This window comes from Bubalus bubalis, chromosome 23 (genome assembly GCF_019923935.1).
Source record: "Bubalus bubalis isolate 160015118507 breed Murrah chromosome 23, NDDB_SH_1, whole genome shotgun sequence".
NCBI classification, from domain to species: Eukaryota; Metazoa; Chordata; class Mammalia; order Artiodactyla; family Bovidae; genus Bubalus; species Bubalus bubalis.
The window spans coordinates 37,716,131-37,859,240 of NC_059179.1; the positions used below are offsets into that span (position 1 = coordinate 37,716,131).

At 48.0% G+C, this 143,110-nt stretch overlaps 2 protein-coding genes and 2 long non-coding RNA genes across 5 annotated transcripts; 2 read left to right on the forward strand and 2 right to left on the reverse strand.

The window, feature by feature from the left end:
- Window positions 1-8,298: 8,298 nt before the first annotated feature.
- LOC123331474 lies at window positions 8,299-11,623 on the forward strand. The gene is made up of 2 exons (XR_006548130.1): window positions 8,299-8,436; window positions 11,486-11,623. It is a non-coding gene; the product is annotated as an uncharacterized LOC123331474 (long non-coding RNA).
- Window positions 9,706-41,482, reverse strand: LOC123331473. Its single transcript, XR_006548129.1, has 3 exons — window positions 39,910-41,482; window positions 28,028-28,152; window positions 9,706-10,799 (listed from the first exon to the last, which is right to left on the reverse strand). It is a non-coding gene; the product is annotated as an uncharacterized LOC123331473 (long non-coding RNA).
- Window positions 41,483-48,385: 6,903 nt separating this feature from the next.
- Window positions 48,386-82,884, reverse strand: LOC112581570. Its single transcript, XM_025274055.2, has 3 exons — window positions 82,765-82,884; window positions 81,737-82,252; window positions 48,386-51,361 (listed from the first exon to the last, which is right to left on the reverse strand). Exons 1-3 carry the CDS (start codon window positions 82,882-82,884, stop codon window positions 51,206-51,208), a joined length of 792 nt encoding a protein of 263 aa, XP_025129840.1. The 3' UTR covers window positions 48,386-51,205.
- On the forward strand, window positions 82,246-89,063 carry EMX2 (empty spiracles homeobox 2). Of its 2 annotated transcripts, XM_006071696.4 has the most exons (3): window positions 82,246-83,291; window positions 85,173-85,357; window positions 87,555-89,063. In XM_006071696.4, the coding sequence occupies exons 1-3, from the start codon at window positions 82,883-82,885 to the stop codon at window positions 87,720-87,722; spliced, it is 762 nt and encodes a 253-aa protein (XP_006071758.1). In that variant the 5' UTR covers window positions 82,246-82,882; the 3' UTR covers window positions 87,723-89,063. The 2 variants fall into 2 exon arrangements, with proteins under 2 accessions (XP_006071758.1, XP_006071759.1); XM_006071697.4 differs by lacking the exon at window positions 85,173-85,357 and having other exon boundaries at window positions 87,555-87,658.
- Window positions 89,064-143,110: the final 54,047 nt, after the last annotated feature.

Genomic DNA, 143,110 nt, shown 5'->3' on the forward strand with positions numbered 1-143,110 from the left:
AGAGTCGGCCAGGACTGAGAGATTGCACACAGTCTTCTGCCTAGGTACTGCCCATGGATATTGTAGGCTGCCGTGGTAGGGAAGGGCTGCTACTACGGAAGGGTCGGCCTGGGATCTCCTTGAACCTGTAAACTCCACACCACTGCTTTCACTACTCCTTCCACTGCCTCCCTCTGAATGCATCTTCAGTTCTCACGATGGGGGCGCCCATCCAGGAAGCCAGCCCTGATCTCTCTCCTCCCTGCAGGAATCCCCAGCCTCACCTTTGGGCCCCCAGAGCTCACGAAGACATCATGGAAACACTTGCAGCCCTTTATAGCATGGACATGAGCCTGTGTCTCGTCTGGCCTTGGGGAGCCCCTGGGGGCAGGTTTCTCTCTCTGTTCTCTGAGCCTTCAGACCAGCTGGAGCCCACCCCACGCTTGCTGATTGAAAATGGGTGTTTGGCCCAGATGTCTGTTTGGAGCCACATCTAAGACAGCCTGTACTGTGGGAGAGGCTCCCCACCTTCCCGGGTGCCTGAGCCAGTCACCACAATCCTCTCATCCCGACAAGAAAAAAACCCGCCAACCTCTGCTGGGCTGAACCCTCTGAGAAGTGGGATAAGATTCCAGAGCCGGGGCCCAGCCTGCCTGGAAGGCTGAGGGCAACGTCTACCTTGAGGGCCTGGGACCGGAAACGGAGGGGCGGGGGCAGGAAGGAGTGGGGGAGGAGCCGGCGGTGAAGGCTCTCCAGGATCCCCGCGCTTTGTAGCGGCGTCTTCTCTGTCACCTCCATGAAAGCACCTCAAAGCAGGTGTCACTCTCCTCTCATGGCACAGAGAACACTAGGTCAGTGGGAGAGCTTGCCCAAGGTTCTGCTGCAGGAAAAGGAGGCCTGGCTTGGGACAGTCTGCTTGCTTCTAAATAAGCGGACGTTTGGGTCAGGGCATGCTGTGACTGTTTCTTGTAGGCCCACTGCACAGAGAGGCTGGTCACTTGCTGGGAGATGGGTCCAGTCTAAATAGGAAGACAGACAAGATGCTTCCAGTTCAGTTCAGTTCAGTCACTCAGTTGTGTCTGACTCTTTGTGATTCAGATTTGGATTGCAGCATGCCAGGTTTTCCTGTCCATCACCAACTCCCAGAGCTTGCTGAAACTCATGTCCATCGAGTCGGTGATGCCATCCAACCATCTCATCCTCTCTCGTCCCCTTCTCCTCCTGCCTTCAATCTTTCCCAGCATCAGGGTCTTTTCCAAGGAGTCAGTTCTTCACATCAGGTGGCCAAAGTATTGGAGTTTCAGCTTCAGCATCAGTCCTTCCAATGAATATTCAGGACTGATTTCCTTTAGGATGGACTGGTTTGATCTCTTGCAGCCCAAGGGACTCTAAAGAGTCTTCTCCAACACTACAGCTCAAAAGCATCCATTCCACACTGGTGCTCTATTGATATATGGACTCTATACCCACATCCCTATGTACACGGACACAATAAAGCTCAAAGCTCTTTAGTCCTGTTGCTAAAGGTTGCAAAAGAAAGCTATTTAAAACAAGTGCATGGTGGCTGAGTCCAGGAGAGAAGAATGCACATTTGGGAAGAGAGATTTTTGAAATTGCTGCTTAGCTGAGTGACCTTGGGTAAATAACTGGACTCCACTGAACTTCAGTTTCCTCATCTGTAAAATGAAAATAGCTATGTTTTCCTTGCCTAATTGTCCAAGGATTACATGTACATGAGGTATTTAACTCAAGCCTGGGCCATAGCAAGTGCTCAGTGAATGAGCTGTTATTATTAAAATGAATTGTGTGTGTGTGCTCAGTCATGTCCGACTCTGTGACCACACGGACTGTAGCCTGCCAGGCTCCTCTGTCCATGGATTTCTCCAGGCAAGAATACTGGAGTGGGTTGCCATTTCCTTCTCCAGAGAATCTTTCTGAGCCAGGGATTGAACTTGCATCTCTTAAGTCTCCTGCGTTGGCAGGAGAGTTCTTTACCACTAGCACCACCTGGGAAGCTACCATTAGGAGACATTTTTGTCTCTCCCAAGCATACAGCAGAGTGCTGAGCCCATGGGGGCAGGAATTATATCCTCCCTCGTCTCTGATCTCTGGTGCCCAGACATCATCTGGCACAGAGGAGGCACTTGGTAAAGGTCTGCTGGGTTGAACTCAAGACTTGTTATTCTTCATTGTTATGGGGCACTCTGCCTTTATTAAAATCCTCTGAGTATAGTATTCCTTTTGAGCTTTTCCAAATGCCTGTGGAGCAGGCAGGACAGGTGATACTATTGTTCCCACTTTATGGCTGAAGAACACTGAGGCTTAGAGCAAAAATGCCTCCTGCCCAAGTCATGTGGCTGAGCTGAGCTGAGGTCAGTCTCTTCAGACTGTGGATTTCACGACCACTGTGTGTGAAAACCATCCACGGGAAGTGTATGGTGTTGGAATGAGCTGAGTTGGAAACCCCTTGGGAGACAGCCCCCTCCATCACATCCCAGGGTTCTCTGCCCACAGATTCAGAAAGGGTTTCAGAGAATGACTCAGTGTAGGTCATCTAAGTCACACTGATCTTGGCCCATCTTTCTACCCAGGCACAGTCCTGCTCTGCATCCAAGGTAGATGCCAGCTGGACCTCCTGGCCCATCACAAAGGACCTGGAGAGCCTGTGGATTTCAGAGCAGGTCAGACAAGGACTGCCTGGGGCACTTGGAGGAACTGGAAGTATGGGGCCTTGCCTGGCTGCAAACAACACCTACGGTCTGCATCCTGGCCCGGTTGACAGCCTCACTGACAGGTTTAGTACCGGGTTTTATGACTTCGAAGCTTAGTCACTGCCTAAGGAAGTCAGCCTGCTCAGAAACTAACATTTAGCAAAGCCATGACCCAGATGCTTAAGCAGGGAAAGGCTTCTCCACCCTTGGCAGAATTGGCCTCTGGAACCAAGTCCGGGGATACAGGAGGCAGCGAGGCTGAGGTCCTGGTATCTTTCAGTGACCCACATGGTTGTCCTTTATTTGCCCAAGTTTCCACTGCTGAGTTTTAAGGGAGCAAGGAGCAGATGTCCGCTACCACCAGAGACAGCCTGACAAGGGCCAAGGGCTTCTGATCCCTGTCCCCAGGCCTTCCTTATGAGTTGAATCTGATGGGGTGAAGAGCAGAGGTCTGGTTTATCCTGTGGTAGATAAATCAACCCCCCTCCTGGCTTTCACTTCATGCCCTGCAGACAGAAGATCAGTCTCTGATCCAAAGCAGTTCAAGCCTGGATTCCTCCACGTTGTTCCCCACCCCCACCTTGGCCTCTATGAAAACTGGAAGCTTCTCCAGCATCTCTTCAGCCTTGACCCAGGTCTGCAATCTACCCTTCCCATGAGGCTGGAACAGGCCTAGGCAGAGTGGGGAGTGGGGACACACCTCAGCCCAGGTCACACAGCTGCCTTCCTGCTATGAGGACGTGGGATCCTGCTGGGGACTCCAGCTAATTGGGGACCCCGACCCAGGCTGAAGAAGAGATGAGGTGCCCAGTTAACTGGAAACCAGCCCTGACCGAGAGTTGGGCTCTGTAGCTCTTAAGTTTGGATGGGGAGGAGGAACCTGGAGGATGCCATTGATCTTAGGTTGGTTGACTTGCCCAGTCCCCTCACAGCGTGGCTTTAGGACACTTGCCACATCATGTATTTTAATTCTCCAGGAGCTCACTTAGCCCTTTCTCCCTCACTCAAGTTACCACTGTCACTTGCCTGGTGATAACCACAAGAGTCTTCTCATGGATCTCCTGATTGGAGTGTTAGCTCCACTCCAGCCGCTCTTTTTCTTTCTTTCCCTCCCTGGGATTTTTATCTTGTCAAATACAATCCATCTCCTTCATTTCTCTTTCTCCCTTTCCAAGACACGTAAGTTTTATTTTAAAAATTGCTCCTGCTTTCTAGTGAATTTTAATACCACAACACCTGCTGTAATACCACAAAGTGAAGTGAAAGTTGCTCAGTCATGTCTGACTCTTTGAGACCCCATGGACTATACAGTTGTTGGACTTCTCCAGGCTAGAATATTGGAGTCAGTAGCCATTCCCTTTTCCAGGGGATCTTCCTCACCCAGGGATTGAACCCAAGTCTCCTGCATTGTGGGTGGATTCTTTACCAGCTGAGCCACCAAGAAAGCCCAAAAATACTGGAGTGGGTAGACTATCCCTTCTCCAGTGGATCTTCCCAACCCAGTAATTGAACTGGCGTCTCCTGCATACCAGGGACAGCCCAGGACCACAAAACGTGCTATTAAACAGGCACTTAAATTTTTATACAAATGAATTAGGATGGCATCACTGATAAGTCTATAAAACAAGTAGGATAAACTTGTGCAACTGGGCAGCTCCAGGCTCTAGGGGCCAGTTGTCCAGTACATCACGTCCAAATTTACATCATCACAAAATCAGTATCAATGCAAAGGTTTTATTGAAGCAGCATCAATACTAACCTTTTGGAGGACTTTAGCCCCAGAAAGTCCTAGCTTTAAATCCCAACTCTGCCACACGCTAATTTTATGACATAGGCCAAAGAATAAGCCTCAATTCTAGTTTATCCATCTAGAAAATGATAGCAAACACAACTTCATAGAGTTGTTGTGAGGTTTAAATACTGTGTCAGCTAGCTATTGCTGTGTAACAGTCAACCAGTACATCTCAGTGACACCCAACAACAAAATATTTATTTCTAATGTTTCCAAGGGCTGGCTGGGACCAGCTGCTGGAGCTGGGCTAGGCTGGGCAGCTCTGGTTCAGGCTGTGTCTGGATAACTCCAGTCTGCTCCACGAATCTTACTGCGGGCCCAGGCTGAGGGGGCAACAGCTGCCTAGGGGAATCTCTTCTCATAGCCAGAGCAGAGACACAAGAAAAAGACTGCTCAGGAGCATTTCAAGTCCTTGCTTGCATCTTTTCTACTAACATCCCATTGTCTAAAGTAAGTCACGTGGCTGAGCTTGGTGACAGGGATCAGGAAGCACAGGCTGCCCACAATTGCCCCAAGGCAAGAGCATGAGTGCAGGGAGGAACGAAGAATCAGGGTTGCTCATTCAGGCAACCACAGAGGACAATGCTCACCGAAAGCAGCTATTCAGCTTCTGACATGTGGTAGGTGCTTACTGAAAGGTAACCATGATCACTGCATGACCCCTTAGAATTTGGGCAAAGCAAAATGTCTCAGTCTCATCCTCGGTAAGCAGCAAAGTCAGGAATGGGCCTCCAAGCTTCTTGCTACTGGTCAACATTTTTTTAAGTGGTCCCATCACTAGCTTCCCATGTCTGACTTATCCCAACCCCATACACCAAGAGAGATAGGTAGGATAGATACGGGAAGGTAGAAGTGAGAAACTTAGGCCACAGCAGCCAACGATATGGCCAGACTTGTAGATATCAAAGGGGAGATTGATCAGCACCTCTATTCCCATTTGCTTAGTGATGGGGAACCACTGGGAAGAACAAGGCCATGCATTAGAATCCTGGTTCTGCAGCTCACTGGCTGGGTCATGGACGGCTCCTGCAGATGGAAGTTCTTTTTGAGTGGTCTGTTTGCATTAGGTCCCCACATCATTCACTCTCATGGTACCTTTGGCCTTTTTCTAACTATACTTTACAGTAACATAAATATAATCATATATTTATTTGTGGGCTCATTTCTTTAATGTGGGCTTCCCTTGTGGCTCAGCTGGTAAAGAATCTGCCTGCAATGCGGGAGGCCTGGGTTCAATTTCTGGGTTGGGAAGATCTCCTGGAGAAGGTAAGGGCTACCCACTCCAGGATTCTGGCCTGGAGAATTTCATGGACTGTATAGTTCATGGGGTTGCAAAGAGTCGGACATGACTGAGCAACTTTCACTTCACTTCTTTAATGTGGGTCTTCCTCACCAGACTGTAAGCTCCATGAAGGCAGGGCCCATGTCTGTTTGGGTCAGTCCTTACCTGGTACGAGGCACAGTACTTGGTATGTTCATTTGTAGGGTGAATGAATAGATAAGTCCCAACTCTCCGAGCTTCACTATTCTCATGTAAAATGTGAGACAATATGTTCTTTAAAGAGATAGTTTCTTTGAGAAATGTAAAGAAAACTATTAGGAGCATGCCTTCCTTGGAGCCTGGCATGGTGTGGGTACATGGTCCATGGTCCATCTGCTCAGCACTTCACCCTTAGTTTTTACCATTGAGTGGTTAAGGGCGCAGAGTTCAGATGTTCAAATCAGACCCGTACTTCTAGCTTCTCTTTCCAGCTCATTCCCCATCCCCTCATGGACACTGGGGGCCTTAACGCTAGATTTCTGGGCTGCCTCCCTCAGCTGCTCCTGTCTAGCCTATTGAGAAACCCCTCCTCATTGGTTGCCCCTCTATCCCCATCCCCGCCTTCCTCATGGCCCCTAGGTACTTCTGACTCAGGATTGTGATTTGCTAAGGACACACTGGTAATTCCTCATGGTGATTAAAATACTGAAATCCTCTCATACCAGATGGTAAAAAGTACTAGTTCACAAGACTACGAAGCATCATTGTAGTCCCTGGCAGACATTGGCCCTGGCAGCCTAGAGGTTACCAGGTGGCCAGATGCTAGAGAGTAGGCTGGCAGCCCTTGATGGCACCAAGTGGATGGGGGCAGTGAGGGTAAATGCCATGCCAGCCCACTGCCCCAGAGCAGCCAGCATTGGTGGGTACAAGAGAGCAGGTGGCAAGGCAGGCAGTCACAGTGGCAGAGGCTCTCTCCCTCCAGACGACGGGGGAGGTGTGTGTGTTCCTAGCCATGACGTGTGGGCACAAGGCCACGCTTCACTGGCTGTAAGAGGACACCAGGGACCTCGTGACCATCACCCTGACGGCGACGTCCTTGGAAGAATTTGATGCAGTCTTTCCTTCTCTCTTATGCACTTTATACTCAAGGCTTTGAAAAGTGAGGGATGTATAAGCTACAGATTTCAGAAACATTCAGGAGGTGAATGCATAGCTAAGAATATGTCAGGGGAAGTTAAGCAGCTCTGAGGTTGGTAAGTCCACTAGGGCAGGGTGGAGGCAGCATCCGGAACACTGCCCAGTCCTCCCACCCATGTCGGGGAGGTGAAGGACACTTGGAGGCTGAAGGTCTGGGTAGCACTGGGGATTTTTCAACTTTCGTATACCGTCTACTCAGGCTATGCTTGTGTGTGTTAGTCACTCAGTCGTGCCCTGCTCTTTGTGACCATCATGGACTGTAGCCCGCCAGGCTCCTCAGTCCATGAAATTCTCCAGGCAAGAATCCTGGGTTGAATAGCCATTCCCTTCTCCAGAGGAACTCCCCGACCCAGGGATCGAACCCAGGTCTCCTGTATTGCAGCCACCAGGGAAACCTCACACTATATTTACAATGTATTTAAATAAAAGTTTTCTCTGAAAAGCAAAACAAAAAAGAAATTGATGCAGTCTAGATAGTCAGTTGGAAACTTCTCCAGCGGCTCAATGGTAAAGAATCTGCCTGCCAATGCAGGAGACACAGGTTTGAACCCTGGGTCAGGAAGATTCCCTGGAGTAGGAAATGGCAACCCATTCCAATATACTTGCCTGGAAAATTCCATGGACAGAGGAGCCTTGCTGGCTACAGTCCATGGGGTCACAAAAGAGTCGGATACAATAGAGCCACTGAACATGCATGCACTAAGTCAATCATGGCTCAGACAGGGACCTCCCAGCTAGTGGCAGCCAGAACAAATTTAAAAAATCACTCACAAATGAGCTGGTAATTATTAGGGGGATTGAATGAATGATTTGTGTTACAACATTTATTTGTAAGATAAAATGACAGCATAAATAATTTTAACTTTGAGACAGAAGGTAGGAGTCTGCTTTGGATGTGATCTGATCTGAAGGACCAGGTGGTACATATTTTGTATATTCCCGTACTCTGGGCTCCTCCCAAGGATTCTCCTCAGGGTCCCTCTTCAGTCCTGCAGTCACTCAATCCCACTTGGCTTTGTACCTGCTCTGACCTCAGAGTGGGGAACCTTAAAGACAATCAGGCCTTTCCTGGGTCAAAGGCGACTTCTCTTGCATAGCGCCTAAGTGTTTTTATGCTAAGTATCCTCTCTTTTTCTACATTGAGCCCTGTGATGGTTAATTTTATTTGTCAACTTGACTGGGCCACAGGTTGCCCAGATATTTGGTCAAACATTATTTCAGGGTGTCTGTGAGGGTGGTTTTGGGTGAGATTAATATCTGAATCCACAGAAGCTGGAAAGCAGATTACCCTCCTACAGTGGGTGGGCTTCATCTAAGTAGTCGAAGACCTGGTAAAATGAAAAGATTGACTCTTCTGCAAGTGAGAGAGAACTCCCCCTGCCTGACTGTTGAGCGCAGACATCAGCCTTTCCCTGCTTTTGGACAGGAACTGAAGCACCAGCTCTTCCTGGGTCTTCAGTCTGCTGGCTTTCAGACTGGAACATTCACCATCAGGTGTACGTATGTATCTCTTGATTTGCAGGCCTTTAGACTACATGTGTGGAGAAGGCGATGGCACCCCACTCCAGGAGAATCCCATGGATGGAGGAGCCTGGTAGGCTGCAGTCCATGGGGTCACTAAGAGTCGGACACGACTGAGCGACTTCACTTTCACTTTTCACTTCCATGCATTGGAGAAGGAAATGGCAACCCACTCCAGTGTTCTTGCCTGGAGAATCCCAGGGACGGGGGAGCCTCGTGGGCTGCCGTCTATGGGGTTGCACAGAGGCAGACATGACTGAAGCGACTTAGCTGCAGCAGCAGACTACATGTGCATGTCTCCAATTAGTTCTGTTTCTCTGCAGACTCTGACTAATACCAGCCCCAGTTCCTCAGGCTCCCTTTTGTTCTCCCAGTGTGGTGTCCATCAAGGGTTATGAGGAGGAAATCCTCCCAGGAATCTGTGGGATTGGCATTACACCTCTTATTTCTGCTGTGTCCTTCCCCTCTGGTCACCTTCCTGTCATGTTGCTGAGTCCTGCTCTTGGCTTGGCAGAGTGATCCTAAAAAGACGGTGAACTGGCCCAGAGGGATCATTCCCAAAAGCACTCTTGGGGGTCACAGGGAGGCTTCCACAGGGCTGGGCTTAGTGGGTGTTGATTTATGTCGCTTTTCCCAAAGATGAGAGGTTCAGTGTCAGGGCTGCTAATCCGTCTCCGAATGGCTCCTGGCTCAACCCACATGGAATTAAATCCAGAATTAAAATTCAGAGCTTGTTCTGGACTCGAAGGGCAGACTTAGCTGTTTTCCTCTGGGATAAGGAGAGGCCTGAGGCTGGCTTGGGAAGCACTGTCATGGTTGTTTGGAGCCCAGGGGCCGCTGGGATGGTGGATTGTCTGCTGTGTGTTGAGAGGAGACAGAGGTGCTGTCAGCAGGGGGTTTACAGATGTAATGGGGGAGTCTGGAGGGGGCACAGGAGGCTGATGGCCCTCAGACAGGAACAGCCTCCTGGTCTCCCTCTTCCAGAATGCCAGCTCTCCCTGTAGGTGGGGGTACCCCACTGCTGTCTTTGGAGCTGCCACCTCCCCCTTAGCTTTGCTTTGCGTGTGTGCGTGCTCAGTCACTTCAGTTATGTCTGACTCTTGGTGAGCCTATGGACTATAGCCCACCAGGCTCCTCTATCCATGGGGATTCTCCAGGCCAGAAAACTGAAATGGGTTGCCATGCCCTCCTCCAGGGTAGCCTTGTTTGAGTGTGCTCAAAAAAAAAATATTCAAATGGGTAAAATTGAAGATCTAATTGGTTTTATTCAATGATTCAAGAATGCAGCAGCATCCCACCTAGTGAGTAGAGGATGCTCAGAGGAATTACACAAAATGGATGGTTTTTATAGGCAGGAGGAGGGTGAGGCAAGGAAGCTCTTCAGCAAAAGACAAGAAAGGACTGTTTCAGACCAGGTCACCTTCTTGGGGGCAGAGGCAGGGAATGAAGGTCTATCATGCAGGTTACCTCTTCATCCCTTGGTGGGGGAAATGGAGAGGGCCCCATGATAGATGATCTCATTGGTGCTGACCAGGGAATTCCAGACTGGCTTAGTACCATTACCTTCCTGGGGAAGGGCAAAACCATAGATGTCAGGTCTGTCAGCAGAGGCTTTAGTACAGGAGATGTCATCTGGGGCCTTTGGGTTTCTCTTTAACAGAGGGCTGTCTCTTTCTTTCCTGATTTTCTGGTAATGCTCTTCCAGAGGCTGCCTGTGGCCATGATGAGAGAAAGACAGGAGACAGAGGGATCCAGGTGGGAAGCTGGTCTGGTCTTCCTTCACCCCGGCAAGCCTGCTTTTCACTTCACTCAGCCGTGCTGTTGGGCCTGTGCCCAGCTGATTCTCAGTTCAGTTTCCCCAGTGCCCAGGTCATAACCTAAACCTGGAAGGCCCCACATGGCAGAATCCACTCAGGTGAGGAGGTGGGTAGTGGAGTAGATAATTATGGAAGGACTATGTGGGTTCAAGCCCCAGCTCTCCACTCTCAGCAGCTGTGTGACCCCATGTCAGTGCATGCCTATGGGCCTCACTTTCTTCCTCCCACCTTTTGGAGTTGTTCCAGTTAATGTCATTAACAGATTGAATGAGTCAAGACCATAAAGCACAGAGTCAGGTTTATCATAAGCACTTGGTTATGTTGACTATGACATAATGAACTGTGATGAATTATAGGAGGGCCACCATGTCCTTCTTCATCACTCAATGAGATGATGTACTTGCCAGGTGTTGCAAGGGTCCTGGGCCAGTTCTCTGAATTCTGTTTCCTTCCTTTTCTCCTTGATGAAGACCCCTTTCTTTCATTGTTGGTTGTAGGAGACTCAACTTTAATCAATAAACCTGCAGAAATGTAATCAGAAGGGAGACATCCTGGTCTAAGATGTAAGGGGCCAGGTCCTCCTGGCCCCAGATAACTGTCCAAAGGCCTGGCTTTCTAATGGTCCAGGCCCCACAGGCCTTTCAAAGTTATCCTACCTCTATGGCATGCTCCCCACTGCTGCAGGACCAGGAAGAACTCACAAAAGGGGAACCCCCAGCCCTGGCACAACCACCAGCCTGACCTGGGGCCTGGGGCAGCCAGCTTCTCTGCTCTCCCTTCCTTCTGAGTGAGCACCATCTTTCCCTCTTGATTTGTCTCCCTTTTTCTGTGGGCATCTGTGTTGAGTAATTCTATGTGTCAACCTGCCTGGGCCCCAGGGCACCCAGATATTTGGTAATACATTATTCTGTGTGTTTTTTTGTGAGGTTGTTTCTGGATAAGGTTAACATGTAAATCAGTAGCTTAAGTAAAGCAGATTGCCCTTCCTATATGGGTGGGCCACATCCAATCAGTTGAAGGCCTGAAGAGAACAAAAAGGTAGACCATCTCCTGAATAAGACCGAATTCCTCTTGTCTGACTGCTTGCTGACTGAGACGGTGGCTTTTTCCTACCTTCTGAGAGGAACTGAAGTACTGGTTCTTCCTGGCACTTGAGCCCACCAACTCTTGGGATGGAACTTATACCATTGGCTCTTCCACTTCTCAGGCCTTCAGACTCGGACTGGAGCTACACCATTTGCTCTCCTTGGTCTCCAACTTGCCGACTCACCCTGCAGATCCTGGGACTTGTCAGCCTCCATGTCATGTGAGCCAATTTTGTAGAATAAATCTTTTTATGTATCTGTATGTGTTATTGCTCAGTCCTGTCCAACTCTTTGCAACCCCCTGGACTGTAGCCTGTGAGGCTCCTCTGTCAATGGGATTTTACAGGTAAGAATACTGGAGTGGGTTGCCATTTCCTTCTTCAGAGGATCTTCCCAACCCTGGGACTGAACCCACATCTCCTGAGAGACCTGCTTTGGCAGGTGGATTCCTTACCACTGAGCCACCTGGGATGCCCCTTTCTATGTATATGCACATCTTATTGGTTCTGTTTTCTGGATTACCCTGACGACCACAGCACCCTACTCCCGTAGTGCAGGGACCTTCCTTCCAGGCTCCACAGCCCTTCCTCATTTCTCCCATGTGGCCCAGGAGCCCCCCTGCTGAAGAGGCTCCTAGTCCTCCCAAAGGGGCATGTCATTTGATACCCCTGGGCCTGTGACCCCTCCTGTTCCATAAATGCCCATGTGTTTGGGGAGCTCTGCTTGGCATCAGCACGAAGACACTGCCAATCCCGACTCCATCCTGGCTTCACTTACTCAGAGGGAAGCAGAAAACGTGATGAATAAAATCCATCCGAGAGCCCTGACCTGGGTGTGGATCAGACCTTGTGTCAGAAGCAGCAGTGTTACAATTAAGTAAACGGGTGACCTCAATTCAGAGGCAGTGTTTGTTGAATTGAATCTTCAGCAGGTTAACTTTCCTCAGATGAGTAAAAATGATATTTGGGATTAAGTTTTCACTGTGCTGAATGCATTACTGGATTTCTGCTCCACGTCATTGGAAAGGGGACGTAACCTTCACTGAGGAGGTCTGTGGGGACTAGGACAGGTGGCTAGCTGCGGCGCACGGAGTGACCACAGGGGATTAAGGCTGTGCACGACTCATTTCACACTGAGAATAAGCTGATTTGTTTTTGTTTTTCAATAAGCCTTATTAAACTGTCTGCCACTCACGCTGGATCTGCAGGAGCATCACAAGGCAGGGCTTGGCCGGCAGAAAAACCACTTGCAAACAACAGCATCTTCCTGCATCAAATCAGGAATAACCTGGAGAGCATCGCTGCTGGGGGCCCCAGGGAAGGGCCGGAAGCACACTCTCGGGGAGCAGTTGACTGTGGGCGGCCTTGGGCCACTTGCCAAGCTTCAGGGGCTGCTGTACCAGGTCAAGTGGGCATGGCTGGCTTTCCCTGCTGGTCTCCCGCATCTGTCAGCCTTTATGGAGCTCCTCGTAGTGAGGCTTTTCTGAACCGTACTTGATTTCCCTTTCAGATACTCTCATCTCCCCTTTCCCATCCTCTCCACAGCCCCTCTGGAGACCCTGCCTTAGTCCTAGGATAGAATGTTCTGGGGGGCTTCTCTGGTGGCTCAGTGGTAAAGAATCCACCTGCCAATGCAGGAGACAGGGGTTCGATCCCTGGTCCAGGAAGATCCCACGTGCAGTGGGATAAGCCCCTGTGCCAGAACTACTGAACCTGTGCTCTAGAGTCCAGGAGGTGCAATTACTGAGCCTACCCACTGCCACTATCGATGCCTGAGTGCCATAGAGCCTGTGCTCCACAATAAGAGAAGCAACTGCTATAGAAACCTGTGCCGCACAATGAAGATTAGCCGCAACTTGAGAAAGCTTGAGCGCAGCATCAAAGACCCAGCGCAGCCAAAACCAAATTTAAGAGAAAGTATGTTCTGGGAACGTTTGAGCATCCTCTGGATCCTTTCAGGAGACCCAAGAGTCAAAACTATTCTCATCAGAGAATATTATGCTGTTATTTGCCTTTTCCCCTTTCATTCTCTCATGAGTGTGCGGTGGGGTTTTCTGGAAGCTATGTGACGTGTGATAATGTCATCACCCTGATGGACTGTGCACTTCTGTGTTCTTGTTGGCTGCACATTTCTCAGCTTTAATTGTGAGTATGGAAAATATCAATAGATACAAACGCCATGAGCATAAGCCCTTTGGGATTCTTCAAAATTCTTTAAGAGTGTAAAAGGGTCTTGAGACTAAAAAGTTTGAGAATCTCTGTTCTGTATCTTTCCTGTATTTTTCCTTCAAGATGAAGTACCATGTTTATTGTCATATTTATGTTTTAACCATTCAACACATATAAAACTGTGCTAATGTTTGGCTCGGTAAAGACGTATTTTTTAAAACGTGTAATCAACCAAGTTTTTGTGTTACGTCCCAACTCCATTTTCCCCATGAACTCTATTTTTATTATGTAATTTAAAAAATTGTTTTAATTGTGGTAAAATATATGTAACATAAGGTTTCCCTGGTGGCTCAGACAGTAAAGAATCTGACTGCAATGCAGGCGACCCGGTTTCGATCCCTGGGTTGGGAAGATCTCCTGGGGAAGGGTATGGCAACCCACTCCAGCACCCTTGCCTGGAGAATTCCATGGGCAGAGGAGCCTGGTGGGCTACAGTCCAGGAGGTCACAGAGTCAGACACAAATGAATGACTAACACATTCACTTCCTCTGGTTTTAAAGCTATGAGGACTTAAATTCTCTGTGCCTTAGGCTCGTCCTCTCTAAAACCAGGATACACCACCTTCCTCTCTGGGTGGTTGTGAGGATGAAGAAAGCTCCTAGAGAGGAATCACAGGGAGCTCTGAAGGAGGTCTATGGTTGTGTGAAGGCCTGGGGAGAGGGAGAGTCTGGTACAGGGAGGACTGGAAGGTGAGGAGGGGGCAGCACCTCAATTTGCCAAGTGAGGAGCAGACGGTGAAGAGTGGAGAGAAAAGAGGAGAAGCCACGTCACGATGGGTCTCATGGTACTTGAAAAGTTTGGATTTTTTTCGGAGGCAATGGGGAGCCATGGAAGGTTTTAGGCAGAAAGAGACAGTCAGAGGTACATTTCATAAAGGTCCTTAGACTGCAAGGAGAACCAACTAGTCAATCCAGAATATTCATTGGAAGGACTGATGCTGAAGCTGAAACTCCAATACTTTGGCCACCTGATGCAAAGAACTGACTCCTTGGAAAAGACCCTGATGCTGGGAAAGATTGAAGGTAGGAAGAGAAGGGGATGACAGAGAATGAGATGGTTGGATGGCATCACTGACTCGATGGACATGAGTTTGAACAAGTTCTGGGAGTCGGTGATGGACAGAGAAGCCTGGTACGCTGCCGTCCATGGGGTCGCAGAGAGTCGGACACAACTGAGCAACTGAACTGAAGTGAAAGGTCAATGTGAGCAGGTGGGGAGTGCACCGGTGGGGGACACAGTGGGAGATGGTGAGGACACTATCGCGGCAGCTAGGAAAGACACAGCTGGGTGTCTTCACAGCACAACCCCAGAGAAATGCCCTTGGCATCTCTGATCTTTCCTAGAAGTTTCTCTTCCCTGCTTCACGTTGCCTCTTTCTTTTAATGTACAGTCTCCCAAAACTTCGTCATTATCCCGAGCACTCCTGGGTCCACCATCAGCACTCACCTCCTCTTGAGGTAAGCCAGGTGGTTAGCAGGACAGAGACCACTCCCTGCCCCTCGAGCATGCCCCTTGGGGTGCCTCCATTCAAGAGCTTATCAAGGTATTCAGAAACAAGCTGGCTGTCTGGCTAGGATATCTTTGCCAAGAGAATACGAGCTGATGCGGTCACTACAGTGGTTGCTTCTGGTTCCTTCTGTCCTCTGGTGCCCCTCCCCAGGGGCCATCAGACCATCACCCCAAGAGAGGATCGCTGTCGTAACACAATGAAGAGAACAAGAGTTCAATTTTTGGCATTTCAGTTTTGAAAGCCAAGGTCCGGTGTTGGAACAAAAGATCTGGAAGGCTGTGTGGCCAACTCAAGCCAATTTCCACACACCCAGGAGAGAAGATCCAGTGAGTCCCAGTGAGGACTGGGTGGTCGGGGGGTGAAGGGGAGCAAGAGGCTGAGGTGGGCTTGTCCTCCCCGGCTGAGTTCCTGTGTACACTATGAGCAGGGAGAGGGGAGGCGGGGAACACAACAGAACCTAAGTACATTTGAAGATCTGCGAGCAGAAATGGGTATGTGCCTAGCAAAAGGATGCAGGAATGGGCGCGGGTCTGTGCCCAGGAAAGGGATTTGGATTCTATTCTAACAGCTTTGGGAAGCCAGTGGGGATGGACCAGGGCTGTGAAGTCTGATTTACATTTTTTAAAAACACTTTGGAAGGACTGAATCGGAAGCTCCAGTACTTTGGCCACCTGATGCAAACAGCTGACTCACTGGAAAAGACCTTGATGCTGGGAAAGATTGAAGGCAGAAGACAGCAACAGAGGATGAGATGGCTGGAAGGCATCACTGATGCAATGGACATGAACTTGGGCAAGCTCTGGGAGATGGTGAAGGACAGGGAAGCCTGGCAAATCGTAGTCCATAGGGTTACAAAGAGTCGGATGTGGCTGAGTGACTGAACCACAACAAAGACACTCTGTTCGGAGTGGAGAATGGAATAAAGCAATGAACCTTTTGGTGTGGAAAGGAGAGAAAACTCTTTGTTACTTACAACCCACGCTCTTTCCTAAGGAGAGTAAACTCCATTATAGGAAAGACCCTTCTGTCCCCCTGTCAAAAAATCTAGGGGCAGAGGCTGGAATGAATTGAATTTCAGTGTATAAGAAAAGGGAGGGATTTTATTTATTCTTGGCAACTGTTCTTCTGAGAGAGGACAGAAATATGGAGAGAAAAGGAAAGATCAAATAAAAGTCCAAAGATCAGAGCCCCAGTTTAGAAATGTTTGGGGAAATTTTTAGCAATAGGCATACTGAACTCAGAATTTTAAGTTATATGTACCTTAAGGTAGGCTTCCCAGATGGTGCTAAGTGGTAAAGAATCCCCCTGCCAGTGCAGGAGATGCTAGAGACATGGGTTCGATCCCTGGGTTGGGAAGACCCCCTGGAGAAGGAAATGGCTACCCACTCCAGTAATCTTGTCTGGAAAATTCCAAGAACAGAGGAGCCTGGCAGGCTACAGTCCATGGGATCGCAAAGAGACACGACTGCGTGACTGAACACAGCACATCTTAAGCTATAAATCCTTTCAGTTCCCCTAAAGTTTCAGTAGTCTGCATGCACAGTAAGAGGGTGTGTGTGTACATTACAGAAAAGGGCTTCATCTGGATTAACGTGGCACAGGAAAAAACAACATGTGTGGGATCATTAACAGAATTTCAGGGTTGCTCAGAGTGTAGAATCAGTGGTGTCCCTAAAACTTCAACAACTCACCCTACTCTCAGAAAACATGGCAGGGCACTGACCTGGGAAGATCTGTAGAATGGAGATTGGAAGCATTATTACTTAGAATTTAAGGAGCAAGTCATCACCAGCTGGTATCTGATCTGTAAACACTTAGGTGTTTATAAGGTAATTTCATGTTTTACCTAAAACTGACATGACATTTTAAAAAAGGCTGTCCTTGAGAAATTATCACCCTCTGGTTTTGGAGTTGAAGATTATTCTGAGTGAGAACTGCAAGATCTTCTTAAGAAGTGATCAGGCGGTGTCTAGTACAATTTAAACACATACTTCCTCTGACTCAGCAATCAGGACTCTGCCCTACAATATCAAAACCCCAGAATGTCAGGAGAGATGCATAGTAATTATTAGAGGATCCTTTATAATAATAACAGAATAAAAACAAAACCCCCAACAACAACAAAGCCCAACCTGGAAACAACTTGAATGTCCATCGACAGAAGGAAAAGTGAAGTCACTCAGTCGTGTCTGACTCTTCGCGACCCCATGGACTGTAACCCTACCAGGCTCCTCCATCCATGGGATTTTCCAGGCAAGAATACTGGAGTGGGTTGCCATTTCCTTCCTCCAGAGATCTTCCCAACCCAGGGATTGAACCTGGGTTTCCCGCATTATAGGCAGATGCTTTACCATCTGAGCCAAAAATCATGGTTACTGTAGACTGAATGTTTGTGTCCTCAAATTCATGTGTTGAAAACTACCTCTCAACATGATGGCAATTGGAGCTGGGGCTTTTGGTGCTTGGTCATGACGGTGGGGCCCTCATGAGTGGGATTAGTGCTCTTATAAAAGAGACCCCATGGAGCTCCCTCCCCTCTTCTGCCACATGAGAACACAGTGAGAAGGCCATCCCTGAAACAGGAGGCAGGTCCTCACCAGTCACTTGGACCTGCTAGTACCTTGATCCTGGACCTCGCAGCCTCCAGACTGTGAGGAATAAATTCCTGTTGTTTATAAGCCACCCGGACTGTGATATTTCTGTTACGATGGCCTGAAAGGACTAAGAAGACAATGGTACATCCTCAGAAAGAGATGCAGCAGAGCTGTTAAAGAAGAATGACCCAGATGCATCTCGCGAACTGGAACAATACCCGGACTTACTGCTGTATTTTTTTTAAACAAAGCAAGTTTAGAAATGCTATGTTTCCCCATTTCATCTGGGGAAAAACCAGCAGGTCAATGTGTTTTTATAAGCATTAAATAAAAATTAGTGTACATATCAAAATAGTAATCCTCAGACAGTTAGGATTAAAAGGAGAGAGGGAAAGACCATGAACTTAAAAATATATACACCTATATAAATCTATTTATGCTTCATTTATTATGCTAAAGCCTTTGACTGTGCAGATCACAACAAACTGTGGAAAATTCTTCAAGAGATGGGGATACCAGACCAGCTTATCTGCCTCCTGAGAAATCTGTGTGCAGGTCAAGAAGTTAACAGAACTGGACATGGAACAATAGACTGGTTCCAAATAGGGAAAGGAGTACATCAAGGCTATATATTGTCACCCTGCCTATTTAACTTATATGCAGAGTACATCATGCAAAATGCCGGACTGAAAGAAGCACAACCTGGAATCAAGATTGCTGGGAGAAATATCTATAACCTCAGATATGCAGATGACACCACCCTTATGGTAGAAAGCGAAGAACTAAAGAGCCTCTTGATGAAAATGAAAGAGGAGAGTGAAAAAGCTGGCTTAAAACTCAACTTTCAAAAAAAAAAGACCATGGCATCTGGTCCCATCACTTCATGGCAAATAGATGGGTAAACAATGGAAACAGTGACAGACTTATTTTGGGGGGGCTCCAAAATCACTGAAGATGATGACTGCAGCCACCAAATTAAAGGACTCTTACTCCTTGGAAGAAAAGCTATTACAAACCTAGACCGCATATTCAAAAGCAGGGATATTACTTTGCTGACAAAGGTCTGTATAGTCAAAGCTATGATTTTTCCAGTAGTCATGTATAGATGTGAGAGTTGGGAGTATAAAGAAGGCTGAGTGCTGAAGAATGGATGCTTTTGAACTGTGGTGTTGGAGAAGACTCTTGAGAATCCCTTGGACTGGAAGGAGATCCAACCAGTCAATCCTAAAGGAAATCAATCCTGAATATTCATTGGAGGGACTAATGCTGAGGCTGAAGCTCCAATACTTTGGCCACCTGATGTGAAGAGCTGACTCACTGGAAAAGACCCTGATGCTGAGAACGACTGAAGGCAGGAAGAGAAGGGGATGACAGAGGATGAGATGGTTGGATGGCAACATGGACTCAATGGACATGAGTTTGAGCCAACTCCAGGAGATGGTGAAGGATAGGGAAGCCTGGGGTGCTGCAGTTCATGGAGTCACAAAGAGTTGGACATGACTGAGTGACTGAACAACCATATAATACTTTTTATATTGTGTGATTTGGTTCTATATTTGCACAGTCAAGTAGGAAAAACTCCTGAATTACTCTGAGCAGGTGCTATCATTCCAAGCAGTGAGGTGGAGGGGTGTCCTGGGGTTTTGTGAATACCTAATATTTCCCTGGGGCACGAAACAGGACAGCACAGGACTTGATTCTCTAAGGGGCCACCCCCAAGTATTGCCTTTTGCACAAGAGTGTGTGAATGCGGGTAGATGAGTGGGGGTGGGGGAGGAGGGGTATAGCTCCAGCCAGTCCTTTTAAACCCCTTATCCTATGCATCTTCATCCACAACCCTCTTGAATAACCAAGTGTTGAAAAAGGACAGTGTTAAAGATGGGGTTTCTAAGATGGAAGCTGAGTTTCCTTACGCAAACAGAGTAGGTGGAAAATTTGACAAAACTCTATGAGATGGCTGGCAGAGTCCTAGGAAAGCTTAAATTATCTCCAGGCTTGAATTTTCCTGGTAGAGACTTAAATTTTCCTCATCCTGTTGCATGGAGAATCCAGCTGGCGAAGGAATCCCGAGTAACATGGCCCCCTGCTGGCCATTTCTCTTTCCCTCTTCTTCCTGTCTCTCCACTTCCTCTGTGCATGTGTGTGTGTGTGTGCGCACGTGGGTGCTCAGTCATGTCTGACTCTTTGCAACCCCATGGACTGTAGCCTGCCAGGCTCCTCTGTCCATGGGATTCTCCAGACAAGTATACTGGAGTGTGTTGCCATTTCCTCCCCCAGAGGATCTTCCCAATCATAGGATCGAACCTGTGTCTCTCGCATATCCTGCATTTTGGCAGGTGGATTCTTTACCACTGTGCCACCTGGAAAACCCTGAGCTCTATCCATCTCTGCATTTCCTGTCTCCCCACTTTCCTTTTCAGTCTCTACTTCCTATATCCACCTCTTGCCTATCTGTCCTCATCTAACCTGTCTTGACCTGCCGCTTAATGCCCTGGGGCTGGCCTGGGAGCGCAGACCCCTCTTGGTCTCAGCTCTTCCAGAGTTGGCCCCTTAGGGGGAGAGCTGTGCCATGTAGCCTTCTCTGGTTTCATAAAGCAGTGGAACTTGGGGTTTTATCAGCTGGATTTCTTTCCTGACTTAGTTTTCTCTTTGCTCTACCCCTTATCAGCTCCAGTGTGAGGAAGGTGAGGAGGCAGACGTGGCTTTGGGAAGCTTCTTCATCAGGTGAACCAGGACTTGGACTGGAAAGAAAAGGCTGAGAGGGGGTCCCGGCTCTGCAAATGGGGCTGGGCAGTGGAGAGCTGACTGTTCAAGTTCCCTGGGTTTCCTCCATCTTTAAGATTTAACAAGAGGCAAGCGGCCACTGGCTCTTCAAACAGGGCCTGCCAGGAAGGTTTGTAAAGCACCCTCCTTCAGGGTCCTGGCCAGAGCTCCAGCAGACTGGGGCTTGGGCCATTCAGTATAAAAAATATTAAATGAACAATGACTCTCTGCACACAAGTGGCAACTTTCCACTTGGGGGGGGGGGTGTATTTTCCACTTGAAAAGCTAATGAAAACCAGTCATGGTGAAAAACTCAACCAAAGAATGAATTTAGACTTTCTTTTCTTTAAGAAGAGAGCAACACCATGTTCTGGGTGGTTCTCTGTGGAATCTAGACTCAGGGAGAAGAGGGGACTGTGACTCTTGGAGTCCCCCAGACTCCCATTGGAAACTGGGCCTTGGGGGTGGACAGGAGGCTGAGTGGGGTTGGCCATGGCTGATGAGGCAGAAAATGTGTTCAGTCTTCAGGGGGGTGTGGGGAATGTCTGGGTAGAGATTTCTGGAACATCTAAAAATAGTGGGAAAGTCGGAGCCAGAGAGCTGGAGAGAGACAGGAACTCAGCTGTTTTAATAAATTTGACACTTTCTTAGCTGTTTCTTTTTTAGTTCCTGTGCTGAGGTGGCTATGGGAAATCTGGGCTGAGTCTAAAATGCTCCAAGTGTGATATTCTCTGTTCATGGCTTAATGAGACAAACGGCTTTTCCTTCTGAGCATGCTGCCTGCACTGGGGCACTGGATCTAGATGGATCCTCCCACCCACCAGAAACCCCTGCCTCCAGGAACCTTCTGAGCTCCTCCCACCCTGGTTCTTCTCCTCCATCCTCCAGGGCACTGACAATATGGCTCATTTCTACTGCTTCTTCTGCCCTGTGAATCTTTTAGATGCTCTCTCTCTTTCCACTTAACAACCTTCAATGGCTCCCTACTGCTTCCAGAAGTTACCCTTTTTAGGTTGCCACTCAAAGTTCTTTATAATCTTGCTCCCACCTCTAGCTGCATCTGCCATCACTACCCTGAAGTCCTCTTAACTTCCAGAATGAAGCCAAGGATGTATGCCCCTAACTGTGCTCATTTACACCCAGGTGCTTTTGCGTATGTGATCCCGCTCCAGGAGTTCCTTTCCCTTCTGTTTTGCCTGCTGTGGATTCTCTGAGTCCTTCAAGAAGCAGCTCAAATACTGATCTGCCCTTACCACTGCCTGTGCTACCTTGAAGTCAGTCCCGAGCTCCCAAGGCAGAGTGGCGGACCCCAGTGGGAGTGCTTTGGACACCGAGTGGCAATTATTCAGACCGTGGCCACATTTATCCTTCAGAGCTGCAGGGTCCTTGTCTGTGAAATGGAAATAATAGGACCTCTGGCACGAGGGGAGGGGATGATTACAAATGAAGCAAAGTCTGCAAGACCCCTGGAAGCACCCTGTTAATTGCTGATTTGTTGTTGTTCAGTTGCTAAGTCGTGTCCGACTCTTTGCGACCCCATGGACTGCAGCACACCAGGCTTTTCTGTCCTTCATCAACTTCAGGAGTCTGCTCAAACTCATGTCCATTGAGTTGGTGATGCCATCCAACCATCTCATCCTCTGTTGTCCTCTTCTCCTCCTGCCCTCAGTCTTTCCCAGCATCAGGATCTTTTCCAATGAATCAGCTCTTCCCATCTGGTGGCCAAAGTATTGGAGCTTCAGCTTCAGCACCAGTCCTTCCAATGAATGTTCAGGACTGATTCCCTTTAGGATCGACTGGTTTGATCTCCTGGCGGTCCAAGGGACTCTCAAGAGTCTTCTCCAGCAGTGAAGTTTGAAAGCATCAATTCTTCATGGTCCAGCTCTCACATCCGTACATGACTACTGGATAAACCATAGCTTTGACTATATGGACCTTTGTCAGCAGAGTGATTATATTATTAGATGGTGGGCATTTGGAGAATTTTAACATATGAATTTGGGGGAAACTGTTTAACTCATAATAAAGGCCTGTCAGGAATCTCACCCCCTCCAGGGAGCCTTCTGTACTCACACAAGCTCATCTAATCTCCCTTCTCTGGAACCCCGACAGCCCTGAATGTCTGGGGAACTCAGTGGTCAGGGCACGCCTGCCTGGCCTCCTTGGGTGTTCACATTCTGTCTTTCTAAGTCAGGACTTAACTTCAGGTGGATAGCATTTGTAATTTTTTAAAACAAGCAGAGCACAGCAGAAACTCTCCTATCTGACGGTATCAGGACTGGGGGTTAGGAGGTAAATTGAAAATCTGAGAGGAATGCCTGCAAAAGGCTTCCTAGCATCACGGGCCCAGCAGGCAGCAGACGGCAGGTTTACATGGGGATGGAGAGCTGAGGTCAGCCACTGTAGGGTTAAATGGAAGTAGACTAGGAGAGAGTCTCCTCATAAAAACCAAGCAGCAGCTCCCGAGATGAATGAAGACTGAGTGCAAAGGGGTCCAACCTCCCACTGAGAGTGCATTTAAAATGTTTAAAATTATGTGTTTTAAATTGAAGTATATATAATTGCTTTACAGTATTATGTTTGTTTCTGCCACACATCAACATGAATCAGCCATAGGTACACATATGTCCCCTCCCTCCCGAACCTCCGTCCCACCTCCCATCTGTGACCTAGGATGTCACTGAGCACTGGCTTGAGCTCCACGAGTCATACAGCAAGTTCCCACTGGCGATCTATTTTACGTATGGTAATGTATGTGTTTCCTTGCTGCTCTCTCCATTTGTCCCACCCTCTCCTTCCCCTCCTATGTCTGCAAGTCGGTTCTCTATGTCTGCATCTCCATTGGTGTATGGAGATTACTTAAAAAACTAGGAATAAAACTGCCATATGACCCAACAATCCCACTACTGGTCATATACCCTGAGAAAACCATAACTGAAAAAGACCTACATACCCCACTGTTCACTCTAGCACTATTTACAATAGCTTAGGACTTAGAAAAGCTTTCCTGGTAGCTCAGCTGGTAAAGAATCTGCCTGCAATGCAGGAGACCCTGGTTCAACTCCTGGGTCAGGAAGATCCACTGGAGAAGGAATAGTCTACCCACTCCAGTATTCTTGGGCTTCCGTAGTGGCTTAGCTGGTAAAGAATCCACCTGCATTGTGGGAGACCTGGGTTCGATCCCTGGGTTGGGAAGATTCCCTGGAGAAGGAAAGGGCTAGGCACTCCAGTATTCTGGCCTGGAGAATTCCATGGACTGTATAGTCCATGGGGTTGCAAAGAGTCAGACATGATTGAGTGACTTTCACTTTTACTTTTAAGACATGGAAGCAACCAAGATGTCCATCAACTGTTGAAAGGAGAAAGAAGCTGTGCTACATATATACAAAGGAATATTACTCAGCCATAAAGGGACACATTTGAGTCTGTTCTAATGAGGTGAATAAGCCTAGAGCCTATTATACAGAGTGAAGTAAGTCAGAAAGAAAAAGCAAATATTGTATATTATTGCATATATATAGAATCTAGAAAGATGGTACTGATGAAGCTATTGAGAGTATATTTTTAAAACAAACAACCAGCAATACTCCAGACCATCTTAGATTTCTTTTATCTGATACCCGGGTGTCAAGGGAAGGGGCCATACAACATGGGGGCTTTAAAAGTGGAAAGAAATCATGGACCAAGTGAGGGGCCCCAATGGAACTTGGGTTCAGATAAGTAAGACAGTCTTCTGAGAGTTAAACTATGAAACAAATATAATAGTTCAGAGCAGAGAGGGGCAAAGAACTTTATTTTACCAGATTCATAGTATTAACACATCCAAAGGAGAATGTGGTTCTCAGAAACATGTGTGTGTGTTAGTATGAATGTTTGTGTGTATGTGTGCTATTGCGTGGGGTTGTATGTAAGTGGATGCCCCTGAGTATGAGCATGTGTGTGGGTGTATGAACCTGTGGTTGTGCATGATCATGTGTGAGTGTGTGTATGTATGTGTGTGTGTGTGTGTGTGTGTGTGTACAGCTAAGCAGACCCAGGCAAGAGACAGCAAGCCTTAGCAAAGCCAAGTAGTGTGTTCTTGCCTTTCCCCAAGGGAAAAAGAGGGCCCCTGGGCCAGGAACTTGAGTGGTCTGTGCTGAAGGTCTGTCCAGGGAGATGGGTACATCAGAGGCATCAAGTTTTACAGTGCGATGCCTCTGTGGTTAATATCATCCCCATCAGCCAATGCTCCACTCATTGGATTTTGAGCTCACTTAGCCACTGACTTTCATTGGACTTCCCAGGGACCCTTCCTGCAGGGAGGGGATGTGCCCATGAGCAGAAGTGCCAACCCAGCCCATGGGTATAGAGGCTCAGAGCCTGGACTGGCATTGGCCTGCCTAGGCATGAATCCCAGCTCCTCTCCTCACTAACTGGTGTCCTTTGGGAAGTTTCCCAACCTCTCTGAGCTTCAGTTTCCTCATCTTTGAAGTGAATTTAATAATAGTACCTGCCACATAGGCTGTTGTGAGGATGAATGAGATGATCCATGTAAAGAGTTAAGCACCATGGCAAATATATCCCAGGCTTTTTAAAAAACGTAAGCTATTATCATCATAATTATAAATATTATAATAAATAAGCATGTGTGCATGCTAAATTGCTTCAGTCGCGTCTGACTCATTGTGACCTTGTGGACTGCAGCCCACCAGGCTCCTCTGTCCATGGGATTCTCCAGGCAAGAATACTGGAGTGGGTTGCCATGCCCTTCTCCAGGGGATCTTCCCTACCCAGGGATGGAACTGGTGTCTCTTACATCTCTTGCGTTGGCAAGTGGGTTTTTTTACCACTAGTGCCACCTGGGAAGCCCCAGTAAAGCCCCAGTTTTATTTTTCATACATCAGTCATGTGCCCTTGAGAAATAGATCCCTTCCCAGGGGCTGGCTGTGCATTAAACTTCATGAGGACATATTCTGCTTCTTCATCTGGACCCCCAGTGCTGGGCACTGGGTCTGGGATAATAGATGCTCACTCAGTGTTTGTCAAAAAAATGAAATGATTTTGTTGGTTGAAGAAATGATTGGGTGTGTTAGTGGGGAGGGGAAGTTTGGAAGCCCATAAGTCCAGGGATTCTTTACTGCTGAGCCACTGTTAGCAGGCAATGCAGGTGGCACAGGTTCGATCTTTGGGTTGGGAAGATCCCCGGGGAGGAGGAAATGGTGACCCTCTCCAATATTCTTGCCTGGGGAATCCCAAGGACAGAGGAACCTGGTGGGCTGCAGTTCATGGGGTCGCAGAGTTGGACATGACTGAGCGACTGAACAATGGCAAGGTCCAGGGATGTGGTGAATTCATGAAGGTACGCTCCCTACACACTTGTGCCTGGTGACCAGTCTCTTTCCCTGGCAACGGCTGACCCCAACCTGCCCCTGCACATTGCTCACTCAGGGGAGAGAGCCAGGGAGCCTGCAGGAGCTCCTGGTGCAGTCTCTCAGTCACCAGGCCAAGGCTTGGGTTATTTCACCAAACTTCCCAGGCTGTCGAATTGGATCATCTACACTCACTATCATTTTAGAGCCGCCAGAGGCAAGTGGAAGTGGTGCTGAGCCAAGGCACATCCTCCCATGCCTCGTTACTTATTCTCAGTGGGTTCTGTGGACCAGCAAATCGCCCTCTGCTAGGAGCTTGTTAGAAGTGCAAACGCGCAGACCTGACCTACGGAACGTGCATTTCAACAAGATCTGCAGGGGCTGTGTGTGCATTAAAACACAAGAGCGATGCTCGAGGAAAACTGCTACAGGGAAGCCGAGGTTCAGTCACCTCTGGAAGAGAAGCAAGAGGCTAAGAATCACTGTTTCTCCCCCACTCCAGAAAGTGCTCCCGGGGTCTGACCAAGCGGGCGAAGCCCCCGGGGTGCGCACTCACACTGTGCCTTCTGGCCACAGGATCGCCCTGCTCCTTTCCTGAGACGCTCATTCTTCTCAACAGTCCTGCCTCTCCCCACGATGGTAAAGAGAAACCTCTGCTGTTTGCGGATGCAATAAGTCTTTGTTTCCTGGAAAAGCGTTTTTAATTCAAGGGAGCTGTTAACGCAAGTGGTACTGCTGTGAGTTTTAAGCACCCCTCTGTGGTACCACCCCAGGCCGTGGCATGCACCCTCTGGCGCTTAAGGAGAGAACGGGATGCTCAGACGCCCAGACAATCCCTGCTTCCCCTCTTCTGCATCTTTCCACATCTGCTCAGCTGTGCAGACCTAGCACCCAGGAACACCCTCCCTGCACTCTCCCCACCCCTTAACCTGCTCAGGAGAGAACACAAACATATGTCAACGACAACGCAGTAAAACCCAGTATAGCCCAAGAACTCCTAAATCTTCCAAACTGCTGTCTGCACTTCCTCTAACTTTATACCCTAGTATGCCTGAGTGGACCCGCTCCCCGGGTCCAGCCCCAGCACCTGAAGTCCAGCACCTGCTCATTCTGGCTGCTTTGGGAAATGCCAGGGCTCCAGGTACCAGGCTCCTCCTGGCTGCCACTTTCAGAGCTGGGGACAGCGAAGGAGCCAGGGCCGACGCGGGTTGGGGAATAGAAAACCCAGAACTCTCCCAAGCCCAATTCTTGTAAGGCTCCTTTAGTTTTCATGTGGAAAACCAACCCACCAACCAGCAAACGAATACATTCTGTGAATCAGACACAGGAATCCCAGGGCAGGACAAGGACAATTCCCATTGGGTAGGGTTATGGCAAAACAGCAGTATCTCTTTCCCAAGCGGCCCTATGTTACCTAGTTAGTCAGTCGCTCAGTTGTGCCCAGGTCTTTGTGACCCCATGGACTGTAGCCCACCAGGCTCCTCTGCCCATAGGATTCTCCAGGTAAGAATACTGAAGTGGGTGGTTATTTCCTTCTCCAGGGGATCTTCCTGACCCAGGGATGTATCAAACCCTCATCTCTTGCATTGCAGACAGATTCTTTACTGTCTAAACCACCAGGGAAGCCCTCTGTGCTATATATCGGAACCCAAAAGCAAAGTCTGGAATTTTTCATAAGCAGCTAGAAATTGTGCTTCTGTCCTCAGGCTCAAGTTGAAAACAGTAGTTGGAATTCTCCCTTGGACCAGACAAGTTCCTTGCGGGTGACATGACATCCTGGTGGTGTCCTGTGGCCCCAGTGTTTGCAAAGGGCTTTGTGAGACAGAGGCTCTGCGGGGCCCACTCGCTCCTCCTGCGTGCAAAGAGGCCAGTGCTTTGCCCGCAATCCTTTTCTACTTTGGAGTGGACTCTTCCAGTTTGGGTGGGAGAAGTAAAGTCGTTTAAAAATTCATTTCTTAGTGGAGGATTGATCATTTTAAAGCATCCTGCCTGTTTTACCAACTGACCCTATAAAAAGACAAAGCACGATCATTTCTATCCTACTGTTGACTCCCCCAAGCAAGACAATTAGTTTGGTGGTCTATCAGGAGACAGATGGCGTGCTCAAATTGGAAAATTTAGAGTCTCCTTAAAAAAAAAAAGTCCATCTACAAAGATGTGGGTGGGGTACAGAAAAACCAAGGGAGGCAGTGGAGGATGCTGAGACTAATTCCTGACTTACCACACTTGGACCTGAAGGAGCGAGCGAAGAGACTGTTACGGAAATCTGCAAGCAGACCATCAAGTGGGGAGGGTCACTGAGGGAGCTGAGATTTCAGCCCAGGGGTGCAGCCAGTCGGAGCATATCTGTGAGAAGGCAGTCAGAGGAACACCCGTTTCAGTTTCACTGTCCTCCCTGTTTCCGGTCTTCTGCTGAGCACTCACCCTGTCCCCATGTTGTCTCAACCTGACCAGGAGCCAGGGCAGAAGGAACTTAGTCAGGTGGTACAGACAGTTCAGTGTGGCCAGGCCGAGAGCAAGGTGAGAAGGGCAGAGGGAGATGGTGGAGGGGCCAACAGGTGATACCAGCACAGGAGGCATTCTTACATTCATCCTGGACCCCACCAACTAAGTCCTTCTTAAGGCTGCAGCCACAGAAACATCTCGTCATTTGCCCTTGAACTGTCCACTCGTGCCATTATCATGCCATGCTGTCTAGTTATCTAATCTGCCAAACCCGCTTGTAAACTGGGGACAGAAATTGCATCTTACCTTGCACCCCTGCCCCCCTCCCTCCACCCATGGCCCTGGGTCCCTCTCTTGCACGCATAGGTACTCAGTAAGTGTGTGTGTGTGTGTGTGTGCATGTCTGCATGTGCACATCAGCGAGGATGGACTAGGTTGTATTGCAGTAACAACCACCAGTTCTTAGCAATTTTACACAGTGAATGCTTCCCATTCATGCTACCAGTCCATTACAGGTCAGCAAGGGGTGATCTGCATGATACAGTTGTTTTAGGACCCAAAATGGCTTCATCTTTTTTTTTTTTTTAACTGTCTTTTTGTATTGGAGTATAGCTGATTTGGAGAAGGCAATGGCACCCCACTCCAGTATTCTTGCCTGGAAAATCCCATGGATGGAGGAGCCTCGTAGGCTGCAGTCCATGGGGTCGCTAAGAGTCGGACACGACTGAGCGACTTCCCTTTCACTTTTCACTTTCATGCATTGGAGAAGGAAATGGCAACCCACTCCAGTGTTCTTGCCTGGAGAATCCCAGGGATGGGGGAGCCTGGTGGGCTTCCGTCTATGGGGCCGCACAGAGTCGGACACGACTGAAGTGACTTAGCAGCAGCAGCAGCAGCAGCAGCAGCAGCATAGCTGATTAGCCATGTGATAGTTTCAGGTGGACAGCAAAGGGACTCAGCCATACATAAAACAGTACCCATTCTCTCCCATATTCTCCTCCTACCCAGGCTGCCAGACAACATTGAGCAGAGTTCCTTGTACCATACTGTAAGTCCTTGTTGGTTATCCATGTTGAATATAAGCAGTGTGTGCATGTCCATCCCAGACTCCCTAACTACTGCTTTGTCCCACCGAATGGCCTCATCTTGACACATACATCCACAACCACAGCAGAAGAGGGAAGATGGAGTGAATTACACACTGGCCTGAGGTTTCTGCCCAAAGTGTCACTTTTGCACACATTTCATTGGCCAAAGCAAGACTCATGACCACATCTAAGTTTACACATGGGGAAGCAGACCCCTTACACACTCAGGAAGCAGAGAGCCTGAACTGTTTTGCGAACAGTCTCCACAGTGGGCAAGGGTGGTCTCCATTGGACAGTCCTGGAGGAACAATTGATGTTTTGAATTTAACTGAACAGTAAGTGTCAATAAAAATGAAATGACTAAACAGATCTATGCCTTTTGACATATGCAGTTCAAATCAGTCAAGTCAGCAACACAAGCAGAAATTTAAAAAAAAGTCAAATCAGGTGCCCAAGAATTATGGAAATCAAATGATTTTAAAATGGACAGACTGGTTTATATCACAATATTCTATCTCTGGCTCATTTCAACACAGAAATTGCTTGTGTTATTTGATATGAACTGTTACTGGGGTGTGGTTTCTTGTTCTCCCCCATAACTCCATCAGGTTATGCCACTATGTTCTAGATTCTCATGGCACTGGCCATTCTTTAAGACTCTGACAAGTTGATACGGATATGCTCGTTGATTCCGATGCCTTCTTTGGCTCAGCTCCAGGGAGAATGTAGCTGCTGCCATACTCCCCTCCCACTGTGTGGGGAGCATCCTCCAGGAAGGGTACCCTCTACCATCCCCAGGCATCAGGTTATATACTAGCCCAATCCCGGGCCCCCAGGTAATTCCTGACCTTATAGCAAGTCACTTCACTTCAAAATTAGGAAAGGGTGAAAAAAGTTTCCAGGTCTAGGCAATGTCTTTGTTGAATGGAAAAAAAAAAAATTTAAACCAAGTTCTCAGGATTGTTTTCTTAAGTAGAAAAGCATATTCACTCATCTTCAGAAATTGTCCACACCTGAGAACTGTTTGGGTGATGACCGTGGGCACCTGGGGTTACCATCAAATCGTCTTGTCTGCTCAGCTTCTCAAAGAAATTGCCTTCGAAAAACATGAGGAGGCTGTGGCTAAAGGTGTAAAAGACAATTACATTTAAGAAGACAGTGTCTCCTCTCTGTTCCCTCTTACTCTTTGTAATCTTTTGCACACCAGGAACCCTGGAAGCAAAAGCCAATACTGCTTCCTCAAAACAAACTGTCAAAGGAATTTTGAAGGCTGAATTTAGTGAACAGATCTTTCATTTCTAATGGCAAACCAGATCTTTTGGGATGAACATATTCATTTTTTAAGCACAAGCTATTGTCCTGTTCTCATCATTAATGATATACTGGTAGGATAAATGGAAAAAGTCTGTTCTTTTGGAGAGAATTATTAAAATCTAAGGAGCAGAAAGAAAACAGGAAAATCACCAAATATTTGGAAATTAAGTAGCACACTTCAAAACAACCCATGAGGCAAAGAGGAAATCCAAAGGAAATAAACAATTACAGAGTTTAAATGAAAATTAAGATACAACATCAATAAATGTGAGGTGCAGCTAAAGTGGAACTGAAAGGGAAATATATAACATGAAATGCTTACCACTTTAGAAAAGAAGAAACATTTCAAATAAAAAATCTATGTTCTCACTTCATGAATCTAGGAAAAGAGCAAAATTAGACCCAAAGTAACCAGAAGGAAATATTAAAGGTTGGAGCAGCAATCATTGCAATTTAAAAAGGAAAACAATAGAGAAAAATCAATGAAACAAAAAGTTGGTTCTTTAAAGACATCAATAAAATTCATAAACATCTGGCAAGACTGACATAGATAGAAAGAAGACACAGATGATCAATATCAGAAATGAGACAAGGGTCACTACGAATCCTGAAGCCATTAAAAAGGTAATAAGCAAATACATTGAGCAAATTTATGTTTCATAAATTCAACAACTTAAAAGAAATGGATCGATTCCTCAAACACCACAAACTACCAAAACTCAACCAAGATAAAATTAATAACTGGAATGGCCCTTTTAACCGTTAAAGAAATTGAGTTTGTAACTTTAAAAGCTTCTGAAAAAGAAATCTTCAGTTCTATGCTGGAGAATTCTTCCCAACACTTAAAAGAACTAACATAAAATTTACATCATCTTTTCCAGAACATAGAAGAGAGAACAGTTTCCAATTCATTTTATGAAGCTAGTATTACCCTGTTGTACCCAAACCAGACAAAAACAGTACAGAAAAGAAAACCAAGAGACTTTCAGTTTCCGGTTTGCTATCTATAGAACTTAGCAGTCGCCACTGCATCATAATAAATAAAAACCTGAATAAACGGAAATATCAACAAATCTTCTTATATTCATCAGAGAAATGAGGCAAATTTCTGCTCCAAAAATTGGAGATACAAACAGGAGGATACAGAAAATCACAAGTTGACAGAGCAGAAGCCTCTGCAGAAATCAGTGCCGCGGTAGGAAAACCTGAATTGTAATTGACAAATAGTTGGAGGCTCAGTGTGGACAAATCTGTGAATTAAACTCTCCACCAGTTTAATTCACAGACATGGGGGTCCCTATGTTTTTGTGAGTCTTCTCTTGAGAGGATCCACCAGTGGATAATGGAGGAAAATCCCCTTGTGCTTCCAGCAGGGGATGGAAAAAGGAACCACTTTGAAATGTGCGGGAGAACTCCGTTCTTAACAAGCCTGTACTCAAGCAAAACTGTTTACTAGAGACTAACTTGCTGGGGTTTTATCAGAGCCTCATTGACCTGCTGCTGCTGCTAAGTCGCTTCAGTTGTGTCCGACTCTGTGCAACCCCATAGATGGCAGCCCATCAGGCTCCCCCGTCCCTGGGATTCTCCAGGCAAGAACACTGGAGTGGGTTGCCATTTCCTTCTCTGATGCATGAAAGTGAAAAGTGAAAGTGAAGTGGACTGCAGCCTACCAGGCTCCCCCATCCCTGGGATTTTCCAGGCAAGAGTACTGGAGTGGGGTGCCATTGCCTTCTCCACTCATTGACTTAGGTGGAGAGAAATACTCAGTTTCAGCTTTTTTAGCCTTCCAGAAGGAAAATACTAACTTCAGCATTCTCTAGCCATCCTGTCCCACCAAAGTTGAGGGAGAGAAACAGATACATTGGTGAAGTTCACAGACCAGGGGCATGGACTCACCAAAAGTCTGAGACCTAACCATGGGACTAAAGAACGCTTCCCCTCCCTGCATGTCTTACCAATACATTGCTAAATGCCTCTTTAAGGCAGTTCCTTTTACCTAGTACATCATGTCTGCCTTGAAAAAAAAAAATTACAAGGCATACTAAAAGTCCAAAAACACAGTTTGCAGAAACGAAACAAGCATCAGAATCTGAGTCAGGAACGTTTAAATGATCAAACCAGGAATTTTTTAAAATTATCGTTCATACACTAAGGACTTTAATAGAAAAATAAACCAATATATAAGAAAGATGGGTTGTATAAGTGGGAAAATTCTAAGAGTCAAAAAGAAAAGCTGGAGATCAAAAACATTGTAACAGTCACGAAGAATACCTTTGATAGGCTCATTAACAGGCTTGACATGGCTGATGACAGAATCTTTGAATTTGAGAATATCTCAACAGAAACTCCTAAAACTGAAAAGCAAAGAGTAAGACTAGAAAAAGAATAGAAAACAGAATATCCAAGAGCTGTGGGACAACTAGAAAAGGGGTAACATAAATGTAATGGAAATACCAGAGGAGATGGAAAGGAGAAAGAAATAGGAACAATATTTGAAGTCACAATGACTAGGAATTTCTCCAAATTAATGACAGACACCAAACCACAGGAAGCTCATAGAACATCAAGCAGGGTAAATGCCCAAACACTCAAAGAAACTACACACAGTACACATCATATTCAAGCTCCAAGAAATCAAAGACAAAGAAAAAATTCTTGAAAGGAGCAGTGGGGGGCACTTTATTTATAGAGAAGCAAAGACAAGAATTACTCCAACTTCTCAGAAAGCATGCAAGAAGGAAGAGGACAGAGCCGCATATTTTGAAGTGTTGAGAGAATGTTACCCACCCATCTAGAATCCTATACTCTAGGAATTATCCTTTAAAGCTGAGGGAGAAAGAAAAACTTCCTCAGATAAACAAAAATTGAGGGAATTTGTTACCAGTAGACCCAACTGTCAAGAAATGTCAAAAGTTCTTCAGAGAGAAGAAAAATTATATTGATCAGAAACTCAGATCTATATGAAGAAAGGAAGCACACTGGAGAAGGAATAAGGGAAAGAAAAATTAAAAAGTTATTTTTGTTATTCTTAATGGATCTTATGAAAGTAGTTTGTCCAAAATAATAGCTACAACGTATGACATTATATCAGAGAAGGCAATGGCACCCCACTCCAGTACTCTTGCCTGGAAAATCCCATGGACGGAGAAGCCTGGTGGGCTGCAGTCCATGGGGTCGCACGGAGTCGGACACGACTGAAGTGACTTAGCAGCAGCAGTAGCAGTATTACATTATATATAAGGATATATAACCTAATACACATACACTCATGTGCGCTTCAGTTCAGTTCAGTTCAGTTGCTCAGTCATGTCCGACTCTTTGCAACCCCATGAATCGCAGCACACCAGGCCTCCTTGTCCATCACCATCTCCCGGAGTTGAATGATATTAACGATATAAGGAATGAGAGGGAAGAGTTGAGACTTTTTTTGTTGTTTTTGTTATTATACGTTATTTTTGTTGTTATTATAAGGTACTTGCACTACCTGTAAAATGGTGTTTGAAAGTAGAAAACTTAAAGTAGTTGTAAATCCATATTGCAAATTCAAGGGCAACCATTAAAATGATTTTTTAAAAAAAGAAGTACATTAAGAAAGGTGAGAGGGAAATTATATACAACATTAAATTAAAGCCACAAAAGGCAGAAAAATTGTGAAGACAAAAACAGAAACAAAGAACAAGGGCAACAAATAGAAAACAGTAACATATAAGGTATTTGTTGTTCAGTCAGTAAGTCGTGTTCGACTCTTCTGAGACCCCATGGACAATAGCCCACCAAGCTCCTCTATCCACAGGATTTTCCAAGCAAGAATACTGGAGTGGGTCAACATTTCCTTCTCCAAGGGATCTCCCTCACCCAGGGATTGAACCTGAATCATACGTCTCCTGCATTGGCAGGTGGATTCTTTGCCACTGAGCCACCAAGGAATCCCTGCATATGTGGTATATATTAATTCAATTATATCAATAATCTCTTTACATGTCAATGATCTAAATATCAAGCTAAAAGACAGAGATTGTCAGAATGGATTTTTTTTAAAAAAGGACTGAACTATATGTTGTTTGCAAGAAACTCACTTTTATGGATTAAACGTAAAAGGATGGAGAAAAATATACTAGGCTCACATCAATTAAAAGAAAGGAGGAATACCTATGTTAATTTCAGACAGACTAGGCTTCAGAGCAAGGAAAGTTATCAGGAATAAAGACAAGCATTACATAATAATAAAAGCATCAACATTTTAAGAATATATAACAATTCTTAATGTGTATGTGCCTAATGACAGAGCATCAAAATACATGAAGCAAAAACAGAACTATAAGGAGAAAAAGAAGAATCCAATAATATAATGGAGACTCTAACACCTCTCTATCGAAAATAGATCCAGCAGGGAGAAAATCAGTAAGGACATAGTTGAAGTCAACAATACCTTCGGTCAACCTCATGTAACTGACATTTATAAGCAAGTTCATCCATCAACATCAGAATATACATTTTTCTCAAGCTCACATGGAGTATTCATCAAGATAGACCACATCCTGGGACATAAAACACACTTTAACAAATTTAAAGGAAATGGAAATCATGCCACATCAGCTTTCAGACAACAGTGGAGTTAAACTAGAAATCAACAACAGAAAGCCGGAAAATCCCCAAACACTTGGAGGTTAAACAATACACTTGTAAATAACACATGAGTCAAATATGAAATCGTAAGAGAAATTTAAAAGTATATTTTAATGAAATGAAAATGCAATTTATCAAAATGTGTGGGATGCAGCGAAAAGGGCGCTTAGAGGGAAATTTGTAACACTGAATATATGTATTAGAAAAGAAGAAATATAAAAAATCAATCGTTTAAGCTTCCATACTATAAAACTAGAAAAAGAGCAAATCAACGTAGGAGAAAATCCAGATGACCCTGGATGTGGCAATGACTTTTTAAAATACAATACCAAAGGCACCATCCATGAAGAAGTGATTGATAAGCTTGACTTCACTGAAATTAAAAGCTTCTGCTTGATAAGGTAGTGTCGAGAGAATGAGGAGAAAATATTTGCAAAAAATGCATTTGATAAAGGACTATTTATCTTAAATATACAAAGAACTCTTAACACTCAACAATAAGAAAACAACCAATCTGATTTAAAAATTGGCAAAAGATCTGAACAGATCTCAGCAAAGAAGATATACAAATGGCAAAAAATGTGTATGAGACTACGTTCCGCATCATATACCACCTCAGAAATGCAAATTAAAACAATGAGATGCTACTACATACCTATAGAAATGGCTCAAATCCAAAACACTGACAACGTACACAGAAGGACTTGCCCAGAAATATTTATAGCAGTTTTATTCATGACTGCTAAAACTTGGAAACAACCACGATACACTTCAGTAGGTAAGCGAATAAATAACATTCCAGACACGACTTTGTGGGTGAACAACAAAAATCCACCCAATATTCCAGATAGTGGAATATTTTCAGTGCTAAAAAGAAAAGAGATATTTGCCTGTTTTTTTACTAATGAATCCCAAGTGCCTGTAACTACGCCTGGTACACAGTTCCTGCTGTATATTTTTTGATTGAATGCAAGACACTCCATTCCTTAGCACGCCAGCCGAGGAGACTATGTCATGCCAGGATTACCCAGCAGATGGCGGCCGAGGAACGCTAGAGACAGCTGGGAGTCTGCACTGAATGCAAGATTCCTCCCAATTAAGGCCAAGATAACAACCAGCAGACAAAATCAAGTCCAACTACTCCTAACACAGACTTGTATTCATGAGAAACAGGCTGCATGTAGGAGGTGAGCTGCTGAGCTGATAAAGCCTTTATCTACTATCGGAGGTTGTTTACATACAATTCAGGGATGAAAAATGAACACAACTGTTGAGAAGAACTAAAGTCAGAGTCCTCCCATGGTGGGAAAAAAAAAGCAGTGAAGAAAGCTCATGGTCACAGATCTGCATCAGTCCTCCAAAGGATGGAAAAGTGACATGTGACTGCTATACCACCAAAGGACAGAAACAACACTAAGAACTAACATTCCTTCCTCTGAACATTTCCGAAGATGCCCTCTTACAAGAACCTGAGTCTCTCTCTCTTCCACCGTCCTCTGGATCCCTGCCAATCTGTACTCTTCCTGGGTGCTTCTGTTACCCACGCAATCAGGGAATTGAATTGCAGTGGTAACAAACCCTTCAAAAGCCAAGTTCAAGGTGATCCTTGGATCAAATTCAGCCTCAGAATGTGTCAGCTTAGGGGAAGGATCCGAGATAGATACTGCTTGTGGATCTGAGTCTGCTGACCCAGAACTATCCCAGCCAGCTGGTCAACCTGCTTACTGCTATACTGATAACAAGAGCTAGCATTTATATTTCCTATGTGCCCTGTATGTGCTGCGTGCATCACCTGCATTTTCTCATTAATCCTTAGAGCATCACTTCCAAGTCCACAATGTTCTCCGCATCTCACAGGTGACACAAGAGATGTGTTATTTGCCCCAGGACCCAGCACGTTGCTCACAAGCTCACTCTTTTTTTTTTTTTTTAATTTTATTTTATTTTTAAACTTTACAATATTGTATTAGTTTTGACAAACATCGAAATGAATCCGCCACAGGTATACCCGTGCTCCCCATCCTGAACCCTCCTCCCTCCTCCCTCCCCATACCCTCCTTCTGGGTCGTCCCAGTGCACCAGCCCCAAGCATCCAGTATCGTGCATCGAACCTGGACTGGCGACTCTTAATCCCTGGGAGAATGGGAATCTGCTGAGAGGCACCAGAGACCCCGATGGACCTCAGAGAATATTTAATCCAGCCCCTTCTCTTCAGACAGAAGAACTGAGGACCAGAGTGGGGAAGGGACTGACCCAAGTTCACACAGGGATCCCGGAAGCCTGCCCAAGCACTACTCACTAAGAACTACCCTACACCTTAACATCCTTGGCTAGTGTCAGGAAAACTTCTTCATCCCCAAGTCACAGGCTTTATTTAATTTCCCCCAGACTCCAAATGTGCTTCAGTCTTGCTGGCACTAAACACTCTGCGTAAGATTGTGTCACAACAATATAGCTCTTGTTTTAGGAGTTTCATCAAGTAGCAGACTGTCCAGCCAGGATCACTCATGCATTCTGGCTTCTGCTGCTGGTATCATTGGCCGGAGCCACTTAACCTGAGCTGGTTTGCTCGTTGGTTAAAGGAGAATACCAGTATTTATGAAAGGGTGTGTTATATTCTAGGCCAGTGCTATATAATGCAAATATAACACGAGACACAAGTGCAAGCCACGTTGTAATTAAAATTTTTTCCAGTAGCCGCATGAAACGAAGTAAAGGAAACAGGAGCGTCAAAGCACTTGACATGCACACATCATTATTAATTTCCATAATTTGTTTCATTTAAGAATCTGTCTGCCAAGCAGGAGATGCAAGTTTGAGTTCTAGGTCTAGAAGATCCCCTGGAGAAGGGACTGGCAACTCACGCCAGTATTCTTGCCTGGGAAATCTCATGGACAGAGCAGCCTGGCAGGCTACAGTCCATGGGGTCACAAAAGAGTTGGACTGAGGCAGAGTGGGGATCGCAGGTAAGCTAGCTGAGACACAGGAGCCTGGGCTCTCCAGAGGTTCTGGGGGGAGTAGGGACCCACCTCCTCTCCCTACATGGGGAGATGGTTTGCTTCTAAATTCATCTTCTATGTGTCACTATTTAAGCATCCGTTGGGATTTAGTTGGGGCGAAAGGAAACCATCAAAGGGGCTACTAGGGCATGTGAATGAACTTACAAGCATCCAACAATCAAAGTATCACACGCACACACCAGCACACACCAACATCTGAAGGCCTCCATTGCATCCCCATGGACCAACAACTCCCACACCCCACAACCATATCCCACATCCACAACACATGTACCCAACAACCAGTATGCTTTACACATGCACTGAGAGTTTTTACTGCCCCATCCAACCAAAGAGCTTCCCCCCACCACAAACACATTCTCCATAATCAAAGAGCTTCACACACCCTCTCAATAATCAAAGCACTTCATACCAAAGAGCTTCACACACATACACACTCCAACAACCAAAGGGTTCACACACCCACTCACACTTTCCCCACAACCAAGCACTTCACACACACACCCCCCCCCCCAAAGAGTTTTACTCCCCCAACCAAGGTGCTTCTTACACTCCCCCAAGAGCAAAATGCTTTACTCCTACACACAACAGCCAAAGCTCTCCATACAGACACCCCCACAAAAGAAAACCCCAAGTACTTCGATTTGTTTGCCACAGCAGCAGGTACTTGAACACCAAGACGTTCAACTGTGACTTTCTTTTCAGATTAATGAGCAGAGAAAGATTGGAGGAAGGAGGGGGAGGATGGCGGGAGAGAGCAATTACACCCGAATCTTTTCTCTGTTGATTAGGGATTCCTTCTCCAGCCTGCTTTGGCTCCAGCTAAATCTTTTTCTAATGAGATGTGGCTTATCCAGATCAGGGCGCTGAGAAAAAAGTTGCAATTAACTTTAAGAAGAAAAGAAGTGAGTGAGAGAGAGAGAAGGGAAGGGGGAGGGCGAGGCTGGGAGACGGTGAGTGGGGGCAGGGAAAGGGGCGGGGCTGGCATTCCTGGAAGAGCTGGGTGAATGGGGCCATAGGGCCCAGCCTCCTGTGGACCATCCATCAGCTCCTTTGATTCCAGACTTTAGGGATAGCCCTTGATGATCGTTGTGCCTGCAGGAGTGGCCTCTGTGCTGCTCCAGGCTCAAGCCAAGCGTTGGGAGGGCTGGGTCTTCTCAGGGTGGGGTGGGGGGTGAGGTCCAGGGCCTTCCTGACTCTGCACCCCTGACATCTGGTGGGGATTCTGGGGCAGAAGGCCCCTCTCAACTGCATCTCTTTCACACCTGAGCTGTGCCTTCTGTTCGCTGGCTCCTGCAAAGACACGGGGCCTAGGTCACAGGTTAAGAACCTCCGTGACCCCCAGGTGTCTAGCCAGCATGAACTCTCTTCTCAAGTGCTGAGTCCAGCACTTGACCCTGGCAGCCAGAAGCAGTCCTGGACTGGGTTTACGGTACTGACATCCAAGCTGGGGTCTCCCCAACTCACCTCACTGTTCCTACCTGGGAGCAGGGTCCTGATCTCTTTTCCTGTGAGCCACTGAGAAGGGTGGAGGGGGTCTGGGATTGAAAGAGAGGTTTCATGTAGAAACGGTGGAAAGCCTCAGGCTCCCGGAAGCAGCACAGATTTACCTTCCTTTGCTTCTCTGTCCAATAGCATCAAGCTCGACCAAGCGACAACCGCAGGAAAGCACCCCCTCTCCCTGACGTTTAGTTTCTTCATCTGCTAAGAGTTGTAAGGGGGTGAGGTGGGCATCAGCTCTTGCGAGATCTCCAGTCCTGATGCCCTGAGATCCCGCGAGAGGGGCAGACACACGCTAGAGATCCCGCGAGAGGCAGAGGCAGCCTCTGGAGGTCGGGAGCCTCTGATGGGTGAGTCTGCCTTTCCATGCTCTCCCTTGTGCACCCACAGGACACTTCCACCCCCTGCAGTTCTTATCCAAGTGGAGACTGCGTTTCGCCCCGTTTGGCAATAAATACCGAGCACTGCCCCACGGCAGTATGGTCCTTTCCCGTCCATTGGACTTCCGGGTACAAATTAGGAAGGGTTTCTATTGCAATGCTGGAGCCTCAGCGGGAAACAGTGAACTGGGGGCCTCTGAATCTTGCCTCACCTGACGAGCTTCCTTGATTCCCAAGGAAGAAGGGCCTCCGTGTGTTGGTGGCCACCCAGACACACGGTTCCCTTGGAGATATGTTTGGGTGACCTCTTACCAAATAAGCTATGGAGATGATACTGGGTCAGGGGACAGGTGAGCTAAGGCCGCTCTTCCTGTGCCTAGCTTCCAGAGAGGTCAGCCTATACTTCAACTTCAAGGCCCAGAAGTTTCCTTGAGTCTGGTCCCCTAGATTCATGGTCAGACCTCCTTTGTGCCTCTGTCTGCCCTCCACCTTGTTAGCTGCGGAAGACAGTCCTGGTTTTCTCCTATCTCTCTCTTTGGCTGTCGCCAATCTAATAAGCATATGTGCTAGAAATACTAGCCGGAGTGTTAAGTTAGAAATTCTTCTCAAACATATAGTAAGGTCAGATGAAGGGAAAAAAAAAAACAACCCAGAAAACAAAACAGAAAACCCTGAATCAGAAATTGGACACAGGAGGGCAGATGTAGACTGAACAGGAAGTGCTGGCCCTAGGCTAAATGAAACAGCTGTCACCATTGTTCTGGACTGAAAACTGCCTTTGCAAACTCCATGCGGGCCAGGCTCAGAAAGCAGATGTTAATAATTACAGCACATGAAACGAAGGGCACAGGATTAGGCAAGTGACGAAAAAGAAATGGTACCAGTAGATTTATAACTCACTCCGGCAAATCTGTTTGGGCTGGTGGGGGTGGGCATGGCGGCCTCACTGCAGACGCCCCCACCCAGTTCCCTTCCTAGTTTGGCATTTTGGCTTCTGGGATTATCTCAGAATGGAAGGATTGTTGAAACTATTTTAGGGGAATGGGCTGTGGGAGACCTTTCCTGGCTACCTTTCTGGGGACCCTAGGCCTATAGGACTACAGCCAGTTGCCTCTGATCTGAAGAAAAGCATCAAATCCTCAGTACTGAATCCAAACACCAAAAAGCAGAATATCAGTCCTAAGTGAAATCATCCCTGAATATTCATTGGAAGGACAGATGCTGAAGCTGAAGCTCCAATACTTTGGCCACCTGATGCTAAGAACTGACTCATTGGAAAAGACCCTGATGCTGGGAAAGGTTGAGGGTGGGAGGAGAAGGAGGCGACAGAGTTTGAGATGGTTGGCTAGCATCACCGATTCAATGGACATGAGTTTTAGCAAAACTCCAGGAGATAGTGAAGGACAGGGAAGGCTGGCATTCTGCAGACCATGTGGTCACAAAGAATCAGACACGACTGAGTGACTAAATAACAACAACAGCAACAGATAGACGAATCCTGGAGTTGGATGCCTCACTGGTAAACAAGAACTCAGGGACACAAAGCCAGGCAGCCATCTTCAGAGCCCTTGCTTTACCAAGGGGTTCATGTTTAAAATCCAGGAGCTCAAGTTCTTTGCAGCTGAAATTGATTCACACTTTAAAGTCAGCCAGTCCCCAGTGCCTTGGAGGAGGCAAGAGAGAGCTGGGAGAATGTTGGGACAGTCGAAGAAAGTAAGAAAAGCAAGTTTCTTGGGTTAATTACATAAGTAGCAGAGAGTCTTCCCATGTTTTCTTGAACATTCCTCAGTGCTTTTCCATGTGAGCCAGAGTTGTAAAAAGCAAAACAAAACAACACACACTCACTCACATCCACCCGAAAGCCTCCCATCCCACCACCCCCTGGAAAGGACGTCTCTAAGAAAGGTTAGAAAGAAGGTAAAGCATGTGTTTGCCATCTTTACGCCTGATATGGAAACCATATGCTTAAATACACTAGCAAACATACTTAATATAACACTCTCTTTTATTAAATGTGGTTTTATAAACGCTCTCCCCAGCCAGGGCACCTTTGCCGTGCTGGAGGCTGGAACTTGGCAAAATAATCTTCCCGCTGTTACATCTATTGATACACATTTTTTGAAAATGAGTCTCGGACCCTTGGAAAATAGACTGGTTCTGATTATTATTGCAAGCGGGAAGGGGCACACAAGGGCATCTTTTTTCCTCTGATAAATTAAAAGAACTGTAACGGGTGCTTTCTGCAACCTGTAAAAGGGCAGAGCCATCTGTGATTCATTTAGCAGCTCCTTACAGAAGATTTATTTGATTAATTCGGTCAGAAGAGAGAGAATATGGATTTTCCCCTGCTCTGAGAGGCGCGTTCGCACTCACACTTGCACACATGCACCCACCCATGGGCAGACATCTCAGGAATGAAAAATGACTAATCGTGTTATTGGAACTGGCCAACGCGGGGCCCTGGTGGTGAGATCGAAGGCTCCCGCCCTGCTGATGGGAGGGCTGGTTTCGGAGTAGATTTAATATCCTTAGGCCCAATGCCACCAGAGGGTGACCCTAGAGAAAAATAATACTGTGGACCTTGAATCACATTTATTGGGCATTGAGCACTTGTGCCAGGCTCTGTGCTGAGCCCTTTGTATGCATTACCTCACTCCACGGTCTCAACCACCCCTCTCCAAGGAAGCAGTATTTCATTTCTGCTTTCCAGGCAGGGAGACTCCCCTATTCCCAGCAGGCCTCTGCTTGAAATTCTTTACAATTTTTTCAGAGGGTATTTGACTTTTTCCATGCCTCTACCATGCAGATGGAGGCCATGTCCAGCATCAGTCTCATGGCACATAAACTTTTAACGCAGTCATCTGCCTTGACTGTGCTTCATGTCCTGTGGATTTCAGTTCAGTGTTGACAGCGTGAGACGTTCTTTAGAGCTTATTTCTAGTCTCAAGGTGGAGAGCTGGCCTTGATGGTATCTAACTGGCCTTGGGGGTTCCTAACTGGCATGCCCCAAACTCTATAAGCAATTGTCTGCAGACCACTGTCAATTCCCAATGGGTGGGAACAGACTTTGAGATAGGTCTTCAGAGAAGGTAAAGAAAACAGCACAGAAAGGAAGACTCAGAAAATCGTACAAGATCTGAGCCAAAGAGGATTTTGGAGATCTATGTCAGGAGCGGCAAATATAGGGCAAGAAAGGTGGCTATGCTCTCCTTCCCAAGCTCACAGCAGACATTGCTAATTGATCCCAGCTCTCTCTGTCTCTCCGGCTAACCCTCAAAATCCTTCTCAACCTAGTGACTGTCTGGCTTCCCTGTCTGGTATTCTCTGGATCCACTGCAGTGGAGCTGGTGGTATAGTGGAAGCCAAGGTACAGTGGGTCAGAAGCCTCTGCCTTTTGCCAGGTCTCTGAGAATCCCCATGGACAGAGGAGCCTGGCAGGCTATAGTCCATGGGATTGCAAACAGTCAGACATGACTGAGCGACTAAGCGTGCACACATACACTGCTCTCTCCCAGGCCCCTCACCGCATGGGACGGCACTGAAGCTGCTCTGCAGATAGGATGAAAGGTGTCCCCTGGGAAAGTGTAGAAGACTGAAATCTCACTGCAACTTTGAGAGTCCCTTGGACTGCAAGAGATCAAACCAGTAAATCCTAAAGAAAATCAGTCCTGAATATTCATTGGAAGGACTGATGCTGAAATTGAAATTCTAATACTTTGGCCACCTGATGTGAAGACCTGACTCATTGGAAAAGATCCCAATGCTGGGAAAGAGTGAAGGCAGGAGGAGAAGGGGACAGCAGAGGATGAGATGGTTGGATGGCATCACTGACTGGATAGACATGAGTGTGAGCAAGTTTCGGGAGTTGGTGATGGACAGTGAGGCCTGGCGTGCTGCAGTCCATGGGGTTGCAAAGAGCTGGACACAACCGAGTGACTGAATTGAGCTGAACTGGACCCCTAAACTGGGACAGACTGGGACAGCTTGAACTGGTTTATGATTTGGGGCTTAAGATTCTAGAAAGAAGTGGAAAGTTTCACTTTGGAGACATGAGCGTCTGCAGACTCTCTCCACCGCAGCCTTTCCCACCTCCCCTCTCACTTGCTGGACCACAGGAAATGCCTAGATCAAAGACAACCAGGATGCAGAGGCCAAAGGTATTGAGCACTTGTCTGGGCTGGTTGCAGGCTCTCACTCGTGTCCTCAGATTTTTCTGCCAGGCAGAAATTCTCTCTGGGAAAAATGATGGTTTCATGAATAGAAGGAGGGGTCTTCAAGCTCAGAATTTCTGCCTCTCGCGGGGCCCTTTCTTGCTGGTTCCCTCCTAGGATCTGAACTAAAGTCTTTCTCCACTTGGTGTGGCCCAAGAGGGAATCTGAGGCTCAGTACCTAATTCCAAGAGGGAATCTGAATGTCTGATTGGCAAAAACAAGCCTTTCCAAAGAAGTGAAGCTGAGGATCAGGATGGATTTGGAGAATCAGAGAATCAGTCTGAAATAGCACGTATTTTGAAGGGAGGCAGCCATGCACAATGACTCCTGTTGCTACCTTGTTTAGCAAGGTTACCTGGAAGGTCTTTAGGGGACTTGCTTAGAGAATGGATAAGAGTTGTGTGTAACTTGCATGTCAGCTTTAGGTTGCTTGTGGGAGAAGGGAAAGATTTCTATGATTTTTGAGAAGGCTTAAAAACACTTTATTTAAACATGATTTCTACAATCTTCTTTACACTATGAATTTGTAATTCATAGTGAAGAAACGTTTACTAATGAAATCATACTCTACTCCAGCAGTGTCATGAAAAGATCACAAATATTGAATTAGTGAGGCCCCAAATAATGAGGATTTTACAGAGCTCAGATGACACCTCTTGAATGGGTTTGTTGACCAAACATCAATTGTTGAATAAAGGTGTTTGTCTGTACTGTGAAAGTGGTTTTCTGGAATGTTCCTGAGTGTGAAGGTGATTGAGCAAAAGAGTGATTGGAAAAAGAGTCAAGTTTGGGTAGTTGGGAAGGGGTGGGGAGTGGGGAGGTGGGTAATGAGGATGGGAGGCTCTTGGTGCGCCATTTTGGATTCCACATAGGGATACGTGAGTGGTCTGAGGTACATATGAGTTGTCCTTAAAGACTCCAATAAAGAGAGGGGTCATGGTGCCACTGGGAATTACAAAGAAACTTAAAGGCCAAGCCAGTATTTCTAGCTGTGTGATTTTGAGCAAGCTAGGTAATCTCTCTGTGCTTCAGTTTCCTTCTCTGTAAAATAGAGGTAATAATAACACCTGATAAAAGTTGTTGTGAGGATTAAATGAGATACAGCCCTTAGAACAGGAACTGGCATATAGTATTAAGAAAGCATTATCTTCCAAATTCCCATCAACTGATATATGGATAAACCAGATGTGGTGTATCCATACAATGAAATATTATTCACCTATAAAAAGAAATGCAGTGTAGATATATGGATCTAGGCAGTATAGGTACAATGTGGATGAACTTGGAAAATACTACACTAAGTCAGAGAAGCTAGACACAAAAAGTCACATACGGTATGATTCCATTTACGTAAAATGTCTAGAACAGGTAAACATACAGAGATAGAAAGTAGATTGATGATTACTCAGGGCTAGTGGGGGGCTTCCCAGGTGGCCCAGTAAAGAATTCACCTATCAATTCAGGAAGACACAGGAGATGCAGGAGGCATGGGTTTAATCCCTGGGTTGGGAAGATCTCCTGGAGTAGGAAACGGCAACCCACTCCAGTATTCTTGCCTTGGATATCCTATAATCAGAGGAGCCTGGCGGGCTATAGTCCATGGGGTTGTAAAGTCGGACGTAGCTGAAGTGACTGGGCACGCACACACAGAGGGCTGGCGGTGGGTGGAAAGATAGAGAGGTGACAGCTAAAGGGTAAACAAGGTTTCTTCATGGAGTGATGGAAATGTTCTAGAATTGACTGTGAATATACTGAAGACCATTGAATTGTATGCTTTAAATGGGTGAATGGTATGATATGTGAATTATCTCAATAAATGTTTTTAGAAAAGAAAATAAAATACTATCTTATGTTTATAAGATAAAATTATATTAGTTTGTATTATATTGTAAATATTATATTATTTTTATGCGAATGCAATAACCATAACAGAGGGTGATGAAGCCTGTGACACCGGACAGTGTGTGTTCCTTCTAGAAACATTTATATTAAAAAATGCCTGTTTTGGCTGAGGTTTGACCTCAGTTTCCCCATCTACTAGAAGAGACAGAACCTCCTTGTTCAAAGCACCGTTGGAAGGAAAAATGAGATAACTCACGTACAGCACTTAGCACGGAGGCCGGCACATGGTAGACACTCAAGAGACAGAGTGGTCTTGTCTCTCTTCCGTGAGACTCTCGAATTCTGCTGGAGGGTTTGTGGGGGACAGCCTGACCAGAAAGGACAGGTGACCAAGGGTCATGGAGCGAAGCTGCAAGAGTTACAGACTGCAGTGAGCAGACTGCAGCGAGCAGACTGCAGCAAGCAGACTGCATACTTTAGGTGAAATGTTTCAACAACAAAAAAATTCACAGAATTTTCTAAAGATGCTGATATGCATTGTTTTCACACTTTTATAAGGTTGGAACAATCTTTTTCAAATAACATATTTTCTTAAAATTTGAGGTGCCTTTGTGAGGAGGCTGAACATTGTGAAAGAACTGAATTCTCCTCCATTCCTGCAAGCCACCTGTAGGTGCTACCATTGTTTTTAGAGTTAAGTATTTAGGAAAAAAAAGACAAATGGCCATGTATGAAGGGAATTGGGCAGCGTCCAGTGCTGGGCTCTTGACCTCACTTGACCACTCACCAACCATGTGACTTAAGGAGACAAATTTAGCTTCCCTGGACTTCAGTTTTTTCTACTATAATATGAGAAGATGGCGGCTGTGATCTCAGTGTCCCCCAAGCAAAAACCTTCAGTCTGTGATAATGGTCATAGACTGATAAAGGTCAGTGATAATGATGATGGTACAAACGTTTTTTAAAATTATTTTGTATTTTTGGTTGCACCGGGTCTTCATTGCTGCACCTTGACTTTCTCTATATGCGGTGAACGGGGGCTGCTCTTTGCTGCGGTGTGGGCCTCTCGTTGCGGTGGCTGCTCTTGTTTTGGAGCACAGGCTCTGTAGTTTGGTAGTTTCAGCACTCAGGCTCAGTGGTTGTGGCACACAGGCTTAGTTGCCTTCATGGCTTGTGGAATTTTCCCAGACCAGGGATTGAACCCATGTCCCCTGCATTGGCAGGTGTATTCTTATCCACTGTACCACCAGGGACGTTCAATGGCCCAAATCTTATTACCAACTAGGAAAACCCATCTAGCTGTTCCAAAGCTGTGGATACAGGTTCCATGGTGTAGAACTTGTCCCTTCTATTCCAAGGGTCTTGAGTTCTAGTCTTCCAGTCTGATGCTCAGAGCACAGAGGCCAGAGAAGGACTTATTATCACTTCCATCCTGATTCTCCTCCAGAAGAAAGTATTCATGCGGTTCCTTTCTCTCTTTGGTGCTAGACATATTGCATTGGCTAGTGTCCCTCAAAAAGTGCATGTCCTCCAAAAGCTGTGCATATGATCTTACTTGGAAATAGAGCTTTTGGAGACATAAGATGATGGTCGTAATGGATTAGGGTGGACCTAATCAAGTGAGATAGTTGGACACCATCACTGACTCAATGGACATGAATTTGAGCAAACTCTGAGAGACAGTGGAAGACAGAGGAGCCTGGTGTGCTGCACGCAGTCCATGAGGTCTCAAAGAGTCGGACATGACAAAGCAACTGAACCATAGCATGAACAATCAAATGATTGGTGTCATTATAAGAAGGACGTTTAGAAACAGAAATACATAGAAACACAGGGGTGAGAACGCAAGGTGAAGATGAAGAAGGTAGAAATGGGAGTTATAACTGCCACAGCCAAGGAATAACCAAGGATTTCTAGCAATCACCAGTAGCTAGGAGAGAGGCATGGAAAAGATTTTCCCTCAGAGGCTCCAGAAGACACCGACTCTGATGACATCTTCATGACTTCTAGCCTCCTAAATAGTGAGAGAATATTTATTTTGTTTTAAGTCACCCAGTTTGTGAAAGTGAAAGTCACTCAGTAGTGTCTGGCTCTTTGCAACCCCATGGACTATACAGTCCATGGAATTCTCCAGGCCAGAATACGGGAGTGGGTAGCCTTTCCCTTCTCCAGGGGATCCTCCCAACCCAGGGATCGAACCCAGGTCTCCCACATTGCAGGCGGATTCTTTACTGTCTGACCCAGTTTGTGGTGCTTTGCTATAGCAGCCCTAGGAAACCCATATGGGGCTGGGGATTCCTATTCTCCCAAGTGTCAGGATCATCCTGATGAATACTGGGAGGCAGGAAGAGAGAATGCTGTCATGTGGACACTGTTACCTTTGTCTATCCAATAGGTTCACGTGGCTGCTTTACCAGATGATGCTTCCCCCTGGCCCAAGATGTTTAGCAGAGAATTGGGCAGCAGAGGCTGGGAACCACATGCTCACACTGTAATAGAATAAGGCTGCACTTGAAGCAGGGTTTCCCCATGTAATTTTTACCATGAGTAATCTTACCTTGCAACCTTGTACACACATCCATGAAATGAAGTTCATGTAATAGTGCTTCTTTCTTACACTTTGATATTTTCTATTCTGTATTTTTAAAATGTCAGTTGCTGTCCCATAAATTGACTGATAGCCCACCAATTGAGTGTAATCTACAGTCTGAAAAACACTTTGAGTTGGAGGAAACGTGAAAATGGTAAGATCTGCCTCTCTAAGCCTATTCTCTTCATATTTCTTTACACCCAGAAAAAATCTTACCATGAGCCATCTTATTCATTCATCAAACACTTATTAGTGTCTACTCAGGCTTTGAAAGGGTTGGGGGCAAGGAGAGAGAAGAGATACCAGGATACAAGCAATGCTAATTGAGCCAGTCTCATATGCTATGTATTGCATTAAGCATATTATATGGATGTTTCTCATTTAATGCTTGGATCATTAACTGTCAGACACTTAAGAAAACAGAAAGACCAAGGTTTGAATTCAAATCAGTCCAACCTCAGAGTTCAATGAGCTAAACCACTCGACTCTTTAGGATAGAAGGAAGAGGGCTCATTTATGAAAGTTTGAACAAATACAGCAAAAGTTGGCTTCTCTTCCTAGCCACGACCACTGTCAACAGATTGAAGAGTGTCTATTCAGACCTTTCCCTGTATGTTCACATGGGGCCAATGAGAAATATAATTCTCCTTTTAGTTTGTACTCATAGGAGTTTATGAGAACTGATTCCAGGATTTTTCACCCCTGCCTATTCCATGGACCAACTACTCCAGTTTATACCTTCTTGCCCTATTTCTGGATGTTAAACTCATTCCTAAATTTTCATTATTACAGGAGTACTTTTGTAAATGGGGCTTCCCTGGTGGCTCAGTGGTAAAGAACCCGCCTGCCAATGCAGGACATGCGGGTTTGATCCCTGGGTCAGGAAGATCCTCTGGAGAAGGAAATGGCAACCCACTTCAGTATTCTTGCCTGGGAAATCCCATGGACAGAGAAACCTGGTGGGCTATAGTCCATGGGGTGGCAAAAGAGTTGGACATGACTTAACTAACAACAATAATTTTTGTACCATGTATCTCTGTTCACATATGTGACAGTTTTCCCAAGGTGGATTACTAGAAGGGAAAGAAAGTACTAAGTGGAAGAATACATGCTCTTTAATAAATACTGCCAAATTCTCCCTTAAAGAGTCTGTACGATTTATATGTTCACCATCAGTGCGTGAAAGTGTGTGTTTTCCTGCAGCTTCACTACAGAGGATATTATCAATTATTTCAACTTGTGTTAATCTGATGGGTACAGAAATATTCTCCTTGTTGATTTATGTTCCCTGTGATTACATGAAGTTGAGCTTGGCATCTGTGTGACAAACATGGAATCTGCCATATACACCAATATCCAAACACTGCCCAGGCTTCCCAAATAAGAGTAATTTCTCTCAGGGTTATCACAAGTCACAGAGCACCTCTGGGCAGATTAGAAAGAGGAGCTTCTTCCCCAAGACATGTTACTTCTATCTGTTGGAAAAGTGTTATAATACATCGATTATTAGACATTTTATCCCAGTCTAGAGAAATGCAATAAATATATAAATCTACCATATCTAAGAGGTGATTGGCACCTCCTTGCTGGGGAGGGGAGGGTGCCCAGCTGCCTTGCACAACCTGCCCAACTGTATGGAGCCGTCCTGCTCTTAACTTCTGGACAGTGTCCTCGGGCACACAGTCCCCATCTGTATCCTCTGGCAGAAACCTGGTGTGAGTAATGAGCCTCTGGTCCTGGTCTCTCCACCCCCATCTCTCTGGTTGACTTCAGATTTGTCCCAATATCTCGCTCAAACTTCATGATGTCTTCTTCTCTGTCTTCCTCCTGAATGAGGCTTAAGGGAAATTTTTGCCTGTAGGGAGCCTTTGAAGAGTCAAAAGTTTCCTTGCAGATGTGTTTTTAATACTATGGGAGCACATTAAAGTTGACAGGATCTAACAGCAATTCACTGTGTTTTCTTTACAGGCTGGTGGTTCTGGGCTCATTCAGACAGCCATCCGGAAGTGTACCAGGCCTGGGCTGTGCCTGCCCTTGGAGGGGGCACCCCAAGGGGTAACCCCAGGATTTCTTGGCATCTCGTGCCATCTGGACTTGCTTTGCACAGCCACAGAGAGGCTCGTGTGCCCACTCCATGTGTTTCTGGGGCCAGACCAAGTGAACACCTTGGAAGTTGTACTGTTCTGCCCTAATTGGTCTCAGTGCGGAGCCTGGTCCGTGGGTGGTCTGCAGTGAGCTACCGCAGTCAGAAGACAGATAAAGACCTGCCATTCTTCAGGTAACCTGGCAGGGGCAAGGATGCACAGGACCGGGATCTCAGAGCCACAGGGTTGGCTGAGATTTTTCTGTAGACTCCTAAGCACTTTTGCAATTTCTAAGAGTCTCATGACATGAGGAAGATGCTCCCGAAAAGATCACTTGGGCTGACTGATACTTCACATTCCTTTGCTGTGATCTGGAATGACATCAGCTGGACGTGGTGATGCTGATTCTCTCGTGGTGGCCAGAAGCTGCCAGAAGGGCAGGACTGCAGCTGAAACTGACGTATTAAAATAAGAGCGTAATTAGAACACGGTAAGTGCATTTGCTGGGTAAACAAACAACTTTCAAAATGTAGAACTATAGAGAAGAATAAAATAATTGAAAGTGTTCTTGGGAAGGAAGAAGCCCTTACTTTATGTAATAATAAATACTTTTGAACAGCACCCGTGTGCCAGGTTGTGCTTGGGGCTGGAGACAGTGAAACCTAAGAAGAAAAGACCCTTGTTCTCTTGTATCTGATGTGCTTATAGTTAGGAGACAGAAAATAGGGCTAAAAAAGTGATCGTGCTTAGGCACCTAGTAAATGGTAGTTATTAAATATCCTACAATAGAAGATTGGTTTAGTATATTTTAATATACCCACACTTTATTTTTTAGTCATTATAAACATGGTTTTGAAGAATATGTTATGACATGGAAGAGAGCTCACAGTTCATTCATTCATTCATTCATTCATTCAACAGACATCAGTTAAGCACCTACCCTGTGCCAGGCTCTATCCTGGACTCTGGAGACAGAGCGGGGAGCAGCAAAGGTGAGATCAGACAGGTTCCCTGTTGCTTTGAAACTTATATCCTCTTCAGGGGGACAGTTAATAAAAAAGTGTAAAAATACCCAAACAGGAAAAGGTCAGATGGAGACAGCAAAGAAAGTGACATGGTTGGTGCCTGCAATGCAGGAGACCTGGGTTCAATCCCAGGGTCAGGAAGATCCCCTGGAGAAGGGAATGGCAACTCATTCCAATATTCTTGCCTGGGAAATCCCATGGACAGAGGAGCCTGATGGGCTACTGACCGTGGAATTGCAAAGAGTTGGACATGACTGAGTAACTAACGCACAGGGGAGAGAGGAAACTGCTATAGCCTGAGTGGTCCAGGGGGGTCTCTGGGAGGAGGTGACCCAGAAGGAACAATGACCAAGAGGGAGCCAGTAGGAGAAGATAGGGGAGCTTTATGGAAACTTTCAGTCAGCTAGCCTTTCCTTAGCGTCACTGACTGGGAAACGGACGTGACATGGCTTGGTGGGGACGTCGGTGGCAAAGCCAGGATTAGACCCTGAGTCTGGGCTTCCTGGACAGACAGTGCTCTTCCTATGCTGTGTGCCAGTTTGACTGTCATTAAATGTCTCTCTCCAGTGCTTTTACGGACCTAGGGCCACACAAAGGCTCTCTCTCCATCAAGCAGTCTCCAGGATTTCTAGAAGTCCTGCAGTGTGCATGGTGCCGTGCCCAGAGCCATGAAGAGTGTAACACGCCGAACCAGGAGGGACCCACATCCATCTGCCATGTAGGAAAGTAAAAGCAGCTATGCCAGAGCGCATGTGGGTACAGCATCCTGAGATGCTGCCAGCAAGCAGTGATTGAAGGAGGAGAGGTTGCCGAGGCCAGGCTGGAAGACTGAATTCTCATTTGTCCACAGACAACAACAGCCTCCACTTGGTTAGCCCCCAGCCGCTGCAGGGGAACAGGGTGAGGAGGGAGGTCTTCAGCCTTGCACCCAGGGATAGGGTGTCCCAGACCTTCCAGCAGCCCCAGCCCAGGGATGCAGCCACAGGAATGATAGGCGACCAGCCTCACCCCTGCTCACTTCTGTTCCTTGTTGCTCTGCCCCCCTGCCCGCCGGCTTTGATCACAGTCTCACTGAGCTTGGCCTGGCTTCGAGGTCTCCTGCTGTGACGCCCCAGGCTGGGACTCCAGCTCACAGGGACTCTCTCTCTCTGTGTATCACAGCCTGGATCTGGCCTCCTGACTGCTGGGCTGTGGCAGCAGCACCCCTAGGGACCCAGGGGGAGGTAACAAAGGAAAAAGGCAACTTTGGGTCAGATCGAGGAGAGGTTTGCCAGCCAAGGGCAGCTAGGCAGATGCACTTTGGTGGGTGATGGAAGCCATCCTGCCCCTGGCTGTCTGAGTGGCATGTAAGACCTAAGAGGGGTGGTTAGAGGTAGTCATCAGGAGTTCAGGCACCAGGTGGGAAGACCTGTTCACATTCCAGGATAAGCCATGTACTCCCTGGGTAATCATGGCCAAGAGCCTTAACCACTGTGGACCTCAGTTTGCTCATCTGTAAAATGGAGGTAATAATTGCTTCAGTATCTCAAGCATGCATTGCATGCTCAGTCCTGTCCGACTCTCTGAGACCCCATGGACTGTAGCTTGCCAGGCTCCTATAGGATGTTCCCCCCAAGGACAGATTTTCCTAGCAATAATACTGGAGTGGGTTGCCATTTCCTCCTCCAGGGGATCTTCCTGACCAAGGGATTGAACCCATGTCTCTTATGTTTCCTGCACTGGCAGGTGGATTTTTTACCACTAGCACCACCTGGGAAGCAATTGCCTCATAAGATCTGCCAATGCCTGACACACAAATGACATGAGTTCTGTCCCAGGGTCAGGAAGATCCCCTGGAGAAGGAAATGACAACCCGCTCCAGTATTCTTGCCTGGGAAATCTCATGGATAGAGGAGCCTGGTGGGCTACAGTCCACAGGGTCATAAAAGAGTGGGACACAATTCAGTGACTAAACCACAAGGTTGTTATGAGAACTGAGGATGTATATGTGGAAGCACTTGGCTTGTTGTAATCACTCCAAACTGTAGCTGTCAATGATGCTGAAGTCTCAGCTGGTTTGGGGAGGAATCAGAGCCAGCTCTTCTGAAGCACACCCACAGTGGTTCTTGGAGCCTCGTTCTTGCCTTCGGCATGATTGGAGTCTAACTCAGTCTCTTGCACCCTGTTCTCTTTCTCCTCTGGCTCCTGGCCCAGGTTGGTTGTCACTAGTTCTGAGGGACTGCCACGTGTTCTTCCTTCATCCTCCTGTACCCAGCCTCTTTCTGCTCTGGCTTCTGCTCTTAGCTGCCCCATGGCTCTTCCAGCCCTGCTCAGAGTCCTCGATGACTCCCCATGACGGCAGAGGAAATAGCAACCTCCTCAGTTTTTCATTTGGCTCAGCTGGTAAAGAATCTGCCTACAATGCAGGAGACCTGGGTTCAATCCCTGGGTTAGGAAGATCCCCTGGAGAAGGGAAAGGCTACCCACTACAGTATTCTGGCCTGGAGAATCCCACAGACTGTATTATAGTCCATGGGGTTGCAAAGAGTCAGACACAACTGAGCGACTTTCACTACACTACACAGCTTTTCATTTAAGACCTCTGGCAAACTGATCTCTTCTTAACTTTCCAGCTGTAGGTGGATCTGGGAAGCTGAAGCCTGAGTTGGAATCTAGGCTTCGCTGGATCTGAACTGTGAAACCCTAGGGAATGTATATAACCTCAGTGTGCTTTGGTTTTCTTATCTGTGATGTGGAAATAATTATCCCTGCTTTATCAACTTCACAAGGATGTTTGAAGGTCAGAGTGGGAATGGGTATGTTGACTCTACCTTGAAAGTGACTCACAGTTTCTAAAAACTCAAAGTTTTTAGACCACAGTGGTGTCCTTTGTTCTTGGCATTCCCTCCACCTGGAGTGCCTAGTCACCCTCAGTTACCATGGACCACCTGGGCGCATCCTTCAGAGCCCAGGGCAAACACCATGTCTTGCCTGCAGTCACTCTCATTACCCTGCCTGAAATGATCTCCCCTCTCATGTTTCTTATATTATGTTGCTTTTGTTTGTTTATTGTTGTTTTAGTCACTCAGTTGTGTCTGACTCTTTGAGAGCCCATGGACTGTAGCCCACCAGGCTCCTCTGTCCATGGGATTTCCCAGACAAGAATACTGGAGTGGGTGGCCATTTCCTACTCCAGGGGATCTTCCCGACCCAGGGATGGAACCCGCATCTCCTGCGACTCCTGCATCTCCTGCGTTGGCAGGCGGATTCTTTCCCGCTGAGTGAGTCACTGGGTACCCAGTCGTGTTGCTTACTTGCTTTCAAACACCGTGAGAAGCCTCATAGTACCTGTCTTCCCATATCTGCCTCCCCTCCTTAGACAGTGAGCCTCTTGAGGGCTGGACTATAATCAGCTCTGGTTTTCCCATGGCAGATCATACCCCCAACACCATCGGTGTTTGAGGAGTACTTGTTGAAAGGACAGCTGACTGGATGCATGAACGAATGAATTTCGGTAGATGAGATGCACTAGAAGGGGAAGAGATGAGTCTGATCCCTTCAGGGGGCCTGTTTTATGGCCCAAATTTTCACATACAGAATGGATCCAGCGTGCCCAGGCAGGAAGGGTTTAGGGGCAGAAATGGGATGGCAGGCTGGCGAGGGACAGCTGTGTTCTGAAGAGCAAGCACACGTGTTCGCTGGGTACTTGGGTTAGGGGATGGGGCTCAGCGCACAGTGGTACCCAGGAGTGCTGATGAGTGCAATACCTCACTCCTCCTCCTGAGGGCGCCTGCCTGGCGGCGGCGGCGGGAAGAGTAGGAGAATAGAGGAGAAGAGGAGGGGGTGCGGGGGGGGGGAGGAGGAGAGGAGAGGCGAGCAGGGGGAGGGGCGGAGGGAAGGGGGAGGGGCGGAGGGAAGGGGGAGGGGCGGAGGGAACGGGGCGGAGAAGCGTGGGTCGATCTTGGAGCTGGGGAGGTGACTCCTGGCGACCTGAATTTTGTTTGCCACACAGGAGCACCCGATTTATTATCTGGGGCTGAAACACACGGAAGGAACAAAGGGCCCTGGGGACCTTTGTGACCCAGCTGCTCCCTCTCCGTGGGGAGCTGGAGCCGAGGCCCTGCGTTCTCAGAGCCGCCCTTTCTGACTTTGTAGGAGGCAACGACCCTCCTCATCTACCCCTCCACCCCAAAGGTTATAATCTGGGGCCACACATTCCTCAGGCAATGTTGAATCCTAAGTATTTTAATGCCTGATATCTCTCTCCGTGTGCATTTTAGTTTTATCAGGGGGCCAATGGAAAGTTTTTTTTGATATCTCTTTAAAACAGATGTCAGCAAAAATTTCTAGCACAGATCAAGGGCAGGTTAAGGCCTTTGAGATGGGTCTGAATGTCCCTTTAACATTATTCAATCTAATACCCAACTATACCGCCAGTCATTACCCTGTTTTTATAAGAAGCTCTGAACCATATGTTGGGGAACCAATTAAGCATACACATCAAGCCCTGGGATCAGGTGGAGCTCTGTTTAAATATCTTAACCTTTTATGATTATCTTAATTTAGAGAAAATTCAAAACACATTCAGAAGTCTTAGAAAATGAACTAACTAGGAATTTACTGGCCGGGTTCTTTTCTTGATGTTGGGATCATTTCTTTACAAGCCCAGCCTGGATTCCTGGGGAAATCTTCTGTAATCACAACTTCTGGAGAAATGTAGACATGGGCGGGCCTAGGAAGCTCAGAAGGGGCCACAACAGACTTCTTTACCTTCTACTGGCGGAGCAGCTTCTCCCAGCCCCAGATCCTCCCATTCCCCTGTCCCAGCCCCAGAGGTGTCCTGCTTCCCAGATGGAAGGGGAAGAAAGATAAGCAGACTCTGAATGTGGATGTTTTGTCTCCTTTAATAAGATTAATGAAGTATGGAATGAGTTGGCATAAAATACTCTTGCAACACCTGTCGTTTGGGGGGAGCGATGGATTGGGGGGAGTTCAGGGCAGGGTCTGTGGTATAAACTGCACAGATCTGACTGCACATGTGATAGTCACCCTGCTTTTCAATTCCAGCTTCATTCTGGGGGTGGGAGTGAGGGCTGGGGTGGTCAGTGGGTCTGTCTTCATGTCAACCTCAGGTAAAGGAGATGTGTGTTTAAAATATATATGCCTCCCCAATTTGATGGACTTATAACAAGGTCTTACAAGCTCTTAGCTGCTCATGCAATACATTTTTATTAAGCACCTACTAGATGCCTGGTTCTGTTCTGGGCACTGAGGATTCAGTGAGCAAGAAAGACACAGTCTTAACAAGGATATCAAACTGCTTCCGACACAGGTGCCCAGGTAGAATACCAGGACCCAACTGGGTCTCAAAAATCCTCTTTATGGTGAGATGAATGGAGAGAGTAGCAAGAATGCATATACACTACCATATATAAAATACATAGCCAGTGGAAATTTGCTGTATGACTCAGGGAACTCACACTGGGGCTCTGTAACAACCTAGAGGGGTGGAAAAGGGTGGGAGATTGGAAGGAGGTTCAAGAGGGAGGGCATCTATGTATACCTTGCCTACTTCATGTTGATGTATGGCAGAAAGCAAACCAATTTTGTAGGCAATTATTCTTCAATTAAAAATAAAATTAAATTAAAAAAAAACCCTCTTTCTTAGGATTAGTAAACCTTTAGAATAGGGTTTCCTGATAAAATACAGGATACCTTGTGTAAGTATATCCCAAGTATGGTCTGAGACATATTTATGCTAAATACTTATTTGCTGTTTACCTAAAATTCAAATTTCACTGGGTATGCTGTATTTTTGTTTGATAAATCTTGCAAACCTACTGTAGAAAAAGGATAGAGGGGTAGTATCTCAGTCTTGGATGTTAAGTACAGATTTTGGAGGTAGGCAAGCAGAAAGCAACCTTGTGCCAAGTCTCTTTACCAATGTTATTTCATTTAGATCTCACCGTAACTCCATGAAGTAGTTTTTATTATCATCCTCACTTTGCCGAGTAGACAGAAGCTCAGGGAGGTTAAGTGACTCACCCAAGGGCACCCAGCTGAACTTCTAGGACACTTTTGCTGAACTTGGAGAGCTGGGCTCTTTTCGTGGCCCTCCAGTGCCACGCTGATGGCTATCTTTACAGAGTTCTTATTTTCCTAGCCTGCCCTGGCTTCTCTCAACTTCTTCCCCCTTTTATCCACAAATGTTCAAGGAGAGATTCACTCTCGTCAGATCAATGTCACTGCTGTAATGAAAACCACCACCCAAAGCCATGAAGGATGAGATCTGTCGAACCCTAATGAGAATGGTTCCGATTATGCAAAAAGCAACCTCATGGTTATTCTAATGTTACAAGTAAATATAAAACATTTAGAAATACTTGGCTTGGGCTGTTTTTTTCAAGTACAGATGTCTGACTCCCTGCCAGTTTGTTATTAAAAATGCTACGGTGGTTTGGGTACAAAGATTGCTGTAAAAATAAAAGCTGATGCACTCCGAGCACTCATTTTGACTTTGTAGGGAAAGTCAGCAAGGGTGAGGCTGGAGCAGATGGTGGTGAATGGTGCCTCTCAAGTGGGGACCCCAACCTTCATAGCTCAGTTGCTCCTCCCCGAAAACCCTGCAGGAATTTCCCATGGCACCTCGAATCCCAAATGGGCTCCCGCCTGGCTCCGGCCCCATCTGCTCACCTTCTCCCTTTCACTTGCTAGCTTCTTCCAGCTCCCCACACACTTGCACTTGCTCTGTTGCTGCTCACCATGTTTCTCCCCTGGCCACCGTTCATCTAGCTGGCTCCTTCTCAGGCTCCATCCTTCAGGTCTCCTCTGACCACCTTCTCGGATGTGGTTGTCCTTCTCTCGCCTCCCATCACTCTTTATCATGTAACTTAGCATCTTTCCTTTGTTTCTCTTGTAACTCTGAAATGATCTTGATGACTTTTTGTCTGTCCTACCGGAAAGTAAAGCCCATGAAGACAGGGACCCCATCTCTCTTGTTTACACACCTTGTCCCCAGCATGTAGAGCAATGGGAAGAAACCCATGGTAGTCGCTCGATAAAGGTTTGGTGAACAAACTGGTGGATTTCCCAAAGCACCTCAAGCCTTGCGTTGCACAGTCCCTTCTTGGTCCATGGATGGGGCAGCTTCTCCAAATGTAATCAGCTCATAGGAAACACTGAAACTTGGGAGAATATTAAACCTCTGTGAGCAATGGTTTTGAGGCCAGCAGGAATTTCCAGGATGGTGCTCCAAAGCTCAGCAATGTGAAACACTTGAATTTGCCATGGCATTTTCTTATGTATAGAAGGAGAAGTGTAAAGAGATAGAAGACTGAGGGGGTTCAAATGTCACCCTAATATTCTCCCTGGTTTTTTTTTATTAAAAAATATATATATACATATACACATATATATACATGCTGCTGCTGCTAAGTCACTTCAGTTGTGTCCGACTCTGCAATCCCATAGATGGCAGCCCACCAGGCTCCCCCGTCCCTGGGATTCTCCAGGCAAGAACACTGGAGTGGGTTGCCATTTCCTTCCCCAATGCATGAAAGTGAAAGTGAAGTCGCTCAGTCGTGTCCGAGTCTTAGCGACCCCATGGACTGCAGCCCACCAGGCTCCTCCGTCCATGGGACTTTCCAGGCAAGAGTACTGGAGTGGGGTGCCAGTGCCTTCTCTGATATATATATATATTCTCCCTATTTCAGACAAATGTGGTGATGTGACCAGAACAATTTTGGGGACATGAAGGGGGAGCATTCCCTGGAGACTTCGCTCCTTACACAGGCACTCAAGACTCCTCACACGCTTGTGTCAATGTCCCTTCCCCGATTCCTTTTCATGCTTCTCTTTACACTGACTGTGTTCCGTGGGTCCTGAATTGTCTGTCATGCCTCCACACTTCCCTGCGTGCTTTCTCAGACCTGTCCCATGACTCTCACTGTGCTTTCAACCTAGAATTCCCTTCCTCCTTCCTCTGTGTAGGTCTGAAGCGTGCTCACCAGCTGGACCCGGTTACAAGATCATCTTCTCCATCTTTTCTTACATCCCCCCTCACCTGGCGGTGACCTCTCCCTTCTCTGAACTCCCTGAATGTTTTTGCTTTTCCTTGTCATGTTCTACTTGATGTCAAGCTTGACTTCAAACTCCTTAAGGGCAGGAGCTATGCTTCATTTTTGTGTCCTTCACTGCCCCCAGCACAGTCCTTTTTGTGATGGGTTAATGCCATGAAATTAAAAGATGCTTACTCCTTGGAAGGAAAGTTATGACCAACCTAGAGAGCATATTGAAAAGCAGAGACATTACTTTGTCAATAAAAGTCCGTCTAGTCAAGGCTATGGTTTTTCCAGTGGTCATGTATGGATGCGAGAGTTGGACTATAAAGAAAACTGAGCACCGAAGAATTGATGCTTTTGAACTGTGGTGTTGGAGAAGACTCTTGAGAGTCCCTTGGACTGCAAGGAGACCCAACCAGTCCATCCTAAAGGAGATCAGTCCTGGGTGTTCATTGGAAGGACTGATGTTGAAGCTGAAACTCCAATACTTTGGCCACCTGATGCGAAGAGCTGACTTGTTTGAAAAGACCCTGATGCTGGGAGGGATTGGGGGCAGGAGGAGAAGGGGACAACAGAGGATGAGATGTTGGATGGCATCACTGACTCAATGGACATGGGTTTGGGTGGACTCCGGGAGTTGGTAATGGACAGGGAGGCCTGGCGTGCTGCAGTTCATGGGGTCGCAAAGAGTCAGACATGACTGAGTGACTGAACTGAACTGAATGACATTTCCTGAAAGCACACAGCCTCAAGTCATTTGCTCTGGGCAAGGATAGGGCAGTGTCAAGTCTTCTTTCCCAAGACTGGAGGAAAAAGTCACGTGACTTATGGAATGGGCAATCAAAACCAGTGTCTGCGAGACCCCCATGTGTCCAAATGAGAGGTCCAGAAAACAAAGGGAACTTTCCCTTTTGCATTCAGATGTCTTCCTGTTGGGTGGCCAAAAGTCCGGAACAAAATTCCTGGGCACCCTCAACTCTCTCCGCTTCCCATCTTTCACAAATGTTTTATTCCAAAACTCTGTCCAAATAAAAATCTCCAAAGAAAGTCAAGTGAGCACATGAGTCTGAGAACTAGAGATACGAGTGGAAACAAAAACTCTGCTTTTGCCAGGTAAATGTTGTCAAATACAGAAACATGCAAATGTATTTATCTCAAGTGGGTTGTAAACAGAGTGTGCATCTCACATGGGGTCCAAATTCACTTGCAAGAAGATGGTAACCAGTTTTGGAGAATCTTACACACATTAAGCCAAGGATCCTCCCATACTGCATGATTCAGGAGATTTGGAAATGTTCTGCGAGCAATGTGGTTTTAAAATGAAGCCCAGTACAAGCTTTTGATCTATATGGGATAGTATGTGTGCATGTGAAACTCTACTGAACCGATGGGCTAAATTTAAACACTCCTCACATACAGAATCTGGATTTATTGTTTTGCTTTGGGACACACACATCTTTTGAATTTTCTACGTCTATGGCACATGGAGAGGTGAGGAGGGAAGCCTGTGATCTTTCTAAGGCCAACACCCCAGTGTGGCCTTGGCCACTCTGGGGGCATTGTCATATTTTCAATAAGCAATTGTTGTTAGAGAGTGAACCAGTGAAAATCTTTCCCTGAACTCATCGTGGATCGCAAGAGGAGGAAACACTCCATCACTGGAAAGTGACACTAATGTATTCTATTAGATTTGCTTATCATGTTAAAGAGCATATTAAAAGGAAATGTTTGGAAAAGGGATGCCATAACATGGTATGATGGATTGAGAATTCCTAATTTGGAAAAAATGTGCTAAGACAACATGATTGATGTGAGTGACCTACTTTATTTTATAAGAAAGTATGAGCTGCCTCAGGCTCATTGGTACACATATTTGGAAAAAGTTGTTTTTTTTCCACATTAAGTTTTTATTAACATTTTCAAAAGAGCAGAAACACCATAGAAGGATATAAGTTGTGACTTGTCAATGCAGATGTGTTTGTAGTCATTTGCTGCTTAGAAAATGTGTCCCCCTTGCTGGAAGGGTTTCTGAATTAGGAGTTTCTTGCCAAACAAATATCTGATGGGGAGAAATATGACACCTTTTCCTACTGATAAAAAAATGACAGTGAAGGGGTGTTTTATGTAAAACATAAATGGATCTTCTGCTCCTTGTAGGTAGCAAACTCTTAGCATACTTAACATTTCAGGAGCATCTTGGCCACCTTCCTGCTACCCAGAGGAGACAAGATCAAAGCTGAATTAACCATTTTATTTCTACTTGAGAATTTGGAACCCCCAACTGAGGCTCCCCATCATTGAACAAAGCTGCTAGAGGTCAGAAACTTTCTGGAAGTCAGGAATTTGGGGTTATCCCAGAAAACAGAAATAACTGTGAAGGCTCCAGGGAGGGTTGATGGCAGACAGAATACTCTGCTACTATTAAAATAATGGTACCAGTGCATTTAAGAACTTAAGAAATCCGTATGGTATAGTGTTCATTGATGAAAGGGAAACATGAAGAAGAAATATGTATTAAAATGTGGAGGTGGGAGAATAAGCTTTCTAGAGGGCAATTTGTCCACTTTATCACAGAAACCTTAGATTTCTGCATGCCTTTGGATACAGAAAGTCCATTTCTAGAAATTTCTCTTAAAGAAATAATCATGAATATTCACAAAGATTTATGTCATAAGATGTTCACTGTAGATTTATAATAATAAAAAATGGACTCTAAGTGTTCAAAGATAAAGGATTGCTTAAATAAATTCATACACCTAATGGGGCCATTAAAATGATAATTTAGAACTATAATGTGAAATTTTATTAAGTAGGAAAAGTGGGTTAGAAAACAATATGCATATTATGATGCTACATGTAAGACTCTATAGACATATGTCTACTTAATTCTTAGGTATATATGTCTGTTTACATCAGTAGATATATGTATAATGTTATATCTATTATGATACTATTTTAAATATATATGTGTATATAACATGTATTTTTTTGAAGGGCATTCATCACAAGGTAAAGAATGACTACATCTGAAGAGTAGATTTTACAGATATTGCTTGTTTCTTTCCTTTTGTATGTTTTCATTTTCTACAAGAGACATGCTTTATTTTGGTAATAAGTAAAGCAGTTATTAAATGGAAAATCCAAGAGACTCAGATGATTACTTAATAGAAACAATAAGAGACTTTGCAAGGATTCCCAGGCACAAGCTAGTTTTCTCATATAATAGTTAAAAATATAAAATGAAAATTATCCCATTCACCATAGCAAAAACAAAACAAAGCATAAATCTCCCACAAAACTGAAAATACAATGACTTATTCATATAAGAAATATCTAAGACCTGTTTAGAAACATACTGAAGTACATCAAATAACATCAAATGAAGTAAATTACTCTTCTGCTTGGGATTGCTAAGTATTGTGAAGATTTCAGTTCTTCCCCAAATTAGTTTATAATTCTTATGCAATTTCAATACAATTTCTGATTAAAAGAACAGACAAGTTGATTTTAAATTTTATCTAAGCCATACACATGAGAATAGACATTTTTTATAAAAGAATAAAAAGAGGATTGCATTATTGGATTTCAAAAGCTATTACAAAGTCAGAGTAATTAAGCAGTATGATAATGTTGTGCTGTGTGTTTAGTCGCTCAGTCATGTCTGACCCTTTGCGACCCCATAGACTATAGCCCACCAGGCTTCTCTGTCCATGGGGATTCTCCAGGCAAGAATACTGGAGGGGGTTGCCATGCCCTTCTCCAGGGGATCTTCCCAACCCAGGGATCAAAACCAGGTCTCCCGCATTGCAGGCAGATTCTTTGCTGTCTGAGCCACCAGGGAAACTTATGGCAATGTTGTAGGAATATCAGATAGATAAATGGATAAAATAGAGAATAGGATAGAAGAAGACAAATGAACGAAATAAAATATGTCTATATATGACAAAGATTGTATTTCTTCTTAGTGAAGAAGGACCGGATTTTTCCATAAACAATGCTGAAATAGTTATCTGTTTGGAGGGTAAAAAAGTCGGTTTTCACCTTATGCCACATTTACAGAAAAAACAAAAATAAATGTATTAAAGATGTATACATTTTAAAAAATGATATGAAGTTGGAAAAGAAACTTAAAAATAAGAATTCCATAACCTTGAGAATGAGGAAGGTTTTTCTTGAAAAGAGACATATCTCAGACTCCAGAAAGGAGAAAACTAACAATTCTACCAGCATAAGTATTTAAATCTTTGGTGTGGGGACCACCACCCCCACTCCCACCCCCTGCCCGCAGCCCATGGAAGCAAGTTCCCTTTGTTCCAGATTGGCGGGGACACAGGGAACCCGTGGAGTCTTCTGCACAGTTGAGGATGACTTTTGATCCCCATCCCCTGACTCAGTGTCTAGGGTGCCTGGGCTTCCACCAGCAGCTCTGGGGCAACACTGGCTTGGCTCTTGAGTGGCTAACACCCCCAGCTTTCTGCTCTCTCGGGGCTCCCTGAAGAAGGGCACAGGCCTGTGTCCTGTTTCTAAGTGGTTAGCGGACAGGCCTCTAACCACTGAATCCCTGCTCTGTAAGCCCTGTGTTTGATTCACGTCTGTGCTCCCACAGTCTAGCCAAGTGCCTGGTAAACAGTAGGTGCTCGCTAAGAGTGTGTTGAATCTCAGTGGATTGACTGTAAAGGCCCAGGTCTATCTCCAGTCCTCCTAAAGCTCATCCTGACCCCCCACTATCCCTGTCCTCACTGAGACTCTTTTTTTTCTTTTTCCTAAATAAAATGAATGTGGTTCATCTCTAGGACCTGAAGCCACCCAGCATGGCTAGGGGCCCTGCTACCAGCTTAGCTTCGGAACGAAGGGGCTAGAATAACACAGGCCAGCTTTCTCCAAGAGATTTAGAGCCAGAGATGGCAAAGAAGTGGAGGAGGATCTCCCTGCTTCTCTTCTGAGTCCACTTTTCCAGCAGTTTCATCAGCTTCAACATCCCCTCCCCCCGCCCCCCACTGCCACAAGAATCTGACTCCACCACAGCTCCCTACAGCCAGTGACCTTGCTTTTCTGCTTCTTGGTCCCAGCATACAGCACGTGCACGTGAACAGTGTGATCTCAACAACTTGTCACAATAGCAATCCGAAGCTTAGGAGCAGCAATGATGTTACAGGCCGTATAGTGCGGCTCCTGCCATTGAACTCAGAAGCAGCAAAGACCTGCCCAAGGTCACAGAGATGATGGAAGAGATTCAGCCAGGATGCCTGATCTGATTTTCAGAGACCAGCCAAAGCTAAAGCTAGTTCACTTGGCTTGCTTTGGGAACCAGGGGACCCTGTTGGGATCCACCCATCCCATACCAGATCCCCTGCGTTGGCTCCAGCTGAAGCTCAGTTACTGCTGGAAGAGGCATGATGCTCTCATAATGAAATCATATCTTTAGCAAAGATCCTTGAGGCTACTTAACTGTGAAATAATTACATGGGCCTCAGAACTGGGAGATCAAGTGTTTCTATTCCAACATCCCATGATGCTCTTAGAAAAAGTTTCACTATAAACTGCAGGTGGGGTGGGGAGAGGCAAGATTTCTGAGCCAGGACACAGTGTTTTAATTCCACCTTTTATGTTTTGGCATCATCTCATCTATGTGTATATCTCTCTATAGACATATTAAAACAACATTATAGGAGATTAAAAGAGTAACAATTGTCATCTGTAATCATACTGCTATAACTCAATTGTACCCACATGCATGTGTCTCCTTATTTAATTACATAATGCATAAATGCACCCTTGTTGTCAGAAACTACCATCATTAAGTTGTAAAGAGCATAAAGAAGGCTGAGCGCTGAAGAATTGATGTTTTTGAACTGTGGTGCTGGAGAAGATTCTTGAGAATCCCTTGGAATGCAAGGAGATCCAACCAGTCCATTCTAAAAGAAATCAGCCCTGAATGTTCATTGGAAGGACTGATGCTGAAGCTCCAATACTTCAGCCACCTGATGTGAAGAGCTGACTCATTGGAAAAGACCCTGATGCTGGGAAAGATTGAAGGCAAAAGGAGAAGGGGTGGCAGAGAACGAGATGGTTAGAGAGCATCACTGACTCAATGGACATGAATTTGAGCAAACTCTGGGAGATAGTGAAGAACAGGGAAGCCTGGCGTGCTGCAGTCCATGGGATGTCAGAGTGAGACATGACTTAGCAACTGAACAACAGGTTGTAAAAGTCCCTGGTCCACACCATTCCCAACCATGTCAGCTCTCCTACCCTAAAATAACATGGTTGTCAGCTGTGTATCTTTCAAGAACTTTTCCCTGAGTTTACATGTAAGTATCCACATGTAACTTTATATTATAATGTGAATAAAACACAAACAGATAGTGTTTATTTGAAACATTAATAGGATCATACTATGTTTTATTCTGGAACTTGTTTCCCTCACCTTTAACAGGCTTTGGGAATCTTTCCATAATACTATACACAGATAGCTAACTTCCATCTTTTAACAGTTACACAGTTTTCTGTAGTATGGAAGCATCATAATTTAAAAAAAACCTGTCCCATATTAAAGGATACTTGGTTTGTTTCTGATTTTTCAATATTCTAAACAGTATATATATAGGTTCATTTTAGCTGTAAGCTTTCTGCCTCTCTCACATCACATGACTGATGAGCCTTATTCATGTCATCAGAAGGTCCTACTAAGGGATGTCAGAGATTTTGTCTGTTTTCTTCACTGCTATGTTCCCAGTGCCCACAACAGTGCCTGCTCAGCCTAAGTGCACAATAAACATTTGTTGAATGAATAATTGACCATAAAGGGAGGACACAGCTGAAAATCATTTTCACAAGTAATTGCCTAACACTTATACTTTACAAAGGCATGTTTACTCCCTAATCATATTCTAGGGCTTCCCTGATAACTCAGTTGGTAAAGAATCCTCTTACAATGCAGGAGACCCTGGTATGATTCCTGGGTTGGGAAGATCCCTTGGAGAAGGGATAGGCTACCAACTCCAGTATTCTTGGGCTTCTCTTGTGGCTCAGCTGGTAAAGAACCCACCAGCAATGTGGGAGACCTGTTTGATCCCTGGGTTGGGAAGATCCCCCAGAGAAGGGAGAGGCTATCCACTCCAGTATTTTGGCTTGGAGAATTCCATGGACTGTATAGTCCATGGGGTTGCAAAGAGTTGGACACCACTGAGCGACTTTCACTTTCACTTTCATCATATTCTAGCCTTAGAACAACAGTTGTGTGAGGTCAGTAAAGCCTGCACTGTTATTACCCCCAACTTACTGATAGGGGGGAAACAGGAAATTTCAAGTCTGAGCACATTAAATTTTCTAGTTCTCCAACTAGCCCTTGAAGGTAAGGATCATAATTCACTAAATTTCTTAACCCTGTTAATTGCAAGTCAATTGCAAATTTCCTTATAAATGGTAAATGCCCAATATTGGTTAAATGAATAAATGATCCCCTGATACTATAAATGTTAAGTGGCCCCATCCTTGTGAGAGCACAGGGCTTCCTAGCCCAATCTGCTTTCAAGATGGCCACCAAGCTGTCCTGAGCCAACTTCGCCACCTGGTGGCTGGTGGGGAAATCGCCTTTTCTTTCTTCCCCACTGGCTTCAGGTTATGCTTTTTCCTTCATCACTACTGGCTCGAATCTACCTCTGACAATCCTTCTTCTAAGCTCACATACTTTCTAAACCTCCTTTCCTTTTCTCTTTAGAATTGTAAGTCTTACCCTCCTCTACTGTCTCCAAATTATTTAAAAGTAAAGGACAACCAGCCAACCCCAATCATGACTGAGAAGTCAAACTATAATACTCTGGTAGCAGTGAAAAGAGAAGACATATATTTTGAAGTAGAAACAGATTTAGGGCCATTCAACCTTCAAAGTGCCCCAGGACCTCTTACAGTCTCTCCATAAGTCTTCATCTAATTCCTTATCCCATTAACTCTGCCTACTTTGAAATGTGTTTTCCCTTGTCAGTTAACATTCACTTCTATTTTTCTGTTTTTTAAAAATCATGACAACCTCTACCCAAATACCTATAAGATGTCAACATAGTGCCTTGAAGATAGCAAGATATGTTTCTGGAAAAAGAAAAGAATTTTGCTTTCTTCCTTTTTTTTTTATGGGGCACACAACCACTATAATTATGTTTATACCAAGTATAAAATTCTATATCTTATGAACAGTTCACTTAGAAGACTTTGGGGGAAGAGAAACTTGGAACTTTGACCATCATTTATAACATCGTTTCTATGAGGTGCAAGCATATTGAGTCCTGCTGCTGCTGCTGCTAAGTCGCTTCAGTCGTGTCCAACTCTGTGTGACCCCATAGACGGCAGCCCACCAGGCTCCTCTGTCCCTGGGATTCTCCAGGCAAGAACACTGGAGTGGGTTGCCATTTCCTTCTCCAATGCATGAAAGTGAAAAGTGAAAGTGAAGTCGCTCAGTTGTGTCCAACTCTTAGTGACCCCATGGACTGCAGCCCACCAGGCTCCTCCGTCCATGGGACTTTCCAGGCAAGAGTACTGGAGGGGGTGCCATCGCCTTCTCCGTATTGAGTCCTAGATAGTGATTAAGAAAGAAACTTTTGGAACATAATCTATTTGAAAGTTAAGACCTTCAATCTCCCTTTCTGACTCCAATGCAGATTCTTATTAGGCTCCAAGGGACACACACACACACACATACACACACACATCCTCACCACCTTACCCCCCTTTAAAAATACCGAAAATCCAAATAAATCCCTCCCACCCCTTCACCTCCATCCCCTGCCTCTATCAGGAAATGCAATGCCTCATTGCAAATATAAAAGAGTAACAGCATCAAAGAGGGGGATTTGGTAGGTGGTGGGCCCAGCTGGATCTTCCGATTGTGTTCCCTTTTTAAGGCCTTTTGGACTTAACTGCTGTCCTGCAGAGGGAAGCAGTGCAGAGGGCTGGTGCACTGGGAGGTGGATAGCCAATCCTATTACCCTCTTCTATTTAGTTCCAGATATTGTATTTGCCTTGTCTTAGCTCAGCATCTCTTGCTTTCTTTTTCTCCTTCCCCATATTCCTAGTTTGGTCTTTTGCTATAGTATTTTTCCAGGACTCTTTCCTTTCTTTTTCTTTATTGAGGCATAAAATTTTACAGTAAAATACACAGGTCTTAAGGTCGGTGAGTTTTGGCAGTTGTATGTGTTACCATGGCCCAAATCAAGATATAGAACATTTCTAGGATCCCAGAAAGTTCCCTTGTTCCCCTTTCAGTGAACCTTCTCCCGGAGGCAACCACTCTTCTGAATTCTATACCCAGTTATGAACTTCATGTAAATATAGTAAACATAGAATCATAGTAAATATAGTAAATATAGAATCATATGGTATATTTCTTTCCTTTCCTTTCCTTACCAGAACACTGGCAATGAACAGGTATAAATATAAACTTCTTTTTTTTTCCAAGATTGTCAGAAGTTAACATCCCAAATGCTGACAGCAGGGACCTCTGGTCACGAGGGGTTTAAGTGATTGTTACTAATATATTCTAATCTAGTATGTGTGTACGGGTTAGTTGCTCAGGTGTGTCTGACTCTTTTCAAGCCCGTGGACTATAGCCTGCCAGGCTCCTCTGTCCATGGAATTCTCCAGGCAAGAATACTGGAGAGGGGCAGCCATTCCCTTCTCCAGAGGATCTTCCTGACCAAGGGACAAAACTGGGTCTCCTGCATTGCAGGCAGATTCTTTACCATCTGAGCCACCAGGGAGCATTAGTCTAGTATACAGATATACATATAATTTTATAATAATGAGAACAAATAAAGCTTTTTCACGGGAGGTGGGGCCATGGCTCTTGGGGACAGTGAAGACTGTCCAGAATGAGTGTGAGGATGGAGCCGTGGCCACCTGAAGGCTGAGAACACACTCCCTGGCTAAGGACTTGCTGGTGGCAGGGGACATGGTACATCATCTCAAAGTCAGAGACACCTTGAGCTGTTTCCTATCTGGAGTCTCAATTATCCTGTTAGATGTGGAATTATTTGCTCAAAGGATTTCTCCAACCTCCAACTCTTCCCCTTAAATCTTAGCAAAGAAAAGCATTGTCCAAGCAAGAGTTAAAAATGCTATTAAAGTCATGAAAAAATACACACATATATGCAACTTTAAACTCCTGATCACACATTTGAGCGATGCAAGTAAAGCAAATGGTAATTGAACAAAATATACAAATAATAATACAGCAAAAATTGTAGATAAAATCTGTACACTATGGTCTCTAACGTTTGAACTCAGATAGCCGCAACTCCTTGTTCTGTTTCCTTGACGGTCCTGCGATACAGATTGGTACGTACATGGAGAAAGAATGTGTGTAAGAGGGGCAGAAATGAAGAAAAAGTTTTGAATCCCAAAATAACATTCGCAGAAATACTTAAAACAAAGAGAAAACAACCTAGCAATTCCACAACAGAATGCAAGGCCTAACTCTGTTGGTTAAATGGTCTCATATGTGGTATCTGTGGAGCTGGGAGGCTTGGAACAAGCCAGCTCAGGCCAGTGCCAGGGTTCTGCGTGAACTGACTGGGCAGTGATCATGTACTGATAGTTCAACCTCATTGAGCCTGTTTCTGCCTCTTTAAACTGTAGTGATAGTGGCCATACCCACCTGAAGGGGCTGGTGGGAGGGATGACTAAAGTGAGGTGTGAACAAACTCCTTATGCACCGTATATACTAGCCATATGCCAACTGCTTATTGTCTCTTCCAGAACTGGAATAAATGCTCTGGAGAGAATGGGGGATCCAGACTCTGGTGGACTCAAGAGCAAAGTGTTCTCTCTTTTCTTACCCTGTGGAACTTCCTCGCTGGGGAAAGGGAGATGTTTTGATAGGAAATGAGATGGTGGGATGGTGGGGGTGGGGTGGGATACTGGAATCAGATAGACGGGCTTGGAATCCAGACCCCTTTGTTTACTAGCTGTGTGTGACGTTAGGTGAATCTCTTAACATTTCAGAGCCCCTATTTTCTTATCTAGAAAGTGAGAAGTATTTTGATGGATTGTTCTGAAAACTGGATGAGATAGGTCCTTGTAATAAGTGCTTAGCCCAGTACCCTTGGCAGGTGCCATGAGTGATAGAAATGGACCGTCTCATGCAAGATGCTTTGGTGGCAAATGCACAATGAAAAAGACCCTTTCTTGTTCCCAGCACACGTGAGCATCTGCTCCTTAAACCAGGACGGGGTTGAGGGGGTGGGGGCTCAGAGCAAGGGGCAGAAACATGGAACTCTTAACACTTCCACAATTAGAACAAAGTTTTCTACCACCCTGGGCAGGGGCAAAACAAATCACCTGGGTGAAGGAAATACTACAGATGGGCCAGATGTGCTGAAGTCCATCTGGGGGAGATCCACATGGTTGGCACTGTGATCCACCCTTCATCTGGAAGCCCCGGAGTCCTGTGCGTGTTCAGACGCCTCCCCAGGCAGCCAGGCTCCGAGACTGTAGCCGTGGGGGGGAGGAGGAGGAGGAGGGGTCAGTTGCTTTATTTTTAGCAACGTGAAGACATTTCCCCACTTCCTGGTCCCCAGCTCATCTTAGCAAATACCCCAGAGTCCAGCCAGGGACCGAGTCGCGAGGGCATAGTCTGTATTCTTCCACGTCGGCAAAAACCTTTTTCCTAAGGCTGGGGACTGGACCAGATCAGAGGAGGACTCCGGGTCTCGCTGAACCCGGGGTTTTGCCTGAAGTGAGAAGCCCATCTCTTGGTCAGATTTTAGCCGAGTTTCATTGCTTTGTTCCACAAGGTGTTCGCCAGGTAGCCATTTGGGAGATCTACTTTCAAGAAATAAACAGCTCGCCACACCCTGCCTCCTGGCGGTCTCTGATTTTTCTTGCCCTTTCTCTAAGTCTTCCTCCCGCCCCCCATTCCCCCTCCCCCTCCACTCCAATTTCTCTTCCCTACTGCCAGGCCTCAGAAGTAGACCCCTCAAGGTTCATCGGGCTGTAAAGTCGGGGCGTTTCTCTTTCCTGATGCTTTAGTCGGCACTAGACGTCAATGATCTTTTTTCCTCCCTCCATAAACTGGATCTCCGGCGTGGGGCTAATAACCTAGGGACATCTGAAATCCCGATTCCGTTTCACCTGGCCCCAGCCCTCCTGCGGGAGCTCCCGACTGCTTGCTTTCTTCGGCTCTTAATAGATATTAGAAGCCGACCACCTGATCTGCAAGCGGTCTAAGCCACAGACAGCTTTTCCAGGCGCGGGGTCGGCGGAGGGCGGCTGCAGGTTGGAGCCGGGCCCCGCGTGCGCGCCCGCGTCGGGCTCCGAGGCCGGAGCAGTCATTCCGGCGTCTGGAGCCCAGAATCCGGGGTGAAAGGCCTCCGCTGCTCTCGCAGACGCCGCAGCCGAGCATATGCTGCACTCTCCAAATTCATTTTTAATTCATGACATCAGTGTAGGGACCACAGGAGCCTCTAAACAGCCTCTCTCAAAACCAAAACAACCGCGCGAGCGGGGAGAGGGGGCGGCCGCCCAGTCCAGAACGTCGGCTCCTCGGTCCCCAGGGACTGGGCATTTGGAAACCACTTTCCAGAGCGAACCTGCTGTCCCTTACGGCAGAGTTCCCTCCCTCCCCCACCCCACTTCGGTCCCTGGAGCCGAAATTGGACTCCAGGGTTATTTGTTATAAAGACATGGCTGGTGTCAAAGTGGTTTCGATTAGGATTTTTAAAAATAACGTTGCATGAAAACGATCAAATATGTACTTGCAGGAAGATTAAAGGCTTCCCTAAATACTTTTACACACATAAAATAAATATATTTATATGCACTTATATATTAAGAACTATCTACACATACAGTATAATATATAATGTATAAAAAGATGTTAAATAACTAATACAGTATTGTAATATTAGAGGTTAAATATATGCCAAGCAGTACATAATATGATGAAATCCATATAATATATATTCTATATTAAACAATATAGAAAACAAATGACCCGTATGTAAAATATATTATATTAGACAGACATATCCTTCTCTGAAATATCCAAAGTGCTGGAGCTGGATGTCCCTGAACCCCAGCTCAGCACAGGGCACCTAAAAGGAAGAAGGGAGGCTCACAGTGTTTCCTGGGTGCTGATGCTGCCATCCCAGCTCCCCACAAGACACCCAAGTGTTTTGTGCTGGATCAGCTCCTTATTGGAGTGATGGAGTTAACAGATTATCTCTCTCTCTCTCTTTTTTTTTTTTGATATATAACATAACCACATTTATTTAAGAATGTATTCCAGTATCAAACGGCAAATTTCAACAATGCAAAATCTATTACATTTGCACCAAACTCATATTCTCTTAGCAAATTTCAAGTATTTAGTACATTTTTAGCAATAGTTACCATGCTTTTAACGGAGGAGGTCAGACTCCAAATGACCGGGAGACACAGATTTCCTAAAGGAAACCTGAGGGCATCCATTCCCAGGACCACTGCAAGCCCTGAATCTGGCCTTCTGTCCCGCGAGTGTAAACGTTAAGTGTTCTTTTCTCGGGCACCTAAGACAACTTTAAGGGCCATTTTCCAACGTAGGCATTTAGAGGCAATTTGGAGATTGAAACGGATCTTTATATGCAAGACTTGAACGTTCTGGAGGCCCTTTAAAGTTGTGGTTAGAAAGGCAGTTAACAAACCCGAGGATGGGCTGCAGGAGACGACTCAAAGCAAAGCAAAATGCAGTTAGAAATTTGATATTAACCGCGCACTCGCCAGTCCTGCAGCTTAACTACCATCGCTGCGTGCTTACTCTTCTGGTACTGGGGGAAATAGGAGAAACTGACAGCGAAGTCACCCTGAAGAATTACCTCGTTTAAACGGGAAAAAATAGCTCAGTGGCTTACTGGCAAACTAAAACAATGTGCGTGGGAATTCTTTTTTCTCCCGAGTTACCCAGCAGTGGAACCTCAAAATCAGTAGTGTGGAAGATGGGGGAGGAGGGTGGTAAATGAGGGCGATTTTCGATGGAAAGGAGCGGCCCACCTCAGAGCGGCCTCCAGACCCCAAGTCCCTCTTCCGAGCCCCGGTTCCGAGTCGGAGGCCCGGGGCGCACGCCACTGGGAGCGCCTGGCGGCGGGGCCATAAGCGGCCCCGGGGCGCGCCGCCGCGCCAAAGCTTTTATTTGCAGCCTCTTGAACTCTCCGCTCTGGTTCTCTTCCCTTCGAGCGCCCTGCCGTGGAGTGTTAGACAAGCCCTGTCGTCTGTGGGCTCTCACCTCAGAGTCAATATTATCTCAGATGGGCACAATAGACTGGAATGAAAAGCTAATATTGAACCAATGAGGTCCCTGCCCACGCCGCCGCGATGCCACCCTTTGTTGCGCAGCCCCAGGCGAGCGGCTGGCGGCCGGGCTAAGTGCGGGGGCGGCTGTGGCCCGGCCACTCAGGGTCCCCCCTCCACCGGGGGTGTGGCCGGGTTGGGGGACACGCGGGACGCAACTGTGCTTCGGGTCGCCGGCAGTGGGGCCCCACTCTCGCCTCTCCTCCACCGCCAGGGGCTTGGCTGGATATCGGGAGAAGCGGGCAGCACCGCGTGCACCCCCCACCCCAGCTCAGACATAGAGGGGATGCAAATAGGGGAGCGGGGCCTGGTGTGCCCAAGATCCGGGTGCCCTCCCCTGAATATAAGTGTGATGGGCAGCCAAGCAGCTTCGGAGCCCTAACCTTCAGAAGGTACCTTCTGGATCGTCTTGGGGAGCGGCCTGGCCGTGTCCGGGCCGCCTGTAATTAAAGATCGCCAGGGCCAAGTCTCCGGGAGGAGGGTCTCCTCAGGAAGGGGGCCATCAGACCCTCACTGTGGGCTTCTTCGGAAGCTCCCAGCTGCCGGCCACTCTTCTGTCCCCTGGCCAGGCCAGCTCCGCTCAGGCTGGGCAGAGCCAGGGAGGCAAAGATCGGTCGCTAGGCCAGGGACTTTCGGGGCGTCTTGCTGGCTGTGAGGAGTCCTCGGGCCGCGCTCCGGGATCTCCGACCCCGGCGCAGGGCCGCTCTGTGGGTATCCGCGGAGGTTTCAGGGCCTCTTTGAAGAGCAACAAGAGGGTGTGGAGCACACGAAGTCTCAGCGGGGTCAGCCCTTGCGCTGACTGGCCACAGTGAGGCCGCCGACCCTGTGATCCTAAACTCGGGGCTTTAGTCCGCAGAAGACTACCCGGGAGGAAGCAAAAGGGTGTGGGGTGAGGCCTAAGGTGGAAACAGTGGCCTGGAGGACAATAGTGGGCAAGTGAGTTCGAAGCAAGTGATGGGGTTACGGGCCTGGACTGGCTTCGCAGCGTGTCCCGTCAGCCTGCCGCGTCTTCACTGCCATTTCTCATTGGCTTGAATGCATTGACGTTGGACCCTGGGGAGCTGGAAGTGGAAGGAACCCGGCCTCAAGGCTCCTTGCAGATGACCTCTCTGAGCCTCAATTTTCTCATCTGGAAAATGGGTATCATGACTCCTTCTATACCAGATGACGAGGTTCACTGAGAACTGGGTGTGCACAAACATGCCTTTAAAAGCTAAAATTCGTTACAGGGAGAGGAATTGCTCTTCTAAGTCTTTCCCAATATCCTCCCAGGGTTTCTTGGAGAGCTGCATTGTCCAAGAGAAAAAGCCTCCAGTTTCTTTCTTACAGCCATGATCTTTCTTAGCCCTAGTCCAGCCCCCAGAGCCCAGAAAACAAGGAAGTACAAAAAGAGGAGACAAGTTCCTGAGGGAGGGCCCAGCGGCCCGCCAGCATTTCAGAAACTGTCCCTAGGTTTGAAAGTGGATTGCCACTGACACCCCAAAGGATGTCCTTAAAGGACTGGGCCCCACTAGTTACAAGGCCCATGAGGGGTGTCAAGAGCACAGTCTGAAACGAAAAGACAGCAGAGAAGGTAGCGTAAGAGTCAGCAGATGAGTTCCCCGCCACCCGTGCTGGTCCTGTGACCCTGTGCTGCAGGTCACCTTATCCGGCTGCAGGCAGCTCCTGCAATAGTCGGTGACCTGGAGGCCCAATGAATCCAAAGCTTTTGGGACTGTTGGAGGGGAGAACAACAACTCTAGACACCCACCAGCGGGGAGAGGGCAGGGGAGAGGGAGCTGTTTCCACCGCTGACCGGGCAGTCGCCTGAGCAAAAGCGTCCAAGTTCCTTAATTCCTGCGTCCGTCAGTCTGCCCCCACGCCAATCCTTGCTTGGGTTTTAGACTTTCATTTGAAGGTAGCCAAGGGAGAGAGAAACCGAAACTTCCGTTGATCTGTTTCTTTGCTTTCAATAGTGAAAAGGGGACAGCCTGTGTGTTAAGAAATTGACCAGTTTCAGCGTAGTGAAGGCGGTAAACTCGAGGGTCAGGTCCTGAACTTTCTGCATCAGTGCGGAGTTCCTGGCTCCTGAAACGCTGGCTCTCAAAAGGGATGGCTCTCCGAGACCCAGACGCTGGCAGCCTCCTCCTAACTGCTGGAGAAAGATAGGGTGTTTCCTGCAGTCGTCTGGGGCTGCAGAAGCCTGAAACTGGGTCCATTCCTCCTGGGAAGGCTCGGTCCCCGCCCCCCCAGTAGACGCCTTGAACAGTTACACACCGGTTTCCAACGAACCCCTCTCGGATTCCACGACTTCATCTCATGGAGGAGCCGACTTGCCCTGGGACAGATAAGGGCTCTCAGAGAAAGGGGCCAGTCACCACGGCCGCCCTATCCGACTGCGTGATCAACCACTACCCCAGTAATAACCATCTGGACCCTTGTCTGGGGCGTTCTCGGCCGGCCGCGAGGGGGCATGAAGTTAGGAGAGCCGTACGCGAGACCCCCACGGGAGAGAACCGCACGGGAAAGCCCTCTCGACTCTACCCCAGGCCGGGCCAGCGCAAGCTAGCATGGGCCCATTCTGAGCCACCGTGGTCCGGCCGCAGGAGAGAGGACCTGACGCATGAAATCGTGGTCTCATTTGCTTGGTATCGCCCCGACAACAGGTGATCGGGGCCTCGCCGTCCTTTTTGGAGCACTACCCGCTCTCTCTTCTTCTTTGCACCCTTCCGAAAGAAGCCCCACTGGGGTGAAGCTGGAATTCAAGCGTGGGTGGTGAACTTTGAAGCGGCGAGCTGATGGAGGGGGGAGAGACGGATTTCCAAGCTGCCCTCTCTTTCTCTGAGCCAACTTGGACGTTCTCTCCCGGCTCAGGCTGCGGTTGCGGGAAGGTCTTGGCAGTGGGGCACACGGGGGCTCAGCCGCCAGCGGGGATGCGACTAGCGCCGGGCCCTCGCCACTAGGCGCCGCTGCGCGCACGCGGATACCCGCCCCAGGCCGCTGCGTCAGCCCAGCTAACGGCCTCGAGGGAGGACAGCAGAAAGGGATTTGCCGTAGTAACAATTTTAAGAAATGTTTTTGGGATATTAATTGTTTTCTTCGTTGTCCCACCGCCGTCCTACGCATTTGGAGAGGCCGGGTGGCTGGGAATCACAGTGGGTTGGAGGAATTCTTAGCCGGGTCCCAAGGATCTCCCCATCCCGGACACCTTTCTCATGCCTTGGTCCCGGGAAGCGGCTTCCCCTCTACTGACATCCGCGCTTCCCGCGCTGCTAGGCGGGCCCACAGTGCAGCCTCATGGTACCGCTGGTACCGCTCATCTGGAGGCTCCTAACTGCCGCGTTTAGCGGAGTGCCGCAAGTACAAAGCCATCGCCTGACATTAACATTTGATAAACGGAAAAAAAAAAAAAAAAAAGACCCCGATGCTGGGGACAATTGAGGGCAAGAGAAGGGGGCGACAGAGGATGAGATGGTTGGATGGCATCACTGACTCAATGGACACTGACTCAATGGACATGAGTTTGAGCAAACTCAGGGATGGTGATGGACAGAGAAGCCTGGAGTGCTGCAGTCCATGGGGTCGCAAAGAGTCGGACAGGACTTAGCGACTGAACAACAACAACTGTGCCAAGCATTAGCTCACTTACTCCTCTCAAACAACTAATAATAATAATCCTATATTTCCTTTTCAGAAAGAAAACCGAGGCTCAAGAAGGTGAAGGTCAAACAGGTAGTGGCCCAGGCAGCACCTGGCGTCCATCCTGGGTTGCAGGAACCTATGCATCCACCCCAGTTGTCAAATAGGCCTGGCAGGAGCCTGGGGAGGGAAAAGCACTGCTGTTTGCTCCTCCAAAGGTAGGGGGTCTGCTGGGAAACTCAGAGCAGATGGTATGGGAGAGAGGACCAGAAATCGCTGCCCTTTGATGTCTCCCTAGCCAAAAATGCAAGCCTCTCTCACCCCCAGCGTCCCCTTAAAGAAGTCCCTGGCCTTTAGGAGAAGGTGGAGGGGAACATGTCAGGAGCATGAGGTGAGCAGTAGCTTATGTTTGTACAACTTTATTGTTCAGTCCTGAAGCCCAGTGAGAAGCCTTGGAGGGGAAGCTTGCTTTGATAACAGCAATATCAAAGACAGGGACTACCTTTATTACAGCTCATTCATTACATGCTAGACACTAAGCACTTTGCTGGGCTTATCCTGAAGATCAGCTAGGTTTATCACTGAGCAATCTCAAGAGCCAAGATGTAACAGGTACTGAGAGGTTAGGTAACTTTGCCTAAGATCATCCAGGTCTGGCTTTGGGAGGGTCGGGGGTGGGGGCAGGTTTACTAAGGTGTAACTTACATACAGTAAAACTCATCCTTTGTTGTGCACAATTCTGAGTTTTTAAAACACACACACAGATGTATAACTGCCTGCCATGATCAGGAGGTAGAGGGGTTCTATCACTCCCTCTACGGCCTTGCAGGCGGCATTGGCTGTGATTTTAACAGATGACAAAATGGAGTCTGGGAGAGGTGGTGGTGTTGCCTAAGATCGCTCAGTTAGTAAGTGACAGATCAATGACTTGAACTTTCATCATGTGCCTGCCAGATCAGCTACCTGCACAGTGCAGCCTGCTAAATCTACTGAGCTCAACCCTCAGCGGCTGGGGGTGTGGAAGGGAAAAACCTCCAAAATCCGCCCCCCCCAACACTCTCTACTGCTCACACCGGTACTTAAGCCAACACCCACCCTTCCAGAAAGGGTGACGAACAAAGAGAGGCCAAATTCTGCAAGGCTGGGGAAGCCGCACGTAAAGAGAACAGCAGCCTCTGGGTCCAGGGAACGGAGTCTAGGGGCAGCTTAGGCTCTGGGTCCAGACAGACTAGGGTGCCCAGCAACTTGATGCGCCTCCACCGCCAGCCTGGTTAATGAGTTACTCTCCTAGTTAATTCCCCTGCACGTCGAGGCTGGCAGTGCCAACTCTTCCAAGCTCCTGGTCCTGGCGCATGAATTAGCATAGATTACTCTCCCCTTCCAGGACTTTCGAGTGAGGCCCCTCACTCACTGGAAACCCGCTTAGTCCTCACGGGGGCCCAGGAAAGGCGTGGGGCCAGCAGGAAACAGTGGCAGAGGAACTGGCTTGTCCTTCTGCCGCCAAGAAGGCCGATAGGAGATTCTCTCAGCCTCACACCTGCCGATAACTAGAGCCCTCTGGGGGTAAAGCCAGACCCCTTCAGGGCAGTTTGCAAGAGGCTGGTGGCCTGTTTCTTGTTGTAGGCTGGGAGAAGCCTGGGCCCTCTGCCCTGGCCAACTGGTCCTACTTTGGGAGGGCGGCTGGGGGTCTGGGCTCCAGACCACTCACTTCGTTAGGACACTTTCTGGACACATTTTGACCAAAGCAGGGGAAAGCGTTTAAGGTGGTACCGGTAACACTTGAGTGCTCAGCCTGAGAGTTTAGGAGAGATGGCTTCACCCCTCCACCCAGACACTGAGTGGAGGCCCTTGGCCTTCAAGATCGTGTCCTGTTATTCCCCTCAGCTAAGATCACTCATATTGACTGTGCTACGAATGGCCGTTCCCTGCCTGCAGACAGAGTGGGGCTTTTAGTACCCTAAGTTTCCATTTGGAGCCTAAGGCCGAGTTTGACAGGTCTGGTCTGCAGGCGAATCTGAACCTGCAGCCCTCCTGGAGATGTTTCTGTGGAGAATGGGGTCCTCTCCCATCAACTTCAGGATCGGGGATCTACAACCCACCTAAACTGGGTGCTTCTTTCTGGGAACAGAGGGCTGACCTTTACTTCTACCCCAGACTGGCTGGCTAGTGCAGCCCAAAAACTTCCAGTTTTCCTTGTGGCTTCAGGCTCTCTGTTGGCCTGGGCACAATGGGGCTTGTGTCCCTACAGCCTAAGTGAAGGAAGGTTTTCTGAACTGGAGATGATATTTTTAGTGGTCTGTAGTTTAGGACCCAGGGAGATAGTATTCAAAATGCACCCTACCCCAAAAGGCTGGATCAAGCTCCCTGTTTCCTTGGGCCTGTAGGAAAGGATGGGGGGATGCCACAAAGCAAGGTGGAGAGAAACTGCTAAGAGTGAAACCCCAGCCAAGAGCCTTGCCCATAGCTGGCATCAGAGAGCTGAAGTCTGAGGCAGGGGCAGGCTTCTTGGGACATGAACACAAAGCTGAGGCCCAAGACTGTCTCGTGTGTGAATGTGTATGTATATGCCCTGGGAAGGTTGGGAGGAGGCAGCACCATGATCTCTACTGGGTCCTCCCTAAGGCCAGGTGCCCGGACAACCCCAGAAAACACACTCCTAACCCCTCTCTCGCCTAGAGTGTTTTCCAAAAGGGTTTTTTGGACCCTCCTCTCACTGCACCCCCAATACAGACTATGCCTGGAATAAAGAGAAATTGACATGAACATAAATACACAGTAGATGAATCCACAGAGGATCAGGGGTGACCCCAGGGCAGGGAACGGATAGCTGGCAACACAGGGGAACATGTTCCCAGACCTGGGGACTTATGACTGATGAATCTAGGGGCGGTGCAGCCTGACTTACAGGACTTCCCTCTTTTCCCCCTCCCAATCGACATTTTTTCAGTCTCACGGCAACCTCATCACCAAACACAGGCATGTCTTCGTCCTTAAGCAAAATGACATGGGCGGCCAAGTAAGAGATTTAAAGGATGCCAGTTTTTTTTAAATCATTAATTGTAAACGTGCAAAATACCTGCTGGTACTTCACTTTAGAAGAATGTAATTGGCAAAAAGAAAAAAAAGAGAGAAAAAAAGAGGCGGCTGATGAATAGATAATAGATCTTTAACCACCAATAAACAGAGAGCAGCGCCAGCAGCCTGGGGGATGTGATCATAATTATGCTGCTGCGTGAGCCAATGGGGACGAGGGAACTCGGCCCTAAAATCATCCCAAAACCGAAGGCAAGCTCGAAAATGCGGACACGGCCTGGGACTGGAGAAACGATCTGCACTCCCTAATTGTAAGCCCGGGGTTTGCACAGCAACCCGCCCCTGGGACGACAGATGGCAGAATAATAATAGAAATAGTGACAATAAATAATAATAATGACAACAACACTGACACAAATAATAACGACAACCTAATGGTAATAGTAACAGCACATCAGCCTCTCCCTTGACCTTGGACCCCTAGTCCCAGATATTGCAGAAGGACCTGTTTGGGGGAAGGAGATGAGCCCCTTCCCGGAAAGGAAAATCGAGACCCTGTGGGGAAGTTGGAAGCGCCCACCGTCCCGGCAGGGTCATCCACTCCGGTCTCAACTTGGAAAAGAACGAGCCGCGTCAAGGATGGACAGATCAGCGACCCTGAGACCTCGAGGCTACGCGCGGTTGGACGACCCAGCACCCCTTCACGCCAGGCTCCCTCCTCACCTAGGAAATCGCCGGGAGTATCGCTGACCGAACAGCTCCGTTAACCCTTGCCGGGAACCCACCCCTGCCCGCTTACCCTCGAGGGCTCCCGGGGCGATTCCAGCTCCCCAGACGCGGGGCTGCGGAGGGCAGCAGCGCGGAAGCGCTGGGCGCGGGGAATCTGTAGTGTCCGCGCGTCCGTCTGTACCCCCAAGCCCGGGCTCGGCAGGCTGGGGAATCCAGGGGGCCACAGAGGAGGCGGCGCCGACCGAGGGCTCTGCAGAGACCGGGGTGCCCCGGAGGGAATGATGGTGGTGGAGAGGAGGCGGTGGCCGAGGGGGAGGAGGTGGGGAAAGAGGAGGAGGGAGAACTGGAGGAGGAGAAGGAGGAAGAGGAGGAGGAGGAGAAAAAGCGAAGGAAGAGGAGGAGGCGAAAGAGGAGGAGGAGAAGCCGCTGCGGCGCCGCGGGAGCGAGTGAGCTGGGGGCGCGGGGCGAAGGCGCCGAGAGGCCGGGCGGCCCGGCGGGCGCAGGAGGCACGGCCGCGGCAACGGCGGCGACTCCGTTCCACTCTCGGCCCGGATCCAGGCCTCCGGGTTCCCAGGCGCTCGCCTCCCTCTGACGCACTTTAAAGAGTCTCCCCCCTTCCACCTCAGGGCGAGTAATAGCGACCAATCATCAAGCCATTTACCAGGCTTCGGAGGAAGCTGTTTATGTGATCCCCGCACTAATTAGGCTCATGAACTAACAAATCGTTTGCACAACTTGTGAAGAAGCGAACACTTCCATGGATTGTCCTTGGACTTAGGGCGCCCTGCCCGCCTTTTGCAGAGGAGAGAAAACTTTTTTTTGCCTCCCCCGAGAAACTACCCCCCCCACTCCGCCTCTAACTTCGACCCCCCCCACCACGCCATCTCGCCAAAAAAAAAAAAAAAAAAAAAAAAATTACCCCAATCCACGCCTGCAAATTCTTCTGGAAGGATTTCTCCCCCTCTCTCCAGGTTGGGCGCGTTTGGTGCAAGATTCTCGGGATCCTCGGCGTTGCCTCTCCCTTCCCCTCCCCCCTCCTTTCCTTTTTCCTTTCCTTTCCTTTCTTTCTCCCTTTCCTCCCCCCACCCCCACCCCCACCCAACAAGTCCCCAATTCTCGTCCGTTCTCGCCGCGGGCAGCGGGCAGCGGGCGGCGGAGGCAGCGCGCCGCGGTCGCCGGGAGCCGGGAGCCCCGGGCGCCCGCTCCTTGGCGCAGCATGTTCCAGCCGGCGCCCAAGCGCTGCTTCACCATCGAGTCGCTGGTGGCCAAGGACAGTCCCCTGCCCGCCTCGCGCTCCGAGGATCCCATCCGTCCCGCGGCGCTCAGCTACGCCAACTCCAGCCCCATAAACCCGTTCCTCAACGGCTTCCACTCGGCCGCCGCCGCCGCCGCCGCCGGCAGGGGCGTCTACTCCAACCCGGACTTGGTGTTCGCCGAGGCGGTCTCGCACCCGCCCAACCCGGCCGTGCCAGTGCACCCGGTGCCGCCGCCGCACGCCTTGGCCGCCCACCCCCTGCCCTCCTCGCACTCGCCACACCCCCTCTTCGCCTCGCAGCAGCGGGACCCGTCCACCTTCTACCCCTGGCTCATCCATCGCTATCGATATCTGGGCCACCGCTTCCAAGGTACGTGCCACGTCGCGGGGCCGCGGAGCGCTGCATCCTACGCTGCCCTCGGCCTGCTCCGGGTGGGCGCCCGGCGAGGCCTGGATGGAGGTTTTTCCGACTCGACCGCCCGCTCGCTGCGTCTGGAAACTGGGCGGCGAGGAGTCGGGCTTGGTGTTGGTCCCCAGTCTCCGAGCTGCGGCCGGTTTGGGGGCTGGCCTGCTGCCGCTTGACCCTTTAAGGAGGGACGCAGAGGAGTTGCCTCCGAATGCTCTCAAGGCGGGCTGTCTTAGCCTGCTCCGAGTGCTGGCCACCGAGGAATCCATGGCCCGCGGGGTGCCCAGGCTCTCCGTCTCCTGGGCTATGCTCTCGCCGTCCTGGCTCCGAGGGGCGCAGGCAAGGGCCAGCCCCAGGTTCGCCTTCCACTACGTGTTCGCCACCCACTCCGCGCCCCTGCCTCCTAGACCCGCGACGTCTCGGTCTCTGACCCTCTTCCGGCAGTGAAGAGACCCTTACGCCCCCGGAGCAAAGTCTGGGGGGGTTGTTTTATCCTGCTTATTTCGGAGGCTGGGGAGGGGCGGGAACCCGCGCGGGTAGGAACCTCTCCGAGGCTCGGCACTCTAGCGGTGACCTGTTCAATTCCGGCGCCGAGCCGCCACGGCGGGAAGGCAGGTTCGGACTGATTTTTGTTTTTGTTTTTCTTTTAAAAGAAATGAGCCGGGTCGGAAGATGGGCTAGAGGAAGTCTGTTTGGGTGTTTTCCTTTCTTGCTGTTTTTTGGGATTTGTTTGTTTGTTTTTCTCTGGGTGGAGGGTAGGAGGAAAGTTAAAACTCCGGTAAAGGGGACAAGTAATTAGTTTGGCGATCCGAGCGGGGAAAAGACCTACCTCCGGAGGCAGCCGATCAATACTCGGCGGCTTGTCCATTTGTTAACCCTTTGCATTCCTGCCAGCGCCTAAAGTCGGGTAGACTCCCCCTTCCTTAATTTCAAAAACCAAACCAAACAAAAACAACGTTTTACCCTTATTCCCAGACCGAATTTGCCTCCATCCCCCCCTGAACTGTCGGTTTGTTTTTCTTTGGGTTTTTCGTGAATCGATTTCCCACCCCAATGAGTGGACCTGAAACTGGCTCTGCTTGCAAAGTTTAGGGCTCCCTTTCCTCATTCTCCAGCAGCCACGGTCTTGGTCCTCACACCCGACTCGGAGTAGCTGGGATCTTCGGGGGCCGCGAACAGTCCTAAAAGGTGCCCGCAGCTCCGTACCCCGCCGGGTTACGATGCCTTCGCTCGCGTCTCCTAGTTCTCCGGAGCAGGGCAGCGGGGAAGCCGGGACCTCGGGGAGGCAGCGGCAGCAGAAACCCTGCGCACCCTCCGGAGAGATTTCTGTGAAGCCCGGGCTGCAACGACACGCCCGGCCTCTGCGCTTTTCCGGAGGAGAAAGACTTTTAAAATACGTACCCGAGAAAACTTTAGATAGCGGCTCATCACCTCTCCGCCCCTCATCCCCGGGGGCAAACTTTTCTCTGAGATGAGAAAAAAAGAAAGCCGTTTCTTTGGGTTCAGGGCGCCAACCCCCGGATCCGGCCTTGCTGCCCCCTCCTCGATCCCCGGGTGCCCGGCGCGGAGGTGGTGAGGCCCGCGGCGCCCGGGGGTCTGCAAAGCCCGCCTAGGACAACTGCTGGGTGGCAGCCGCTCAGGTCCGGGCCCAGCAGACAGGGCCAGGCGGCTGGACCGGCGTTCCCTTCGCGCGTCTGCAAGGGCCCGGCCCTCCCTGGGCCAAGCCGCACAGGGTACGTCCGCGAAGGCCCTGAGCTCGCTGCCAGGTCAGCCCGGCTCCGGAGAAGCGCGCGGCCCGGGTTAGGACGGGCACCTCTAACAGGACTTCTGCTGTGTTCCCCGCAGGGAACGACGCAAGCCCGGAGAGCTTCCTTTTGCACAACGCCCTGGCCCGAAAGCCGAAGCGGATCCGCACCGCCTTTTCCCCGTCCCAGCTTCTGAGGCTGGAACACGCCTTCGAGAAGAACCACTACGTGGTGGGCGCCGAAAGGAAGCAGTTGGCGCACAGCCTCAGCCTCACGGAAACTCAGGTGAGCGGGCCCCGGCGCGGCCACCGCATCCCCGATCCCCGGACAGAGGGCCTTCCGCCAATAGGCCGGGAGTTACTCCCACGCCCTGGGCTCAAGATGTGTAAGTTTTGAGGGGCTCTTGGCTTCCTTGGGCTCCAGCACCGGACTGTAGGAGCCGACCCGCTGGAGGTTCCGAGGAGTGGGGGGGGTGGGGGGGGGAACCGGCTGAGTTGCTGTTTCTGTAGGGCCGGGCTGGACTCGCAGCTCCTGGGTGAGACACCTCTGCACTTTTGATGAGACTTGCGGTGCGAGTCTGGGGGTAGGCTGGGGCCAGGAAGAGGTGTAGGAGCGTTTGGGGCTCAAGGCTGGGAAGAGAGGGCTGGGAGTGGGTTAAGAGCGAGGTCCCTGCTGCCAGAGGCTCACGGCTCACACGGACAGCTCCCAGTTACTCCCCTTGAGGGGACAGGAGAGTCAAGCCATCGAGCCAGGCATCCTAGGTGCGTCCCTAAATCGGAGAAACTGAGCCAGGAGGCTGCGGAGAGGGGCTGCCTCAGGGGGCAGACCCTTGCTGCGCAACAGGGTCCCCCGGCGGGCCAGGCTCCGGCCTGCTCCGGGGTTGGGGAGGTGGTTTTGGGCTACAGTAGGCGCAACTGTATGCGGAGCCGCAGGGCGGGGTCAAAGTTCCCGGCAAACAGTAACATTTTCGGGCAGATTAAGTTGTAACACTTTTCCTGGGAGGCGCAAAGAGGTCGAGGCTTTTGTTTTAAAACGTTCCCCAAGACAAAACCGAAGAGGGCCTCGCGGGTTGGTGCGGGGCCCGGCACAAGGCGCGGCCCGGCTGATTTCTCCTGGATAGCCGAGGCGGCGGTGGTCTTTGTCCGCCTCGCTGCCCACGCTGCCTGGAGTCTTTGTGTGCGTGTCAAGCCCCGAGCGCACCGACGCGCGCCTTGGGCGAGCGCCGGGGAGAAATGAATCGTCCTCCCCCTCAATTAGCAAACTCAAAGCAAATTAAACTCAGCCTTGTTCCAGCTCAGCTTTTTCATGGGAACACTTTGGGGGACTGGGGGCATTCGGGGAGAGCAAGCCGGGACCTGGGCCTGCCGACTCAAAGAAGAAAGCCCAGCGGACTTCAGGGGCCTGGGGGTACTGCCAGCAGAGCGGGGACAGACCCGGGGCCGTGGAAGGTGCAGTCAACACCATTTTCCTCACCTGTCCCTCGCTGCTGAGAAGCTTGGGCAGTGCCATTGTCTGGTCTGGTCAGTGTATAGGGACCCATCACCAATCTTCCCCAGGGACTGGTGCAACCCAGTCCCACATCAGTGCTCCCCAGACTACTAGCTGCCCTCTGGGGAGGCCAGGCCGCCAGCCCCGCCCTGGTGGGAAGTGATGCGATGGGGTGGGAGTTTGGCCCTGGCCTGCCCTGGAGCTGGTCAAGAAGAGGACAGAGGGGGCTCTTCCCTTATCTTTCTCAGTTTTCCTTTTACTTCCCCTCTATCCCAGGGTCTTGCGGAAGCTTTCACTTTTGAGCCTCTTTTCCGAGCTGAAAAGATTCAGCTGGGTTAGTCCCCAGGGCTCTGTACCCCCACCGTCCCCCCTGGTTTTCCCCCTAAACCCCCACCCCCGACTGTCTCCCACAACCGCTCCTGCTCACCTGCAAGAGTCCTGGGCACAGAGGAGGAAGCGCAGGCAAATCCTGACTGCCTACCCCAGGGCCCAGGCCTTGCAGAGGAGGCACTATATTTAGACAGTGGCTGCGGAAACCGGCAGAAAATAGAAAGCACGTTGGGCCCAGCAGCGGGAATGAACTCTTTGCGGCACTGGTTAGGTAGAGGGAGTCAGGGACCTTTTAATTTTCCTTTACTTATTATTTTATAGGGGCTTCCCAATGTTTGGCAGGCTTTTGCACTCAAGGGGGATGTGGGTGTCCTGAGCTGGCTGAAGCTAAAAGGGGCACCGAGCACGCGGAGCTGGCGGGGCCAGGGGAAAGGTTTCACCAGGAGGGCTCAGAAGGGCCGGGATCAGGCTTCCCCGGGCCGGCAACAGGAGCTCTGTTCCCCAAGGGAAGGCTGTAGCGGAGTGTGGGTGCCGGTTAACAGGATGCGCAGCCCGGGACACTGGACTTTTGTAGTCTCAGCCCAGGGTCTGGCCAGGCAATAGAGGAGGAGGTAGGAGGGCGCTGTGCAGGAATACTAACGCGCCCTCTCTGCCTCTCCTGCAGGTAAAAGTATGGTTTCAGAACCGCAGGACGAAGTTCAAAAGGCAGAAGCTGGAGGAAGAAGGCTCAGATTCGCAACAAAAGAAAAAAGGGACGCACCATATTAACCGGTGGAGGATCGCCACAAAGCAGGCGAGTCCCGAGGAAATAGATGTGACCTCAGACGATTAAAAACACAGACAGAACCCCACCGAAACGGACATCACAGAGCAAAACAGAGACAGGGAGAGGAGGGGAAGACGAAAAAAAAAAAAAAAAAAGAAAACAAAAAACCCTACAAAACAAAAACTACCGCACACACACATTCACGGAGAAGGGGACAGGGAGTCAGAGAGAGGAGCCGCTGCGCGACGTAGACGGGCGGCAGAACGCAGGGTCCTGATCCGAGGCCGCGCCTCGATGGCAGAAGACGGGAGGCTCCTTGATGAACACGCTACCCTTGTCTAAAGAGGCAGCTGAGTGAGGGAGAGAGAGAGAGAGAGAGAGAGAGAGAGAGAGAGAGAGAGGTCCTAAGGTGGCAAAGCCGAAGGCGCTCTGACAAGGGGAGCTGTCAGTCAAACGCCAAACCAGCGAGACAAGATGATTGGCAGGTATTCCGTTTATCGCAGTCCGATTTTTTTTTTAAATGATGATGATAATGGTGATGATAAAAGAAAAAAAAAACCCCAACCAGGCACAGGACTTTTAAATTTTGCCCTTCGAAGTGTTTTTTTCCCCCCCAATCTTTAAAAATAATTAGTAATAATCGAGATTCCATATCCAGCCCCATCCCACACCTGTTCAAAAACTTGAATTGCATGTAGCAGTTGTTGGGCGAATGGTGTCTAAAGACAGAAAATGAATTGTAATTTTCTTTTCCTTTTAAAGGCAGGTTCTGTGTGTTTTTTATTTTGATTTTTTTTTTCAAGAAACGTGCAGTCTGTAAACACTTTTTGATACCTTCTGATGTCAAAGTGATGGTGAAAGCTAAATGAGGTAGGCTCAGCAATAGTGGTCCTCTTTCAGAGAAACGGGGAACAGGATGGGGGGCTGGGGGTGGAGGGGGAGGGTGCCCATAAGAGGAGTCAGAACTTGTTCTGGGAAAAGAAACAACAACAAAAAATCTAAATTCTATTTCTTGGACATTCCCTTTCCTAACATGCCGAGGCTTAAAACCACGAAGTAAACTTCTCCTTTTAGTCATTGAAGATATTGGCCGAGTTCAACCATTTGCCGTAAAGGCCATTCCAAACTTTAAATCTATATACTGCAAAAACTGAAGGACTGTAGTTAGCGGGGATGATGTTAAGTGTGGCCAAGGACACTGCGGCAAGTTTTCAAGCACTGAGTTTCTATTTCAAGATCATAGACTTACTAAAGAGAGTGACAAATGCTTCCTTAATGTCTTCTATACCAGAATGTAAATATTTTTGTGTTTTGTGTTAATTTGTTAGAATTCTAACACACTATATACTTCCAAGAAGTATGTCAATGTCAATATTTTGTCAATAAAGATTTATCAATATGCCCTCAGAGTAGTCGTCTTGGGAAATTGAAGTGATTTTTTTTTTAAAGCATCTTTTTAATTTGAGTGTGGTCCTTCCCCAACTAGGCTCAAGAAGCACAGGCTCACCACCCACAAAAGGGCCAGACTGATGGATTCTTGGGCATTTTAAAGAGAGAAGAGGGTGGAAAAGGGAGAGGATTAGGAAAACTTAAGTCCTTCAGAAAAGAGATGGAAGAAAAGTTTTCCATCCAGACCTTTGCCCATTGCACGGCCTAAAGAAGGAGTTTAATTTGAATTTCAGGTTAAACATGCTTACTACTCTTAACCTCTAGTTATTAAAAAAAAAAATACTAGACATGTATCTATGCACTGAAGAATATTCCCCTAGGATTAGGGAAAACACTTAGCAGAATCAGAATCCTAGGATTTTAAAAATGTGTTTCTGACCTCAACCCCCTGAAATATGTCTCTTCTCCCTCTCTTTTTCTTCCTCCTTCCCTTCCTTCCTTCTCTCCTCCCTCCCTCTCTTCTTTACTTCCTCTCTCCAGCCCCAATCTGCTAAAGGTGATGAGATGAGCCCAAGGGCTTCAGCAGCCTTATAAGGCAAGCATTCTGAGAAACCTTAAACTCTCAATTTTAACAGTAAAGAAAAAGTTGTAACCAGTCTTGGAGGAAACTTAGCTCCCCCCACCTCCTTCCCCCTTCTGGGGGTACGAGGTTGTTTTTGCATGCTTCATTTGCTTCTTATCCTGATAGGCTGCATTAATCAGTTTTATTTCCATTGATAGAGAAACCTCGTCTGTTCTGTTCGAGCTACAAAGCGTCCTGCGAGCTTTTGTGAAAGTGCAAATCAGTTTAAGCAATTATCATACCAGGAATATGAAGGGGAAAGAGGAGGCCTTGCCCAGTGGTCTCCTTTAATCTCTTAATCCACAGATCCAGGGGGGCTGCCTGGACATAATTTAGGACAATCTCCCCACCCTTTACACTGTGATAAGGCCAAGTTACAATGCAGGGCAAAAATACAAGCTTTGTTAACATCCTGCCTTGAAAAGTTAAGATTAGACATTCTGTGCACGTGTGGGGACTATAGGGCACTATGGAAATTTTTCTTTCTTTTTTTTCCCCTCCCTTCCTCTCTTCTAAAGTAGATTTCATTCTTGGTCTCTCTCTCTCTTTTTTCCCCTTTTATCTCTGCCTTTCTCACCCGCTTTCTCCCTTTCTGTTTCTCTGGAGAACTCTGGCTGTTTGTAGGGGCATTTCCACACAGACTCCCTGGAAAGGTGTGGGTGGACTGGCGGAGACTCCGCTCTGAGGATGCTGGGCCAGAAGGGGTTGATTCAGAAGAGGGGTGTGCTTCAGGAGAGGGGGACAGGTGCTGCCCTGTGTATCCTGGGGACTCAGTTGGGGATTCCAGCCACTTGGACAGTGGGACTCTGGCCAATAGCTGTCCTCTGTGCTTCGCAGTCCCTGCTGCAGCACCTCCGCACCTCTTTCTTTTAAACAAGTTACCTTTCCCTTCGACCCACTTCCTCAAGCCCAGAACGCCTCAAATACGGAGCACAGACCTGTTAAAATTCAGACTAGCCTTTCCTGAAGAAAATTTCCCATCTTGACAAAAGGCTTATTTGTGCAAGAAGCATATACTTTTTTTTTATAAGTACCAGAAAAGGGGGAGTGTGATGAAGATTTATTATTTTTTTTTTTTTTGGTAAATGTCCTATGTAGTGTAACAGCAATAAAATCATCAGAGAATACTATTAGCTTTGAAAAAAAAAAAAAAACCTAAAAGCTTTATTACAAACCAAGCTTTGAAAATAGGGGGGATTAGGCGGCTGAAAGGGTCCCACAATGGTAAGAAGAAAAGGTTTCATGCTAATGAGGTTAATGCCCTTTGTATCTCGGGCCTCCACATCTTCATTACGCGCTATCTCCGGCTGCACGGAGCGGCTCAGAGAGCCGCAATCCACTCCAACGCCCCCCTTCCCGGCCCAAAGAAGGATTTGATAGCAGCTCTGTTCAAACTAGATAATTATATCTTTTCAAGTCGGAATTAAGATAAAGAAAGTGAAGCAGAGGCGGCTCGCCTTGATCCACTGCAAACAAATTTGGCGCACTTTCGAGTCCTTCCCCCGCCTCAAAAAGGCTGGACAGTCAGCTTATTAGCCGCTCGTTTGCTTTATTAATTCATCTATTTAAAGTGGCAGGATTAGAGGGTCTAATGTGGACGCGGGCTGCCGTGGCGCCGAGGAATATAAATATTTGCGAGATGCCATCCCACGATGACTATCTGGGCGCGGGGCGCGGGGCAGGGTGCGGGGCGCGTGTGCTGTGCGGCTGCGTCCCCGTCGCAGTGCGCGCGTGCTGGGCTGGAGCCCCTTGGGGAGGGGAGCGTGGGAGCTGTGTGCTGCAGGTCTGTGTCCTCCCTCGTGGTTCATGGGTACCAGGCCTAGATAACCCTGGCAGGGCTCAGTGGGCATCCAGGGTCAGGTTCGGCTTTTCTCCCTACACCTGGAGCTGCACGCATGTTGCCTTGAGTCCTGCCTGTTATCCCGGAAGGGAATGTAGGTTACACGTCTGATCGATGACCTGCTCTCTTGTCAATTGTGTGCGTTCACCTGAGCTGAGTGGGTTTAGGGAGCCGAGAGGCATGGGTTCTCCGTTAATATTTCCCCAAGAGTCAAACGGAATGTACAAGGCAAGGGTGCCCAACCTCATTCTCCTTCCTGCGAGGTACAGAGGAGCTCGGCGCGCGTTTCTCATTTGGGGTCCAATTCCTCAGGGCGGCAAAGGGCCTGGTAGGCGCAAGCAGAGGTTTGGGGCGGGAGGGCGGTGGTTGCGTTCAAGGCATCAAAAACTCATGAGATAAAAGCCTGGGACCTCCGGACCGTTACCCCCTTCTGCCTCTTGTTTTGCGTGTCCGGTACCCCCGGCTCGCTCCAGCTCTGTTTCTGGCAGCCAAGCGCAGCCGGAGCGGGAGCTTTGGCGGCGGCCCGGAACCTGCCGGGCCACTTTTGTGCTAGGGGCGGATTGTGGCAGGCAGAGAGCCGCGCCAACCGGGCCAGGCAGAAAGGGGGCTCGGGCCTGCGCGCGGCCTTGGAAACCTCGGCTCCTCCCCGTCCCCGCCTTGAGTCGCAGGAAACAAAGTCTCGGACGCGCAGGCCCATTGGGGCGGGGGTGGGGAGGAACTCTGGCGGGTCGGAGGCCTGGCCCGGGGCACCGCGCCGCCGTTGGGGGGATCTGGGCTGGGCTCCCTGCTTGTGGGCAGTTGCAAGTCGGAATAAGGGTGGGGACGTGAGGTAGGGCGGGAGGCTGCGCTTGTGACTTTGTAGAGGTTGAGTGTACGAGTTAGGTCTGTAAAACAGTTGTGCTTGTGTGTCTGAGCCAGGAGTGAAGTCAGGGTGTGTAGGTGCTAATTGTGCTAACTGCGTGAGTTAGAGGCCGGAGAGGCCAGTGTTGCGTGTGTAGATTTGAGTGTGTCAAGGTGGCCAGCTTTCCTTGGGAGTCCAGATTGTATGGAGTTCGGACAGGAACGTGCAGCTGCGCGGCTGTAACTGGCGTGCTTACAGAGGTGTAGAAACACAGTTTTTCGTGGATTCGTGTGCCAGCGTCGAGTGGCCGTGAGCCCCGCGATAGCTGTGGATCTCGGAGGATGGGAATGACCTCGGTGTGTGTGGCGCGCGGGAACATTTCTCCGTGTTTGGGTGGCGTCCCGGGTGATGGAGGCACTTGTGTGTTGCGGGATCTAGACATGCGTGTCTAGTGAGAAGGCTCGGGTTTGGTTATTGTGTCAGCAGCGTACCACTCGCCCCGAAGTTTGGCAAACAGCTGGGGGTTTTTGGTAACAGAGCATTTTTCCAGGCAGGCCTTTCTTATTCCGGCAATCAGCGTTTGGTTTACGTGGGTGCCGCCTCCGGGCAGCGGCAGGCCGGGCGGGAGAGGGGCCTGCCGCGTTCGGCGGGCGGCGGTGCTCCAAGGCCGAGTTGCGGGGCCGCGGGCGCGCCAGGTCCGCAGCTCCACTCCCACGCCGGCCGCTCGGCCGCCGCCTTCACGTCCCCCAACCCATCCCTCGGCGAGCGGGAAGTGGGAGTTTTGAGAACCCGCTGACCCCAACCGTGACCCCACTCGGGGAGGTGGCTTCTCCCGGCGCGACCCAGGACTCCGGGAAACCCGAGGCTGTGCCACGCTTGAAAGCGAAAGGTCCATTCATCAGCAGAGCCCCGGCGTCTAATTGGCCTTTTGTTCGTTAGTGCCTGTTGCCCCGCAGGGGGTTGGGGGAACTTGGGAGGGCCTCGCCGGGACTGCAAGTAGGGGTGCCTGGCGCTCCGGGCTGGGGTCCGCGTAGGGCAAAGGCGCGTCGCACTCCTCGGAGGGGGCGCCAGAGCGCGCCAAAGATCACGCCCACGTGCGAGGATGCTCGGCTGGAGGCAGGGTCTCCGAGAGCCCCCGCGGGATCCTCCGAGCTGCTGGAGACCCACGGACTCGTCTCTGCTCCCATCTCCACCTGTATGCAGCCTTAGTCTCCACGTCTTTTCTCCGCGCCTTCGGGTTTTCAGACCTGCCTTCCTGCCTTTCCTAAGTTCCCAGCGCAGGCACTGGCTTTGGGACTGAGTTGGGCTCACGCCCAGCCGTTCTTCCTGCTTCTTTCGCCCTGCTCTAGCCGCCTACCATCGAGAGGCTCTGGGTCCCCCTTCTAGGCACCAAGCTGGCACTATCGTCCCGCCTGCACCCAGTTTCACTGGGGTGAAGGGATTGAGAGAATATGTTTTTGCCCGCCAAGGAGGTGGGAATTGACCAACTGTTAGGCGATCAGATAGCGGAGGAAGATCGGGTCTCCACCACTGCAAATTCTACCTGGCTCTAAGTCAAGCCTGACCTTCCCTCTCCCTGTCTCCCACCCAGTGGACCAATCAAGCCTCCCTGGTCCCCCCCTCTAACCCACATCTACTGCACACCGCCATAGAGTCCTACAGAGAACGCAGGGGCAAGGTCTCCTCTACCACCATAAGCCCAGAGACCCAGACGCACCTGATGCGCCAGGGAGGTGCCTGGAATGAGGATGGGGTCGCGTTTGGAAAATGATCCAGGGCCCCCAACCCACGCCTTTCCTCTTTCCCGGGCGAGGACCTGCTTTGCCCGGCAGTGGTCTGGCTGCCCGGCTCCTGGTCTCAGCCCGGCCCCAGGCCGCCCCTGCCCCCAGCTAGCTCTAGGTCCTATATATAGCGCGGGTCTCCACAGCCCTCGGCTGGACCCTGACGTCAGGAAGAACTTGATCTTGCCTGCTTCGCTCCTGCTTCTGAAACTGATCCTTGAAATGAGAGAACAGACTCTACACAATTCCCATGGCCTTGACATAAGGTACAGCGATAAATATACACCACTAATGAGCAATTACCATATAATCACCTTCCAATTAGCTCGCATAATGATGAATTAAACATTCTAGCAGGCGGGATTAGGTTTCTTACTTTGTATATTATTTACGAAGGCTATAGCTTCTGCAAAGAACCAAATATCAAATTAGATGGGGAATTTTCACTTGGGGGTAATTATGCATTCAGGCCAGCGGTTGTATTCTGGTCACTTGTCAAATGAGGCCTCCTGCAAGGTACTGACCAGTTCGTTTGGGCGTTTGTTTCCTCCGTTTCCTCTTGTTCTCTTTAGGCTGCAATTGCCTTTCCTTTTCCTTTAACCTCCCTGGCCAGAGGGTGGGAGGCTAGTTGGGTGGGGGAAGTGTCGCTTGGGACGGGGAGGCGGGGTTAGGGGAGGGAGGTCCGTCTCGCACCTAGGATGCGGCTCAGGCGTCCAGGCCCTCTCAGCACAGGTCTCCTGGGCCCTGCCGGCTCTGGCTCCAGCTCCTTTCCTCCGCGGCCGGGAAGGACGACCCCGGGCGCAACCCGGGAGCTATCCGAGCGCTCGGAGAACAAACGCGCCGGCAGGGAGCTACTGCTGGCGCGGGGCCAGGGCGGCGGCCCTCCCCGCCCCGCCCCACCTCCACGGCCCCGCTTGCTGCTGTATCCTCCTCGGGTTCTCCTCTAGGCCCCCGGGGGCCTCCATGAGGTCTATTCGCCCCTTTACCTTCGTCCGCACCCCAGTGACAGGGAGGGAAAGAGAGTGTGTGGGGAGGAATATCGAAACAAACAACAAACCTCCACCCGCCCAGAGCCACCTCTCTTGTTCGGAAATGAATTTTGGCAAGAGATTAGCTCCTAATCTGATCTAACGCTGCTGACATTTGGGAAGAAGATGAAAATGGCAGCTCAATTTCATTCAGAAAAAGGGTCACTTCGCGGGGCCTCGCTGTGCTCCCCAGAGAACGTGGGTGCCCCTCCTCCCTCTGCCCTAAACCAGAAGAGCTGGTCTGAAGCTGGGTGGGGACAGGGAGGCGTCCGGAACTGCCCACCCCCAGCCCTGGGCTCAACACTGCCCTGTCCCGGCTTGAAAAATGAGGCTGGAAGGAGGGTGTAGGCTGAGGCATCTTCTTCAGTCCTTCATCCCTCACCTTCTCCTTGTCTTCAAAGCATCGTACTTAAGGATTGGCCGGGGAGGGGGTTGTCCTAGGCCCCTGTCCAGAACTTTTTAGGCTGGAGAACCCATGGGAAATAACATTTCAGGCCTCATCAGCGTTGACGCGGTTAGTCAGGTGTCCCAAGACCTTTTCTTGTGCTTCCTGGGCAGGTAAACATGCATTTAGGAGAAAGAATGTTGGACCTTGCACTCCCGTTGGGTCCTAGACCTGCCTTATTTAGAAATCATGGATCTGACTTTGCCTCTTCCAATTTGGCTCAAAGAGAAGGCTGAGAGGTGGGAGCTAGGACTTCCTGGAGGCAGAGGCCACGCCCCGCCCCCCACCACCCTCATGTTCTTGGCCACCCAAGCGCCTCATCGTGCCTAACTTCTCCCAGCAGCTGGAACTGTGTGACCAGTGGCCTTATCCTGGTTCCAGGCAAGGGGGACAGGTGAAGTGACTTTTAGGGGGCACCTGCCTGATCACTGGATCTTGAGGCAGGATTCCTATCCACCCCGACCCTTCTAAGATCTTCTGTGTGGGGTGCAGGAACTGGAATGGGGGCTGAGGGCATCACCTTCAGCCTGGGCGAAGGACAAGCAGAAAGATCTGTGCCTGGGCCCCTGGGAGTGAGTCTGGTAAGGAAGAGATTTTGTGCCTGAGGATGGCCGTGCACCTTGCATGTGATACACGAGTGGGCGTATATGGATGTGGCTTGCACAGCATGTAACCTGAGCATGTGGACACATACATAGATGTGTAAGTGTGCACGTGGCCTTGGGGTGAAAGGGCTGTTGGAGCACATACCAAACTTAGGAAAAGGCACTCCTTCTGGGTGGATGGTTCCCTGTGACTTGAAGAGTGAAATATGGGCTGGATTGCAATGAACAACCCATACTCCACTGCTGCCCCCAGACCACTTATGCCATACCCAGCCTGTATGCCATACACTCTGGCTCTGGTGGGGATTTTGTGTGTTGGGTGTGACATTTTATTTATTTTTGTCTGTGCTGGGTCTTCTTCACTTTGCCGGGGCTTTCTCTAGTTGCGGCAAGTGGGGGCTTCTCACTGTTTGTTGTGGTGTTCAGGCTGCTCATTTCCGTGGCTTCTTGTGTGAAGCATGGGCTCTGGGGCTCAGGCTTCAGTAGTTGTGGTACATGGACTTAGTTGCTCTGAACCTATGAGATCTTCCTGGACCAGGGATCAAACCCATGTCCCCTGCCTTGGCAGGCAGATTCGTATCCACTGCACCACCAGGGAAGTCCCTGGGTGTGATATTAGTGAAGGTGTCTTTATGATTGAGACTCAGCTTTGAGCCAAGCTGTCTCCCCTTCACTGGCTGGGGACTGCCCCCTTCTCAGTGTGGGGGTTTGGGGTGTACCAGCCACTTCTGTCTGCCACAATGACATTCCTAAACATTATGTAAAAGGCTCGTAACTGCAGGTGCCTTTGCACTTGTAAGTGAGGCTCAGGAACAGAGTGCCCACATAGGGATGAATGAGTGGACGTAAACAATTGTTTGAGTTTGTGGGAAAAGGCTGCAAGCCTGTGTATGTGTGTGTAGCGGTGGTGGGGATAGGCACATGAAAATCGTTTATTAATAGGACTTTCTTTGAGTGCTGGAGAATGTCCTATCTCCTTGGAGTTTACCTGGTGATAAGACAGTTGTTTGAAGCACTGCCTGCCTCCGTGCTCCTTCCCTCCAGTTATGAAAAAGTACAGGTTCGAACAGTAATAAAGTGAATTATTTAATTTATACATCCCCCATTGTCAACAATTATGTGATGAGTTGAATTGTGTACTCAAATTCATGTACTAAAGTTCTATACCCTAGGATCTCTGAATGTGACCTTATTTGAAGACAGGGTCTTTATAGAGGCAATCAAGTTAAAATGAGATCATTAGGGTGGGTCCTAATCCATCATACCTGGTGTTCTTCTAAAAAGAGGAAGTTCGGGCGCTGATGCACAGAGAAAAGCTAATGTGAATACCTGAAGAGTAGGCAGTCATCTCCAAGCCAAGGCAAGAGAGGTTGGAGCAGATCCTTCCTTCAAACTTTTAGAAGGAACCATTCCTGCAGACACCTTGATCTTGGACTTCCAGCCTTCAGATCTGTGAGAAAATAAAATTCTGTTTTTTCAACCACCCAGGGCGTGATACTTTGTTTCAGCAGCCCTAGAAAATGAATACAAATGATGAAATCAAGGTCACTCTTGCTGCATCTGTCATTCTGGACACGCTATCTTTCACTAGTGACAATTTTAGGATGTACTTCAAACAGGATTCTTTTAGAAGCTTAATCACAATACCATGACTCCTTAATTATTCTCCTCTCTATGAAGTGATGGGCTGATTTGTGAGTAGACAGGGGTCTGGATGTAACTCGTGGCCTGGGGTGCGAATTCCCCTCAAGTATAGTGAAGAACAGCCCATCTGAGACCCAGGGCAGGTCCATCTATGAATGCTGGTGCCCTCCTCCCGTTTGGAGGATTTCCTTTCCAAAAAGTCTGTGTGTCTGTGTTGAAGGGTAAAGTAGGTGTCTTCCCTTTCCTTAGTGGGGACCATGGATCTTGATGTTGATCTGACCAGACTACAAACTGTAGCAGGAACTGAGGAGACTTGGAGGGAGCTTTGCTCCCTTATCTGGGGTCTAGCTGCCTGCAGTCATGAACCTGCTTCCCTTGGGTGCCGGCATCTCTGGCCACTACTTACCCTGCCATGCCCTTGCATGGAGTGCCCATGGGGATCAGCAGGGGTCCCCAGGACAGAGGGGCAGAACCCGAGCAGTGCTCCTGTCACTCTTTAGTATCACCTCTGCAGCTGGGGAGGGACCCACCAGGAGCGGCAGCCCAGGAGGGTCTTCCTCGTTGCTCTGAACAGTTCCAGGTGGACCTTTCTGAGCTTCCTGGCACCCCGGTGGCTCCTAGGGAGCAACTGGGTCAGGGCTGCCTTCCTCTGGTTTGCTGGGGGCAGGGGTGGAAGCCACAGCCGTGGGGCTATGGCCACTTGGAGGGGAGCCAAGCCTGGTTCCCCATGTGGCCCAGCTGTGGCTGCATTGCCAAGCAGTGTCCCTGGCAAGTAATTACACCTATGCCAGCTCAGTTGCACCCTAAGCAAATTAGGTGCTGATCCGAAGGTGTCATGAAGCAGTGGTGAGTGCAGTTTAGCCTTTCCTCTCTGGGCAGCAATTGCAGACAGAGAAGCCCATTCCGGCACCTACTGGAAGCCCATTTCATTCCATGACCTACCTTGTTCTAAGTCCGGGCAGAGAGACCTCAAGGCCAACTTCAGTTCAGTTAGTTCAGTTCAGTTGCTCAGTCATGTCTGACTCTTTGCGATCCCATGGACTGCAGCAAGTCAAGCCTCCCTGTCCATCACCAACTCCCAGAGTTTACCCAAACTCATGTCCATTGAGTCAGTGATGCCATCCAACCATCTCATTCTCTGTCATCCCCTTCTCTCACCTTCAGTCTTTCCCAGCATCAAGGTTTTTTTTAGGATTTCTAAATATTGGGAGAGAACCTTTGGATGTGTCTGGATGCTCAACATAATTAGCATTCTTTAGGAACAAAATACCCAACAAACCTACTATTGTTTCCTTAATTTTATGTCTTCAGATATAAAACAATCCCTTGGTCTTGGTGATGTGCAGATTAATTATCCCAAAGAGTTTCTTTTGAAAGTTGGGAAGCATGTGTCTTGACCTCCTTCTCCATTTCAAGAGAACCATCCTCTCGAGTTTCCTCCAAAGCCTTGTCACTAGAGGTGGGGGGAGAAATGGACACCTCTGGGCTGTGGTGGGGCCAGGCTGGTCAGTGGGCTTTTGGGGCCTTGGAGGCCTCAAGGTGGGCAGGCCCCCACAACTTTCCAGACTGGCCCGTCAGAGACTGACTTGCAGCCCCAGAGGCCTGGTGGCGGTGGCCGAGGGAATGCACGCAAGTGAGGATGGAACAGTTGTGGCGTTTGTCCCGAGTCTCTGGACCTTCCAGTCAGGACGTCCCTGTGACTCGCTGAACATTCTTGCCCCACGGCCACTCCCAGGGGACCACCTCTCACTTTCTCCCACCCTCTTTTGTGTGTGGAATCCTCCCAGCGGCCTCTAAGAAGCACGCCAAGGTCAGACAGCAGTGGGTGCAAGGCCTGGCCTGAGGGGGTCCACAGGGCTGCAGCCAGGAAAAGAGCCTGGAGCTTTGTTAGGTGTGTGTGGATGACACTGTGGTTGCTGAGGGCAGAGGCCCCCCAGAGAGCTGTATGTGTATGTGTGTGTGGGAAGGGTGTGTATATGGATGTGCGTGTATACGGAGATATATGGGTATGTGGGTGTATATGGATGTATATGGGTATATATGTATATGGAGGTGTGGGGGTATGTATATAGGCGTGTGTATATGGGTACATATGTGTGTGGGTGTGTGGGTGTGTATGTGCATTGGGGAAATGGAGCAAGGAGGGGGAGTTTTCCTGGGAGGGTTTCTTTTCCGTTCTGGTCTCAGTCTTGGCTCACAAGGGCCTAAAATGCCTCCCTCTGTTCCCTTACTTGTCGTTACTAGGCCTTCCACCTCCAGGAAGTCTACTTGGATTTTCCAGCCAGACCTCTCCCCATACAGACCCTGCCGTCATTTCCTCCTGCTGCCCCTGGTAATTACCTCTCCCAGCAGGTAAATCCATCTCTCCAGTGGGCTCCAAGAATGCACGTGGAAGCAGGGCTGCTCCTCATCTTTCCTGGTGGCCCCTTGGTGCCCAGCTGTGGCCAGAACTGCTTGGTCCTTCCTCCTCTAGCCCTCCAGCTTCTCTCTCCTCCCAGCTCCCTCTCTCAGCCCCATTTTTGGTTTCTCCTTCTCTGTCATTTCTGCTTGTCTCTGTGTGTCTGTCTTTCTTGATTCATTACAAAAAATATTTGAGGTGAATATAATTAAATTTAAGATACATATTGACACCAAAGCACCCAGTGATGGCACCATTTGGCCACCTGACGCGAAGCGCTGGCTCGTTGGAAAAGGCTGATGCTGGGAAAGACTGAAGGCAGGAGAAGGGGACGACAGAGGACGAGGTGGTTGGAGAGCATCTCCGACTCGATGGACATGAGTTTGAGCAAACTTTGGGAGATAGTGAAGGACAGGGAAGCCTGGTGTGCTGCAGTTCATGGGGTTGCAAAGAGTCAGACCCGACTTAGTGACTGAACAATAATAACAAGATACATATGAAATGTAAACCAATTATAATGTAAAAACACAGTAAAAATTAACAGTGGGAAAACCATAAATTAAAAGAATCAAGATGGTGGGAGGCGGGGGTTGGGATTTGGAATGTGGATGTGTTACAGGAGCCTGTCATGGTTCTGTGACGGCAGCGATGGTGAGTGAGTGTGCTTCGTGCTGGGCTCAGACCTTTATGTGTCTGATCTCATTTAATCCTCTCACTAGTAACCCCAGAGGTGGGGACTCCTATACCCCCATTTGATAGATGAGGACACTGGCTCAGAATTCAGTCTCGTCCAAGGCCACAAGGCCAGTATATGACACAGCAGACGTTTGAGCTGAGGTGCTGTTTGGCTTCTGATAAGCCCCTCTGCATCTTGTACCAAAGAATGCCAGGCTCAGCCTGGGAAGGACAGAGCACTTGCTGGGAGCAGCAGTGGTCAGGAGGGTCCTTGGGGAGCAGGATGCTGGGAAGGGTGGAGAGGAGGATCAGGGGGTCTTTCCACCCAGGAATGTCAAGCGGTGAGTGAGGAGTGATGGGGATGAAGGCTGGGTCAGTGCAGGGGCTTCTGGGGGTTAGGCAGTCAGATCCAGATTCTTGGAAGGAGGAGGCGGGGCGGAGTAGAAGCAGACCTAGCCAGAGGGTCCTCGGAGGTGAGATTCCACCTGCCAGGGCAGCCCAGGTAGCCTGGCTGCAGAAAGTGGAGGCCCTTATCAGCTCCCCTTCCTCCACAGCAGGAGGGGGCCTCTTCCAGAAGGGGAAAAACAGCCTTGTGTTGGGGCACACCTGGCGGCCCCAGTGGACTGGGCATTGGGTTTCAGGAACACTTGATAACATGCCTGGGGCAGTTCCCCGGGGAGGGGTCTGTATGCCCCTCTCTGCTCATATCCAGTCCCCTCTCCTGGCTGCTCACCAAAAGACTACTTACTTTCCTGAGAGCAGGTGAGCAACAGTACACGATGGTGTGGTGTCAGGGGCGCTGGGCAAACACTGCGGAATTAAGTGACTGAGCTGAGGTCTGAGGGGAAACAGGAGTAGCAGGCGTGGCGGGGTACACAGGGACGAGCCATTCAGGAGGAAAAAGGGGAAGGTGTCTCATCTCATGGGGCAAGTAGACAGGCAGGGCTTACAAGGTAGAAACAGAATCACTTCTTGCCACCCTTGTCTAGGGCATCAGACTTGGAAAATATCTATGTGGTGGGTTTAAAAATCTTAGCTGAAATGAATGACTTGGGTGCAACGAGAAGTGGCTGGTAGATGCAGCTGCTCTTGTCTTGAAGGGAAAGGGTTCAGACCCTGGTGATTAAATGAAGGCCCATTTTGGGACTTTGCTGGTATACAGTGCTTAGGACTCTATGATTCCACTGTGGGGGACATGGGTTCGAGCCCTGGTCAGGGAACTGGGATTTCACATGCCCTGCAGTGCAGCCAAGAAAAGAAAAAAAAAAAAAAAAGAAAAAAGATATGGCCCATCTTAATGGATTTTCACTTGTGCTAGCTGTTCAGATTTCCGAAAAACTGACTATGGTGGTGGTGGTTTAGTTGCTCAGTCATGTCTGACTCTTTTGACCCCATGGACTGTAACCCACCAGGCTTCTGTGTCCATGGGACTTCCCAGGCAAGAATACTAGAGTGAGTTGCTATTTCCTTCTCCAGAGGATGTTCCTGACCCAGGGATTGAACCCAGATCTCCTGCATCGCAGGCAATCTCCTGCATTGGAGGTAGATGCTTTACTGGTTGAGAGTTTCCCTGGTGGCTCAGACACTAAAGAATCTGCCTGCAATGTGGAAGACTTGGGTTTGATCCCTGGGTTGGGAAGATACCCTGGAGAAAGAAATGGCAACCCACTCCAGTGTTCTTGTCTGGAGAATTCCATGGACAGAGGAGCCTGGTGGTCTACAGTCCAAGGGGTTGCAAAGAGTCAGATACGATTAATACTTCCACTTTCTTTACTGACTGAGCCACAGACTGACCGTAGAACTCAGTTTATTTAGCATGAGGAAGCTTGTTTCCTACCATGGTTAAAGTGCATGTCTTGGCAACCTGTCCTAGAGGCCCCCAAGTCTGAGATGAATTGGTCCAACAACTATGGACAGGCTACTTAGCAGCTGTGTGACTTGGGGTAAGCTTCTTGGCATCAGTTTCTTCATCCACAAATGAGGGCAATAATAAGACTTATAACATGGGGTTGCCATGTAAATTAATTGAGAAGAGCATGCAGTAAGAACTCAATAAATGCTGCAATTATTTCTACAGTTGGGGAGCAAATGACTGCCCTTGAATTCTCAAGAATTCATCTTTCTCTTGACTGTATCCTGCTATCGGAAAGAGTCAGTTTATGCTGTGGGATGAACCTGGGCTGGAACCAGAAGACCTGATTCCAGTTTCAGCTCTTTCTGATGGGCTGTCTGATTTGTGAAGAGGGAAAGAGCCCTTTTCCTCTCTGGGCTTCAGTGGTCTCACCTAGGCAGGACCCTCTCAGCCTGATAAGACTGTGACATACCTTGAACATCATGTGTAGAATGGCCTCAGAAGGAGCCTCTGACCAGGCTCACAGGTGGGTTTGGCAGGAAGGGTCCTAAGCTTTCAAAATGGTGGAGAAGGCTATGGGAAAGTCTTTTCTTTTAGTATAATTCACCTAGACCTCTAGTGAGTCTTTCCCTGCCCTGTATGCTTTGTTCAGAGCTGGGTAGAGGCCCAGGCCTTGCATAGTTTTAAAGTTGCACACACACAGAGCACCATCCCAATGGGCATGGGGGCACACACAAGCACATACGTCACACCATACTCACACACAGAGCTGCTTCCATGGTCTGTGCAGAAACCACACCCCTTGCTCCCACCCAGTGTGTCGTGTGGTTGGTGGTCTCAGAGTGCCTGGATCCTGGGAGTCATGTTGCCAAATTTAGCAAATAAAAATGCAGGATGTCCAAGTAAATTAGAAAGTAGAGCTCCAAAAAAGCTGACTTTTTGTAATTTATTGAACTTTTAGAACATCCTGCCAGCCCTGACAGTGTGCAGCACACATTCAGCAAATACACCTTCTGGGGAATTCCCTGGCTGTCTAGTGGTTAGAACTTGGTGCTTCTACTTCAGGGGCTGCAGGTTTGATCCCTGGTCTGGGAACTAAGATCCCCAATGTGACTATAAAAAAAAAGGTACGTTCTATGTATACAAGATTCCTGGCAACCTGTCCTGGAGATCCCAAAAGTAAAATGGATTGGTCCAACAACTATGGGGAGCTTCCTGGCTTGGAGACAAAGAGTTCTGCTGGAAAAGGTCCAGGACAGGGCTTAGGGCTTTGCTGGGCCAGGGGACCTGGCCACGCCGTCTCCTGAGAGCTAATTTCCCCCTCCTCTCTCACTGAGCAATGCCCCGCTGTCTGCTCACCTTTCCATCACCCTGTTGTTTGGGGGAGTGGCTGTGGGATACTGCTATTCCAGGGTGAAACTGACTTAGGGAAGTACCACCTTGTTGGGAAGAAGAGACAGTTGGAAGGACCCAGCTCAGCCCCTCGCCCACCCCCAGCAGGGGCCTAGGCGAATGACAGCCCCTTTTCAAATTTGTTGTTCATCAGCCTGCTGAGTGGGCCGAGACCCTCCCTGTGTTGCAGTGATGAATGTTGCTGCAGAAACAGAAAAAAGCAAGAGAACGGTACCTCCTCCCAGAATTGGGACATGTCAGCATTTTGTGTCTGCCCTGCCTGACTGATGGAACTTGACATTTCGGGCTCATTAGTGCAGGAGCCCCTTCAGCGAGCAGCTTGCCGTGGGGCGGTCACAGAGGTCCTTTCACTTTGGCTTCCAGGGGGAAGCTGTCTGGTAGGTAGGGCTGACCCTTGTCCCAAGGTGTCCCTTGCTGCTTGGCTGAAGCCCAACCAGGCTCTGTGTCCCCTTCTCCAGGGAGGAGGCCAGCCACTTCCCCCTGCATCTCCCATGTCAAGACCCTTGATTGTCAGAGTGGGAAGAGATCTCAGCAAGTCCTACCTGACCATTGGTATGGGGGGAAATTGAGGTCCAGGGATTTGCTCAAAGTCACTGAGGGTCTCAGGAAAAGAGTGGCTGCAGAGAAGGGCGGGGGCTCAGGAAGCAGAAAGATGAGCCTTGAGCCTTACACTGTGACCTTGGTTGGCACCTGCCCTCACCCCACAGAAAACACATGCAAAGTGACCATAGCTGAGCCTGGTGCAGACAGAGGGCTCCGCCCCTGCTTGTTGTGACTGTCCTTAAGCCCAGATCTCCTGACTTATGGGGTGGCCTGTCAGTTCCCGGTGAGCCCTTTTCTCTACTTTGGTGAGTTGCCCAGCAGAAGTCATGCAGCAGCTCTGCTCCAGCTTTATCCTGTGGCCTGGAGTGAAATGGTGGAGACCAGGTCACTGGGAGGCAGGGCTCCAGCAGATGGAAAAACGCTGCCTGTGCATAGCAATACTGTCATTATTATGCTTAGCTGGGCTCAAGAAAAACCCCAGCTGAATGAATGAATGATGTGAAGTTTGCTTGTTGATTTCTTAGAACCTAGGACCCCTCTGGAGATCGCTGAAAGTGCTTGAGTCTCCGAGCCAGAGGGCTTATTTTATTGTTTTACTGTTTATTCTACAGACTCAGTGGAAAGATGCAAGCAGTGTGTTGGCACATGGCAGGTGATTCCAAGGGGCTTCCCTGGTGGTTCAGCGATAAAGAACCTGCCTGCAATGCATGAGACACGGGAGACGTGGGTTCGATCCCTGGGTTGGGAAGATCCTCTGGAGAAAGGCATGACAACCCACTCCGGTATTCTTGCCTGGAGAATCCCATGGACAGAGGAGCCTGGTGGACTACAGTTCATAGGGTTGCAAAGAGGTGAACATGACTGAAGCGACTGAGCAGGCATGATTCTGAGATGGAAGCTGCACTGAGCTTTCCCCACCTCCATCTGCACAGACAGGCGAGTCCTCCCATCGTATCCCTCTCAAGCCTCTGGACAGGCAGGAGATGCACTCTCACTGTGCAGGTGAGGAACCTGAAGCCCCCCAAAGGGGAAGTAGATTTGTCCAAGTCATCATCTCAAAACCAGGGCCTCAGGCCAAACCTCTGGGCTCCCAGGCCAGTCCTTGTACTGATGTGGTGCCTCTGGATGAAATTAAACCAGTCAGCAATTTCTCAGCCCTTCTCTTCACCTGCCCTGGGGGATCAGTTGCATTTTCCTCTTTCAAGGCGTAAGCAGCCCTTAGGTTGAGAGTGCATTGGGTTTCCGCCCCAGGGACCTGGGTCAGGCTTTAAGCACGGCTCCAGGAAAAAGGGAAGGGAGGGTCCCTCACCATAGGTTAGGGTATATGGGCAGGGGGCTCTGACCTCAGGTCGGGGGTCCTATTTAGGCTGGCTTCCAGGTGAGCTGTTTGTAGTTTCCTCCTTTGGGCCTGTCACGCAGCCCAGGCCGGACACACAGCGCTCCCCACCTGGCTTGGTGTCCTGGTGATGAGGATTTGATGAACTGGCTGTGGAGAGCTCAGCTGCTGGGGCCATTCTCCCAGGCCTGGGGGATGCGTTTCTCCCCTGCTCGGGGCTCTTGAGTTTTGTGTTTCAGGCCAACCTGCTCCTCATGTATCTATTTGGAACCAGCAAGCCCCCGAGAGCATTTTATTGGGTTATTTTGAATCAAGAGATTTAACAGCCTGCAGTGCAAACATAGAAGCCTTTAAGGAGAGAAAGAGTAAATGAAGCCAGCAAGGGGGAGAAAGGAGGAAATCCCTGCTGAGTTTTGGCTCAGGGCGTGATTGTGTTGGTGACAGGAGGCTGCCTCATCCAGGACAGGAATGATAGCTTACATCCCCATGGCTTACAAAACACTCTGCCCTACGTAATTCTATGTAAACCACACAACCACCTTGAGAGGCAGTGATTTGTTTTCCTTATTATCTGGATTTTACGGACAGTAGAACTGAAGCTCAGGGAGGTGCTGAGACTCGCTCAAGATCACACAGCAGAGAACAGGCAGAGCTGGGATTCTGGGCCAAGCCTGGGGTTCTCTTCCTGACATCACAGTACAACCCTCACTCCTAGTCTTTCTTTTTCAAATACAAATTTTTAAGCTTTATTCAGATATAGTTGATATACAAAATTGCATATATTTAACATACATCTTCATGAGCTTGCTTCTCTATTTGGCCAAGCTGTGCAACACGCAAGATCTTGATTCCCCCATCGTGGATAGAACCCATACCCCTTGCAGTGGAAGCACGGAGTCTTAACCACTGCACCTCCAGGGAAGTTACCCTGCTCCCCCCGAGTCTTTGTTTTCCATGCTCCAGTTAAGTGTCAGTCGTGGGTACTGATGATGCTCTGTTCAGATCTAGGGTCCCCCACCTAGGACTACCCGCTGGCTTCCGCGTGCTTTGCTTCCCATGGCTCTTGCCAGCCACCTTCTTCAGGAGGCAGCTGCCTTTGTGCCGTTGAAGCTGTTTGTCCAGGCACAGGGCCACAAGTGCTTGAGAGCTAACTGGGTGCTTCACAGCCCATGAGTGACTGGAACCAGCTTCCTCATCTGTAGGCAGGTGTAGTTTGCACTGTAGAGCTCCCTGAGGAATCAGGACGGTGCTGGGATTCCCCTGGGATGGCATCCTTGCTTTGTTTCTCTCTCTTCCCTCTCCTCTTTGCCCACTCCCTCTCTCCAGTCTCTCCTGGAATCACCTCCAAATCCCTTGCAAATAAATTCTCATCCCAACATCTGCTTCTGAACCTGACCTAAGAAAGGTGCTGAACAAGGATCCGGGGATCAAGACTGTGAACAGAGGTGGGATCAGGGAGGGAGGGGTGCATCCTTTGCTAAAATCTGATCTTGGAGAGGAGCCCTTAGTGAAGCTGTGGCCGGCAGAGAGGTGGGGAAGAGGTCGTCTGAGAATGTGCTAGAATTATGATCGTAGATGGCTGAGATCTCACCCACTCTTCTAAATGACAGAGGTGGGGGGTTGGGGGGTGGACCCTGGCCGTAGATAAGGGCACGAACACCTGGCTACCCTCTTGGGTCCGAGGCAGAGATGAGCCGACAGGATTCTATTTTGTTGTTGTTCAGTTGCTAAGTCGTGTCCACCTGTTTGTGATCCCATGGGTTTCAATACGCCAGGGTCCTCTGTCCTTCTCTATCCCCCAGAATTTGCTCAAAGTCGTGTCCCTTGAGTCGGGTTCTATTAGGGAGTGCTTTTAGGGACACAAGCTTCCCGCATAGCTCAGTTGGTAAAGAATCCGCCTGTGATGCAGGAGACCCCAGTTAGATTCCTGGGTCGGGAAGATCCCCTGGAGAAGGGATAGGCTACCCACTCCAGTATTCTTGGGCTTCCCTTGTGGCTCAGCTGGTTATGAATCTGCCTGCAATGCGTGAGAGCTGGATTCAATCCCTGGGTTGGGAAGTTCCTCTGGAGAAGGGAAAGGGTACCCACTCTAGTATTCTGACCTGGAGAATTCTATGGACTGTATAGTCCATGGGGTCTCAAAGAGTTGGACACGACTGAGCAACTTACACTTTATACTTTAGGAACAAAAGCTGCAAAGAAGTGAGGGAGACAGGAATGGGCAGTGGGGATCTGAGGTGATTTTAACAAAGCCCCCAGCTTATCCATGGCGACCTCTGGCATGGGCTGTCCTTCAGGGACATCCTGAATCAAGGCTGGGGATGGGGTCTTTGTATCCCCCATGGGCCAGCCACTGGACATTGGCTGCCCCAGGGAGAGCACCTTGGACTAGGCATCTCCCTCCGGAGGAGAGCAAGGTCTGGAGAAGGAATCAGCCATGGGGGAGCTGGGCTGCTCAGCATCACAGACACCTGTTGACTGACTGTTGGCCTGTTCTCAACTGGCATTTTCTTGTCAATGTTTCATCTAGTCTTTGAGTGGAGAAGTTGTAGAAAGGAAACCTGCCTGCTTCCGATTCCATTTAAGCAACATGGATTTCCTCAGGGCTTCGTGTGTGTTGGGCTTTCAGAGTCCTTGTGGAGGATGAGAGATGAATAAAGTGAGGTCTTTAGCCTCACAAAATTTCAGTTCTCATCAGAGAGATACAAATTTTGTCTCTGAAAACTGAAATGATAGCTCAGAAGAACTGGTGTTTTAATGGCTAGAGTTTACTAAATACTTAATATGTGCCAGGCACTGTGCTGAGGACTTTATCAGCATTAGCTCAGACATCCTCTCAACAATTCCTGATGGCTAGGGAGTCTTTCAGCTTCATTTCACAGATGGATTCACTGACTTTCCCCTATAGCTGACTTTCCCCATATGTATATGGTCAAACTGGGGATTTTTAACTCAAGCATTTGGACTTCAAAGCCTGAGCCTGAGGAACCACCCTCTATTGTCTTTGCAGGAACTGAGAGGATGCTGGGGTTACCTGTAGAGTTTGGTGAGGAGTATCAGGGAGGTCTGCCTGGAGGTGGTGGCACTGGCTCTGATATTGAAGCTTGTGTATATTAGGAGAGTGGGGTTTGCTCCAAAGTCACACAGAGAGAGGGCTTCTCTGATGGCTCAGATGGTAAAGAATCTGCCTACAATGCTGGAGACCTGGGTTCGATCTCTGGGTCAGAAAGATCCCCTGGAGAAGGGAATGGCTACCCACTCCTGTATTCTTGCCTGGAGAATCCCATGGACAGAGGGGCCTGGAGGGCTACAGTCCACAGTGTCACAAAGAGTCAGACACGACTGAGCAACTAAATTTCACTTCACTTTTCACATAGAGAGAAGGCAATCCCTCATTGTATACATGATTAATGAAATGCTTTTTTTCTCTGAGTGAGTGAGTGAAAGTCGCTCAGTCATGTCCGACTCTTTGTGACCCCATGGACTATATAGTCCATGGAATTCTCCAGGCCAGAATATTGGAGTGGGTAGCCTTTCCCTGCTCCAGGTGATCTTCCCAACCCAGGGATCAAACCCAGGTCTCCTGTATTGCAGGTGGATTCTTTACCAACTGAGCCACAAGGGGAGCCCTTTTTCTCTGAGAAGTCTCTAAATGTTGATCAGTAGAAGCTTCATGGTTTAATGGTACTCCCACTCCTGAGTGGAAGAGGAACTCTTGTCTGCTTACAACTCTTGCCGTTGCCACCAGATCCCAACAGCTACATTCTGTCTCTGCTCTCACCCAGTGACGTACTGGTATGTGTTTAACAACTGCTCTCCAAAAAACGAAAGCAAAAACAAAAAAAAAACAAGACAAAACCACTCTGACTTGTAGTGTTTGCCACTGCTATGGTGTAAACACTTCCAATCTGGCCAATTTGCGCTATTAACACGATGCTGTTGAAGGTAGAGTTGGGGACATGGTTGTCTGTCAGAGGACAGTGTGAGCTGGCTCTAGTGAACCACTGCCAACCTCTCTCAGGGCTCTAACATCTCTGTTGCCAGAACTGGATCCTAAGTGTCCAACTTTTACAGTATCTGGAGAGAGGAATGACTCCCTGGGTCGATTTGGCTGTGACCCAAATGGCAACCCACTCCAGTAATCTTGCCTGGAAAATTCCATGGATAGAGGAGCCCGGCGAGCTACAGTCCATGGGGTCACAAAGAGCCGGACATGACTGAAAGACTGAGCAATGGGTGTCACACTGACAAGCTGAGGACATGGATTTCGTTGTGTAAGTCAGCTCCATGTTCCCATGGAGTGGACATCTCCCAGCCCTCCCCTGGGACACCATACCACCCTCCCCCACCTTCCTCTGTGCTTGATGCTCCGAGGTCTGGATCTGCACTGGGCCCTCTCTGATGCCACCCTAACTCCTCACACTAGAGAGCACTTTACAGTTTGCAAAGCACTTTTTGCAGCCATCTGCTCATCCAGCCTTCCCAACAGTCCTTCAAAGTTGACTGTGTGGCTACAAGTACCATCCATTTACAGAGAGGTCATCTAAGACTTGGGGGAGGTTTACAGACAGGCTCAAAGTCTTCCCTGGTGGCTCAGACAGTAAAGAATATACCTGCCATACGGGAGACCTGGGTTTGATCGATAGGTCAGGAAGAGCTTGTGGAGAAGGGAATGGCTACCCACTCCAGTATTCCTGCCTAGAGAATCCCCTGGACAGAGGAGCCTGGCGGGCTATTGTCCTGGGGTTCTCAAAGAGCTGGACACACACTTTCACTTTTCGTGGCCACACCAGCTAGTACCTGGTGGCAGAGCAGGACCTGAATTCCATGGTTCCCACTGCCCCGTCTAGCACATTTCCTTCTGTGTGGGGCAGATTGAGCATCACAAATATTCCAGAATGCATCATACACTGAAAGCTGGATTACAAACCACATGCCTAGATTTATCCTTTTAATTTAGAAATGTTAATCTTTCAAAAGTGTACCCAGTTTTTCATCATTCCCCTGTTCAGTTGTCAGTAGTAGGTGAAAACAGGGAGATTCGGGAGGAGCAGGGGAAATGACACTGATCTTAGGTGATCCTGTCCCTCCCTGGCTGGTTCATTCTCTCCCCGGCCTCTCCCAAACCCCGACACTGCGAAGTCCAGGTGACCACAAAGAGGTAGGCAGAAGTAATATTTCAGCCCAAGGTGTTTTAGGTCGACAGCTTCTGTTGCCAAGATGACAGAGGTATTTATGACAGGAAATCCCTGGCAAGGGTGACCTATGCTTTTCAAAGAGATGGCAATAAAGTCACTTTTGCCTAGAGCATGGGACTTCTGAGGCTGATCTGCAAGTATCTGAGGGCAGCGGCATAAACATTCCTGCAGGAGATGGAATCTGCTCTTCTGGTTAGGAAGTCTTGAACAGCACACACCCGGTCAGCCCAGGGAGATTTATACCCATGACTTCACTTGTGATCTGTTGTTTTCTCAACTCCAGGATGGGAAGCTTCAGTGTTTAATTAGGCATCCAGGAAAGGCAAACCGTCTCTCTGCCAGACACGCCCACCTACACTGCACCAAGTCTCATCTTCGTTTTCTTCCAGTGCAGTGCTAAAGCCTGGATGAAAGTTTGTAAAACTTGTTTGATGTTGAGGGGACTTTACTAAAAATACATATTCCCAGGTTCCCTCCAATCTGATTTAATAGATGGAAACATTGATGTGAAGAAGCTATACAGTAGTTTTAACAAGATCACTTATAATTCTTATTCCAAGAATTGCAGTAAGATCAGATTTATCTGGGTTTTTATTTTTTTATTTTTTTTAGTTGCTAAGTCATGTCCAACTCTTGTGACCCCCATGGACTATAGCCCACAGGGGTCCTCTGTTCATGGGATTTCCCAGGCAAGAGTGCTGGAGTGAGTTGCCGTTTTCTTCTCCAGGAGATCTTCCCGACCCAGGGATTGAACCCACGTCTCCTGCATGTCCTGCATTGGCAGGTGGATTCTTTACCACTGAGCCACCTGGGAAGCCTCTAGAGCCCATTAAAAGCAGTGCTGACCTCCTTGTCTGGGCCTGAGAATTTGCATTTCCAACATGCCCTTGGGTGATGGGGATGCTGTTTGTGTGGGGACGACCGTCTGAGAGGCGCTGGTGTAGACAGATCCTGGAGCTGGACTTAACTTGTGTAGCCTCAGTTTCCGCATCTGTGGTATGGGGTTGGTCATAGTATTTACCTCTGAAGGGTTATGTCGAGGATTACCTGAGTTAGTGATTGTAGTTGTGGTGTTGGAGAAGACTCTTAGGAATCCCTTGGACTGCAAGGAGATCAATCATCCTAAAGGAAATCAGCCCTGAATATTCATTGGAAAGACTGATGTTGAAGCTGAAGGTCCAATACTTTGGCCACCTGATGTGAAGAGCCAACTGATCGGAAAAGACCCTATGCTGGGAAAGATGGAAGGCATAAGGAGAAGGGGGTGGCAGAGGATGAGATGGTTAAATAGCACCACCGACTCACTGGACATGAGTTTGAGCAAACTCCAGGAGATAGTGAAGGACACGAAAGCTTGGCGTGCTGCAGTCCAAGGGGTCCCAAGGAATTGGATATGACTGAGAGACTGAACAACGACAACAACGCTCTTACAGCAGTGTCTAGCACATGGTAAATTAACATTACATCAAAGTTTGTTCAATAGATAAAATAAATGCCAGCTTAGATTATAGGTACCTCTTCATTCATCTCACATGCTAGTAAAGTAATGCTCAAAATTCTCCAAGCCAGGCTTCAGCAATATGTGAACCATGAACTTCCTGATGTTCAAGCTGGTTTTAGAAAAGGAAGAGGAACCAGAGATCAAATTGCCAACATCTGCTGGATCATGGAAAAAGCAAGAGAGTTCCAGAAAAACATCTATTTCTGCTTTATTGACTATGCCAAAGCCTTTGACTGTGTGGATCACAATAAACTGTGGAAAATTCTGAAAGAGATGGGCATACCAGACCACCTGACCTGCCTCTTGAGAAACCTGTACTCAGGTCAGGAAGAAACAGTTAGAACTGGACATGGAACAACAGACTGGTTCCAAATAGGAAAAGGAGTACATCAAGGCTGTATATTGTCACCCTGCTTATTTAACTTACATGCAGAGTACGTCATGAGAAACGCTGGACTGGAAGAAGCACAAGCTGGAATCAAGATTGCCGGGAGAAATATCAATAACCTCAGATATGCAGATGACACCACCCTTATGGCAGAAAGTGAAGAGGAACTAAAAAGCCTCTTGATGAAAGTGAAAGTGGAGAGTGAAAAAGTTGGCTTAAAGCTCAACATTCAGAAAATGAAGATCATGGCATCCAGTCCCATCACTTCATGGCAAATAGATGGGGAAACAGTGGAAACAGTGTCAGACTTTATTTTTTTGGGCTCCAAAATCACTGCAGATGGTGATTGCAGCCATGAAATTAAAAGACGCTTACTCCTTGGAAAGTTATGACCAAGCTAGATAGCATATTCAAAAGCAGAGACATTACTTTGCCAACAAAGGTTCGTCTAGTCAAGGCTATGGTTTTTTCTGTGGTCATGTAGGGATGTGAGAGTTGGACTGTGAAAAAAAACTGAGCACTGAAGAATTGATGCTTTTGAACTGTGGTGTTGGAGAAGACTCTTGAGAGTCCCTGGGACTGCCAGGAGATCCAACCAGTCCATTCTGAAGGAGATCAACCCTGGGATTTCTTTGAAAGGAATGATGCTAAAGCTGAAACTCCAGTACTTTGGCCACCTCATGCAAAGAGTTGACTCATTGGAAAAGACTCTGATGCTGGGAGGGATTGTGGGCAGTAGGAGAAGGGGACGACAGAGGATGAGATGGCTGGATGGCCTCACTGACTCGATGGACGTGAGTCTGAGTGAACTCCGGGAGTTGGTGATGGACAGGGAAGCCTGGTGTGCTGCGATTCATGGGGTTGCAAAGAGTTGGACACGACTGAATGACTGAACTGAACTGAACTGATTCATTCATTCACTAAATGACTACTCAATGACCCTTACCCTGTGCTGGAATGAACAGAAGTATGGGACCATGTAGTGGTGTGGAAAGCAGACACAATCCCTTCTCCTTCTATGGTAAAAAACACTGAATTTCCTGGTTATGGGTGATGCATTCTTCCAGCATGTCATTTATCTACTCAGACTTTGAAAACAATCCTGTGATCAGCACAGGACCCTGTCCTATGGTCCTAGCTCCCTGTCCTTTGTCTACAGAGCACCCACACACTCATCTGTGCAATGGTTTAGCAGCTATGTCCTTGAGGATGGCTTACTTCATTAGGATGGCTGTGTTTCTGTGGTTCGTCCCTGCTGAGTTCCCAGCACATGTGCTGTGCTTGGCACATTGTAGCTGCTCAATAAATTTGTCGAATGGGTGGATGGATAGATGATGGATGGGTGGATGAGGGATGGTGGAGGGGTGGGTGGTGCACAAGGATCAACCTGGGTCACTTACCATCCTCTCCCAGCGGACCACTGCAGTTTCCCGACAGACTTTCTCACTGCTGTTCTTGGCCCCTTCAATCCATTTTCCCCTCTGCACCTGCGGAGAGGATTCTAAAATCCAAGTTTGCTATGCTCACTCCCCTGCCTGAAACCTCCCCCTGGTACTCTCTTTAAATAATTTCTTCTATGGGCATGTGTAGTCCAGTCTTCATGATTTATGAATTAATTCATATCTTCATTTACAAATAATCAAAGCCACAAGGCTGCCAATCAGAATTGTTGATTAGCCAGAGATAAGAAGTGCTAATAAAATTTCAGCTCAAAGCAAAGAAACTTGGTATCTTACCGACCTTTGCATATTTACCTTGCATAGCAAGGTACAGTTCCTGCAAAGCTTTTAGAAGTGCTGAAAATAGCTCATGGATACTCCTTCCCCATAACTGCCTACTCAGACTCTCAGGAGTCAGAGATGCCTGATGGGGATTAGGGGCAAAGGGCAAACTTCTTAACCTGGAGTTGAGGCTCACATACTTGGCTTGCTCTTCCCTTTTGGGTTTTGTCTCTTGCTCCTTCCCATTGGCTGTCTATTTTGGGGTGTCTACTTGATCAGGTGGGAATGACCTGAGGGCCAAAGTCTAGTCTAGTAAAACTTGTGTTCAAAAACAATGGAATAAAAGACTGGCTCTGCATAATGTGGGCTTCCCTGGTGGCTCAGAATCCATCTGCCAATGCAGGAGATGCTGGGCCCTGGGTTGGGAAGATCCCTTGAAGAAGAAAACGGCAACCCACTCCAATATTCTTGCCTGGGAAATCCCATGGACAGAGGAGCCTGGTGGGCCCTAGTCCATAGAGTCAAAAGAGTCAGACACGACTGAATAAGTAACCCACACACGCACATTTTACTAAAAGGATCAGAAGGATGCAAAGCTTCTGTGGCAAAGCAATTGCTTGAGACCTGGAACTTACAGCGGACCCCGAACAAGCACACAGGTGATGACAATGTCCCGTGGATCCCAAGGGTCCTGCATACCAGGAGACCACCAATGTGGATGGTCAGAGGCTGACCAGGAAAACAGAAACCACGTCAGGTATTTATAACAGAAGACATATAACACAGGGATCTGCTACACAAGTCATCTGGGGGAGTCTGGATGGCAAACAGGGTTCAGTGACATCCTCGGAGGGGAATCTGGGCAGGAAGCCATGCCCACCTGAAACTGGAGAAACAGAGGGAAGAGACAGTGCTTCTAGAGCCCAGTGTACTGGAAACCAGGCAGGCCTGTGCAGTGAAAGCTGGAGCTGCTGCCAGAGAAGACACACCAGGCAGAGGAGCAGGAGGGGAAACGTGCTCCTCCTTCCCCCACCCTCCAGTCTCTTTTCAGTGCCTCCCATTGGCTGACACGGGAGTTTGGGGAATGAGGCCTGCTGGCTCATCCTGCTGTGCCGTAGAGGGGGAGGATGTGGAGTAGACAGGAGAGCACAAAGGCCCAGGGCTGGCCCAGCATCCTACACAGAGTGCGGGTGGGTACTCCACTAAGAGGCTAGCAGAAGACCTCCAGGCTGTGAGAAAGTCATACAGGTTTAGCCAGAATAGTAATGCCAGCCATGTATGGATAACACCAGGTACCAAGTGATACTTGATTTCACGGAAGATTTTATGACAACCTTGTGAAGCCGATGGAGTCTTATCCCCATTTTATGGATGAGGAAACTGAGGCTCAGAAATTAAATAACTTGCTTTAAGTCTTAGCCACTCAGTGGTGCAGTTGGAGCTGAAGGTTGGATCTTTGTCTCTCATAACTTTGCTTCTAACCACCACCCTCAAGGGCTTCCCTGGTGGCTCAGATGGTAAAGAATCTGCTTGCAATGCAGGAGACCCAGGTTCCATCCCTGGGTCAGGAAGATCCCCTAGAGAAGGGAATGACAACCCAGTCCAGTATTCTTGCCTGGAGAATCCCATGGTCAGAAGAGCCTGGCAGACTAGATCACATAGGGTCACAAAGAGTCGGACAGGACTGAAATGACTTAGCACGCTCCACCTCACTTAGCTATTCCTGGGCCGAATGAGAAGGGAAATTGCTGATCGGAATTCCCTGCAAATCATTCACAGTTTGTGGATACAATTGTCTGCAAGGGAACGGAGCCATAAAGTATCTAGAATTTTCACTCTGTGGATTAGTTCGGCAAATTCTTCTTCTCAGCAGATCCTTTTGTTGGTGTTGTGAAGTGTCAAGTTAGTGGCACCTCCAGGTGGAATTTTGGCCAAATATGAACACTGGGCAGATCCTTCTCCTGACAGTCTGGTCCCTGAAGTGGGAACTTCTAGTGAGCAGAAACTTGAACAAACCTTATTCCACATTGTCTTTTTTATTTTTTTTGGTAGCAGTTCCAACGGTTGTGTAGTAGAATCTCATTATATTTTTAATTTGCATTTCCCTGATGACTAGAGATGTGGAACATCTTCTCATGTGCTTATTGCCCATCTGTACATCTCCTTCAGTGAGGTGTCTATTCAAATCTTTTCCCATGGTTTTTTTTTTTCCCCCCACTGAGTTTTCTGCTTATTGAGTTGTAAAAGTTCTTAATATACTCTGGATGTATATTCTTTGCAAGTCCATGGAATTCTCCAGGCCAGAATACTAGAGTGGGTGACTGTTCCATGCTCCAGGGGATCTTCCCAACCCAGGGATCGAACCCAGGTCTCCCACATCGCAGGTGGATTTTTATCAGCTGAGCCACCAGGGAAGCCCCTCTTATTGAGTTGTAAAAGTTTTTAATATATTCTGGATGTATATTCTTTGGAAGTTATCTATACGTATATACCTATCAAGTGGTCTATGTGTGTGTATACATATGTATCTATCATCTATTTATCTAGTGAATCTTTTCTTGCATCTGTTGCTTTCTTATTTTTTCTTAACAGTGTCTTTTGAAGAGCAGAAGTTTTAATTTTGATAAAAGCAACATTATCTTTTCTTTTTATGATTAGTGTTCTTTTTTTGTGACCCATTTAAGAAATCCTAGACTACCTCAAGGTCATGAAAGATTTTCTCTTAACTTTTCTTCTAAAAATTTTACAACTGTAGTTTTTATCCAGGCCCATGACCCACCCATTTAAAGCTTATTTTTTGGTGTGTATGGTGTGAACTCTGGGTCAAGATTAATTTTTTTCTCTATTTGGATATCCACTTATTCTCCTGGTGTAGTCCCTGGCAATTAGCAAGTATACCCTAAAAATTCTTGTTTTCTACCCTCCTCTTGAGCTAATTCCTGGGCCCCTGGGAAGCTCCATGAGCAAATGAATGAGATCTCTCTTTATATGTGTTAGGAGAAGGTAATAAATCAATTAAGGTGTTCAGCAAGATAAAAAGAAGATCAGGACATCTGCTCCATCCAGGTGGTTGAAATCAACGCGTTTCCTGAGGAAGTTTTGCCCAAGTCCCTTCCAAAGTGTTCTGTTGTGTTAACTTCTAGAAGAGTTTAATGATAAAAATATGTCTTGGACATGCATTTCTGTCAAATATGGAGCCCAGCCAATAATGCTATTTTCAGACCTGATGGTAAGATGCTGGGGACTCTGGGTACCAGAAATGATGATAAGTGTCACGATGGCAGAATTGGACCACTCTGCTCTGACAAAGGTAGCTGCATGGCCTCAGGCATTCTCCGCTGCAGGAAGACGGACCCCTATCCCTGTGCTGTCTTTCCAACCATGTCAACCTTATTCTCATGTCATCTACTGTAGACTTGAGCACAGAGAACCTTCAGGGAAGGTGTGGGTCACCTGCCAGAGCAAAGCTACTGACCCCCTTGTTACCTGCAGCTCTGAAATGACTGAGCTGGTATGGGGGAAGGGGAAAGATGAGGAGGGATGAAGTGAGGGAAAAGTGGGGAGGTTGTGATAGATAGAAAAATTGAACACGATTCTTCACTCCTCTCTAGGAGTGTTCTACATCCACTCCCTTGTCAGAACTTGATGGTGGACAAGGGGACGCTGTCTGTCCTTTGACTATGAGCCTTGCTTTGGCCAACGGGGTGTTCGCAGATGTAATGTGAAGGAGGACTGAAATGTGATTGCTCAACTGGCTTTCTATTTCTGTGATTCTGCTGTTGCTGTGAGGTGAGTGTGCCCTGGCCAGCCACTGCTCTTTCAGTCAAAGACCCAGAATGTGACATGTGGAAGAGAGCAACCCCAGTTGAATCACAGATTTGCCAATAAGAAAAGTGAGTATTTGTTGCTCAGTTCAGTTCAGTCACTCAGTTGTGTCCGACTCTTTGAGACCCCATGAATCATAGCACGCCAGGCCTCCCTGTCGATCACCAACTCCCAGAGTTCACTCAGACTCACGTCCATCAAGTCAGTGATGCCATCCAGCCATCTCATCCTCTGTCGTCCCCTTCTCCTCCTGCCCACAATCCCTTCCAGCATCAGAGTCTTTTCCAATGAGTCAACTCTTCGCATGAGGTGGCCAAAGTACTGGAGTTTCAGCTTTAGCATCATTCCTTCCAAAGAAATCCCAGGGCTGATCTCCTTCAGGATGGACTGGTTGGATCTCCTTGCAGTCCCAGGGACTCTCAAAAGTCTTCTCCAACACCACAGTTCAAAAGCGTCAATTCTTCAGTGCTCAGCTTTCTTCACAGTCCAACTTTCACATCCATACATGACTACTGGAAAAACCATAGCCTTGCTAGTCATTGATATTTTGAGGTTGTTTGTTATGCAGTGGTATGTGTTAGTAGCTGACTAATACAGAGGCGAAAGCTGGTATGTGTCAGGGAGGTATTATGTTGATAGGAAGTTCCAGTTCCTTTCTCAGGATTTCAGCTTGGTCTGACAGCCTTCAGCTACCTGCTTCTTCATCTCTCTGGCTCCCCTGGTGGGCTTCAGTGCTCTGCCTCTCAGAGGAGTTTTTGGAAAATGGGTCAGTCAATCCTGTTTTCAATTACCTTGTATGGTAGGTTGTTGGAGTAACAGCCCCCAATAAACCTACCATTTTCTGTGTCAGTTCTCTCATGTGGGTCTTTCTCAGAATGATTCTGGGCTTGGCTTAGTAGACACTGCTGCTAAGCTGCTAAGTTGCTTCAGTTGTGTCCGACTCTGCGCGACCCTATAGATGGCAGCCTACCAGGCTCCTTCATCCCTGGGATTCTCCAGGCAAGAACACTGGAGTGGGTTGCCATTTCCTTCTGCATTAGTAGACACTAGCAGATGTGATATAAACAGAGTTTTATAAAGTGCATATGCATTGGGCTTTCAACCTCTTGCTGCTGGGAACTCATTTGCCATTTTGTGAAATAGCTTGGCCAGCCTCCTTGTGGATGAAAGACCATGGCAAGAGAGGACCAGTCATACTAGAAGCCTTAGACATGTGAGTGAGGAGATCCTGGACTGTCTGGCTCCTACTGAGGTGCCCAGGCCAGAAGAAGTACCAGCCAACCCACGGGATCATGAGAACTAGTACTTGTTGGTTGTTTTAAACCACTTCATTTTAGCGTGGCTTGTTTTGCATCAATAGCTAACTAATATACCCAGGCAAAAGACAGTTTGGAAAACCAGAGGGGCATCATTCAGGCATATTCACTTTGTGTCGTGTCTGACTCTTTGTGACCCCATGGGCTGTGGCCCCCAGGCCCCTCTGTCCATGGACTTCTCCAGGCAAGAATACTAGAATGGGTTGTCAAGCCCTTCTCCAGAGGAATCTTCCTGACCCAGAGATGGAACCTGGGTCTCCTGCATTGCAGGCAGATTCTTTACCATTTGAGTCACCAGGGAAGCCCGCCTGACACTTAGTAAACACTTACTGTGTTTTTGGCTCTGTGCTGTGGGCTGGGCTTGGGATCTTCAGGAAGGGAGCAAGTTTTATTTTTCAAATGTGGAAACAGAAGGCAGACGGCCTCGCAGGGGCTTTGTCTAAAGTGCAGTCAAGATGCGTCCCAACAGTGGTGGATTTTGACACTGTGGAGAGCAGGGTGTCTACGGCTGAGAAGGGCAAGTCAGGGAAGCATTGAGTAGTATGAGGGCAGAGGTCTGAGTTTCAGGTTCAAGTTAGGCTGACTGTGAGAGCGGCAGCGGGTGAAGAGAACAGAAGGTCCCAGAAGGTGGGGGATGCCTGCCCCAGACAGGAAGCTCTTGCTCCTAAACTGTAACATCAGGATAATGAGAATATTGCCTGACATCTGTTGCACACTCTCACACCTAGTTTCTCATTTGATTCTCATGACCTTGTGAGTAAGCGGGCCAGGTGTTCTAGCTCCATTTACCAAAGTGGAACTGAGGTAGAGTAACCCGCCCAGGCCAGATGGCCACTAAGGGGCAAAACTGGACTCTGCTTGAGTCTAAGGCCCATGTGTATCTCTATCCATTGCTCCCAAATCTTCCAGTACTTGGAGCCCAGCACTGGTCCCACAGTCTCCCTGGAGGTTCTGAAGATGCAGGATCATGGGCCAAATAGCAAGGAGTGGGATAAAATGGCAAGCACTAAAGTTGGTCAGGCCAGGGAATTAGGCTCATGGGAGTAGGGTGGGAGTGAAGGACCCTAAAGGAAGGAAGGAGAGGCTGTCCAGCGAGAAGGAAATACATGACACTAGTTAGTGAACAAACCAACCCCTCGACTACCCATTTGCCTGATTATAAACCAACAATCCCTCTTCTCATCCACCTGTCCACCCATCTATCCATCCAACTATTCAACCACCTACTCAACCAGACAACTATTTATCCACCTAACTGTTAACCAACTACCCATCCATCTATCCTTCCATCCAAACAATTTTTTGTTCAGTTGCTCAGTCATGTCCGACTCTTTGCAACCCCACGGACTGCAGCACTTCTCTGTCCTTCACTATCTCCCAGAGTTTGCTCAAACTCATGTCCATTGAGTTGGTGATGCCATCCAACCATCTCATCCTCTGTCGTCCCCTTCTCCTTCTGCCCTTAATCTTTCCCAGCATCAGAGTCTTTTCCAATGAGTCAGCTCTTCGCATCAAGTGGCCAAAGTATTGGAGCTTCAGCTTCAGCATCAGTCATTCCAGTGAATATTCAGGGTTGATTTCCTTTCCAAACAATAAACCTTTCAGATAACCCACCAACCAGCCAGCCTACCTTCAGACAACCAAGCATCCAACTAGTCATTAGTTCCTGCTCTGAGCAATGCAGTGTGCCAGATATTGAGTCTCACTTGACTCTTTCCCCAACCCCCTTAGCTCCCACATCTAGTCTATCAGCAGTTACTTAAAAGTATATGCCCTAAAATTATACTTCAAGTCTGCCTCCTTTCCATCTTCATTGCCTCCTCCCTAATCTGGATCATCATTATTGTTCCTTGACTCCTGAAATAGCCTTTTATCTGGTACTTCTCGTTCTGCTCCTGCCATTATACAGTGAGAGGGATCACATCCTCCTCTGGGTTAAGCCATGGTTTACTCATCACACTTAGCAGTAAATCCAGGCTCCTTACCAGGTTGGTGGCACCCTGGCTGACAGCTCCAATCTCATCTTCTACCACTTCTTCCTCTATTTACCCTACTCCACCCTCTCTGGTGTCTTTGTCTCTCACCCTCATAAGCTTGTTCCTGTTTTAGAATCTTCTCCTTTGTTTTCTATTTTGGAATGAACTGCCTTCAGGTCTCAGCATGCCAGGGCTTCCTCGGACTCCAGTCTTCAGATATCACCTCATCAGAGAGACTTTCCCTAAGTGCCTGCTAAAATGTTAGTCACTCCGTCATGTCTGACTTTTTGCGAGCCCATGGACTGCAGCCCGCCAGGCTCCTCTGTCCCTGGAATTCTCCAGGCAAGAATACTGGAGTGAGTTGCCATGCCCTTCTCTGGAGGATCTTCCTGACCTAGGATAGAACCCAGGCAGATCTTGCATTTCAGGCAGATTCTTTACCATGTAAAGGGCTACATCTAATCTCTCGTCATCTGTTTCATGCTCTTCATAGCCCATATCACTGGAGTGCATTTATTTAAACTCAATAATAAATGAAGAATAAATAAATTGTGGGCTGTTTCCATGTTTAGAATAAGCTGGATAGAGCAGGGCCTTGCGTGTCTCACTCACCTCTGTATCTCTAAGTGCCCAGAACAGCAGCTGGCACCTGGCAGGACCTCAGGGAGTGGCAGTTGTGGATATTACAGGCACCACCTGACTTCTCCTTGCCGCCCGATTTCTTTTGTCCCAGAGTGCACTTCTCAGTCTCCCGTCCACATAAAATGTGTCCTAGTTTTTCCAGCAGACGGCATGCTCACTTATTCGTCTTCATCCTCCCCGTGGGCCCCCTGAGGGGTACCCACACCATAATGAGCACCCAGGCTGGTGCCTGTGAGGAATCTGCTTACCAGCTTCATTTTCATGGCCCACCCTGCTGGGATGTTGGCTTCACCCGTTTTCATGCAAGGACATCCTTCATCTTTCTTTTTGGGGGCGTTGCCCCCTTGGGCCCTCCCTCACACCCAAAGTGCTCTCCTTCTGGTGTGAAATTAAGCAGATGGAGCCAGAGCAGGGCCTTGCAGGGTACGGCATAATTGAAGTGCAGTAGTGAGCCCCGTCTTGCCAGGCATGCAGCAGTGAACGTGACCCAAGTGGAGAACTTTCCAGAGAGCTAAGTGTTTTCATTCAAGCTCCAATTCTCAAAATATACTTTTAGTAGGATTATCTTGAAATGCACCATCTATGGTATTTCCTTATTAAGAAGAACTCATGGACCATATTTAGGCCTTTGGCTTCTAGGCTTGGGGTTCTCATTTTGAACAGGAATGATTTGTGAGCCATAATGCCACGAACCCAGTGACCACAGGACCAAATGGCCCCAGGCCATAGCAATGTGGAGAGAGATCCTTAAGTCTGCTTTCCCTTTTCTTAGATAGACTTTATTTTTTGAGCAGTTTTAGGTTCACAGTCCCTAGAGAACAGTTAGGGTAAATACGCTGGATCACCTTGGAAATGACGTCCCCACTCAGGGAAGCAGCCACAGGTCTCCATCAGTGGCTGGAGACTCATGTTTTGAAAGCAAAAGAGAAGAGAGAAACCGTGTCCTTCTTGAGTCTTGAAATCCTGGCCACACCCATTGCCTTCAGGCTTGTAGGTGGCCACGGACCATACTTGGAGCAGCTGCCCACACATCTGTGTCCCTCCACAGCCCTGAGAAATGTGTTGTGCTTAGAGAGGAATGTAGAGTGGTAGGCTTGAGGTCTGGGTGGGTGGGGTGGTGGTTTACAGTAAAACTTTCCACTAACATCTCTTCTTTTCTGGATGTAGGACTAGATCTGGGATTCTCTCATCCTTTACCCCTAACCTAACCTTGCAGGGCAGAAGTGACCCTATCTGGCGGCCAAACTCACAAACTCATCAGCAATCACTGATGTCTTTCTGATTAGCTAACACCGTGCTGGACCAAATGGGAGTCCTGGACAGGGGGCGGGGGGGTTGTGGAGGTGAGGAGGGGTCTTGTCAATGAGGCATCTTGGGTTCAGGAAGGAGGCTGTGTGTCCTCTTGTCCGTGTCAGCACGATGCAGGAGTAAAGTATACTGGAGAGTTCACCCCCACATTCCTGGGAAGATCAGAATATTTTGAAGACTAGCAGTAAGCAGTGGGGCTGGGAATCCTGCCTCTGCCCTTGACACAATCATGGAAGAATCAGGTCTTTGGACTCATGCAGTAGTTTTTTTTTTTTTTTTTTTTTTGGCTGAGAGGGATCTTAGTTCCCCAACCAGGGAGCGAACCCGTGCTCCTGCACTGGAAGTGCAGCATCTTAACCCCTGGACCACCAGGGAAGTCCCACAAAGACCCAGTTTTAAATTCTGGCACAGCCACTTTCAGGTTGTGTGACCCTGGACAAGTAGCAATCTCCCTCAGTCTCAGTTTCTTCATTTATGCGATGGAACTACTAATACCTACTTGTAGGGTTTCATGGAAATTATATGAGGGGTGGAGGTGAAAGCCTGGCCGAGGTAGATGTTCAATACATACTAGCATTTTCAATCTTTTCCTGCTTATAACCTCAGCCTGCTTCTTCTTTTCTTTTCTCTTTGCCCGCATCTCTGTGTGAACCATACGCAGATCACTTAAGCAGTCTGTTATTTCAAACCTGAGAAGTTGACAAGAAAGCATGGCAAACCTTTTATTTCTCTGAAGCCTGAGTGTGTGCATATGTATAATGACAGCCTGGGTGAAAGTGAGTTTAACTTCTCCAATTCTAACCACAAACACACTGTAGGTACCGTTATTCCTGTCTATTCTTTGTATCCTAAATGATTTATTTTAAGGTCTGCTATAAAAGCAAGACACCGCTTAATTGTCTTGCTATAAAATATGTAAAGTATTACACTATTGGGGCTCATTAGCTAAAGCGGAGCTGCTGTTTAGAAATCCATATGGTGATACTTGTTAATGAACGCTGCAAATGATGCTGCTAACTACCTAAAGAGTAATAATAGATATGTCATCTCGAACAAACAAGTCCCCAGTCCCTAGGGGGTGAGGAGACATTGGATCATAATTAGACCGAGGGGCAGAGCAGACACTTGTATTTTTGTGGATATGACTCTCTGTGTGCTTTTCCATCACTCCTTCCCCGTGTGCAAAAGTGGAGTGCCTCTTCCATCTCTACCCTCATCTGGGTAACGGCTCTTTTCCTGCTGATAGTGGAAGTCACCACTGGGTGTTCCTGAGAATCAGAGTTCCACTTGCCAAAATGTGGGGCCATTAGGATTCTTATTTACAGGTGGAGTGGTACTTCCAGTGGGTCTCTCAATCCCTTGAGGCTAAAGATGAAGCTCATTATTGTTATCCACTCCACACTCTCAAGTCTGAAATAAAGCAGAGTGGGTGTGGGGGGAGAGGGAGTACTGGGGGCACCAGTGTGTTAAAAGCCATTTGGTCCTTGGAAACCAATATGGCGGCTCCCCAAAAATAAACACAGAATTACCATATGGCCTAGGAAGTCCACTTCTGGGTATATGCCCCAAAGAATCGAAAGCAGGCACTCAGATAGATATTTGTACACCCATGTTCATAACAGCACTCCACAGTAATCAAAAGGTGAAAAAACAACCCAAATGCCCACTGATGGATGAATGGACAAAATAAATGTGATAAGTATATACACTGGAATATTATATAGCCTTAGAAAGAAATGAAATTCTGATACATGTTATAGCATGGATGAACTTTGAAGACTTCCTTCTCAGTAAAATAAGTGAGATACAAAAAGATAAATACCACATGAATCCACCTGTGTTTCAGTTCAGTTCAGTTCAGTAGCTCAGTTGTGTCCGACTCTTTGCGACCCCATGAATCGCAGCACGCCAGACCTCCCTGTCCATCACCAACTCCCGGAGTTCACTCAGACTCACGTCCATCGAGTCAGTGAGGCCATCCAGCCATCTCATCCTCTGTCGTCCCCTTCTCCTCCTGCCCACAATCCCTTCCAGCATCAGAGTCTTTTCCAATGAGTCAACTCTTCGCATGAGGTGGCCAAAGTACTGGAGTTTCAGCTTTAGCATCATTCCTTCCAAAGAAATCCCAGGGCTGATCTCCTTTAGGATGGACTGGTTGGATCTCCTGGCAGTCCCAGGGACTCTCAAGAGTCTTCTCCAACACCACAGTTCAAAAGCATCAGTTCTTCAGTGCTCAGCTTTCTTCACAGTCCAACTTTCACATCCATACATGACTACTGGAAAAACCATAGCCTTGACTAGACAGACCTTTGTTGACAAAGTAATGTCTCTGCTTTTCAATATGCTATCTAGGTTGGTCATAACTTTCCTTCCAAGGAGTAAGCGTCTTTTAATTTCATGGCTGCAATCACCATCTGCAGTGATTTTGGAGCCCAAAAAAATAAAGTCTGACACTGTTTCCACTGTTTCCCCATCTATTTGCCATGAAGTGATGGGACCAGATGCCATGATCTTCGTTTTCTGAATGTTGAGCTTTAAGCCAACTTTTTCACTCTCCTCTTTCACTTTCATCAAGAAGCTTTTTAGTTCCTCTTCACTTTCTGCCATAAGGGTGGTGTCATCTGCATATCTGAGGTTATTGATATTTCTCCCGGCAATCTTGATTCCAGCTTGTGCCTCTTCCAGCCCAGCGTTTCTCATGATGTACTCTGCATGTAAGTTAAATAAACAGGGTGACAATATACAGCCTTGACGTACTCCTTTTCCTATTTGGAACCAGTCTGTTGTTCCATGTCCAGTTCTAACTGTTGCTTCCTGACCTGCATATAGGTTTCTCAAGAGGCAGGTCAGGTGGTCTGGTATTCCCATCTCTTTCAGAATTTTCCATGATGAACTACTGACGGAGGTTCGTGACATTGTACAGGAGACAGGGATCTGACCATCTCTGTGGAAAAGAAATGCAAAGAAGCAAAATGGCTGTCTGGGGAGGCCTTACAAATAGCTGTGAAAAGAAGAGAAGCAAAAAGCAAAGGAGAAAAGGAAAGATACAAGCATCTGAATGCAGAGTTCCAAAGAATAGCAAGAAGAGATAAGAAAGCCTTCCTCAGCAATCAGTGCAAAGAAATAGAGGAAAACAGCAGAATGGGAAAGACTAGAGATCTCTTCAAGGAAATTAGAGATACCAAGGGAACATTTCATGCAAAGATGGGCTCAATAAAGGACAGAAATGGTATGGACCTAACAGAAGCAGAAGATATTAAGAAGAGGTGGCAAGAATACACAGAAGAACTGTACAGAAAAGATCTTCATGACCCAGATAATCACGATGGTGTGATCACTCACCTAGAGCCTGGCATCCTGGAATGTGAATTCAAATGGGCCTTAGAAAGCATCACTATGAACAAAGCTAGTGGAGGTGATGGAATTCCAGTTGAGCTCTTTCAAATCCTGAAAGATGATGCTGTGAAAGTGCTGCACTCAATATGCCAGCAAATTGGGAAAACTCAGCAGTGGCCACAGGACTGGAAAAGGTCAGTTTTCATTCCAATCCCAAAGAAAGGCAATGCCAAAGAATGCTCAAACTACCGCACAATTGCACTCATCTCACATGCTAGTAAAGTAATGCTCAAAATTCTCCAAGCCAGGCTTCAGCAATACGTGAACCATGAACTTCCAGATGTTCAAGCTGGTTTTAGAAAAGGCAGAGGAACCAGAGATCAAATTGCCAACATCTGCCAGATTATGGAAAAAGCAAGAGAATTCCAGAAAAACATCTATTTCTGCTTTATTGACTATGCCAAAGCCTTTGACTGTGTGGATCACTTGTGTTTAGGTACCTAGAATAGTCAAATTCATAGATACAGAAAGTAGAACAGTGGTTATCAGGGGCTGGGGGTGGGGAAGGGATGAGGAGTTATGTTTAATGGGTACAGAATTTCAGTTTAGGATGATGGGAATGTTGTAGAGCCGGATAGTGGTGGCAATTGCACGACAATGTGAATGTGCCGAAAGCTACTGAATTGTGTACGTGAAATGGACAAAATGATAAATTTTGTGTCATGTATTTTTTTTTTGCCACAATGGTTCTAATTTAAGTGTGATCAGATGTAGCTAGAAACAGGGCCCACATTATGCCCTGACCCATTGGTCTGGTGACACTGTCAAAGCTAAAGAACAAAGGCAGCACCAATCCCAAAAGCATTTCTGCAATAACCAAAGGCCGTGACATTGAACCAGAGTCAACTTCCGGCTGCCTCAGTCCCAACATCACTGCTCTCGCCTAGTTCACTGTCTACAAAGTATCTCAATGCTTGCTCATGCCTTTGATATGCCTATGTCCCACAGCCTCCCAGCCATAAGATATTTATTTAATTATACAGAGGAAAATGGTAACTCTGCAGTAAGAAACCTGGAGACACCAGATGAACTAAGGATCAAAGTCAACCTGACAGTAACACAGACAAATCAACATTGTTTATCTCCCCGAATGATGCCCTGAGATGGCGTAATACCTTTACTACATGATTTTCCTGCTGAAAATGCAGAATCTGAACGTGGTCATAAGAAAAACTTGGACACACTCAGATTGAAGGACATGCCGCAACATAACTGTTTTTTCTCTTCAAACTGGTCAAGATGATGAAAGCTAAAATCAGAAGACTGTCCAGATTCAGTGAGACTGAAAAGATATGACAAGTAAATGAATGGGTTGTCCTGGACTGGCTTCTGGGCCAGGGAAACGACAGTGGTGTGGCAGTTGGTGAAATCTGAGTAAGGTCTGAAGATTAGATAATGCTGTTTTACCAATGTCCATTTCCTGATTTTGATAACTGCACTGTGGTTATGTAGGAGAATGTCTTTTTTTTTTTTTTTTTTTTAAGAAATACACATTGAAGTATTTAGAGATAAAAGAACATTGTGTCTCCACCTTGCTAGGAAAGATTGAAGGCAAAAGGAGAAGGGGGTGGCTGAGGATGAGATGGTAAGATAGCATCACTGACTCAATAGACATGAATCTGAGCAAACTCCAGGAGATCATGAAGGACAGCGGAGCTTGGTGTGCTGCAGTCCATGGGGTTGCAAGTGTTGGACACGACTTAGTGTCTGAACAACAACTGCTTCAACCTTACTCTCAAAAATTCAGAGAAAAAGTTAAACTTATACATGTATAAGTTTGTATACATTAGAGAGAAAATGGGAAAATGATAAAGCAAGTTGGGAAAATCTTAACATTTGGGGAAACTGGGTGAACGGTATATGGAAAGTCTTTACGTTTGCAGCTTTTGTAAATCTGACAGTATTCCAATAAGAATTAAATTTTTCTAAAAAAATTCATAAGCATCATCGTACTATGTAACCACCTGTTTCATTTAATTAATTTGTCCAGGCCACTGTGGGAGGTCAGTACTTTTATATCACCCATTTCAAAGGTGAGAACATGGAGCAAGATTCAGTAACTAGCCCAAGTCTCAGTGCCAGTAAATGGCTGAGAAGTTTTAAAAAATAATTAATTAATTTATTTACATTTCTGGTTGCACTGGGTCTTTGTACCTGTGTGTGGGCTTTCTCTAGTTGCGCCGAGCGGGGGCTACTCTTCACTGGGGTCAGTGGCCTCTCATTGTGGTGGCTTTTGTTGCGGAGCACAGGCTCGAGGCTCATGGGCTTCAGTAGTTGTAGTGCTTGAGCTTGGTTGCTCTGTGACATGAGGAATCTTCCTGGACCAGGGCTATCAAACCAGTGTCCCCTGCATTGGCAGGTAGATTCTTATCCACTGTACCACCAGGGAAATCCCCAAATGGAGGAGTTTTGATTCAAGATTTGATTATAGGTGGTTTCATTGCAGTGCCTGATGCTTACACAGTTCACAACAGGTATCAATTGTGTCCATTGCTAAGTGCTCTGCACATGATGCTTTATGTAATTCTCATGATAACCCTTTGCATAGCCAGTGCCATTCTGATTTTTTGGTGGGAACATGGCTGCTCGGGAAGGCTGAAGGATGGGCAAATGTCCTACAGCTAAGAGACAGCAGATACGGGATTTGAACTCTGGTCCTCTAAGGCCAAAGCATTACACCTTGTGCTTCCTGGCCAGCTTCAGGCTGGGAATTATCAACAGAGTTTCCAGATCCTGGAGCACATCAGGATGGTGCCTGTGCTGCCCTGCTTCCTTGTGGAAGAACCGTCTATCTGTTACAGGAAGTCTAAAAGCTGCAAATTTTCAGAGATGTGGGCATTCACGAGTCCAGTGACGTAACTTAGTTCAAGTGTCTGGTGTACCCTGTCACATGTGTGCATCCCCTACAAGAGGCTGTGCCTTTGTTTACTTTACTGTATGATACTGTATACAGTACAGTATCTTTATTTCAAGCCCGGCATGTCTGGAAGCAGCAGTGATGTAGCTGGTAATGCTAAGAAATACCAAGCAGTAATGACGGAGACAAAAGTGTGAGTAATTGAGAGAGTGGAACGAGGCAAAAAAATGGTAGACCTGTTGTATTACACTCCTGTACTTTTCAAGGCTCTGTACTGTAAGATTAAAAAAGTTTTCTTTGTTTTTTGTTTTTTATGTGTTATTTGTGTGAACAGTATTATAAACCTATTACAGTACTGCGTAGCCGATTGTGTTAGTTGGGTACCTAGGCTAACTCTGTGGGCTGAACAGATTGGACTTACGAATGTGCTCTCAGAAAGGAACTCGTTTGCATGTAGAGGGCTTACTGTACAAGCCTGGGCTCTATATTCTGGGGAGCTCCATGCTAGTTGCACAGTGGCAGGCGCTGTCATTGATGGGGATACACAGTATCACCGCGGCTGGGAAGACTCCTAGCGAAACTTCTACAGACAACACCATCCACATAATGATCTGATCCCCGTGAACTGTACCTGACTCTTGACCCCTCTCAGTGGGAGGGGCCGGGGCGGGAGATCCTCTTCTCCCAAGAGCATTTTACCGTGGCTTGTGGTACGTGGACCCAGGGCCTTGTTAAGAGAGTCTGCAGGCATCACAGAGCGCCAGGCTGGGCTCCCTGGGTTATATAGCAACTATATATCTATAGCTATAACTATATATCACTAGTTATCTATTTTACACATGGTTGTGTATATATGTCAACGCTACTGGGGTGGGGGAGGGAAGGGAGGATCAACAGGGAGGGGATGTGTGTATATATATATATAAAATTATGACTGATTTGCATTGTTCTACGGCAGAAACCAACACAGCATTGTAAAACCACTTTCCTCTAATTAGAAAGATTTTTAAAAAGAGAGAGTCTGAGGGATTTATTCACTGCTCCAGGCCTGCCTCCCTCTCCGAGGGGCGGCTGTGGACAGCATTTGCTCACAATTTTGGCAAGGCAGCCTGATCATGAGTTAGGTATAAAAATATTCAGGGGAAGACAATGACTCATAATTGGGGAATTCGAGGGGACACACGCGATGTAATGTGGTTCTAGCACAAAATCCAAGGGGCCGCCGGGGTGTGAAAGACAGGGATCAGCAGACGAAGAGGCCCGAGGGGGGACTATTAATTCCCGCAAACAGGCTGTAGATGTCACTTTGATATTTTCTTAGATTAAAAATATGTGTGATGTTCCTAGATGTGGGTCTTGGAGTATGCAAATAAATCAACTTCCAAAACAGAATCTTAGCCGGTTAGCACTGGCTAGAGCCCACAGGTCACGGAGTTCAGTGGCCGTATTTTGGCCCGAGGTGGAGGAAGTCCCATTGGTCCTGACTCCAGGCCCAGCGCTTTTTCTCACTAAGTTCTCTCAGCCGGGTCTCCCCTCGGAGGCCTCCCCAGCTCACCCTCCGCCTGCATTCCCCAAGCTGTTTTGCATTAGAATTCCCCTGGGCCAGTGGCTCTTACACTTGAAAAAAAAATTGTATCCCACAGTAAGAAATACATTTTACATTGTGGTGCAGTACACACAGACACACACACACACATTCACACACAGACACTGGATCAGCAGTAAGTCAGGGTCCCAGCAGGAAACAAAATCCCTCCAAGTGGTTTGAATAAAGAGACTTATTTGAAGAGATACTGATGGAGGCGTGGGCCAGTAAAGGAAAACATGGCCGAGGAGACATGCAGACCCTAGCAGCAGTGGGAAGTTATTACCACCCCCAGGGCAGAAGGGTGGAGAAAGCAATGGCACCCCACTCCAGTACTCTTGCCTGGAAAATCCCATGAACGGAGGAGCCTGGAAGGCTGCTGTCCATGGGGTCGCTGAGGGTCGGATACCACTGAGCGACTTCATTTTCACTTTTCACTTTCATGCATTGGAGAAGGAAATGGCAACCCACTCCAGTGTTCTTGCCTGGAGAATCCCAGGGACGGGGGAGCCTAGTGGGCTGTCGTCTATGGGGTCGCACAGAGTCGGACATGACTGAAGTGACTTAGCAGCAGCAGCAGCAGCAGCAGGGCAGAAGGGATGAGGTGAAGAACAGTGTGGGATCCTGAAGAAGACTCCTGGCAGGAGCTGTGGTCCTGGGAGATGTGGTCTTCATCCGAGGCACTGCGCTGAAGCGGGGTCATGTACACAGACACGATTGGCCCACCCCCGGTGGTGCCAGTGGTAAAGAATCCGCACACCAACGCAGGAGGTGCTAGAAACGATCCCTGGGTTGGGAAGATCCCCTGGAGGAGGAAAATGGCAACCCACTCAGTATTCTTGCCTGGAGAATCCCATGGACAAAGGAGCCTGGCAGGCTACAGTCCATGGGGCTGCAGAGTCAGACACGGTTGAGCATGCATGCAACACAGCCCACGGTCCATATGGCCCCTTTGTGAGCATGTGAAGAAGGGCACCCCCCTCTAGAGAGACATCCCAGTTGGCACACAGCCTGGCACACAGGAGAGCATCTCTGTGCACCTTCCTTCTGGGGATGTACTCCTGTGTCAGAGCATGGGTGGTGAGTTAAGTTTGGGCTAGTGCATAAAGGCCAACCTGCCAACTGTTCCCCATGGCCCTGTACACATGTGCAAAAACAAAATAAAATTTTCTGAAACAGGACTCATAGTTGGTTGCATTGCATCCGTATAGCTTAAGTCCACTTCTCTGATAGCTCAGTTGGTAAAGAATCCACTTGCAATGCAGGAGAACTTGGTTCGATTCCTGGGTTGGGAAGATCCTCTGGAGAAGGGATATGCTACCCACTCCAGTATTCTTGGGCTTCCCTTGTGGCTTAGCTGGTAAAGAATCCTCCTACAACTGTGTACAATAGCCAGGACATGGAATCAACCTAGATGTCCATCGGCAGACAAATAGATAAAAAAGTTGTGGTACATATACACAATGGAATATTACTCAGCCATTAAGAAGAATGCATTTGAATCAGTTCTAATGAGGTGGATGGAACTGGAGCCTATTATACAGAGTGAAGTAAGTCAGAAAGAAAAACACCAATACAGTATACTAATGCATATATATGGAATTTGGAAAGATGGTAACTATGACCCAAATGCAAGACAGCAAAAGAGACGCAGATGTAAAGAACAGTCTTTTGGACTCTGTGGGAGAGGGCGAGGGTGGGATGATTTGAGAGGGTAGCATTGAAACGTGTATATTATCATATGCGAAGCAGATCGCTGGTCCAGGTTTGATGTGTGAGACAGGGTGCTCAGGGCTGGTGCACTGGGTTGACCCTGGGGGATGGGATAGGGAGGGAGGTGGGAGGGAGGTTCTGGATGGGGAACACATGTGCACCCGTGGCTGATTCATGACGATGTTTGGCAAAAACCACTACAATATTGTAAAGTAATTAGCCTCCAATTAAAATTAAAAAAAAAAAAAAAAAGGGAATCTGCCTGCAATGCATGAGACCTGGGTTTGATCCCTGGGTTGGGAAGATGCCCTGGAGAAGGGAAAGGCTACCCACTCCAGTATTCTGGCCTAGAGAATTCCATGGCCTGTATAGTCCATGGGGTCACAAAGAGAGACTTTCATTTCACTTCACTTCAGCTTAAGTCCATTCCGTTCTTTCAAGAAAAAATGCTGGTTTTGACATGACTAATGGGTGGTCTTTGCAGTTTAAAAATATGCTCTTAAATGTGGGTTGGGGAGCTGCCAGTGCCTGATGACCAGGTGTATTATTTTCAGGGCACAGAATGGACTTCACTCAGGCTCTGCTCACCCCCTGGATCTAGACTTCCCGGGGGAGCCCAGGCTCCAGCACAGGTGGGTAGGGCATGGAACCTGTGCGACATTATTGTGGCTTTGGTGTTAGAAGGATCTGGGCACAAATCTGGCCTCCATCATGAGTGGTGTTGGCTGGGTGACCCAACCTCTTTCACCTCAGTGTCCTCCTCTGTAAAATGGGCATGATAATTACCCAACTCTTAGATTTCTATGAGCATTAAATTACACTCGATGGGGTCAGTAACACACACGGCAGATTCATACCCCCCCGCCCCCCAAATATTGCAACAGTTGTTATTGTGATTATGGCTCCTAGGGATTCTGATTCTTTGAGAGGATGTCTTCTCCCACCCCTGGGAATGGCAGGCAGAGACTGTTTCTCAGGCAGATGTTGAAAACCCCGGGATTGGCTGACCTGGAGTGAGAGCTGGCTACCAGCTTCTGCCTTTCTAAACTGTGAATAAAATAGGCCAAGGGTCAGCTTCTATGTGCCCTGGGGCACTTGGAGGATGGGAGAGGCCCTATTATAGTCACTGGGTGCATTTGTACAGCATTCTCCTGGTTACTGAGAGGCTGGACTGAAAAGTCCAAATACTCAAAAATGTTTTCTGCACTTAGCTTTCATGAGGGAGAGATGCACACAAATAAAGCAGCTGAGAGTTGGGGTTTGTGCATGAGAGCAATTTCCTGCGCAGGTCTTGGAGGCTTAGGGACGTAGCCCCGCTCTCAGTCCTTCCGCCCAGACCATCACAATGAAGCTCGCTGGCCCCTTTCCCCAGCACCGTGAAGAGTGCCCTTGTCACTGCACAGCAAGGGCAGAGTCAGTGGTGGCCAGCTACAGCCTTCAGAGAGGACTGTGTGCCCCCCGTTCCCTGTGCGTGCGTGCTCAGTTGTGTCTCTTTGTGGCCCTTTTGCAGACTGTAGCCCGCCAGGCTCCTCTGTCCATGGACTTTTTCAAGCAAGAAGATTGGAGCAGGTTGCCATTTCCTACTCCAGAGGATCTTCCTGACCCAGGGATTGAGCCCCCATCTTTTGCATGTGCTGCATTGGAAGGCAGATTCTTTATCACTACGGCACCCCACTCCAGTACTCTTGCCTGGAAAATCCCATGGATGGAGGAGCCCGGTAGGCCGCAGTCCATGGGAGTGACTTCACTTTCACTTTTCACTTTCATGCATTGGAGAAGGAAATGGCAACCCACTCCAGTGTTCTTGCCTGGAGAATCCCAGGGACAGGGGAGCCTGGTGGGCTGCCGTCTATGGGTCGCACAGAGTCGGACACGACTGAAGTGACTTAGCAGCAGCAGCAGCAGCAGCAGCGCCACCTGGGAAGCCCCACTCCCTTTCCCTACACTTTGCTTAACCCAGTTTGGTTTTTCAGGTCTCACCTTAGAACTTCTCTTCTAGGAAGCCTTCCATGACCATCCTAGTATAGCCAGGCCAGCCCCACCTCTGAGCTCCCTCCTAACTCCCCCCTCAACCCCTTCCACACACTGAATTCCCTGAGAGCTAACCCCTCCCACACTTAATGGGAAACTCCTTTAGCTCGTGGAACCCTTGAGCATGGGTGGGACTGTGAGTTACTTGAGGGCAGGGCTTATCTTGATTCACCTCTGTGACCCCAGTCCCAGGCAAGCAGCTTTGCATGTGGCAAGCAAGCACTGAATCCAGGCTTGTGGAATGAATGGTGTGAAAAACATTCAAATGAATACTTTTTGAACTTCATGTCATTTTCCCCGGATGCTGTGTGCTGACTACATTTGGAGGAGGCTACTTAGTTAAATTAAAACCAAATGCAAACCCTGATCAAATCCCTCCCACCCGAACTTGCTGATTTGTGTAAGGGGAGCATCAGTCAAAAAAGCTTTGGAGATGAAAACAATCAGAGCACCGTGCATCCTCATTTTTTCTTTTCTTCTTAGCAACTTAGCTTAAGGCTTGTGGAATCTTCCTCTCACCCTGACCTGTAGGCCTGGGATTCATTCACTCACCTTCCCCTCACAAATAAAAATAGCTTTGTTCTGATCACCAGAGTAATATATATTTATCATAAAGAATCAGACAATACCTGGAAAAAAAAACAATGAAGAAAGTAATAATTACCTACAAGCCACTCCTGAGAGATAACTCCTATTATCAGATAGTAGGAGTGTGTTCTTCTAGATTTTTCCTAGTGTGTGTAAACACATACACATATTTAAAAACACACATCATCATCACCTCCACAGCGCTTTGCAACATGTTTTTGTCAGCGAACATCACACCGTGACAGGTTTCCATGTCAATAAATACAGTTCTGGGACTTCCCTGGCAGTCCAGTGGTTAAGAATCTATCTGTGCTTCCATTGCAGGGGGTGTAGGTTCCATTCCTGGTTGGGGAGCTAAGATCCCACATACTGCAAAATAAATAAATAAACAAAAAGTAATCTTAAAAAAAAAAACAAAAACATTTCTGAGTCACGTCATTGTTTTCAAAGCTCCTTTAAGTTCTATTCATTACATGGCTTTATCATAAGAGTCTCTCATAACGGGGCATCTAGGCTGTTTTCAATCTCTTTGCTATTGGAAACACTGACTGTGGACATAACCACGTACCCCAAAATTTGGGAGGAGAATGATACTTTGTGTCCTGTGAGAGGCTTGACAATACGACTGTTTATCCCCCACTAAATAGACTAATTAGTGTGTAGATAGCCTTAAAGTGAGAAAGGGAGTTTTCTCGTCTGCTCAGATGATAACCAGTCTTATCAGAAGGAAGATGAAGCCTTTTGCAGGGACCTGGGTGTTTTTTCAAGTCAGTGAAAAAACCCAGCGAGTTCAGGGAGGAGAACAGTTTTCCCTGCGGCCATCACGCCCGTCTTAGGGGCTGAAGCCTTCTCTCTACCAGTACACAGATGCGTGTTTTACTCTCTGGCATGACAACCTACTAGGGAAATACAGACAGAAAGCCCCAGAGAGCTCAATAAGACGACATAAACATGCCTATGTCGAAGGTGAGAATTAAGATCAAGACCCGAAAATCTTCTATCCACTTCCTCCCTGTTCATGAAAAAGGGTTTTCTTCCAACAGTCTGTAATCAAATGCGAAAGCGTGTACCATGATACAAAGGCACTTACATTGGTGAGCTCCAAGAAAAATCCTGGTGATGTAACTTGATTGTGTTGACAAATTAACCTAATGAGAATAGTTTCCCACTATGAATTCATTAAGCAAAAATGTGCAAAGTAGGTATTTGCAGCCTGTTAACCCTTAATTGGCTCAACACTGAAAACACTTAATTGTGACGTGTGTCACCAAAATCCCTAATGTAGCTAATCACTGGTAGACTTATGAAATTATACATTTTAAATGATGATCTTTAATTAAAAATTATTTGGGATTATCTTTAGCCCCCGCTTTAAAATGAGCAGCTTGGGTACACTTGAGAAAATGGTGGTGAAGGCAATAGTGTGGGGAGGGTTGCTGTCTGCTTGTAAATCTAAATTCTGCTCAAGGGGAATGTGGAGATAAGACCCAAGCAATTTTCAAATAAGCTTCTAACATTTCAAAGTGGTATGATGGAGAGTGCTGGACCAAAAGAGATGAGAGATCTTGCTCTTTGAAGGCTGTGTGACCTTGGATGCATCACTTCTCCGTTTTGGGACTCGGGGTTTTGATTAGAAAAATGTGGGGATCGGATTGGTCTGGTACACACAGGAGGGAGATGAAAATAAATATTTTAATGCAGCTATCTCCAACCTTTTTGGCATCAGGAACCTGTTTCTTGGAAAACAATTTTTCCATGGACCGAGGGGGAGGGATGGTTTTGGGATGATTCAAGCACAGGTTGGATCCCAGAGGTTGGGGACTCCTGTTTTGGCTTAAACAAAAGTCAAGACACAACAGATAAGCTTCTCACTTGATGAGTCGATGAGCAAATGTGATATAGACTCTAAAATGTGCCCTGGAAACTTAAAAAATGGAAACAACACAAGTGGGGTTCCATTCAATTTTCTTTCTGGCTCCTGACTTCAGAACACTTGCTGATACAGATAAGTAATTACTTCCCTCCTTTCTTGGTGGTCCCAGTAGGTGGGAAGGAAACTTTTCATCCTAACCAACAAGCCCCATATTGCAAAGAGAATACTTTTCTTGAGTTGGGGGAAAAAAAAAACCCAATTAAATTTTGGAGTTGTGCTAATCTTCTCAACCCCTTCTATATCCTGCACAATCCATTTCAGTGTTCAGATACAAATTATAGTAGCATCTTTTGGCTCCCTGGTGACCCTTCATCACGTACACAATTTTAATGATCTATATTCTAAGGTGGTTGAACAGTGGTCTCCCCCAAGAGACCTGGAAGTCTCTGAGGTGTGTGTTCAAAAAACACAGCTGGTGGCAAGCCTGGAAACCTCAGTGGGGTTGAACGTGGAGTGGGTGGGGGAAGGGAGGAGGTTGACCTGATGACCGTGTCTGCACAGAGCGTTGTGGCCACTTCAGCAACATGGCGGCCTCTGGCCTGATCCCCAGTAAAATGTTGGGAAGAGGGTGAGGATGGACTGCAGTGGGGCTGAAATGCCAGAACTGTCAATCAAAGGGAATATGGGTATTCTTAGGTCATTGTGATTCTAGACCAGGAGCAAAGAAGGCAAAGTTCTCTGGGTGAGGCTTACCTGAGATCTAGTGTGGCCCCCTGTAGGTCAACTGAAATTCACCCATCAGTGATTCAATGCCTCTTGGGTACAAGGGTCCATGCTGGGCCCTGTGGGTCCTGGGAGGCCATGGGGCCTCCATCCACTTCCTCTTTTTCATCTTAAGTCCCTCCCTCCCAGCCAACTGGCTCGATATAAACAGACCCTGGCAGCTCATTGATGAGCTCTGGAGTTTTGCTAGCCTGTTCTCATCAGGCCTCAAGGATCATAAACCTCTATTGTTTGAGCTTAGCTGTTCCTTGAATTAGCCTCCTTGTCAAAGGCATGGACTCCATGACCCCTGCGCTTTTTATGCTCTGACCGGGCTGTTTTTCCGGACCTCCTCCTGGCTGGGGCAAGCACTGTGGCTGTGGGTAAGAGGCACCCACGTCTACCACCTCAGGGTTTCCCTGAGGCTGGGTTCCTCTCCCTTCACAGTGAGGGGTGACATGGAACACCGTGAGGCACCAGCAGCAGAACATGAGATGAGATCCCTGACCTCATGGGCTTTATGCAGGCTGGGGAGGGCTCATGACTCCCAGAAACCAGGCGCATGAAGAAAAGCCAGAGGGAAGTCTTTTCAAAGCTCAATATAAACTTTACCTCCCCTGCTATCAAATAAAACTATAACCAAGAGAAACAGATAAAAACTGAAGGTGGAACTTCCCTGGTTGAAATGAGGAATAGGAGTCTCTAGAGAATAGAGAAGGCAATGGCACCCCACTCCAGTACTCTTGCCTGGAAAATCCCATGGATGGAGAAGCCTGGTGGGCTGCAGTCCATGGGGTCGCTAAGAGTAGGACATGACTGAGCGACTTCACTTTCACTTTTCACTTTCATGCATTGGAGAAAGAAATGGCAACCCACTCCAGTGTTCTTGCCTGGAGAATCCCAGGGATGGGGGAGCATGGTAGGATGCCATCCATGTGGTCACACAGAGTCGGACACGACTGAAGTGACTTAGCAGCAGCAGCAGAGAATAGAGAACATGTAAAAAACTATCAGTCACTCAGAAAATTCATACTCCTTTGAAAAAAGAAAAAAACAACAAACATAAAAGATTACACTAAAATCTACTCACCCTCCATGACCAGGCTTGCTCCCCTTGAGCCTTCCCCAGAGGTAACCACATTACGAGTTGGTGGGTATTCTTGTTAGACCTGTAATACACACTTGCAGGCAAATCTCTGTCTCCCTCCATAGCACTGCCTTGAGAGTGTTTTATATCAAAGTTACTGGACTGTCAACCTGTATACACTTGTCTCATTCCTTTTAACTGCTGTATAGTATTCCATTGTACAATTATTCCTCATTTTGCAGAGCAGCCCCCTGTTGATGAGCACTTAGGTTACTTCTGTTTTTCCTGATCACAAACAAAGCTTGTGCATGACTTCCTAGGCACAGGTAAGAGAGTTTCTCTATTGAGGAAAGCTTTTCTAACAACTTGGAAATCACTGTATAGGGACTTGGGTGGGGTGGGTGGTAGAGATGGGGGAGGGGAGGGGGAAGGATGGACGGGAAGGCCTCACAGAGGAGCTGGGCTTACATCAGGTTCTGAAAGATGAACCAGGGTTTCAAATAGATGAAGAAAAGGAAAGGGGGGTTCTGAGTGGGGAGAGGCAGATGGTGAGGTCAAGGTGCCAACCCAGAGGGCATAGGAGGTTGGTGACTGGTGCTGGAGTGGGGGTTGGGGTGGCACGGAAGAGGATGCTTTTTGGGGGGTGGGTCAAGAACAACTCACAGAGGTGTTTGCAGGTGTCCACCTGCAAATGTTGGACCCAAGGCTGGCTCTTTATTAGGCACCTAGGTTTATTTCAGCCTTAAAATTGTCAAAGTTGGGGGAGGGCTGTGCCAACACCTGTCTTCTTCCTTCTGACTCTGTAACCCAGGCCTCTCCTTTCTCTTGCCAACATGCTGTCACTCAACTGTCACCCCTGCACAGCAGTAGAGAGGAGCCAGCAGCCAGCATCACCAGCCTCCCCGGGGGTTAGAGGTCAGGGCCCATCCAGTGCTTATAGGTCCCTTAGGAGGCATGCAGAAGGACACTGCAGGCAAGCTCCCTCTGGGTGATCCAGGGAGGATCCATCACTTGGGTGCTGGGTGGTACCTCACTGCTTCATGGTGATGGAAATCATGGCCATGGTCTGCTCACACCTTGGCTGTGTGCTTGGCAGGGAACCATCGTCCCTAAACTACTGTGAGGATGCTGGGGGAGGTCCTCCCACGTTGGCCCTGGGAGTCATCACAGAAGTAGAACCCTGGGAGGGACACGGAAGTCCGAGGAGGGGGCAGCAGTGAACGTCCCTTCTCCTGGAGGGGACGTCACTCCTAAAACTCATTCTTGCTCCAGTGCAGTCTTTTCTAAATTTTTTTAAAGACTTCTAAAATTTTTTTGGCATGGACCATTGTTGAAGTCTTTAATGAATTTGCTACAATATTGCTTCTGTTCTACGTTTTTCAGTGTTTTGGATGTGAAGCATGTGGGATCAGGGATTGAACCCGCACCCCTTGCATTAGAAGGCGAAGTCTAAACCACTGGATTGCCAGGGGAGTCCCTCCAGTACAGTCTTATCAGCAGGAATCCTCTGACTATGCCTCTTTTCCCACGTGCCTTAGCACTGGCTCCTCAACCTCTTGACGCCTCCCAAAGTGGGCTGAGGAGTCTGCGTCTTGTCTCCTGGGTGGGAGGTTCTGAAGACCAGTGGGGAGTGGAGACAAGGGGTGACAGCATGTTGGAAGTCTCAACTGTACTTATGGCATCTGTAAGCATCTTGGCTGTGGCCTCTATCACCAGCCCCTCTGAGGTCAGCACATGTTCCAGGCAAGAGGTCTGACACCCAGTGGGCTTCCAGGAGAGAAAGAGGCCTGAGCCCCAGAGCTAAGGTTGGAGGATAGAGGGCAGTGGGGTTCGAAAGGAAGCTGGGGCTGCTGGCTTGAGGGACTTCCACTATCTCCTATGGGCAATAGGGAACCACTGAAGGTTTTAGAGTAAAAGCAGCAAAGTACCTGCTAAGGAAATATAAGATGGATTGGGTGGGTGGGGAGTCTAGTTGGAAGAGCCTGGGTGGTCTGAGCATGAGTAACAAAGAGCTGAGCTATGGGACAGTAGAGCAGGAGAAAAAGGAGGAAAAGCTGCAGAAGAAATTCTGGAAAACTCAGTAACTGCACTGGAAATCAGGGAGGTGATACATGCCCAGTGGGATGACATGGCCCAGCTCCTACTGGCTGCGTTTTCTTTGGGAAAGCCATCCTAATTAAGGTGACTTTTGTCAGGTGGATGAGTAATTAAAGTAGCAGAACTTCTAACCTTTGAGGCCCTTAGCAGTCCCAGGTCAAAAACAATGGTCTGGTCCTTGGAGGCAATTAATGCCAAGGCAACGAAAGAGAGGCCTCCTCCACTACACCCATCTCTGCCCCCAACTAGCTGTGTGCAGGGATGAAACCTGTCTGGATCTTTGTTTTCTTATCTGGAAAACAGGCACAGTGCTATCCCCAGACTTTGTGGAGCTGTTAACTGGGCTGATGGGTGCCGTGGGAGTTGAATGCAGAGCCTGGCGTACAGAGACTAAGTAAATGGCAGTTGTCATTCATGACAACAGGATTCCCAGGTGGCTCAGTGGTAAAGAATCTGCCTGCCAATTCAGGAGACACAGGAGACCTGGGTTCTATCCCTGGGTCAGGAAGATCCTCTGGGAGAGGAAATGGCAACCCACTCCAGTAGTTTTGCCCAGAAAATCCCATGGATGGAGGAGCCTGTCGGGCTGCAGTCCTTGAGGTCATTAATAGTTGGACATGACTGGGTTTCTGAGCATGCACAGATTCATGACAACCTGGCTGAGGCTTTTCTCAAAGCTTCTTCCTTTTCTCAGCGCTTCTCAAGAGTCCTGTCTGATTTCAGATGAGTCTTTGCTCTCAGGATATCCCACACGTCACTTTGTCCCATCCCATCAGTCAATCCTGAATTCCCATGAGGACCACTGAAGGGCTATTTGAACTACAGGCAGTCATGGTTCCACGGGACTCTCCCCAGCCAGAGCCCTGTCTGAGGTCACCACTTCCACAAGGGCATTCGGACTCATTGCCTTGCCTACCTGTGAATTTCTCTCTCCCATTTTCCTGGCCTGTGATATTGAAAGTGCATATTTTTCTTGAACCTGGGTCAGGCAGTGGGTAGGTTTTTTTTTTTTTTTAAAGAATTTATTAATTTATTTATGGCTGTGATGGGTCTTCGTTGCTGCTCACGAGCTTTCTCTAGCTGCAGCGAGTGGGGACCACTCTCTAGTCGCAGTGTCTGGGCTTCCATTGTGGTGGCTTCTCTTGTTGTGGAGGATTGGCTCTAGGGTGTGCGGGCTT

Bases quoted from the DNA above. Each gene is read 5' to 3' on its own strand.
- EMX2 (XM_006071696.4), top strand. From the start codon at position 82,883: ATGTTCCAGCCGGCGCCCAAGCGCTGCTTCACCATCGAGTCGCTGGTG. The intron at 83,292-85,172 runs GTACGTGCCACG...TGTTCCCCGCAG, and splicing joins TCTGGGCCACCGCTTCCAAG to GGAACGACGCAAGCCCGGAG. The intron at 85,358-87,554 runs GTGAGCGGGCCC...CCTCTCCTGCAG, and splicing joins TCAGCCTCACGGAAACTCAG to GTAAAAGTATGGTTTCAGAA.
- LOC112581570 (XM_025274055.2), bottom strand. From the start codon at position 82,884: ATGCTGCGCCAAGGAGCGGGCGCCCGGGGCTCCCGGCTCCCGGCGACC. The intron at 82,253-82,764 runs GTGGGGGTGGGG...AGTGCGTCAGAG, and splicing joins GAGAATTGGGGACTTGTTGG to GGAGGCGAGCGCCTGGGAAC. The intron at 51,362-81,736 runs GTAAGCGGGCAG...TTAATACGTCAG, and splicing joins CGCCCCGGGAGCCCTCGAGG to TTTCAGCTGCAGTCCTGCCC.